This window comes from Xenopus laevis, chromosome 6L (assembly GCF_017654675.1).
Source record: "Xenopus laevis strain J_2021 chromosome 6L, Xenopus_laevis_v10.1, whole genome shotgun sequence".
Taxonomy (NCBI): Eukaryota; Metazoa; Chordata; class Amphibia; order Anura; family Pipidae; genus Xenopus; species Xenopus laevis.
In genome coordinates this window covers 130,374,401-130,518,579 of record NC_054381.1, presented here as the reverse complement: position 1 = coordinate 130,518,579, position 144,179 = coordinate 130,374,401, and the positions used below count along the sequence as shown (strand labels likewise).

The window sequence follows — 144,179 nt, the reverse complement described above, 5'->3', positions numbered from 1 at the left end:
CAAGGAGGATCTAGGTCAGGGTCCTCCTCAAGCCACAAGCCCCATATCTTATTACATTTCTCAGGGCAGCCCCTTTTCATGTATGTAAGTTTGTACAATGGTAGGGAGTTTTCCACTAATTGTTCCCAGTCTTTAACATTGGGTCCATCTCCAGATTTCCATTTAATTGCAATCGATTTTTTAGCATACATACAGAGTACAGATAGTAAGGTACGATGTGCCCTCCTCGGGGACACGTCATCCATCTGACTTAATAAAAGTACTCTGGGCTCTAACGGTACGAAAAGGTCAATTTTAGCTTCAATGAGCTGCACAACCGCCCTCCAAAATGATTTAATCACAGGGCAATCCCACACCATATGAAAAAAGTCCGCCGGGGAGTGTCGACATCTGGGGCACTCTGAGCTAATGGCTGGATTCATTTTATGCAGTCGTTGTGGGGTAAAGTAAACTCTATGTAGGTAGTTAATTTGTGTCATTCTGTCTTTACTACTGATTACTCCTTCAAAGATGGAACTCAGTGATTCTTCCCAATGTTCCTGCGTGATCTCAGGGATGTCCTGCTGCCACTTTGTTCGTAATCTATTGAGAGGGGTACCCTTAACAGTCTGTAATTGTGTATAAAAATATGATAGAGGCTTGCCTAACACCTGTTTATGTATCCCTACCTGTAAGCCATTTAGCGTGGTGTCTACCGTGTCACCCTTAAACTGAGTCACAAACGCGTGTCTCAATTGCAATTATCTGAAAAACATATTATTCGGTAAAGTATAAGTTTCTTTTAGGGCTTGAAAACCAATGAGTTTACCCTCCTCTGTGATATCTGATATATATTTTATATTATATCTTGCCCATAGCTGAGGTTCAGGGATCAACTCTAACTGCTTCAGATAGGGGTTACACCACAGCGGGGCAAAGCTGGAGCATTGAGGTTGTAGCTTAGGGTAATATTGATTAACCAAACGCCAGGCCTTCAGTGTTTCTTTCATCAGAAGGGAGACCGTAACATTATAAGTAGCACCTCGATAAAGTAGATTTTTTAGTCCTTCAAAGGACCCTGCCAGTTGAGCTTCAAGTATTACAGACGCATTGGTGTCATCAGATTTGGCCCAATCCCTCACGACTACCAACTGAGATGCCAAATAATAAAAGAAAAGGTTAGGGGCCGCCAAACCTCCCTGCTGGGTCGGGAGTTGTAAGGTGGTGAGAGCTAGTCTAGGAGAAGCATTATTCCAGTACAGCATAAGTGTAAGGCTTTTGAGTTTAGAGAAGATCATATGAGGAATCATTATTGGGGATTGTCTAAAGATATAAGTCAATTTCAGTAGTATCACCATTTTAACAAGGTTTATCCTACCTATTAGAGATAGAGGTAAATTAGCCCATGCATTTCTTTTCTGTTCCATATATCTTATTTGAGGCAGAATATTAAGTTCTGTGTATTTAGTTAGATCAGCGTGGATCCAAATCCCCAAATATTTGAAGGCGGTCACCCAATTAAGTCCCAAAGTCCTTTGAGGATTATCCGGTGGGAGAGTATCTATAGGAAAGAGAACCGACTTGGACCAGTTTATCCTGAGTCCAGAATAATTAGTGTGATCGTTTATAATGTTTAGAGCTTGTGCCAGTGCCAGTTGGGAGTTAGGCAGGTATAATAGAGTGTCATCAGCATACATTGAAATGACCTCAGTTAGGTTCCCAATCCTAACCCCTTCAATGTCCCGGGAGGCCCTGATGCGGCAGGCCATAGGTTCCATGGCCAGTGCAAACAAAAACGGGGAAAGGGGGCAGCCCTGCCTAGTGCCTCTGAGGATTGGAAATGGGGTGGATAATTTGTTGTTTGTACGGATTTTCGCTACAGGCAGCTCATATATTGCTTTTATCCAGTTAATGTACGATGGGGGTATACCTACTCTGTTCAACGTGGCCCATAGATATTCCCATTCGACTGAGTCAAAAGCCTTTTCGTTATCCAAAGAGGCAATCAGTCTACTACCTGGATTATCGTGTGTAATAGAAATATTCGTGAACAATCTCCTAATGTTTATATCCGTGGAGCGCCCAGGCATAAAACCTGTCTGGTCCGGAGAGATTAAGTGAGATAGTAAGGGCGCTAGACGGGATGCCAGGACTTTGGCTAATATTTTTGCATCAGCATTAATGAGTGCTATGGGCCGGTACGAACTACATTCTAGCGGGTCTTTACCTGGTTTTAATAGTAAAATTATTAAAGATTCTCTCATCGAGGCTGGCAACAGCGACCCTTTTTGTACCCCATTATACAAGTCTGTCAGGAGAGGTGCAAGTAACTTAACATGTTGTTTGTACCACTCCATTGGCAAACCGTCAGTACCTGGAGTTTTCCCTGTTGGGAATGAAGCTATCGCAGCCTCAACTTCTGATAGTGTGATATTCTCAGCCAGTGCTACAGAGAGGTGTGGTGCCAGTTTTGGGATATTTATGTCACGTAGATAGTCTCTTATTTCTTCCGGAGTAGTGCAAATTTTGGGGCTATACAAGTCAGAATAGAAATTCACAAATCTCTGATTTATTTCTTCTAGTGAGGATACTACTGTGCCATCTAATAACCTTACAGCAGGAATTGCCATGGTAGTCGTCTCCTCCTTTGCTAGCATTGCCAGTAGCTTCCGTTTTTGTCCCCATGCTCAAATATATTGCCTTTCTGATAGAGTATATGCTTTTTAGTAAGCTCTACTTGGGCGAGTTTCAAGGCACTTTGACTAGCTTGCCAGCTCTGGAATGAATGGGTTGTGGGACATTTGATATAGGCCTCTTCCTCCACCTGTGCTGCTATCGTTTTTTGGGCTATGTCCACTTGCGCCAATTTCGTTAAAGCTGCAATATTACAGATAAACTCACCCCTGACATAGGCTTTGAGTGCATCCCACTTTACATGTAAGGGAGTTTCGGTGCCATTCGCAGCCAAAAAATTTAATATACTGGTATTGATAATATCGTTTAAATGGGTATGTTTCGCCCAGTAGGGACTCAGCCTCCACGCTCTATCCATGGGAGCTTGTGAATACATGAAAGTAAGTAGTAGGGGGGAATGATCCGAGATGCCTCTAGTAAGCATCTCAACCGATTTTACCCATTTATTCATCTCTGGACAACCTAGAGCGAGATCTATTCTAGACATGCTGTTGCAACCAGGGGAGTAACACGTAAATTGCTTGATGTCAGGGTTGCGCACTCTCCACAGATCCACTAAGTTTATGGCAGAAATCCATCTATTAAAATGCGCCGAGGAAACCCGAGGTGGATGCAGTTTATCGATTTCCGCATCGGATACTGCATTAAAATCCCCGATAAGGAGAAATGGCGCTATGGGCAAGCTCAGCATTTTCCCAGTCACCTCATTAAAAAATTCGGCCGTAGGTGGAGGGGGGGCATATATGTTAAATTTTTTGCCATAGAAATTACCGTGTAGGAGGATAAATCTACCATGTTTATCAGAAATTACTTTTTCTATCGTTAGAGGGCAGGTTTTGGCTAATAAAATAGAAACTCCCCTAGAGTAACTGGAAAAGGAGGAGTGGTACATTGAACCAATCCAGGGCTTTTTTAGGGATAACAGTTTAGAACCCACTAAATGGGTCTCCTGAAGAAAAATCATCTGAGGTTTGTACCTTTTGATAAAGTAAAAAACCAGTCTACGTTTTACCCCATCCCCCATACCTCTAACATTCCACGACATTACCCTAATGGAAGCCATCAGTCATACAGATAGAGAGTGTGACAGGAGTGGGAGGAGGCACATCGAGAATAAAACTGCATATTGACATGAAAACACAATAGATCATGAATCTTGAGACACACAGTACCTTTTACTTGATCCAAACGAAGATATAATTAATCCTTATTGGAAGCGAAACTAGTCTATTGGGCTTATTTTATGTTTAAAAGATTAAATAGTAGACTATGGTATGGAGATCCAAATTACAGAAAGATCCCTTATCTGGAAAATCCCAGGTCCCAAGCATTCTGGATAACCGGTCCCATACCTGTGTTACAGAGAAAAAGGAAATTGTTTTAAAAATTATTATTTGGATAAAATGGAGTCTATGTGAAGATGGTATACAAAAAGCAAGTGCTAAATTTGGTTCTGTTCACATATATTTAACAGAGGTGAACACCGCTAATAATAAAAAAATAAAAAAAAATTTGCATTATAACAGCTTACCCGAAACAGGTGGTGACCCGGGTGTGTAAACCCTGGGTCCCGCTCCTGGGTTAACTTGTGCCTTAAACAGTATCAAGGGTAATATGCAAAAGGGAACTCACCAGATCAGACGGGTGGCCCGGGTGCATCGCCCCAAGCCCGTAGCTATAGGTGAGTCACAGTCAGTAGAAAAGATTTGACAAGCACTCCATTCACCCGTTGGATTAAAAGAAGTACATTTTTTATTTCAGCATTAATTATTAAAAGCATCATTCCCTGACGCGTTTCGTATCTTCCGAAACGTAGAACTATGTGTCACGGCCGGCACCCGATACCAGAACAAATGCCAAGCACCCTGGTCTCGGCTTTACCAGTAGTGTGACCACCGTTGGGCTTCGGGAGGAGCCCTCAGCTTACTTGGGTGCCACCTGGACTTAACGAGGGGTGCAAGGCGAGATGTTCTGGCTGGCGAAGGGGCACGGCTGTTAGCAAAGTCTTTTTGGGCTGAAGGTCACGGTACAAAAGGATTAGGCAGAAGGATGGTCAGACAGGCTGGGTCGAGGCAGGCGGATATCAGAATCGTCAGGCAGGCAAGGGTCAAACCGGGTTGTCAATCAAGGGGTTAAGCAGGAAGAGTTGTCGTAGGCAGGCAAGGGTCAGGATACAGAGTTCAGAGTAGTCAGGATACAGGCAGGGTCAAACACGGATAATCAAGATACAGAATAACAAGAACAGATGCACTAAGGCTCAGAAGCACCAGGAAACAAATCCTATCACGGGCACTGGCTGGGAAAGAGAATGGGCCTTAAATAGGTTCAAATTTCGCGCCAAACGGGCGTCAAAAACGTGCTGGCGCAAATGCGCCAGCGTGCCTGCGCCTTTAAGAGACAATTCAGGTAATATTTTTGTTAAAATGCTCCAAAGTCTTATAAAAGTGAATACCATAATCTGTGGTTCAGTTATTTGAGCTGCCAACAGGGGCTCATTTATAAACACTGGGCAAATTTGCACCTGGGCTGTAGCCCATAGCAACCAATCAGTGATTACCTTTTTTTCAGCCAGCTGCAGGTTGAGCAGTGAAAGCAATCATCTGATTGGTTGCCATTGGTTACAGCCCAGGAGAAAATGTGCCCACTGTTTATAAATAACCCCCTACAATGTTATAGACTGGACAATAATCCACATGGAGCAGACTTCATTCTGAATACTTTTATATAGTGTGCATGTTTGCAGGGTCATGTACTTTTGTCCAGAGCATTTCAGAGGTGCTTTTTATGAGGTGCTTTCTTTTCATCTTTATTGTATTTTTCCTTACAAAAGTTTTTGTTTACTAATGTGCGCTCCTCCTTTTATGTCTGCTTTGTGGGCTTCAGGGGCAGACATGTAAGCCTATTTATATTGCACATGATTTCTGCTCGATCCCTGAAATACCAAGGTAAGTGGATTACACTTGCTACTTGCATTTCTTAAAAGAAGTAACATTTATGGTGTGTTTTTTGCACTTTTGAATAGTTTCCAAATCTGTTCCTGTGCTCATAACCTTTCGTTTAGAATGTGAATTTTCATTTTTCACATCTTTCTATTTGAATGTAAATGTTTAAAGGGGTTGTTCACCTTTAAATTAACTTATAGTATGATGTAGAGCAGTGCTGTCCAACTTATATGGTACAGACGGCTGGAATTTTTCTAATCTACATGGTGGAGTGCCGATAATGGAAGCCAGTGTTAGCCACTCCCTGTTTTTAGACCACACCCACTTTAAACCACACCCATGTAACCGCAAGACCATGTCCACATTAATAGCACACCAAAAAACCAGATGGTTGGTGCTCACTGCAGGGATCAGGGCCAGAACTAGCGGTAGGCAGAGTAGGCGGCTGTCTAGGACTCCATCATTGAGGGGCGCACTTTTAATGGGGTTTTTTTTTCAAGCGTTTATTTAATAATTTGTTTCAGTAATCATGGTCACTCAGCCAACTGAATCCCCCTCCTTCACTTTCTCCTTCTTGACAGCAAGTAATAGTTCCTTCTGTGCGGTGCGGCAGTGCGACATGCGTATACGAGTCAATGACGTCACTGATGCGGTTGGGTGTCAGAGAGAGGCAGAGAGCTGGCGGCCTTCTTGGTGTGGCTCGTGCTTGCTGCTCTCAGCTCTGCTGACTGAAGACATTCTTTCTATTACTGTGAAAGTGTGAAGCCTCCTTCTGGAACAGCCAGGTACAGATTTGGGTCAGGGCCATGTTTACTGCTGGGCGCTGGCACAGGTATATAAATACTTGGGGGCAATATGATGTGATCAGATTTATTTTTGGCTGCTGCTGGCACAGGTAAAGATTGGGGGCAATATGATGGCTGCTGGAGGGCTGTATGATGGATGGCTGCTGGGCTTGCTGGTACAGGTATGGGGGGCAAAAGTATATAGACAAACCAATACCACACTCATAATTGCTTGTTGAAAATGTAATGAAAATTATAGGCAATAATATGGAATTGGCCCCCTTTGCTACTACAGGTTTGAGATCTGTTATCCAGAAAGCTCTGAATTATGCGATATCTATCTCCCATAGGCTCCATTTTAATTAACTAAAAATTTTAAAGATGAATTCCTTTTTCTATTTAATAATGAAACTGTACTTTGTATTTGATCTTAACCAAGATATTAAAATTGGGGGCAAAACCAGTCTATTGGGTTTAATTAACGTATCAATGTTTTTTTTCTTTTAGTAGACTTAAGGTATGAACATCCAAATCCAAATTATGGAAAGACCTCCTTAGCCGGAAAACCACAGATCCTGAACTTTCTGCATAACCTGTCCCATACCTATACAGCAGCCTCCACTGTTGTCCTGACTAAACGGTGGGATATCTGTAGGGACTTTGCCATTCAGTTACAAGTGAGGTCAGTCGCTTACGTTGGGCAAGGGGGTCTCACTCGTAGGGGGGGCATTGTCATGGTAAAAATAGAAAATGGCCTTCACTTAAAGTGGACCTGTCACCCACAGATCAAAAGCTGTATAATGAAAGTCCTTTGCAAATTAAACATGGAATCCACATTCTTTTTTTTCATTAAAACCTTCATACCTGTTATAAGGTAGAGAGGTGGGGCATTCTAATACTTTCACTTTCCAGAGGCCACCCCTTTAGACTAGAAGAAAAGAACTTTCATTTGAAGCAACGTAGGGGGTTCTTCACAGTCAGGACAGTGAGGTTGTGGAATGCACTGCCGGGTGATGTTGTGATGCTGAATCAGTTAATGCCTTTAAGAATGGCTTGGATGATTTTTTGGACAGACATAATATCAAAGGCTATTGTGATACTAAGCTCTATAGTTAGTAGAGGTATGGGTATATAGAATTTAATTAAAAGAAGGGAGGGGTGTGTGTATGGATGCTGGGTTTTCTTTTGGAGGGGTTGAACTTGATGGACTTTGTCTTTTTTCAACCCAATTTAACTATGTAACTATGTAACTTCTCTCCTCACATTTTCCCTTACCTCCTCACGCTCTATAATTGTGTAGGGCACTGTGCATGGGCAAGGTCCCCCATTCAGGTGCAAGCACAAGATTTTGAGGTGATACACAACTGTGTATCACACAGTGTCCACAAAATGGCTCCTGCCTACTTGCTGTGATTGTGTCATTCCAAGACTGAAGGAAACAAAATTCATATAATATATATAGTGTAAGTAAAGTTTTTTTTTCTCAATTAACATGATAGAAAAGGATTTGGTATTATTTCTTAGGGTGACAGGTCCCCTTTAACTTGCCACAAGATGTCTGCAAGTGGTTCTCTAGAATGTCAATGTTTGACAGTTTCACTTTGCTGAAAATAAAATATTTTAAACAAGAAACACTAATCTTAAAGGAGAACAACCCCTAAAACTCCTAACTAATGATCAAAGCTTAAAAAGTTGTTCCCCCAGGGGGTTACTATCTTGGCTTTTGTTAGGAGTGTCAGTGACACTGCACATGCTGAGTGAGCTCTGAGCAGTTTAGGTGTTGTTGCAAATCATGAAGCTGCTGATTATTATTATTACGTTCTGATACAAATCACACTGGTTAGTGAGCTTCCATGTAATATGAATCTGAATTAAGGGGCTCTTATTTAACACTGTGTGTAATAAATGCATGGGCCTGGTATCCCATATATAAATGGAGCTGCAGTAACGTGATTGCATAGATACAGAATCAGTCCGCACATAAAATCCCTGGCATTTTATAGACTATGCACCTGTTACAGTCCTGTATAGCTGAAAGGGCCCATTATACTACAGGGGAGAAAAGAATGGCGAGGGGGTAAAATGAGCAGGCAAAACAAGAAAAAATCACCATGACTTTAATAAAAGGTGTATTTGCCCAGGACCCACCATTTGACTTTTTATTTGCTAGCATTTTTGACTGAAACATCAGAAAATGGCTCCTCTGTTTCAGCAAGTGGAAGGGCTCAACTACAAGGGTTGCCACCTTTTCCAGAAGAAAATACCAACCTTCCTATATATTTATCTTTTTTCCCTCTTAATAACATTGGGATCAACCAACATTTTTTACCAGCCAGATGGAAACCCTAAGAGTGACTGAGACAAATTGCAATTGGTTTTTATTTATTATTGTTTGTGGTTTTTACCTTATTTAGCTTTTTATTCAGCAGCTCTCCAGTTCAGTAAAATCTAGGATCCAAATTACCCCAGCAACCACCAGGCATTGATTTGAATAAGAGACTGAAAAATGAATAGGAGAGGGCCTGAATAGAAAGAAGAGTGATAAAAAGTAGCCATTACAATAAAAGTGCAGCCTTACAGAGCATTTGTTTGTGATGGGGTCAGTTACCCCCATTTGAAACCTGGAAAGAGTCAGAAGAAGGCAAATCTAAATAAGGGCTCTTACACACGGCCGTTTTTGCCTGCGCTCCCCTTCGTTGCGTTTTCTTCCGTTCAGCTGCAGGGGAGCGCAGGAGTAGACACAGTCAATTATTTTAAAGGGGGCTGTACTCACACAGACACAAATGTAAGCACAAACGCAGCATGTTGCATTTTACCTGCGTTCAGAGCATACATGTGTCTGTGTGAGTACAGCCCCCTTCAAAATAATTAACTGCGTCTACTCCTGCACTTGAATGGAAGAAAGCACAACACAGGCAAAAACGGCCTTGTGTAATAGCCCTAATGAGGACTAATTGAAAACTTGTTTAGAATTCGCCATTCTATAACAGGGGGGCCCAAAAGGTAGATTGGTAGACAAGTAGACCTTTAGTTGGTGATCAGTAGATCACAAGACACTGTCAACAAACAGTCACCCTCCTATTTCATGTTTTTCATTCAGATGTTTATTATGTTAAGGTTACATAAGAAATACATGTATAAATATAACAATATACATTTTCCCATAAATCAATATTTAATAATATTTTCCATGGAACAGAAAGCTAACAATGCTAAAAGTAGACCCTGCATTAGTAAAGTATGGGCACTCCATGTTCTATAACATACTAAAAGTTAACTTAACTTTATGCAAGTTGTGAGGTACAGGTTGCTTAAAACGAGGAGTCTGCCATTTTTGGGGGGTTCTAAGGAATCCTTGTAATAAAAAGCTGGTACTATAAACATTATTTTTTTCTTGGGGCATCAAATTGGTTTTCTTTCACCTACTCTCAGCTAGAGATGCACCGAATCCAGGATTGGGCCTTTTTAAGCAGGAATCGGCCGAATCCTTCTGCATGGGAAATGTTTTCCCCTTTTGGCCAATCTTTTGTGAAGTATTCAGGGGTTCGGCCGAATCCAAAATAGTGGGTTCGGTGCATCCCTACTCTCAGTGATTTAACTAGAGGTGATGGTGCCCCACAACTAAATGATTTTTATCCACTGCCTCCTCTCTGGGCCCCACTAGTGACAAGTTCTGCTTTTTCCAGTATTGAAACCCAGTTTCTTAGAAAACTGAGCAGTTGTTTATTGTGGGTGGTGCTGGTACCACAGAGTTCTTGGGCTGCCCAAACAAATCTATCTTTGCCTGGCTGGGCCCAAGAGTGTGGGGATAATGCTGATCACGTGGTGCAGCGGCCTCACATTGGCGTTATCATTCCGCGTGACGGGTCTAGTGTAAGGCTGCTCATTGCAGCTGGAGGTGCCCACACCTAACTCTCGGTATCAATGCACGGGCAAATGCCACTACAACAAGTCACCTGATACACGATAACCCCTTAAAGTTCCACTCCCTTATCAGCACGGACTACGCTTGGCTCCGACCAACAACTAAAACCCGCTACTAAATGGCCCCTTTATAAAATTCCCTTTACTAGTTTTTTTTTTTTTAACAACCTCCTCTTCTCAAACACTAATTTCCCATGCGTTTCCGGAATTGACCAGATGGAGGCGCTAGCGCGGTAACCAATGGCTGCTTTTCAGGATCTACGAACGTGAGGGCGATGGACTTTACCATTGACGAGAAGGGAAATTGCGCTAAGGATACCACAACTCTTTACACCCCGAACGGCAACCGATTGAGACGTCGTCTCTGACCTAAAAACAAAACGTCAGACTAGATGGATTCTAATAATTGTTGTATCTGCGAACGAGCTTAGACTGTTTTATGTGTGGAAGTATCAGGTGATCGCCTCCTGAGTTGCGTGTTGGTATGCGCCGCCGCTGTCAGGGGAGTGGGCGGAGCGTGGCCGTTCATTCTCTTTAGTGTTTGTCAATGTTGGAGGTGTGAGCAGCCCGGGCCGGGATAGCCAAGTAACTGTGCAACGCATCATACAGCCAACTTCTCACATGGGAGAGAGCGAGGGAACAGAGTGTGAGGGATAGCGGGGCATTCGTATAGGCAGCAAGGGGTGTGTGTGTGTATATCCCAGAATACACTGTGGGCACCTCCAGCTGCAATGAGCAGCCTTAAACTAGACCCGTCACGCGGAATGATAACGCCAAGGTGCTGCCGCTGCACCACGTGATCAACATTAGCCCCACACTCTTGGGCCCAGCCAGGCATAAACTACATCAGATTAGCCAGGTATAGCTCGGCATCAGATCAGCCAGGTATAGCTCGGCATTAGATCAGACAGATATAGCTCGGCATTAGATCAGCCAGGTATAGCTCAACATCATTTCCTAGAGTGTAGGAGCACAGACACCATGCTTGGGGCCAGTGTTGTAACTAGATGTTACTGGGCCCCACAGCAAATTCATTTTAGGGTCCCCAACATATCCAGAGCCTGTCCTGTTTTACCAATATTTATTGAAATTGTATATGAATTAGGGACTCCTGGGGCCTCCTATATCTCCTGGGCCCCTCTGCTTCCTCTGTAGTTACGCCCCCTCCTTGGGGAATGGCAACACTTGTGGCCTGATGAGCCCCGTGTGGCATCACAAAATGCAGATCATTGTCACAGGTCACCATCATATTCATTCACAAATGGTGCCAAAGGGTAGAGTCCTGCAGCGGGTCAGGTACCCGCGGGTTACCCGCAAAAACCTGCGGTACCCTGCGGGGTTGGGATAGAAGTTCCGGTGCGGGTATAGACGCAGGATCGGCGGTTCTGCGGGTTTGCGTGGTCGGGCCGCAGGTCTTCTCAATAGCGATAGTTACTCCTTTTTTATGATCACGGCTACTTCCGATGATGTCACTTCCGGTTTACAATGACAGCACTTCCTGATTCTTGATGGTCAGCGGGTCAGGGTTGCGGATAAGGTACTTGCGGGTCAGGTCGGGTAGCCAGTCCAAGCGGGTAAGAATGCTGGTCCGGATTGCCAGTTGCGGGTACGGGTCCCAAAAAATGGACCCGCGCTGTGACCAAAGGGAACCCAAGCTGTGACTGCAGAATGCAATTAGGCTTCCCAGCATGGCACCACAGTATGCAGCCTGCTCTCGCTCCTGCACAAGCATGAAACACATTCAGGTATGCCGATGCACCGTAACATTGCTGCTACCCCAAATATCCAAGGAACCTTAGGGCACATTGACAAGACGAGGCCTGACACCGCAGAACCCCATCACTGTTTATGTCCCATGTCATCCAAATGCAAACAGGTAACCACAATCAATAGGGGAAATGTAATAAAAGTCGCTAATGGAAAAACTATCCTCAATGCGAAAAGTTATGCCTTTGCGCGAACAAATTTTGCTTTGCACGAATTAAATCTAACATTGGCGAGCCCAGAAACTGTTTAGCGACCACTTCCGACAGTGGAAGACCGTTTGAGAATTTTATAGTTTGCGCCAATGCGCCGTCAATGTAAAAAAACGTAATGAAAAAGTCGTTCTGTTTGCTCCAAAAGATTAAGGAACACTATTGCATTGCGAGATGAGGATTTTTAGTCTTATTGGTGAGAATTGTTTTGCTCTTTGCGACTTTAATTACATTCCCCTGATAAACTTATATAGGAGTGTGCCAAGCAAAACCTAGCCTGCTATGCACGGTAAAACCAACAATGCCTCTCAATGTACATCATTAGCCTGTGCTACACCAGGACAAAATCAGGGCATAAACATAGCTAACTACCACAAATTGCAGTATACCATCTGCAAAACCCATTGTGTGGACAAGTGCACAAAGACAAATGTTCTGCAGTAAAGAAGCAGCTTTAGACCCATTGGCAGAACTACCGGGGGAGAAGGGGGTGCGAGCGGGCCAGGGCCCGCACCCCCTCAGGGCCCCCAGCAGTCCGTGCGCCACTAACAAATGCGGCCGTACGGAGGGGGGCAGGGCCGGCTGCGCGTCACGCACCAGGGCCCGCCCCCCTCTAGGATTGCTACTGTTTAGACCCTAGCGCACTGCCACATAATACTTCTCACTACCCCACCACAACTTAAAGGAGACAAGAATGTACCAGCGTATTATGCTCATTTAGATATAGAAAAGCTGTGCTTAAAAAAGTAGATTTTCAGGCTGATTTATTGGATATTTCTGTAAAAACCCTAATAATCCCTCCCTTCTTTTCCACTTCCTGCTCCCTGAATTCCCAGGCTGTGCAGGGGAGCCGGTGGCTCTCAGCTCACTGCACTGTAGGACAAGAACCAATCAGCAGCTAGCAGGACCTGATAGGGAACTGAAGCCTGCCTGTGCTTTTGTGACTGCAGGGCTGTGATTGGCTGTCCCCCTCCTGCTGTGCTTCTAGCAGGGCCATTAGGACACGCCCACCCCTCATTTGAAACAGACGGACAGAGAACATCTATAGGGAGCTCAAATAAAGGGGCTATTTTTAAAGATAATATTAATTTTTAGCACCACATAAAAGCAACACCATATATTACTTATAATTGCCTACAAAATTAGGGTTTTTTCATGTATCCTATATGTCTCCTTTAAAAAGTGCAGCTTGTTACTTGAGTGCTGCAGTTCTTTGGTGTTTCATCACAACATGTAGCCAGGAATTGTGGCTCAGCATAAGGAAGCACACAATGACATCCCGGCTTAGCATCAGAATGCCACTCAACTTTCAATATCCCAATCTCTCTCTTATATCAAGCAAAATGCAACTAAAGACCCTAATGCACCAAAACAAGAAGCGGTTATTTTCCCAGTTCAAAATTAAGAAATGCTGTTTTGGGTATGTTTGCATGTCACTCGAAAATAGAAAATGTTAAAAAATCCAGAGTAGTGGCAGCATCACACAATTCAGTCTGGTACCCAGTGACACAAAACACAGTCTGGTGCACCAGTGCAGCATCACAAGACACACCCATTTTGCACACCAACAGCAATAAAACCAGCTGTTTACAGACCACATCCAAATTCCCAAGTCAAAAATTTACATACAAGAACACACCAAAACCAAATGCCTAACATGATATGACAGCTGGGTATCCTGGTGTACCATTAAACATTGCTGCATGGTACAGGTATGGGATCTGTTATCCAGAATACTTGGGACCTGGGGGTTTCCAGAGAACGGGTCTTTCCGTAGTTTGTAAACAATAATGAAACCAAATAGAATTGTTTTGCCTCCGATAAGGATTAATTATATCTTCGTTTGGATCAAGTACAAGGTCCTGTTTTATTATTACAGGGAAAAAGGAAATCAATCTCAAGAATTGTAGAACCCTCATTTTACATTTTTCAGGGCACCAGAAAAAATGGTGTACAATCCAGGAAAATGTAAAGTCAGGGAAATGTATTATGCATAATATATGGGTGGGACCACAAAGCAACAATGTAAAATGAGGGCAAAAATATCAGGGGATGTAAAATTGAGGTTCCCCTGTAATTGATTTAATTAGAGTCTATGGGGCAAATTCACTAAGCGCTGAAGCGCCTAACGCTAGCGTTGGGCATTTTCGTTACTTCGCGAATTCACTAACGGATGCTGGCGTAACTTCGCTAGTGTTACTTCGCACCCTTACGCCTGGCGAATTTGCGCGACGGACATAACTACGCAAATTCACTAACGCGCTCATTGTTCTGAACGCTTCCTTTTACGCTAGACTTCCTTTGCCACCTCAGACCAGGCGAAGCACAATAGAGTAGATAGGGATTGCTTCAAAAAAAGTTAACATTTTTTCTAAGTCCCAAAAAACGCTGGCGTTTTTTCTTTATTATGGGTGATAGGCTGAAAACGAATAAAAATTTTTTGGGGCTCCCCTCCTTCCCCCCTACATTTCCTAACTCATGGCAACTTAACTATACAGTGGGCACATGTGTAGGGCAAAATAAAAATTTTATTTGCTGTTTTGAAGGTTTCCCAGGCTTGTGTAGTTCTGCTACGAATACTTCCATTGGTAATTGAATTTGGCGCCGTATGCAAATTAACCATCGCTAGCGTAACTTCGCTTGGCGAATTAACGCTAGTGCAACTTCGCAAACTTACGCTACCCCTGAGCGCAACTACGATTCTTAGTGAATGTCCCACTATGGGAGATGGCCTTCCCGTAATTCGGAGCTCTCTAGATAACGGTTTCCGGATAATCGATCCTGTACTCTTAGATAAGCATACATCAATTTGCCTAAAATGTCTTTATTCTGCAGGCATAGGATCTGTTATCCAGGAAGCTATGAATTACAAGGCCATCTCCCATAGACTCTGTTTTAATCAAATAAAATTTTTAAAAATGATTTCCTTTTCTCTGTATTAAAGGATTTTTTAGTAGATTTAAAGTATTGTGATCCAAATTACAGAAATACCACTTATCCAGAAAACCTTAGGTCGCAATAGCAGGATACATGTACTATAATGCAGAATCGCGTTTGACAGCGCAGGGAGCTGATAAAGGAAAATCTACATAAGTCACAACCAAAATAGACATGAACGTTTGGAAACTATCCTCCATCAGTTCTTTGTTACAAAGGCCAAATGATCAGCTCATCCTGATTTAGCAAACATTTGGATTTGGGAACCTTACCAGATGAGTAGCTCTGCCTATGTATGGCCATTGCCATTTTTTGTATTTATTTCACCAGTACTGTCACATTTAGCATTTACTCTACGTTCTTTGAAGTTTGTTTTGTCTACGTTTAGCTGGATAGTCAGGTGCCACTACACAGCAACATTTACAGCAGTCAGGTGTGACTGCAACTTAGTAGATGACAGCCAGTGCACTGGGAAACACAACAAACTTATACCAAGGCCCACAATTAAACATCTGAGTCGAACGTAAGGGCATGGGGACTCCATTGCATTCAGGTTTATTTTACCTGGAGGATACACTGCAGCCAGGTCTGGCCCACCATCACAAAATACAAACCTTTAAGGGATTCTGTCATGATTTTTATGGTATAGTTTTTATTACTAAATTATGCTGTGCACATTGCAGTTTATTTCATTTACCATTTAAAATGTTATTCTTGAACCAATAAATTTATTTTTTAGCTTTAATATTGGTGTGTAGCCATCTCATGTCATTTTGCCTGTTTTCAGAAAGAGCAGCACTTCACAATGGAACTGCTTTTGGATAAGATTATTAACAATAAGATTATGTTTCTCCTATTCAATGTAACTGGAGGAGTCGAGCTCGGACTTGGCTGTTTTACTATTGAGTGCTATTCTCATATCTACCACTAGGTAGATGTGACAATAGGGCATGGGAGCATTTTTATCAATACAGTGTCATGTAGCTGTTATCTGGTTACTTTCCCCTGTTCTGTTGAGTGGCTGCTGTGGGGGGGGGGTGATATCACTCCAACTTACTGTGTAACAGTAAAGAGTGACTGGCTTTATCAGAGCAGAAGTCACATGGCTTAGGGCACCTGGGAAACTAAAAGATAGTCAAGCTCCTTGTCAAATTTCAAAATTTAATATTAAAAAAATGTTTGTTTTTTTGAAAAATATATTTCTATAAAGAATTCTGCTGGAGGAGTTATATTAACTGATGCATTGTGTAAAAAAAGAAAAAGAAAAGTCCTTTAACGTCAGCTCTGGACCTGGGGTTTTCCAGATAAAATGTATGAAGATACAAATCATGGAAAGATCTAAGTCTACTAGAAAATCATGTAAACATTAAATAAACCCAATAGGCTGGTTTTGCCTCCAATAAGGATTAATTATATCTTAGTTTGGATCAAGTAAAAGGTACTGTTTTATTTACTATTACAGAGTAAAAGGAAATAATTAAAAAAAAAAAAAAATTGGATGGAGTCTAAAAAAATGGAGTCTTTAGGAGATCACCTTTCCATAATTCGGAGCCTTCTGGATAGAGGATCCCATCCTGTTTTACAGTTTTCTTGGATTGTACACCATATTTTTTCATTCTTTGAAACAGGTAAAATAACTTACATGTTTTATTACCAAAACACCTGCCTGCTGGTAGATATTAAACAGGACTGTAGGCTAACAAAAGTTGTTTTGATGAAAACCTCAGTGACTCTCTATGGACAGCGTCCTATTAATAGTAATAGGAGCATCACAGTATCAACCATTATGGCCTACAAATATGCACTGGAAAGTGGAAATCTTCAGGGTAATTTTGTGTGCTGGATTACTCACTTGGTCTTTGGGATCCACTGCACCTCAAACAGCCAGGGATTTTATAAAGCCGTTGAAATGGAAATAACAGAAAATATTGATTTAGCCAGAGATAAGCCAGGGCCTATGAGACAGGAGTTGTTTGCACACTTGATTTAGATCACAACTGTACCAGACCTGTGCAACTTGCTTTCCAGCCGTGTTTTGATGCATCCAAAATTTTGCATTTTTATTTTCAGAAGTTGGTGACGAAGGGCTGTTGCATATGTGGGTTTGACCTAAACACATCAGCTAATTGATTCTGTTACATGTATGGGATCCATTATCTGGAAATCTTTTATGCAGAAGGCTCTGAATTACGGAAATGCCATCTCCCATAGACTCCATTTTATCCAAATAATCCATATTTTTAAAAATGATTTCCCTTTTCTCTGTAATAATAAAACAGTAGCTTGTACTTGATCTGAAGTAAGATATAATTAATCTTTATTGGATGCAAAACCATCCCATTGGGTTTATTTAATGTTTACATTATTTTCTAGTAGACTTAAGGTATGAAGATACAAATCATGGAAAGATCTGTTATCCGGAAAATGTTTAAATTATTTTTTAGCAATCCAATAGATATAAATAATGAAAATTTAGAAATTGGTTATAATTCAGTCAAGTTTCATTGCATGTTTTATTGTCATAAGACAAGAGGATAGTGGATTGCTTTTGGAACTCACAAACACACTTAGTTTACAAAAAATGCACATATATATATATATATATATATACACACACACACACACACATACACGTTTGTTTCACGTGCGGGTCCTTCTGATGAACTGTGTGTGTGTGTATATGTATATATATATATATATATATATATATATATATATATATATATATATATATATATAAAATGATAGAAGGACTCGCACACCATTCTTCAGTGAATAAAACTGTGTTATTTTATTCTGTAATGCATTACAGACTGCATTTTTAAGTCTGTACAATGATATGTACTTTTTGGAATGTCTAGCACTGTCTATGACGTCATACTTGGCGCTAATTTTAAATGGTGTATAAATAGCCACACTAACATATGCACTGTATCCTGGAAATGCATTACAGAATAAAATAACAGTTTTATTCAGTGAAGAATGGTGTGCAAGTCCTTCTATCATTTTGTATAACCAGCATTTACCTACGCACCTGAAGTAACTACAAATCTGGTAAGAGTGCATACACTCAAAAACTTTATATATATATATATATATATAGATAGATAGATAGATATATATATGTATATATGCAAAATGTATGTTTTCACACGTTGAAAAAGATACAGAAAAAACTCCCATGTGTAAGGACTCTTAAGGCATCATCCATACATAAAGATTCATTTTTTTTATTTAACTTGAAGACATTTGTACTTTTCCCGTTTGAAATCTATGAATTGATGAATTGATACAGTAGGTGTGACTAAGTACAACCAACCATCCCTCACCCAAAATGAATGTTTACTAAGAGGCTGAACTCTGTATTTTCTTGCTTCTCAGAAACACGGGATGGCACACATTAAGGCCCAGCCACCATCATCTCTGTGTGACTCTTCTTTCCCTCCTGTGATAACCCCTTCTGTCACAAGTACCAGTCAGATGAGTCTCCAAATCTCCCTGAACGGGTCTGCCAAGGAATTAACCATGAATAATAATCCAATTGATCTCCTGGTGGATTCTGCTTCCCCTGTTACTACACCAGGCATTGGAACTGAAGATGGGAAAGCGAAGGTCTTGGAAGGTATGGTTGTTTGGCTCATCTCACAATACATAGAATGCAGGGGAATGATATGACCTTACAAATTCAATTTCAAAATGGGCTTGTGCTATGGTTTATCCAAATTTACATTGTTAAATATTACTTAAGATGTGTTTCTGTTCAGAGTTGGTTTGTCTTTCTCATTTTAGGCCAAATCAGCCTAACTGGTTTGGTGAAAAGCTATGCACCCCAGGATGTAGCAGAGAACTGATTGATGATAGTGTAATTTTATTATTTGCTAGTTGAAATGATTGCACTTAATTCGTGGTTCTTAAAGGAGAACTAAAGCTTAACTAAAGAAGTAGGCTCAAATTTTGTACATTATGTTTTGAGCTTCTGTACCCGCCCAAGGCAACCACGGCCCTTTATCAAGGAAGATGTGTGTCTTCCAAAGATGCCCCAGTAGCTCCCCATCTTCTTTTCTGCTGATTCACTGCACATACTCTGGGCTGTTGTCACTCACTGAGCTTAGGGCTCCAGTCACAATATACAGTATACATAGAATATAAATTTCACAATATAAGGCTGATTATTAATTAATACAGACAATCACTACATGGCAGCACAGAAACCAGTGCAATGAGCATCAAAATTTAATAACCAGTCCTGTAGCATAAACTTATATTACAGACCAACCTCATTTTCTGCTTGAAAATTTGTGACAACCCTTCTCAACAGCTGCTCAGAGCTCACTGATCATGTGTGTGTCAGAGACACTTTCCAAGATGGTGACCCCCTGTGACAAGTTTGAAGTCCTGGATCATTGCTGCTTTTGAGAAGCTGAAACTTTAGGCGGTTGCAATAAGTTTAGGATATAAAATATGGCATTTTTAGCCATTAATATTTAGGATTTAATTCTCCTTTAAGGGTAATGGAGGATGAAACCCAGCGCACAAACATACACATGGTCACACTGACCCCTCCATATATGAATTGTGGTTTGTATTACTCAGACTGAATCTTGCGAGCGACATATCTTCTTGTCTGCCAGTACCCTAATAATGGGTGTTTTAAGCTAGGACCACATGACACGGAGCAGGCTGAGAATCTGCTGCTTGCACCCAGAATCAATATATCTGCTCAGGTGCAGGCAGATTTGGTGGATTTCTGCACCAAAACACCTTCGACTAGGACAACATGACACAGATTCTCTGCAGGCCAAGAATCTGCTGCCCCACAGCTCCTCTTCTCTTCTTCTTCTACTGCTGCGCTGCAGGCATGGTGGATTTTGGCGTGGAATGCAAAATCGTATGTTTCTGCACTGAAATCTGCCTGCACGAGAGCAGAGGTAATGATTCCAGGTGCAGGCAACGCAGCAAAAGTGGAGCAGCTGGGCAGCGGATTCTTGGCCTACGTTTTTCTGTAGGTCTAGATCCTTGTCTTGTGGCCCTAGCTTTAGAACTGGGATAATTATCCCCAGTTCCAGATCAAGTGTTTTATCTTTCGTTTTCTGAAAATATCCTGATATGATTTTAAAAGGAGAAGGAAAGGTTAAAAATAAGTAAGCTTTATCAAAAAGGCCTATATAAATACACAGTAAATCCTCAAAGTAATGCTGCTCAGAGTCCTGTCAAAAGAAACACTGCATTTCTGTCCGTTTATTGCATACACATTGGCTTCTGTATCGGATTTCCTGTTTTCAGCATAAACCTCCAGGGCTAGGGCTTGAGCGTGCTCAGTTTGCTCCCCTCCCTCCTCCCTTCCCTGATGTAATCTGAGCTCAGAGCTATGAGCGAGCAGGGAGAGACTCCGGCAGGAAGTGATGTCACACCAAGCAAATGTGGCAGCTGCTATACTAAACAAACAGATACAGTGTCTAGAGCTGTTTACTTAGGTATTGTGAAGCATTCTACAGAATACATACAGTGTTATAGCTTGCACTATTGTGGCTAATCTATTGAGAATAAACTCTGTAGCTTTCCTTCTTCTTTAAGGTTCCTTGTCTGACACAATTAATGAGAATTTGTTGTATAATCTTGGTATAGAATTCATCATGCACACTAAATCACATTGGTTATGGCTTCTTTGTAGCATCATTTGGAATATGGGCAGCATTACTGTAACAAGTATTAACAGCACGCACTTCCTTGTCTGTGGTCACATGATTCACACCCTACTTTTGTGCCAACTAGTGCCATATGTATCTATTGGGGCTCATTTATGTATGCCACTCAGGTAAACAGCCATGCAACACCCTGAACTGTTAATGTGTGAGTGTTGGCTGTTTAGTAATTTAGTAAATTATTGTTAATCCATAGACGTGGTTTACGAAAATGGCACAGCAGAAGGTGAATCTGAAGAAATAGAAATCCCTGATTTTATTTTTACTTTTTATAAGGTCTGTCAAGTGTCACCCATTTAGCCTAACATTCCCAAATTTCAACTTGTCCTCCCGCTCTCACCCAGAGAGTGCAAATTTCCCCTTTTACTTTTTCCCCTTTTCTCTATTCTTCCTACCGTTCTCTGCTATACTGTGTTGTTTATTGCAGTTTTTCCTGTTCTGTCACCTTCTTTGTACTTGTTAATTATCTTTTTGTATCAGTCCTATCTCTCCTTTCTCTTTTAGACTGTCTTTCTCTCTCCTAGTGATGTGCGATTTGACTCAAAACCCACGGTGACTCGCGGGTTGACCACAGGTTGGATTTATTTGGGTTGAAATTTGCAGGGCTGTGGAGTCTGTACATGAATCCAACTCTGACTCCTCAGTTTATGGTACCTCTGACTCAAACTCCGACTCCTCTATTTTAGAAGGAATAGTAACACCAAAAACTGAAAGTGTATCAAACTAATTCAAATATAATGTAATGTACTATAGTTTATATAAACAAACTGCTGTGTAGCCATGGGAGCAGTCATTCAAGCTGCTGGGGAAAAAATTAGAAAATTCACAGGTTACATAGCAGATAACGCCTAAAACACCATTGTATTGGATAGAGCTTATATATTATGTGCTATGTAACCTGTGCCTTTTCTCCTTTTTTCAAGCTTAAATGGCTGCACCCATGGCTACACAGCAGCTTAATTATATAAACTATAGTAGTCTTTCTGAAGCAAACACAGCTTTTACCAGTTCATGCTAACCGTATATTATATGTTAAAATCTGAAATGTTGTTATGGATATAGTACACCGGTATTAAATATGAACGGTTCCATGTTTATTTCAATATGGCTACAGCATTTTTAGAGTTCTAAACTGGTTTACACAAAGGCACTGTGCCAGCCTCGGCCTCTTAACATTTTTATGTCATATTTCCATATTCTTTAGCTATTGGTAATACTTAAATTATTTATTGATTTACTGGAGATTCTCTCTAGACTTATGAAGTTGTCTCAGACGTCACTTCACAAGGAATGTGAAGAAATGGCAGACTGCTACATAACTGGTGTGAGTCGTGCAGTGGGGGGCACACGTGTGGGTGGTGAGGGAAGGCAGCACTGTAGATTATAATTATTTAGTAGCACAAACCAGTGAATCTTCCATGAGGACCCAGGAGCTGTTAGAGTCCTGCGCGGAACCAATTAGTTAAACCCAACCTGAACCCGCTTACTTACCCGATTGGACTCGCAAGTACCATATCCGCAACCCGATCCGTGACCCGCTGACCACCAAGAAACACGAAGTGCTGTCATTGTAAACCGGAAGTGACATAATTAGAAGTAGGCGTGATCAGAAAAAAAGAAGCAAAACTCGCTATTGAGAAGACCGCAACCCGACCCGTGACCTGCAAACCCAGAGAACTGCCAACCCGCATCTATACCTGCTCCCGAAACGTCATCCTGCAACCCGCAGGTTACCGCAGGTTTTTGCGGGTAACCTGCGGCTACCCGACCCGCTGCAGGACTCGACAGTAAATTTTCGCCAGCGTTAGCCACTTCGCCCTTTAGTAGATTTCCCCCAAGGTATGAAGATCCAAATTACGGAAAGATACATTATCCGGTGGAAACCCCAGGTTTCGAGCATTCTGAATAACCGGTCCCATACCTGTATTAGAATAGAAAACCAGTAGACCAGTAGATTTGTGTTATGAAGCTATTGCTATACAGAATGTTGGATAACAAACTCCACGACCCTTCCTATGTGACTAAGCCTCTATGACTTGTGTACCGTATATATTTAACTGGAACTGCTGGAACATTAGACCAGACCTTTGCTTTATTTACCACACTTGCTTTTAGATTGAAGAGAGACGTTTGCAAGCCCTGAGCTAATGATATAAATCTATCAGAAAATCTTATAGATGTCATGACTGTTTTTTTTAGAATGTTGCTAGCAGCTGGAACATGTTGTTTTGCTCATTTATTACAGTAAACACACAGATTTAACCTGTTGACATACTAGAGTGCTATCTGATGTTTGATATCTATATATCCTTGACAGGTAGCATTACACCAACGGTGGAACTGAACGGGCTTGCCATGCGTAGAGGGGAGCCTGCCATCTACAGGTCTATGGATCCAAAACCACTACCCAACCACCGAGCTAACTATAATTATCGTGGGATGTACCATCAAAGGTTAGCAAATTTCTGGCCTTTTTCTTTATTTACACTACATTTTATGTTTTAAAGGGGTAGTTTACCTTTCAGTTTTGTGTGTTATAGAATGTCCTGTTCGCAGCATCTTTTCACTCTTCAGTTTTTTTTTATTGTTTTGAACTAATTTGATCCCTTTCACATTCTTAAAGGACCAGTCACATCAAAAATTTAAAAAAAATTTAATTGTATAGTACGAAAAAAAAACCCACCAACACATATTACACTTTAAAATCGCAAAGTCTTTATTTAGAAATAACTTACCGAATCTCTGCTTGCGCTCCTCTTCAGACAGGGCGACGATCCATCGTGTGGCACTCAATTTCTTCTCCCTGGCTATCTCCTATAAGGAAGGCAGGGAGCAGAAATCGAGCGCTGCACGATGGATCACCCAATCGTCTTTTCTGAAGAGGAGCGCAAGCGGAGATTCGGTAAGTTATTAATAAATAAAGGTTTTATGATTTTAAAGTTCAATATGTGTTGGTGGTTTTTTTTTGAAGTATACAAACAAATTTTAAAGTTTTTTTTGATGTTACTGATCCTTTAAGATTTCAACTGGAGGTTACAGTAAGCCAAAAAGCTACGAGGCTACAGTGCAATTCTAATTGTAACTTTTTATTGCTTATCTATTCAGGCCCACCTCCAATCTCTTATTCAAACCACTCCCTAGCTGCTAGGCTAAATTGGACCCTATAAACCACATAGCTGCTGAAGTTTCAAACTGAAATAATCAAATTTATAAGACCAATTGGAAATTGCCTCAGAATATCACTCTACAACACAATAAATGTTTATTTAAAGGTAAACTGCCCCTTCATTGTAACAATTCAGGTATTCCTGCAGAATAAAAATTTATATTATGGAACATGCAGCAATGATTCTAGTGTTACCGAAGACTAAAAGCAGCTAAAGGGAGACACAGTTGAAAAATCCCTATATGAAGCCATCATAGGGGAAAATGTATTTTTTTTACTGCCCAAAAAGGTCATTCAGACCAGTCCCTGCATTAGCCTTATACTAAGAGACCATTTCAGTAACCTTTCCCACCCTAAGGTGAAACCTTCTTTCTTCTAATCAGGTAAATCATGCAGTTTGTTGTATGTTCCCCCTATATTTATATACAGTTGTCATATACAGTAAATCATCTTGGCTTTTATTCAACTTAGACATTCCAGCTTAATCTTTCTTCAGTGGACTTTCTCTATTTCAGTAATGTCTCTGTAGACTAAAACTGCAGTGGAGACTAAAACTGCACTGTGCATGGTGGGGACCTTACATCAATTTGAGAATTCTTACATCTCCATTAATCTATAAGAATGTTACTACAGGACAGTACATTGGCGACCCTTGCTGTTGAAACTGGCGTAACTTAAAACCATAATGGGTGTATATGGTTTGCATATCTTTCATTCTCATGTGCTTAAAGGGAGACTGTTATGGGAAAACGTTTTTTTCGTGAAACACATCAGTTAATAGTGCTGCTCCACCAGAATTCTGCACTGAAATCCATTTCTCAAAAGAGCAAACATGTTTTTTTATTTAATTTTGAAATCTGACATAGGGCTAGACATATTGTCAGTTTCCCAGCTGTCTCCAGTCACGTGACTTGTGCTCTTGCACTTCAGTCACTCTTTACTGCTGCAACGAAAGTTGGAGTGATATCACACCCCCCCAGCAGCCTAACAGAACAATGGAAATGTAACCAGATAGCAGCTCTGTACCACAAATATATGTCTGATACTACAGGTATAGGATCTATTATCCGCAATGCTTGGGATCTGTTATCTGCATTGTTTGGAGTTTTCCAGATATATGATCTTTCTGTGATTTGGATATCCATACCTGAAATCTGTTTAAAATCATGAAAACATTTAATAAACCTAATAGGATTGTTTGCCACCAATGTGGCTTCATGCAGTTGTCACATACAACATTCCAATGCTCACCCATGTTCTCCCTGTGTCTACATGGGTTTGATCCAGGTGCTCTGGTTTCCTCCCGCACTTCAAATACAAACATATAAGCAGTCTAATTAGCTCCTGAGAGTGTGCCATGTCAGGGGGGCATTAGATTGTAAGCTCCACTGGGTCAGGGACTGATGTGAATGATGAAAATCCTTTGCAAGGGGCTGCATAAATGTGTCCGTGCTATATAAATAATAAATTCTGACAAAAATGTATTAAGTATTTTCGTAGCTTGAATTGTGGTTGGCTCGCCTAAATAGTGACTTAGCTTTTTGTATACAGAGGAACTTATTCTCTCTTGTTTTCCGTAGTCGTCTTCATGTCAGGCTGCAACCTTGACGTAGCAGAAAAGTAAATGCAGTGTTTTCCATCTCTCCTTTTCTTCAATGGGAAACAAAAGAATTAGGCACACAGGCACTGAGTTTTGGTCAGAACAGTACAAAAAAGCTGCTTTCCATATACAGATGTATCCAGAGTTCCAGATTTATTAAGCATCCTGAGGTCAATTTAAACACATACTTGTGAATGAAAGTTGCCTCAGTTGTCATACAAACTAGTGGTCTAACCAAAATGTATGGTTAAACATACAGCATCTGTAGCTTTGAAAGCTGCCCCTGCTGTCAATCAGTAACGTAACTAGAGGGGGGCGGGCCCTGGTGCGGGACGTGCAGCCGGGCTCCCTGCCCCCCCCCCCGTACGCGATGTTCCGCCCGCATTTCAGTGGTGCGCGAGCTGCCGGGGGGCCCTGAGGGGTTGCGGGCCCTGGTAGTTCCGCCCCCGGTAGTTCCGCCACTGCTGTAAATGTTTATAAAATTAACTCAAAGCCATCAGTCTACCAAAGAAAAATGATTCAAGGGTCAAATAAATGTTGATTTGGCCAGAAAACTCATATCAACACATGTACTATCAATTCTTCAGCCAAGCACAGTGACCAGAACCCTGAACAATCCATTGATCATTTGTACAGTTTGGCTATTGTCTTTGGGCTACGCAGCCACTGATCTATTTATTCAGCACTGGAAGCAACTACTGGATTTATGTGTATTGGTTTTTTATTAAACATTTTTTGTGGCCTTTTTTTGTGGAGTAAGGGTTGAAAAAAATTACATCTGTCCCTGATGTTCAACCTTCTATAAGTGGTAAGTTATATATAAGGCATATATTTAGTGCTAAGGAGGGTGTTTTTTAATAGTCACAATCTAGCCGGTATGCATTGAATGTGTCATTTTTGGATTTAGCAAAATACTCCTCAAAAAATTGTCTGAATCCCAAATTTAATCAAAATTCTAATTTGTATATTCAGGTTTGAGGAAATTTTAAAACAAATTGCACCAGTTTTAAAGGTTAAACCCCATTTGTAATAAAAGGCACTAAGTTTGCCCAGGAGCAGTAACCCATAGCAACCAATACGATGTTTGCTACCTGCTGATTGGTTGCTATGGGGTACTGCTCCTGGGCAGACTTAGTGCCTTTATTACATAATTCCCTTGCAGTCTTAAAGGGGAAGGAAACCTAGTCGGCGCACACCACCCACCCCCCCCCTCCTGTTTGTTTCCCACCCTCCCTCCTCCCCCCTGGCCTACCCGTCCCGCTGGGCAAATGCCCCTAACCTGTTACTTACCCTTCTGCGCAGGTCCAGTCCAGGGAGTTCACCGACGACATCTTCTTCCACGCGATCTTCTTCCTGCTGTGAACAGTGTTTTGGCGCATGCGCAGTAGGATTGTTTCGCAGGTTCGGATCTACTGCGCATGCGCCAAAAGTCACGCGCATGCGTAGTAGATCGTACCGGCGAAATGATCCTACTGCGCATGCGCCGTTGAAAGCAGGAAGAAGATCTATGCCATTGAATCCTACTTAACCTCGACAGGTTTAAGATGGTGTATTTTCGGATTCAAGCTATTTCCAGGGTTGAGGTATAATAAATCTCAAAAAATTTGAGTTTCGAAGTACCCAAAAAATGAATTGCAGATATCTTCTGCATTTGTATAGACACAATTTTCATAAATAAAGTAGGTTTTGGGCACTCCTTAGTTTTTTCCAGTAGTTTAAGGGTACAGGTATGGGATCCGTTATCCAGAAAGCTCAGCATTATGGAAAGGCTGTCTCCAGTTTAATCCAAATAATGCAGATTTTTTAAAACTATATTCTTTTTTTTTTTTTTTTTAAAGATTTTAATAATAAAACAGTACCTTGTAAATGATCCTTAATGGAAGCAAAACCAGCCTATTGGGCTTATTTAAAGGAGAACAAACCCTTGCTAATAAAAATCCCTACCCTACATAGACCCCCCTCCCTGCTCCCCCCCGAGCCTAGGTGGTAAATGCCCCTAACTCTTTACTAGCCCCTCGGTGCAGATTCAGGGCATCAGAGTTCATGGGCGCCATTTTATTCTCTTCGATAATCTTCGGGTCTTCTTCCGGTGCTTCAGCAATTTCCGCGACTTTCACGCATGCACAACTGCGCATGGGCTGTTACGCCGATCTATTCCCCAAGATTATCGAAGAGAAGAAGATAGCGCCTGTGAACCTCGAAGCCCTGAGTCTGCACCGAGGGGTAAGTAAAGAGTTAGGGGAATTTACCAAAGGTACCACCTAGGCTAGGGGGAGGGGTGTCTATGTAGGGTAGGGGTTTTTATTGGCAAGGGTTTGGTTCTCCTTTAATGTTTAAATGATTTTCTAGTAGACTTAAGGCATGAAGGTGCAAATTACGAAAGGGTCTATTATCCGGAAAACCCCAGGTCCCAAGCATTCTGGATAACAGGTCCCATACCTGTACATATATTGAACCCTTAGGCAAACGTACACTTGGTAAAGCATGCCTAAATTTGCTCTTAAATGTGTTATTGCTGAAGAATAGGAATTGGCTGCTGCTCAGTACTGTCTGATAAATGAGCCACATTCTGTGAAACCCTCTCATTCTAAAGGGTTAAAATATTCCCTAATAAAGTTACCAAAGAATCCTATACAATGTACATTGCTATATATGAAAAAATATGACTTGGATGACGGGTACTTAACTTCATTGATTTTACCATTTCTGTTTTATTGTTCTTTATTGCCACAGGCTCCATGTTTAGTGAGTTAGAGGTCTGGCCGCCCAAGCAATTTTCTCTCTGTCCCTTGAGAAAATAAGAAATATTTCTGCAGTTTTATGGTGCTAACTGTATTCCCCCATGGCTCTATTGCATTGACATGTTCCAGCACATAAACAAATCCATAAGTCTATTATGAAATGCCTTCCTTTTTATTCTGCAGAATTCCGGATTATATTGGTGCTTTATAAAACCAGCACAACAATCTCCTTTGCAATCACTTGGTAGCGAGAGCTTTGCAAAGCTGATGTTGCAAACTTTCCAAGGGATTTTCAGAATGTAATTGCCCATACCAGATAAAATATATAAATCTCTAACAGTCTTCCCAGGGTACTGGATTTAGGAGTCCTCTTGTTGAATACATTTCTTTAAAAGAGAACTAACCCCTAAAAATGGCTAAAAATGCTATATTTCATATAGTGAACTTATTGCACCATCCTAAAGTTTCAGCTTGTCAATAGCAGCAATGGTTTCTGTGCTGATGGAGATCATATGGGCGGATGGAGATGCAATATTTCCATAATTTGGATTTGGAACACGGCTGCTGTGGAGGACACTGAGGATCAGGCTTGGGTGAGCGAGGAACAGCGGGTCCGTGCTGGTGTGTAGTCCGGTAGAGATCCGCGCTCAGCGGAATTGAATATAACAATCGGATTCTATGGCTGGCAAACATGACACCATAAAGGGAATAAAGCTAATGCTGAGTTGAACCATTCAGTGCATCAGGGTGCTTGCCTGATTCACTGCCGATCGGTGGCGCTGAGCGGACCCGCTGTTCCTCGCTCACCCAAGCCTGATCCTCAGTGTCCTCCGCAGCAGCCGTGTAAGCTCATAACAGACCCGCTGACCGGCAAGGAGCACGATAAGGGCAGGCTTCTTGGCAAGGTAACCGGGCATTCAGCTCTTCTTTCTATTGGGCGTCTGTGCCTGGAAAGCCTGGGGCGGCTACATTTACTAGAAGGACTGAGTACAGGGGATTATGCTCTAGGGGGGTCGCTGGGCCGCCGTTCCCCTTGTGGTGTGTTTTTGTGCATGGAGGAGACATAAAAGCATCTTCACCCTTTTAATTAAATAAACATACATGGGGGCAGTACACATGCCCGTGTAGCCTCCTCCTGCCGCTGCCACCCTGTAGTCAGCCCCGGGCACACTCAGATGGGAAGACTCTGGGAAGCGACGTTTGGCTCACCCGTCATGCCTGCCCAGAGCCTGAGAGCTGAGCCTCAGCCTATTTCACATGCTGTCAGTAGCCAGGGAGGAGAAATCGAGCACTGAAGGATGGATGGTCGCCGTGTCGCCTGTTTTGAAGAGGACAGGAAGTGGAGTTTTGGTAAGTTATTTCTTAATAAGGCTTTGCAATTTAAAAGTTTAATTTGTTTTGGTGTTTATTTTTCCTTGTATACTAAAGATTTTTTTAAAAAATGTTTTTGATGTTACTGGTCCTTTAATAACAATAAATTAACTGCATAATAACTAAGCCATGTCAAGGGGAGTATCTTGGTATTTAATTGTTTTTTTTATTTGGCCAGATTAATGTTCGGGTTTCACAAGGCTGAAAACCGAACAGAAAGTTGAGACACGAACAGGCCTTAGAAAAACCGAACTGTTCGGGTCAAAACCGAACAGGTGGCAACCCTAGTTGCCAGGTTGGCGGGTTTCCAGCCAAATTGGGCTACTGATTTAAAGCCCAGGCTGGTTTTGAAAGTACAAACTAGCCAAGGTAAGGATTTGGGCATTTGGCTGGTTTGAAAACCAGCCAAAGTCTTTTCTTGTAGACAAATACAAGAGATCCTCTGCACATAACACGTTATCAATATATTCCAGACATTGAGACATTTTGTGCTTATAGCTACTAGAAAAACAAAACAGGGATTGTTTGTCCATATATTGCAATATATTTAAGCTGGCCAAATGCGTCATCCCATATCTGGCCATTCCTACGCTCAACTTTCATCTGATTTATTAAAAATTCTACTGCTTTATTCTACATTTAACAAAGGGACTTAGATTTACCTGCAACTTACTTGCTGCTTTTAAAGTAAAACTCCCAAACTTGGTTGCACTTTTATTAGACACCAGTGGGATCAACTGACTATAGCTGGGAAGGTTGAGAGCTACAACATGGAGCTGGTCACTGCAGTATAAACTATAACAAACAAGGAAAAGTTGTGCCCCCCACCCCTTACAAGTTAAAAACGCCATTGGTGGTCAGGGGCCTCCATAGAAAATGTAAAAAAAAAATAGTGCTAGGGTTTTTCTTCCTTGTCCTCAGGTGATGGCAGATTCTTCGGCTTTGTTCTACGGAATTTTAGCTCCTTTCGGCTTCGGGTGTTTCCACCGCTTCGGGTCTTTCCGCTATGCCCCCCTGATGACGGCCCTGCCGCCAGCCCAGATCCACTTGCTGGGGGAAAAGGTTGTGGCGGGTGCCGGCAGCGGCAAGGGAAAGAAGATTTAAATGCATACCTCCCAACTGTCCAGTTTTTCATAGGACAATCACGATTTTCAGAGATTAGCCCGTAGCACTTACATATTTTTGTAAAATTTAAGATAAGCAAAGAAACAACCTGGCAAATTGTTTTGTCCCTCTTTCTATTTCTAAAATGTTGGGGGGATTGTACATGGAGTGGCTTGGAGGAATGTACTGGGGAAGAGGTACATGTTGGGGAGTGGTGTGTGACTGGGTGAGTCTCAGTGCTGCGGGCCTCCATGGCTAGGGTGGTGGGCCCTCAAAGTGGCAGAGCCCATGGGTCACTGACTCCCTAGTCTGACACTAAAGGTGGAAACCATCGTGTCCTTGTGCTTCTTCATTCCTGATGCTACCATTCCAACAATGTAAAAAAAAATGTTTCTAGTAATTCACTGAGGTATTTTGGGGGTTTGGGGATGAAGTGGATAAGGCCACTGTATCAACTTGATGGCACCTCATAAAGATTTTATTCCCTACCACACACATATCCCACTGTACCCCTGGCAGGCCTAGAACCCGCATCTATAAATTACTCACTAACCCTGTAAGCGTTATTATGAGAAATTGCAATTGTTTTTCATTTTTTATTATTTGTAGTTTTTGGTTATTTAGGTCTTTATTCAGTAGCGCTTCAGTTTGCAATTTCAGCAATTTGGTTGCTAGGGTCCAGATTGCTCTAGCAACCATGCCCTGATTTGAATAAGAGACTAGTATAGGGCCTGAATAGATAGATGAGTTATAAAAAGTATCAATAACAATATATGTGCAGCCTTACAGAACATTTGTTTTTAGATGGGATCAGCAATCCCATTTGAAAGCTGGAAAGAGTCAGAAGAAGATGGTAAATAATTAAAAAAAAAAAAAACATAAAAAATTAATAATGAAGACCAATTGAAAAGTTGCTTAGAATTTTTCATTTTACATCATAGCAAAGTTAAGTTGAAGGTTAACCGCCCCTTTAAAAGATAAACAATCCCTTTTAAAGGAGAGGGAAAAACCAAAAGTCAGTCACCCCCAAGTGATTGTATTTACTTACCTGACATCCCGGGAGAAAACTGCGCAGGTCCGGGAGTTCTTCCAGTGAGCATCACAGAGTGATCCTTTTCCTTCTTCTTTCTTTAAACTTCCCGGGCCAGACACATGCAGTAGAACAAAATAGGTGGAAAAAAGTTTCATCTTTTCACTGTATTGTGTATGTGCACCCGCACGATCAAACAAGACGCCAGAAGCTGATCGTTCTGTGGTGCTCGCTGGAAGTACCCTGGGCCGGTGTTTTCAGTTTTCTGCTGATAGGAGCACTGTCTGGGGTGTGAGGTAAGTAAATACAATCACTTGGGTGCCTAACTTTTGGCACCCCCAAGTAAAGAGCACCTTTCTTTCTCCTTTAACACCTAGGGCCCATCTACAAGTCTCATCTGCCTCTTTTAAGGTGTATCATCCCAGAGCTCATACAATGACAGTGCCCCCTCCAGAGTCCATAGTGCTGCCTGCCCCTCAAGGTGTAGGATCCAGTGCCCATATATTTACTCTATTCTCTGTCCCCAATAGTATAGGAACCCAGAGTGTATATAATGACAGTATCCACTGTTCCTCAAAGCATGTGATTCCATACTCCATACATTCTGTGGAGCAGCATATGAGCTTGCACTCGACAATACAGGCCGGCCTTATGTGTTTTGTGCCACCTGTCACTTTATCACAGGAGCCCAACATCAGGCAATATGCACAAATCAGTGTAGCTGACTATATTTTTTTGCATTGCTTTCCCCCAGAATTTAAGCATCTTTAAGAGTCCTTTACATAGAGGCAAATCGCCATGCTTCTTGAGAATTCTTTCTAACAAGAATCCCTGCGTTATGGTCGACACTCTGGGAGTGGCGCCCACCTCAATTGTGCCTGATGCATCCAAGCATGGTGTGGAAATTGTATCGCATATGAAAATCGTATTAGTCAAAAGAGAATTTGCCAAGCCTTCTTATATTTGTTTTTTATAATGATTTTATAGTCATATTTCTTCCAATATTGGTGAATTGTAGATTTCTATGTTCCATTATATGACCATTCTGTGTTGTGTTGTGTATACTTTTCAATTGCTGCTCAGACTCAACTGGCACATGCCACTCAAACACCAGCTCTCAGGAGCCAACTGTCATAACTGTCATTTAGCCAGTGTGGAGTGACTGCAGGGAGCTTGTGTGAGTTGGAGAGAGTTTTTGGAGATTACAGCGATAGAAGAAGAGATTTGAGCAGTAAGGTGAGTTTGTATTGCGGAGGAAGAAGAAAAGCAGGAGAAGAAGAAGAAGAAGAAGAAGAAAGAACATCCTTGGAAAAGAAGAAAAATGGAGAAGAAGAGGAGAATATCAGAGAGTCCAGTGGAGGACCCAACTAGTAAGGAGACGAAACACAAAATGCATTGCTTTAAGAATATAATTATATAACCTGTAACTCATGTGTTAAATATGCAAAGACTGTGCCCCCACCTGTCATTTTGTATAAAAAACATAGGGAGTGTATGTCCTCTACTTTTTACTGTATGTAATGTTCTTGGAGGGCAAACACCATTGACTTTTCATGTTTAATATAGTTGAGGCACCACTATATGAATGGTACTATGAGTATCTGTATATCATGTTTATTGTATAGAATATATGTATGGTAGTATGAGTGCCTGTATATAATGTATACTGTATACAATATTTTTTGGCTATCACTATGCTCTCCCTTCCAGTGCATTCATGTTGCCAGTGTCCTTTGGTTGCTAGAATATAATGTGCTTGGGGCAGCTATGCCAACTGTCTTTCCCTGTGTTTGATGTAGTAGTTGAGCATGAGACACTACTAAATGAATATGTGTAGGGTACTATGAGTACCTGTATATGATGTTTACTGTATACAACATATTTAGAGATCTACTATGCACTTCCAGTGTGTATAGTGCCCTATGGTGCCAGTGTCTGTTGGCACCATAAATTGCTTGGGCAAAAAGCATTGGCTTTTAATGTTTAATATATTTTTATAGGCATCACTATATGTAGGTTACTATGTGTGCCTGTATATAATGTTTACTGTATGCAATATATTTTGGGTACTAGTGTGCGCTCCCTTTCAATGGGTATAATGCCCTTTGGAGCCAGTATTTGTTGGCACCATAAAGTGCTTGGGGTACCTGTGCCAACTGCCTTTGACTGTATTTAATGTACCTTTGGGTCTCACTGTAGGTAACATTATTGGGGTAGCAGTAACCGTTGCTTTGTACTGTATATAATATAATTGTTGTGCCAGTAACCACAGCCTCTCCCTATATATAATGTTCCCTGCTGCCTCTGATTGTATAAAATGCATTTGGGTTGCCTGTGTCTGCTGCCTCTCATGTTATATAGTATATTTTTGGTGCTAATAACCTCTGGCATTTACTGTATAATATGGGAAAGGATCCACTCCCCCATATGCTTGGGCTGGCAGTAGCCACTTAGGCTGAAGCTGTTACTTGCCATTTAGGTGCAACCTGTCCGCTGCAACTCAGGATCAAATTGTCACTCACCAGTTTTCCAACCATTGGAAATAATATTTTCACACTTTATTTATAAAAACCCTAGGAGCACGGGCAAGAATAGAAACCTGTGCCCCTTCACACTCAATTCCGAGCAATTGTACCCAGAGTGCAGCGTGTGGTGCTGGCAGCTGCAACATTTATACAACATATGCTCTTTGCAATCATTTTTTGCATATTGCCCCCTATTTTTGCACCCTAGGCAGGTGCATCTTCTGCCCACCCCTAGTTCTGTCCTTCAATTAGGCCCTGACTAAATTAGAAATTAGAGAGTCACAAAGTGATTTTTATTTTTTTAGAAGGAAAAAAGATACAACTGAAGGATTTAAGGATTTGCATAGACCGTCTAAAGCAATATCCGCTGAGAAGAAAAAGACAGAGAAGTCCAGAGGAGAACCCAGCTGGTAAGGAGAACAAAACTTGAAAGATATTGATGTAGGACTTAAGGGGCTGCTCAACCCAAAACAGATCCCCACAGGCTCATTATTTCAAAGCATCTTTCTAATATACATTCATTACAAATTTCAATGGCTGTATGGTAATTTATTATAAATTTTAACCCCAGCCTTCCTTGTAATATCACTGCAGAAATGACCAATGAACATTCCACTAAAGGGGTTGTTCACCTTTGAGTTAACCTTTAGTATGATGTAGAAAGTGATATTCTGCGACAATTTGCAATAGGTTTTAGTTTTTTATTAGATGTGGTTTTTGAGTTATTTCGCTTTTTATTCAGCATCTCTGCAGTTTGCAGTTTCTGCAAACTGGTTGCTAGGGTTCAAAATACCCTAGCAACAATGCATTGATTTGAATTAGACAGGAATATGAATAGGAAGGGCCTGAATTGGGTATAATGGTCTTTGGAGCCAGTATCTGTTGGCACCATAAAGTGCTTGGGGTACCTGTGCCAACTGCCTTTGACTGTATTTAATGTACCACTGGGTCTCACTGTAGGTAACATTATTGGGGTGGCAGTAACCGTTGCTTTGTACTGTATATAATGTAATTGTTGTGCCAGTGACCACAGCCTCTCCCTATATATAATGTCCTCTGCTGCCTCTGATTGTATAAAATGCATTTGGGTTGCCTGTGTCTGCTGCCTCTCAAGTTATATAGTATATTTTGGGTGCTAATAACCTCTGGCATTTACTGTATAATGTGGGAAAGGATCCACTCCCCCATATGCTTGGGCTGGCAGTAGCCACTTAGGCTGAAGCTGTTACTTGCCATTTAGGCACAACCTGTCCGCTGCAACTCAGGATCAAATTGTCACTCACTAGTTTTCCAACCAATGAGAAACAACATTTTCACACTTGGAGATTTATAAAAATCCTAGGAGCAGAGGCAGGAACAGAAACTTATTCTCCTTAGCGCTGAAGTGCAGTGTGTGGTGCTGGCAGCTGCAACATGGGGAGGCCCATTTAACAAAGGTTGACATTTCAAATTCATGTGAGTTTTTAAAAACTCCCCTAAACTCCCATGAACTCGAAATTCGACCAATCAGAATTTATTAAAAGAAAAAAACGAATTTTTCAAACTCGTGCGAATGGGATCTAACCAAAAACTCTAATCAAATTCGAATTGAAAAATTTCATTCGAATTGAAAAATTTCATTCGAATTTTAAAAACCTGATTCGAGTTTTTTCTCTGAAAAAAACTTGAATGTCAGGAAGGCTGCAAACAACTCCAAAATAATCCCTGGACCTCTCCCATTCACTTAACTCGAATCGAATTTGAATAACCCCCTAGTCGAATTTGACCATTTTGGCCTTAAAAAAAAATCAGGAGATTTCAATTCGACCCATTGATAAATCTGCCCCTTAAAGGAAAAGCAAACACCCTGGGGGCAAAAACCCCTCCCCCTGGCCTACCTGTCCATCTGGGCAAATGCCACTAACTTGTTACTCACCCCTCTGAGCAGGTCCTGTCCACGGAGTTTGCCAGTCTTCTCCCACGCGCGTCTTCTTCCTGCTTTGACTGGCATCTTCTGGCGTATGCGCAGTAGGAACATTTACTGGTACGGCTGGCCGAATATCATAAAGTTTTCCGATTTCACTTCGTGACATTCACTGCATGCGCAGTAGAGCCATACCGGTAAGTGTTCCTACTGCACATGCACCAGAAGATGCCAGTCAAAGCAGGAAGAAGACGCGCGTGGGAGAAGATGGCAACTGTAAACTCCGTGGACAGGACTTGCGCAGAGGGGTGAGTAACAAGTTAGGGGCATTTGCCCAGGGGGACAGGTAGGCCAGGAGGGAGGGGGGCAACACAGGGGAGGGGTTTTGCGCCCAGGGGGTTTCCTTCTCCTTTTAACAACAAGTGCTCTTTGCACTAATTTTTTGCACATTGCCGATAAATGAGCCCAGGGCCAAGCCGACAGGTGCCCTAGGCAACCCGGCTAGTCACCCCACTCCCCCACTGCACAAGGGATTGGAGAGTGACAGAGGCAAGGGAGGGGAGAGTTACAGAGGAGAGGGGAGAGTGACAGAGGAGAGGGGAGAGTGACAGAGGAGAGGGGAGAGTGACAGAGGGGAAGGGAAAGTGACAGAGGAGAGGGAGGCAAGAGTAATAGTGGTCAGTGAACATGCACTAGGGGTAGACAGAAAACACTTTAACAGGTACCTGCCCAGCACCCCCTCTATTGTTGCACCCTAGGCAGGTGCTTCTTCTGCCCACCCCTAGTTCTGGCCTTGAATTAGTCCCTGGCTAAATTTGAAATTACAATGTGATTTTTATTCTTTTAGCAGGAGAAAAGATAAAGCTGAAGGATTTAAGGATTTGCATAGAACGACTAAAGCAATATCCGATGAGAAGCAAACGACTGAAAGGTCCGGAGGAGAACCCAGCTGGTAAGGGGAACAAAACTTGAAAGATATTCCAAGCATCTGTGCAATATACATTCATTACAAATTTCAGTGGATGTATGGTTATTTATGTTAATTTGCCCATAATTTCACTGTAGAAATGGTCAATATCGGACATGTCAGTAAGATCACTGCATCAATGCATAGATTACCTCTCCCAAACAGAATACCGCAAACTGCTCTTCTTTTCCCAATGCTGCTTGTCTCTCTTTGCCTTCCCTGTCTAGCTGAAACTTCTAAAGATGTCCATGTATTCCACAGTAGAACAGACGGCCATCTTTGATTTATTTCCTTCTTCCACTGATGATCAGGGAGCTGTGAACTAGAGCACTGGCAGTCCAAATTAATGAAATGACTTTATTGGTTGCTATCGGTAACTGTACCAGTAGAATTTAGCACTTATGTTGCACATAAAACAGCCACATCATGTGCATGACATGGCCAAAAGTGATAAATGAGTCCCTGATTAAATTAGTGCTTAAAGAGCCACAAAGTAACATTTTCTTTTTTTTTTTTTTAGCAGAAGAAAAGATTACAACTAAAGAAATAGAGACGAATAAACAAATTGACAGAGATGTGGATCGAAAGCAATATCCACTGCGAAGGAAAAGACCAAGAAGTCCAGAGCAGAGTCCAGAGCAGAGCCCAGCTGGTAAGGAGAAAAAAATATGAAAGATATTGAAGTTGGACTTGAAGAGGTGTTCAACCCAAAAAAATGTTCCTCACATGCCCAGTCATTCTAAGCAACCTTCCAATATACATTCATTATTAATTTCAATGGCTGTATGGTAATTTATGGTAAATTTTAACCCCAGCCTTGCTTGTAATATTACTGCAGAAATGGCCAATGAGCACTCCACTAAAGGGATGTTCATCTTTGAGTTAACCTTTAGTATGATGTAGAAAGTGATATTTTGAGACAATTTGCAATTGTTCTTTAACTTTTATTATTGGTGGTTTTTGAGTTATGTAACTTTTTATTCAGCAGCTCTGCAGTTTGCAATTTCTGCAAACTGGTTGCTGGGGTTCAATATAACCTAGCAACCATGCATTGATTAGAATGAGACGGGAATATGAATAGGAGGGCCTGAATAGAAAGACGAGTGATCAAAAGTAGCAGTAACAATAAATGTGTAGCTATACAGAGCATTTTAGATGGGGTCAGTGACCCCCCCATTTGAAAGCTGGAAAGGGTCAGAAGAAAAAGGAAAGTAAATGAAATGTTGCTTAGAATTGATCATTATATAACATACTAAAAGTTAACTAAGGTAAACCACCCCTTTAACTCTAGACATGCCATTAAGATCACTGCATCAATGGATAGATAGCTCACAGTGACTGTAATTTACAATCAAATGGTCTATAAATAATGTTTTGTTGCCCTGGGGGCCTACTGTAAATTTATTGGTTTTTACAACTTGACCCCATGCTGTACCTGGTGACTAATTTGGGAATATACCACCATAATAGAGACTCTTGATATGTATTAATAGTGGGATATGAAGACTGCACCTTAAATATAAGGACATTATAATTATTTAACATAACATTCTATGTATCTTTAATGGATAAATTGAGTTACATTGTCTTTTTTACAAATCCCTAGGAGGAAAAGAGAAGGTTAGAGAGGACGCCAAAACATCGGAGTACCTCGATATTGAAAATTACAGCCTTATTAAAGAACTAGGACAAGGCAACTTCGGCAAGGTGAGTGATGAACTTCTATGGGAAAATCTATTGTAATGATCTGGAATGAAACCAAAAGGAGACCGAAATCACAAGAGAATTAATCATGTAAATTTAACATGTAAACTCTTCTCTGATCAGTGGAAGTACATGCGCTTTATTTGCTGTAGAGAATATTTTCCCTTATCTAAAGGACACCCCAATCTTCATTCCTATTGAAGAAGGATGGTCAGTCCCAGGCAGAGCACACACATGACTTTTACCTTTTAAAGGGTAAATAAATTATTATTAAAAAAGCACAAACAAATTAAAAAAAAACTTTCTATATCATGCTAATTTATCACATCCTGTCTCCTTTGACTGTTACATTATTGCCAGTACAAAAATGTGGGGCTATTGATTGAATATTTTATGGCTCATCCTTTGTTGAATTACCAATATGAGTGGAGCTACAGTCACTCATTTACATATAGGAAACCCAGTAATATTTATTTCCTTTGCGCTCTTCTTTCCCAGGTGGTGTTGGCATCGTTTAAAATCAAGAACCAACTAACTGCAATCAAGATCATTGAAAAGCAGCGGGAGGAAGATTTTGAATATGTCAGACGAGAGGCATCGGTTCTCCAGATTGCTAGCAGAAGCCCATTTCTATGCCGGGCAATGGCAACATTCCAAACTAAGGTACAGGGTAGTGAGCTCTGCTAGGGTCTGTCTGCTTTCTGTACATATTATGCATATGGGGCCCAGTGGGGGTCAGCTTCCTCGGTAGTATGTGTGGCAGGGGGCTCCCGTGTGACCCGTGAGTATGTGTGGTGGGAGGTCAGTGGTGACCCGTGAGTATGTGTGGCTGGATTTATGTGCAGAGGAGGCCCGGAACAAAAAAATTCCAGGGAGCCCCCAACTTTAAACCCCTACCCATTATTATAATCTAGAATACTGAGTTGTGGAACCAATACTGCTATTAATATTAGTGTATTGTGTTCTGTCTAACCTGGAGTCATCTTAGTTTGTTGTAATTATTATGCTGTTTTGCATATTTTGTATTAAATGATTAAAATGATCATGTTCCTATTTTGTCCTATCCATTTCTATGCTTCACCTTCTCCTTTCTGTTTTTATAACCAGTCACTAATCCTGCTAGCCCTGGAGTACGTCAATGGCGGAACACTGGAGAACATCATCGAGGACCGAGGACGTCTGAGTAACAAGCAAGTGCTGTAAGTAGCAAGCTCCTTGAGACAGAAGTACCTAAAATACAATGGATATCTACCAGTCACGTAACACTATAAGTAACATGCTAGCAAGGCCACCATCAGGGGGCCACAGGGGGGACAGTTGTCCTGGGCCCGCAGGGTTTTGTGTCTAAGGGGTACCAGGCCATGCTTAACTTACTTGATTAGCTGAGCCCCTCTGCTTTCAGCGTGCTGCCAGCTCAGAAAATAGGACAGTAGTGCCGTGCATGCAAGATTTTCTCCTATTCAGATTTTCTGTACCCTCATTGGTTCTTTAAGGATAAGTCCCGGTAAAGCTGCATTGGGATTGGATAGGCTGAAGGGGAAGTTCCTACTTCCCCTATCTAATCCCTGTACAGCTTTACCTGGACTTATCCTTAAAGAACCAATGAGGGTACAGCAAATCTGAATAGGAGAAAATCCCCTTAGACAGAAAACCCTGGCAAGTAATTTTTTTAAAATTGGGGGGCCTGGCTACCAAGTTTTTATTTAACTTAAAGGAGGCTACCAATGGCTTCTTATAACTTGGTGGGGGCCCAGGCTATCAGTTTTATTTATTTACTTGCAGGGGGGGCCCCTGATCACTAATGGCTTTTTATAACTTGTGGGTGGGGGTCCAGTCATCAATTTTTCTTTTTACTTGCATGGCGGCCCCTGATCACTAATGGTTTTTTGTAACGTGTGGGGGGGCTGCCTGGCCACCAATGGCTTTTTATAGCTTAGGGGGGTTCAATGTTTTAGCTCTGATATCTGTGTGGTGTTTTTACTGTGGGGTGAAAGAGATATGGGGTGGGGCTTGAGGGTGGGCGGGGACCAGGGGGACCAGAAAATGTTGCCGTACAGGGCCCCGTGATTTCTGAAGGCGACCCTGCATGCTACTAGAGACTGGAGTACAACACAGAAACACTGCTCAAGCATATATTAAATGGTATGAGACAGAACTACAAAGTGATTTGTGTTTTCTTTTTTCTAAAAGGTTTTATGCTTCAGAATTAGTGGTGGGTATTCAGTTCCTGCACGAGAACGGGATCGTTCATCGGTAAGAAAAATCTAAATTCTCTTTTCTAAGTCCTTCCCTATTTATACATGATTGTGTTTCTGGACATCATTCTAATATGAACCATGTGTGTCTTACAGTGACCTCAAACCAGAGAACATATTGGTGGATGAACAGGGCCATGTGAAGATCGGTGATTTTGGCCTTGTCTGCACCGGTATGTATGGAGCAAACACACGGTGTGGCTATTATGGAACACCAGGATACACGGCACCACAGGTGAGAATCTCAGTTCCTGTAATTTACACAATATTTCTTATTATTTTAAGTGACACTGATGTGTTACTTTATCACTTGGAAAGTACAAGGATAGTCAGCACAGCCTCCTGGCTTTTTCTTACTCGTGGTACAAGTTTTCCCAGTGGCCACTATCCACAGGTATAGACTTTCAGGTTACAAGATGAAACAGCACCACTCCTTCATAAAATAAAAATGCCTTTATTGGAACTCTTTAGGGCGTTACAGCAACATTTCGGGTCACACCACAAGCTTGATTAAGGGTTAGGTGTGACCCAAAACGTTGCTGAAATGCCCTAAAGGGTTCCAATAAAGGTATTTTTATTTTATGAACGAGTGGTGCTGTTTCATCTTATAACCTGTCACTCTATCACTTGGCCCACTAACACTCTGAGCTTATTGGACTGCCAAAGACAACTAATCCTTCAGCCCATCCTGGGTCATTACATTTATATATCTACTTTATTGGCCTTTATTCAAGCATCAGTTTGCCCATTCTGCAATCCTATATGGTAATCAGGGTTCTCAGTATGAGAACTTTTGGTAACTAATCTGTTATTTGTTGCCAAGGTTTTATTAGAGGAGCCATACGACGCTGGAGCTGACTGGTGGTCTTTCGGAGTCATCTTGTACGAAATGGCCACCAATAGGTTACCATTCTCACCGAAGGGAAACTTGAAACAACAGGTAGAAAGCGTCATCAACAGAGAGCCTGAATATCCAGACTCCCTTTCTACCAAACTGCGTGACCTCATAAAACAGGTTAGTAAAATCAGAATGAACATTTAGTAAATGCTACTATTTTTTAACAATTATTTTTTATTGAGTTTTCATTTTTTATAGAAATAAATTCACAGAAAAGAAAGTAAACACTACTATTAAAGGGGTGGTTCACCTTAAGTTAACCTTTAGTATGATATAGAATGGCTAATTCGAAGTAATTTTTCAAGTGGCCTTCATTATTTAGTTTTTTGAACTATTTGCCTGTTTCTTCTGACTCTTTGCTGCTTTCAAATGTCTAACCCCATCTAAAAAACAAATGTTCTGTAAGGCTACAAATGTATTGTTATTGCTACTTTGTATTATTCATCTTTCTATTCAAGCCCTCCTTTTCATATTCCAGTTTCTTGTTCAAATCATTGCATAGTTGCTAAGATAATTTGGACCCTAGCAACCAGATGGCTGAAATTTCAAACTAGAGAGTTGCTGAATAAAAATAACTCCAAAACCACAAATAAAAAATGAAAACCAATTGCGAATTTTCTCAGAATATCAATCTCTACATCATACTGAAAGTTAACTCAAAGGTGAACAGCCCCTTTAATATAAAGTTATAAAAATGCTTTTTGTGTTTGATATAGCAGAATGTTTTTTATGTATTTAGTTTATTTGTTATGGAGGAACGTTGGCATAGGAAGCACCAATCTCTGGCCTGTTGTAGGAATAATAAAATTGTTTCCATTAGTCAGATGACCCTCACTGGTTTAGCTTCTAAGTAGGAGATAAGATGCTTCTCTATCAAGTGTGGAAGGAAAAAGTAAATTTACAGCCTGGGGTGAAAAGTCTCTAGAAGAAGGTCACTCTATGATGGGCATTCATGAGTGAGGGGATAGTGTGAGAGCAAAATTCAGTTGTAAGTGATGACATCGGGCAAGAACGAGAGGTTTAGCCTTAAGCTCTATTATAAGGAGTGCTAGTGGTATTAGATCTCTACTGGTTCTTACCAGATTTTATCTGCCAGGCCCTTATGTGCAGAGCTCTTCTGGTACTTGATGATATTCTGGATACCAACCAAGGTCACAAGGCATAACCTAGGAACAATTATAGAATTTTATATGTTGTTTTACTGTATGGAAGGTAGAAAAATATATGCAATATATTATTATTAAATAAATGTTCATTATTTGCTTTAGCTCTTGAAGAAGAAGGCCAACCAACGCCTTGGGGTGAATGGCAACATCCGGGATCACCCATTTTTTTCAACTGTCGATTGGTCAAACGTGGAGAAAAGAACATTAAAGCCTCCTATAAAACAAGTCATGTAAGTGCATAACTGTGATGTGATCACATTCACCCAGAAGGGAGTCAGAACCTCTCCCCACTTACAGCCACTACCAGAGCAGTACTGTATCTATTCTTACATTGGCTCCAGTGTTTTTATGTTTTGCACCAGATTTGCTTTACTAATCCTATTTGCAGTAGTTTTACATTGCATGTGTTTAGACAAAACACACAGCTTTTTTTGGGGGGTTCAGGGAATCAGTCTGTTAAATGGCAATTTAAAATATTAAATACCACAATGGCTGAAAGGAATAATTACTGTATGACCATGTACTTTTATTATTGCTCATAGGAATCAGCCCACGGGTTCAACAGGAAATACATCTCATTCCCGAAAGAGGACCCCAGCGAGACCCGTATGCTCAAGGGGTTCGATTACGTGGACCCGAGCTGGCTGGAGTAATGAGTAGCTGTGCCGTCGGCAAGGTAAAGTTTAAAACGGAGATGATATTTCTAGGGACCAATAGGTTGGAGTAGACTATGGTTCTGAAATCTCTATTTCTTAATGAACCTAATGTGTCAGACTAGACCACCAAAGAATATGGTTTTGTACCCACTGACAGAAAATGTATCTTTTCAGAGTCATCCCATCCAAGTACCGTGCAACATTCCACCAGAACACCACTAGCACCTCCACTGCTTCATCCTGCATATCTGGTAATGTATGACATTCTGACAACAGCAAAGGTGAGCAAATAATGTTAATTACCATCTTACTGTCCTGCTCTACCTTACAATTACAACACCAGAAAAGGTACTTCTCCCAAAATGCACCATCTTGCAGGTTAGTAGCACTGTGACCAACATCACCGCAGAAAGCGCTTACAGCTGCATTTAATATCCCCAAGTGCTTTCTATGCCATTACCAACTTATGCAGCTGTTTTTTTTTCATGTTCACAGCTTTGCACTTTTTAAGTTAAAAGTTTAAAAAAACAAAACAAAAAAAACAAAAAAAAAATCCCCCCACCTTTCCTATGTTATACTACCCCCATCTTCCCATGTTAACCCTTCCTTTAAGGTTTAATAAAGCACAGCCTGTGAACTCCAGGCTTTATCATTATCTGTGATGTCATCAGAGGGGGGGATAGGGGTGGGCATAGCTAGTGGCCTGTCACAAGCCACCAGCGGTACCCCTCTAATGACATCACAGAATACATGCTCAACTATCCTTTCATTTCTATCCCTTGCCAAGCACAGCCTGTTCCCCCCAGGCCTTATAGAGCACAGCCTGTTCCCCCAGGCCTTATAGAGCACAGCCTGTTCCCCCCAGGCCTTATAGAGCACAGCCTGTTCCCCCCAGGCCTTAGAGAGCACAGCCTGTTCCCCAGCTTTTATAAAGCACTGTCTGTTCCCCCCAGGCCTTTTAAAGCACAGCCTGTTCCCCAGGCCTTATAGAGCATAGCCTGTTCCCCCAGGTTTTATAAAGCACAGCCTGTTCCCCCCAGGCCTTATAGAGCACAGCCTGTTCCCCCCAGGCCTTATAGAGCACAGCCTGTTCCCCCAGGTTTTATAAAGCACCGCCTGTTTCCCCAGGCCTTTTAAAGCACAGCCTGTTCCCCCAGGCCTTATAAAGCACAGCCTGTTCCCCCAGGTTTGATAAAACACTGCCTGTTCCCCCCCAGGCCTTATACAGTGCAGCTGGTTCTCCCAGGCCTTAAAAAGTAAAAAAAAACCCTTTCCTTAAGGTTTAATAAAACACAGCCTGTGACCTCCAGGCTTTATCATTATCTGTGATCTCATCAGAGGGGGGGATAGGGGTGGGCATAGCTAGTGGCCTGTCACAAGCCACCAGCGGTACCCCTCTAATGACATCACAGACTACATGCTCAACTATCCTTTCATTTCCTATCCCTTGCCAAGCACAGCCTGTTCCCCCCAGGCCTTATAGAGCACAGCCTGTTCCCCCAGGCCTTATAGAGCACAGCCTGTTCCCCCCAGGCCTTATAGAGCACAGCCTGTTCCCCCCAGGCCTTATAGAGCTCAGCCTGTTCCCCCAGGCCTTATAGAGCACAGCCTGTTCCCCCCAGGCCTTATAGAGCACAGCCTGTTCCCCCAGGCCTTATAGAGCTCAGCCTGTTCCCCCAGGCCTTATAGAGCACAGCCTGTTCCCCCCAGGCCTTATAGAGCACAGCCTGTTCCCCCAGGCCTTATAAAGCACAGCCTGTTCCCCCAGGTTTTATAAAGCACAGCCTGTAACCCCCAGGCCTTTTTAAAGCACAGCCTGTTCCCCCAGGCCTTATAAAGCACTGTCTGTTCCCCCCAGGCCTTATAGAGCACAGCCTGTTCCACCAGGCCTTATAGAGCACAGCCTGTTCCCCCAGGTTTTATAAAGCACAGCCTGTAACCCCCAGGCCTTTTAAAGCACAGCCTGTTCCCCCAGGCCTTATAGAGCACAGCCTGTTCCCCCAGGCCTTATAGAGCACAGCCTGTTCCCCCAGGTTTTATAAAGCACTGTCTGTTCCCCAGGCCTTATAGAGCACAGCCTGTTCCCCCGGGTTTTATAAAGCACTGTCTGTTCCCCCAGGCCTTTTAAAGCACAGCCTGTTCCCCCAGGCCTTATAGAGCACAGCCTGTTCCCCCAGGTTTGATAAAGCACAGCCTGTTCCCCCAGGCCTTATAAAGCACAGCCTGTCCCCCAAAGTTTGATAAAACACTGCCTGTTCCCCCCCAGGCCTTATACAATGCAGCTGGTTCCCCCAGGCCTTAAAAAGTTAAAAAAAACCCTTTCCTTAGGTTTAATAAAGCACAGCCTGTGACCTCCAGGCTTTATCATTATCTGTGATGTCATCAGAGGGGGGGATAGGGGTGGGCATAGCTAGTGGCCTGTCACAAGCCACCAGCGGTACCCCTCTAATGACATCACAGACTACATGCTCAACAATACTTTTATTTCTATCCCTTGTCAAGCACACCCTGTTCCCCAGGTTTTATAAAGCACTGTCTGTTCCCCCAGGTCTTTTAAACCACAGCCTGTTCCCCCCAGGCCTTATAGAGCACAGCCTGTTCCCCCCAGGCCTTATAGAGCACAGCCTGTTCCCCCAGGTTTTATAAAATACTGTCTGTTCCCCCCAGACCTTTTAAAGCACAGCCTGTTCCCAAAGGCCTTATAAAGCACAGCCTGTGCTCCCCAGGATTTATTATTGATGTCACCAGAGGGGGGATAGGGGGTGGGCATTGCTAGTGGCCTGTGACTGGCTAAATTTCATTCTCTAGTCAGTCACAAGCCACCAATGGTACCCCTCTAATGACATCACAAACTGCACCTGCCCCTGCCTTACCATCAATATTCGCTCTGACACCAGCCTTTCCATTATGCCATCAGAGACAATTCTCATCATTAGGATTAATTTCAGTACTAGGCTTGACAGTAAGTGAGAAAAAGTGGCGTACGTTATTGTGCACAACTTTTCGACATTTTATGATAACTGCATTTGCACAGGTACTTGGCTAGATACATTTCCTATCTTGAAACCAAGAAGAATTTATCTGGCCTATCTTGGCTTTATCTGTATATGTCCCTTTAAAGAGGCATAAATAATGTCATGGAAGTGGTGGAATCTGTCCTGCCTCAATCCTTCTGAGCCTTGAAATCTCAGGTAAGTAACGGCAGGTAATTGGCTCCTACTAGACAGAATTGTTTTTCAGCTAACCATGAATAGGAAAGGATTAGGTTACCGAAAAAATCCTGGAAGACCCCAAACAAGATGGAGCACAGAGCAAAGGACCAGCGCAAAAAATGGAGGCCTCTATCAAAGACCAAAGACAGTCCTATTACTATGTGGGTTCTTCCCACATTATCTGAAATTAATGACTTTCCATTTGTGTATTGTAAGACTCTGTAATATATTCCTTTAATAAAGATTCTTTGCTATCAGTTTCGCTCAGTAGCATTCTTAACATAATCATACTTTCACATTCTCTCTCTAGTTCTCCAGACTGATTACAGGTGTTAAAGATCTCTTGGGTGAGGGATCTTGCCTATGAGGGCTACAAAGTAATTTTGTTAATATAGAGAGATTACTGTGCATTTTGACTTGGCAGCCTGTTTTACATTGTAAGCAGACATGAGAAGGTGGCCATTGTGCTGTTAAAAAGGACCAGCAACAAGTTTGCTGTTACACTGAACTGGTAATAAAAATTGTGTTTGCTGTAGAAACACACAGCATGAAGGAACTTATCTGCCCATGAACCTCGCTCCTCTCATGTTTGGACCTTCTCCGTGTGATCAGTGCACCAGTTAGCTCCATGTCCTTTTCTCTTCTGCAATTCTGTTACCCCTAAAGATATAGACTTTGTGCGCTCCACTCACACTGCTACAGAGTAGATGGTTTACGATCCACAACCGAGGTTCCTAATTTCCTTGTCCAACGCGTTTCACGGGCATTGGCCCACTTTTCTCCATAACTGGGCTGTACTTTTTTTTGTTTGTTAATTCTTTATTTTTCAAGTTATTATGGGAAGGGTTTTCAGAAAAAGATGGGGAAGTGTAGGGTGGGAATGGTACATATGTATTTTACAATATTATACAAGGCCGTTTCCAACAATTATCTTACAACTACAAATTCAAAGAAACAACTACAGCAAAGGGAGGGGGACATTTTGAGGGGGGAGTAGGTTGGGGGAGAACAGGGATTTTGGTTGCCAATTTCATCTTTCATTTCGCGAAATAAGCATATCTACACTATGGGGCAGATTTATCAAGGGTCGAATTTTCAAGTTCATGGGAGTTATTTAAAACTCCCATGAACTCAAACTTCGACCAATCGAAATTTATTTAAGTCGGGTGATAAGGATCAACCCACCAAACTTGAATCGAATTTTAAAAACTCGATTTGAGTTTTTTTCCCCGAAAAAAACTTGAATGTCAGGAAGGCTGCAAACAACTCCAAATTGATCCCAGGATGTCTTCCATAGGCTAAAACAGCAATTCAGCAGTTTAAAGGAATGTTCAGTGTAAAAAAATAAAAACTGGGGTAATAACTGTAAAAAAAAAAAATATTTCTAAATATAGTCAGTTTAGCCAAAAATGTAATGTATAAAGGCTGGAGTAATTCCCTAGTCAAATTTTGACAGTTTTGGCCATAAAAAAAAAAACATCTCAAAAATTCTAATTTTTCACTTCGAATCTTGATAAATCTGCCCCTATGTATTGTCTTGGGTATATAGGCAGCCAAAAAAAGTATAAATGCCAGCTTCCATCTGTTTAAAAAACTGACATTTAGATCATACTAGACAGCTATTATTATGGAACTGCATGTAATCGCTAAACTACATGGGAGATTTTGTAGGATGTGTTGATCGACAGAACACATCCTGCAAGTCACATGGGACAAAATATAATGGGACAGATACAAAAAATCTGATGTGTAAACTACATTGTATGATTTGCCATCAGACGCGCGCCCTTCGAAAGGGAACGTTGAACACTGCGTCTTCATCGACGAGAGAAGAATCGGATGTGTCAGAAAGACTTTTTCTTCTCATTGAAATACATTGGCTGTCGATGTAGACACCATAAACAATCCAACCAAACATCGACTACATTATAGGCGCTGGGATCAGATTTTTTAGGATATCACAAATCTCATGCTGTTGTGTGACAAAATCAAATAAAATCTGACCCCTAAATTCTGATCAAAATCTCCGTTGAAGTTTAAGCCTAACTAAAATTTAACTCAGTCAAAACCAATCAGTAAACTGAAATTGTTCAGTGGACAATTATCAATATATGAGTAAAGATCCATGGTTTGTATTGCCCCTGGAACTCCCCATGATCCTTATCTTGGCAAGCCCCATACCGATGCACAGCAGTCTTGGAACCAAGGGTACACATATCTGGATCAGACTGGAGACAATTCTGCCTCCTAGCTTTTTTTGTTCCAGAAAAAGAGCTTGGCTTTAGCTCCTGCATTGCCATAATCAGATGTTTTTTGAATACCATGATATACAACACTTTGTTACCTTTTCCACTGAATGTAATGTAAAAGCCCACTGATATAAATACATTGCCTACATTTTACATTTTTTATCACTGTAAAAGAGTAATTGCCTAAATCACAGTTTGCAGGTAAAATGTATAGTAGGAAAGCCACAACTCTGCTAATGTCCTTAGAAGAGAACTAAGACAATTGGGTTGATGTTGGTGAATTCAGACCTGGGCAGCAGTAGAGAAGAACAGTGAGTTATTTCCATCCAATTCCTGATTGTAATTGCTGTTCAAAACTGTTTAAAGGTTTCCTTTTATTATACCAGCTCCAGAAATGTATAGGCGTAATGTATAGCTTAAATTCATGGCCACATACATGTCTGACACCGGACTTCCTAACTAGTGAAATAGAGGGTTAGGAGCATAAATCGGCCATAAAAGCTAAAAAGGTGAAAACAGGCAGTGGAGGAACCATTTGTGGAAGCAAGGACACGTACATTTCCAGGTGGTGGATCGCGTAGACAAACCTAGACAGGGAGGTGCAGGGTCAAGGAAACTCCTTAGAAGGGAGACTATGTGGAAGCCGACTGACTGAAATGCAAACAACATATAGGTTAAAAGGATTGCGGAATAAATGTCACGTCTGGTGCACTCAAAAAAACGCTATGCCTGGGTGTCGGTTAAACATCACCCTACAGATAGTCAAAAAAGTCAACTGCACTCACAGGTTCTTTTCTCAAAATATGCAAAAAAAGTATTTTTATTTTATTCAACTTTTTCGACCCCTACATTCAAACCGTCTTCAGAAGGTTTGAATGTAGGGCGGCCAAAACGTTGAATAAAAATAATTTATCATAAGACCTGTGGTGTGTGCGGTTACTTTTTTGATCTATATATATATATGACTTAGGGGCAGCACTCCGCATATATTACTTGCCTCGGCGTGCCACGGCAAAAGATCCAGATACTTCAAATGAAGCCAGCAACACTGCAGAGGATTGCAAAAAATTCAAAGTGTATTCAAAACCACGCATGAACAAGCCAACGTGGCGTTGCCGGTTCCCAAACTAGAACTTTCCAAGGCAACCATGCCTACAACCCAAACTGCACAGTCAAAATCCAATTATGGAAAAGGACCTTGGAGTCCTTGTAGATGATAAACTTGTCTGTAGCAAGCAATGGCCAGTCAGCGAGCATCAAGGGCAAATAAGGTCTTGAGCTGTATTAAAAGGGGCATTAGAGTCACGGGAGAGAGGGGGTCATTCTTCAAAATGTTATAGGACCACTTTGGTTAAGGCCCACATAGAATATGCCTACAGTTATTGGTCTCCATCCACTCAAACAGGACATTATTGTATTAGAGAGGGTACAGAAAGGCAACTAGCTGGGTAAAAGTATGGAAAATCTTAGCCTATGAGGAGAAGACTGGACCAAATGAAGATGTTCACGCTGGAGAAGAGGCCGCTTAAGGGTTGATATGATAGACTATGTATATTTCCTTAAACCAATCCACTATCAGGGATCATTATAATCATTCTCTCTTAATCTTCTATTTACCAATAGTCTTCCAGTTGACACAAGGTCACCCATTCCAATTTAGAAGAAAAGAAGTTCCGCCTAATATTGGAAGGGTTTATTACAGTGAGAGCTTGAAGATGTGGAATTCTCTCCCTGAATCAGTGTACAGACTGATACATTAGATAGCTTAACACACGGGGTGTGGATTATCGCAAACTTTTCCTTTTAATAGCAAGTAGGCCAAAAGAATACAGGGTTACTATTTAAGAGAATATACAGCTCAAACCAGTGCACAAGCTGATCAGCAACATGGAAAAGTGCTAACCAGTGTATTTGCTCCAACATTTTGTTCGCGCAGTAAGGATAGGTAAATCCTTCCCCCCTTCTGTGCTAGGCGTCAAAATTGTAGAGAAAGACGCTTCATATGGCCCCGTGGTTTTTGTGACCCTTCTCTGGAATTCACATCTGTGCAGATAGCCTAGTTCATAAATAAAGAAAAAAAAAGGTTACTCGAGGACATGGTCTTTTTTCAATCCTTACGTTACTATGTACTATGTTACTCATAGCAAACCAATCAATAGGAAGTGACATCAGGTGCCACAAAGTTTGGACTACTTAACATTAAACAAGTGTTCAAGTGCTGAAAAAGTGTTGTAAAGTGAACCAGTTTGGGTTGTAAGTCCGGTTGCCTTAAGAAAGCCCAGTGGGAGCGAAAAACGTTCACAGTTGGCTTGTTCATGAGGTGGCCTCTCCTTAATGTTTGCCTCTCCCAACCGCCGCATATAATGGTGTTCTTATAGGCAAGAACTCATGGACTAATAAAAAGAGAGATGACAGCATGGTTCCACTCGGTACTTTCGCACCCCCCCAAAAAGATAACAAACTTTTTTTTCACTAGGACTTGACGCAAATGCCCTGGACTGAACCTTGACAGAGCGTCGTCAGCTTATGCATATTTGTTACAAACATTTTGGCAATGAGTGGGGAATTCTAAGAAGCTATTAGCTAGCTCGCACCGATGGTTCTCCAGCCGCCTACCTATCACGATCCTACGTTTCCTTGTCAACTAGACTGTCCTTGAGATCCGTGCATTACATTCCCCGACCAGTAAGTTGATTGTTTATCGTGCCAGTTTCCTCGCCGCGATTCGATGTGACGAGGTAGTATCTAAACATGTGCAGGATCACTCTTGACTTCTCCATGATCTCACTACATTCTACCATGATTTGAGTAGATTTTATATGCCCAATTGTAGCGTTTCTTTAATTATCTCACTCATCCCTCCTGTCCTATTCAATTAAGAACAAGGACCTTATATGAAAAGTATATACTTTAAACAGTGGGCGGAACTACCGCGGGGAGCAGGAGCGTGTGCGAGCGGATGCTCAGGCTTCCCACACAAACCCCTCAGGGCCCCCGCAGTCCGTTTCCACTGAACAAATGCGGCCGTACGAGCGGGGCGGGCCCGGCTGCGCGTCATGCACGCATCCCTGCCCCTCTAGGATCACTAAACTGCTTATCCATAGAGTTCGTCACGGTACTAAATATTTCCGAAGTTATGTGCCATTTATCATATATTTGCCTCCCAACTTACTATCTTCCCCAAAATGAAATAGTAGTAAGATAAGTATAGCCATATCAATGTAAATTATAAAAACACAAGAGTATTCCTAAGTTTAATTTTTTCTATAACAGATAGGGCGGGCCTGGCCGCGAGAAGGCACCCTAGGCAGCCCAGCTGACCTAGCTTTGCCTTCATCCCCTGTCTGACGGCATGGCACAGTCAATTAATGCAACCATGTGGGCTCATGTGCTCATGCGTGCAGCGAGCTCGTCTGAAGTGCGCCCATGTGCTGAGCGTCATATAGCGGGCTGGCGTGTAAAGCATGCTTACAATGCTTGACAGCGGCTCTCGCGGCGCATGCACTGCAATAAAGCTCTGCTACGCTCAAGCAGCCCGGCATTGTGTCTCAGGGCGCAAGTGTTCTAGATAGCGTCAGTCTAAGAGTAGGCCTAAAAGAAATGCGTTATTCTCCAGTGCCCCCAATACATTTGCGCCCTAAGGCAAAACTGTCTGCGTCTTCTGCCTACCAACATAAGTAATCCTTATGAGCACTGAACAGGAACATTAACCTCCTACCATTCTATTCAATAACGAAATGTCTTTAACAGAAAAAAAATACAGGTAATAGAAATTAGACAGTGAGCAATGAATCTGTTCTTTGTTCCTTTAGGTCTGTAATATAAGTGTTAGATGCTTCAATTTAAGCCGAGAAGAATGGCTAGTACACCATTCTGGTTATGTTGTCTCATTACCATTTATTATTAATCCAATACTCCATTCCTATTCTTACATAAGTTCTTGTACTCTCCTAAGCATTAATTTTGTAGAAAAATGTATACATATTTAAATACCTAACTCTGCGTTTATTATTGATGAAGCAAAATGATTCATACATCTATTTAAAGTCTGAGAGAAGAATACAAAAAACCCTATTTCCTTAAATCCGATAAAAAATAAGATGTTACAGTAGATATATAAACAAATAAATAATTTTGAAATATTTTATCTCTAGAGCCAAAGTATTCTGCATGATACCACAACATTGGAAAATAGACCTGGCTAGTATATATAATACGTTACTACGGATGAGCTTACCTAAATCTCAAGGAATTTTGCTCGATGTTTTTTCAGTCGTGTTTTCGAGCCAGGATTCTATAATGAGTATCCTCTAGTGAGATTTCAATATTTTTACCGAATCCTCTCTTGCTCATGCATATACTGAGAAGATCTGAAGCATAATTTTGCATAGCAATATTTCCATGGGTACTTTATGTGCGAATATTCGCCCTTAAGTGTATTTTTCGTAACTACTATAAATAATATGGAATTCAATATATCTAATTTTCTCTCCTAATCTTCCGCCAGCCTAATAATATTACATATCTATATTTATAATAATGTGCCAAATTATTAATACACATAATGACCCTCTTAATTTTGATCAAATTTGGCTTCCAAGTTTTTATCGGTACGCGAAATTCACTAAGAATCCAAAGCTTGCGCCACGACGAGCCTGTGCAAACCCGCACATCGCCAGGCGTAGTTTTCACCAGGCGAACTCAAACGCTAAATCACTAAAATGCTCTGCTACTTCTGATGTTTTGCTCGAACTCTAGAGGATGTAAGCTGGAACTCCAACCTGGTAATATAGCGACAGTTCCCGCTTTCCCGCATTTTACTACGTTCACGGCACAGCGAAGTTACTATCTAACGAAGCTTATGTGTTAAAACGTGTTTACAAATATAATGGTACATAATCATGTGCGTGACATGCAGAACTAACATTACATCATACTATAAGCCCAGTGGATTAATTCCTTTATATAAATTAGAAATAAAAGTGTTCTATTTGCCCCTACACATTTCCCCCATTGTATCATTGAATGAATCTTGCTATTATTTTATGTTAGGATAAATTGTTTTTCTTTTTACCCGCGATGAAGAGGATAACCCCATAATTAAAAACTTCGCTTATTTTTCATACTCATCACTCCTTACAAAGATGTAAAGAAGACGCTACGATTTTTCTCTTGGACTAGAAAAAATTATCACAAATATCTATCGGACACAAAGTCCTATTCATTGATTGAACTTCGGCGGCTGGTCTGACCTGCGAAGCTAAAGTCTCCCGCTTAAGAAAATGTGGTAGCGTTCAGTAATATAAAGCGCAAATCAGTGAACTATTAGCTTAAGTTCTACCCGTTTCCTTCTCCAATGTATGCCACAACTTCCCTGGCGTAAAGCGGGTGCGATAGTAGCCGCTTAGGAGTTACGGTTCACTTCAACTAGCGAATTTACGCCAGCACAAAGCGTTAGAAAACGGCGTCGGTGAAACAAAATGATCATCAGCCACTCGGCGACCCATTTACTTCCTGAACTAAGCGAAGTAGCCGCTTCACGGCCTTTGTAAAATACCTTTGCCCCTATGAGAGTGTGATGGTACTATTCTAAAATATACCCATCAGAACTTTTTGGATAGGCGGCTTATTCCTGCTCGATAGAGTACGTAAATGAATTCTACCTGTACTATGAGCGAAAATAATGAAATGGGTAAATCCACTTAATTTCGCTGATAATAAAGTATAGACATGAATTTACATTACCTAATAACCTATATTTCAGATAAAATTGCCCCAATTATGCCTAATATGATTGCCATTGATTTGCCGTTCGCTGGTACTAGTTGTCAGTAAGAAAATGACATCAGTACCACTAACACAGACTAGAAAAAGCATAGAAAAAGTTATAGGAGTGAGATGAACAATATAGCTAAATTAGTACCCTATGTGTTGTAGGATATTTGCGTTATGGTGACACCATAGATAAGGAAGATTTCTACGAGGGAGTATAATATAGCCTAAAAATATTGCACGCCATAATACTATGTTAATAGATCAATAAAGCGCCTCGTAATTAAAATAAACATTATTTTTGTTGAAAGTTGGATATTCTCAGGTAAGAAGTAATAGAGAATATTTACTTGCTAAGAACTACTGTCCAGGCTAAAAAGTTGTTTTCAATGGCTTAGGAGGAAAGCCCTTTCCCTGACTATTGTAGTGGGACAGTGAAAAGAATTGGCCTATTATTGAAAGGAGTGATAGAAATCTACTTTAAAAGAATAGATTCTATTTCTTAAAATAAAAACACACAATTGTCTGCAGCAAAAGAGGAAGGAGCTTCACATTCTGATTCTAAGATGTACTATACATAATCTAAGGATTGAATGAATTCCTTTCTGGCGGCTCTGTAACAGAGTTAATGAGAGCCAAGAATTATTTCCTTGCCGAGTAGAAGAGCACTGCGCATAGCCTATATATGCAAGGAAGTATAACTGGTAAACTATGTATTGAATGTGAACCCCTTCAGGCAAATTATCCTGCAAAGTTATAATAATTACTAGTTATTTTCTATATTAGCTTAACAAAAAACTGAATCCTATTTAAGGATTTATCTTAAAAATTTCAAAATATGTTAAATAATTTAAATAATCTTTTAAAATGTAATTGTAGCCATACTGCTCAGCGGCTTGACTACTATGCAGGAGATGAATGTGATTCCACCATGACCTTAAGGGCCTCAATTATAATGCTAACATCAAGCCGCCCAAGTGAAGATTAAGTGAAGTAAGCTTAGCTATCTAGAAATATGCATGAAGTGAAGGGGCAAACTTAGACGTAAACATGAGAAAGAGAGCAATGAGAATGAGAGTAATAAGAAATGACTTGTACAACAAATTTTTGACTAATATATTCTTAACGTGATGATCACTTGACATTAAAGGGGTAGATCTCTCTTAACCTTAAAGAAGTGATAATATATAATTCTAGAAAGTCGAACTTTCATATAATATTTTACCTACTAATTAAATTGATAAAATAATGTCCATACGATCCCTTTAATATCATTCTACATGTATATTGACTACTGAAAGTTTGATATGTCAGCACATCTGGTTATGGATATAATTTGACAATACGCAACTTCTGAATTCAACTAGTAAACAGATTTATAATGTGTGTCCTATCAACTCATATGTTTGTCTTATTATATTTCAGTTGATTTGTGGGAATCGTGCTACTGTGGGACCAAGAGAGATACTAACAGCATCAGGCAGAAACAATCAATTAGAGATTGGCACTCTCGAATTGTCTATGCCAATGCACTTGAGGACAGCACAGCACAATATGACTTTTAACGGTAACCCTTGATGTTGTTTTTAATAAAATTATATTGAAGTTGTCATTTTATTAGGTAATAAGAAGAGTCAATATGTGAAGCACGAGAATGATGCCAAAATCCGGCTGAGAGCGCATACCTTTGAAGAGCGTATTTCCTCACCCCAGGCACATTAATGACGCTATCCCTCTAAGGATCACTAAGCTTTAGACCTCGGCGAGGATGCTGACCCTCCAAGCCAGTTTTTTAACGACGTGACTTTACACTCACTACCTCCTATAGTGAAGATATAGTTAGAAGTTAAAACAATATACGCCCTACGTACGAATGTCTCTACGCCACAATAGTGCCAATGTTACTGATGCAATAAGTAACCTTTTAACGCGGACCTTTATTCATCACTGTACACCCACTCTTATAAAAGTAGAATATAACATCACAAGATAAAATTTATAAAGCGATTTTAGAGACATTTTTTTTCTATAACCATCAGATGATACAGACAGCTGAGGAGGATCCTGGACCCTTTAGAGAGCGTGAACATGTTCTATCTCCCCTTTAGAGGAGTAGTAGGCATGAAACCTACGTGGCCTATCTGCCCTTAGCCACAGCTCACGCCTATGCTCGAAGCCTTGACATACCGTTGTTAACGAGTGAGCGCTATTCTCATCGTGCCTACATAAGCCAGTGATTTAAAAGAGCGCTAGCCGGCTCACCTGCCGAGCTGAGCATAAGCGTTTGGCTAGACAAGTCGATCTTTTACTCGGCCCCTAAGTAGTAGTGCGCAGAGAATTAGAATAAGTGCGTATAGCTGATCATGGGACTCGCGGCCAAGGTGCTTGATGCATAATCACTGTTAACACCGAGTGACTTTGTCTCCTCCTAGCGTTACTCAAAGTATAGCTAAGCAAAAGACAAGCAACTAGCCGATTTAAGACTGTGTAACAGCTTGAGCGAAGCAAACAGCACAGTTTTAACCGTGAGCTATTTTGTTGCGTGCGCCCTGACAAGATCTGAAAGTAGTAGTGTCCTAAAGGAAAAAGCACTAGCCGACTCCTTAGAAGCGCTCTGAGAGGGAGTAGCAAAACACGTGAGGTATTCTGCCACCCATTTGTTTCACACGTAATTTTCCTCCCCCCTCAAAGGTAGAAGTCAAGTTGGGTCAGATATATAAGGACAAGCAATGCCTCAGCTACTATGGCCCGCAACTCTCATGACGATTGCACGGGCTGAGCATTGAGACAGATATACCATTTTCAATCACGAAATGTTTTTAACAGAAAACAATTTAATACAAGATAGAAACTGTAATCACTGCTTCTTAAAGAGGTAGTATGGTCTTTATGTATCACTAAATAAGTCACTAGAGCCAAAGCTTAGATCGATTCTGAGCTGAGCATTGTGATCATGTATAACGGAGCTAGAAGACTTTTTCTTCACCCACTAAAATAAGTAGTTCTGAGGATTATTAAATAAGGAAAGCACTCTAGACTCGATATTATCTTAGAACTATTAAGAGCTGAGCATACATTTTTATCTATTTTAATATGAGGCGCGCGAGGAGAGAGTGACGGAGGTGAGAGAAAAAACACTAGAGCAACAATGATACTTTAAGCATATCGTTACCCAGTCTGAGTTGATTGGATGCATAAGAGTGCATTATAGGACACATTTAAAAAGCTGAAGAAGTGGAATGAAGATAAAAAGCAATTCCTTAAATCCCATAAAAATAAATGTTTAAAAGTAGATAACATTTTAAAAACAGAGTGACTATTTCCAATCATCTTCCCATTTATGGATTAAGTTTAAGTTCACTAAGGTCAGAAATATAAATAGCATCGTAGCCCGACACTTTAGCCTCGTAGTAGAGATCTGTTGTGACTGCAGGTCATAGGATTGCACCAAATCCAGGAAACTATTCAGTTTAATTATGAACCTGTGTTTTCATTCCCACTAAGAAGTAGTAGTAAAAAGTGCAGATGAGACTCGGTCTGAGGATCCGACCTGAGCATTAGGAATTTGGATTTTACCCACCTTATTGAGACATATGATCTTCTTTTTCCCCTAACTGACCAGTTAGTCAAAACGGAATCTAGAGAGAGTAAATAAAATTAGCAACTACCGAGCAACTATTAGGTAGACCCGCGAGAAGGACATAAAACAGATACTTTTAAGCGTTACCCTTCCTCTCAGCCATCCCAATTACGGCATCATAAGTAAGTAGTATAGGAAAATAAAGCAAAGCCTTAGTCATATACTCATGATCGTACGACATCTTATCATTTGACATATTTCTAAAACGGTGACATTTGGTCTTCACCTCGGGCCTAAATATCAAACGTATGAAGATCCAAAGTTGGACGCCTAAAGACAGAGGATGCTAAGTTCCGCCGCCACCGCTCGCCAAGGAGTGGTCAGTGATGCGGCTGCAGCAGAGCTTACGAACAATATTTAACTCCGCTGAAATTTAATCTACACTGCGAAGTCTCGCCGTAACTCAAAGAGGTAAGTAGGGATAAAAGCTATTGACGACGTCGCAGTACAGTCGAGCGTGCGTAGGCAGTCATCCACATCTAAACGTGAACTATTTCTCTCCACCCTAAACGAAGTAGTGTTAAGAAAAAAAGCACTAGCCGATCTTAAGACGTCGTGCTGACGGGCTCACAGAGCATTTTAAAATGATCTTTTCTCAACCCTAAGAAGTAAGTAGGGTACAAAAAAAAGGCATTAAGAGCCGGGTTTACTCAGAGCACCTGAAAACGATCAGACTCTCCTTTTAACAATTATGTACTTCTACTACGCGTCTGAAGAGTTAAAGAAATAGAGTATGGACTTAATGGATTAGAAACAGTGGCTAAGCCGGCTTAGATCACCACTACATTACACTACATAAGCCCAGGAAACTTATAAATAAACATAAAGTGTATCTAGTTGCCTCTACACAGAGCTGAGCATCACCTTTATTAAACTGTGACATTTCCCTCGCCTAAATGCGTGTAGTTAAGGCAATATAGAGAGAGAGAGCACTAGGCTGCCACACGATCGTTAGTACGTTGAAGCTGACTGACATGTAGCGGGAAGGACAATTTACATATGAAGGTTATCATCACAACCTAAGTAAAAATTTGTCAGTAGGTTATAGCATATTTAAGCATCAAGCTACTTCACCGCTCAGCTATGAAGCTGACGGAAAGTAAAACAGCTACTGCCTACACCAATGATTTTCTCCTCGAGACAGAAAAGTCAAATTCATAGTGTGAGTAATAGAAGAGTGGCTTAGCTGGCTCGGCTTTAGATGCCCGACTGGCGAAGATAAAGTGAACGTGGCTGATGCATCACGTTTTAAACACAGGATATGCTTGTTCTCCAGCCTATACGAAGATATATTGCACGGCAGGTCAGTGAGAGAGAATAAGACAGAAGATAGACCACCTAGCCCCGACTTAGACGTTGAGCTCGCCATAGGCACACTGAACTGCATTCGCCCTGCGTAAGGGAGCATGCAAGTAGTTACATAGCTTGAAGATATTATCTCGGAACCTTAAGAACAGCTATATGCAGCCTACCGGATAATATTAACAACAAAAAGCCAACTAGCCTGACTTAGGGGGAGAAAAGCTCATCGTCTTAGAATGAAGCTACCGGGTCGACACGGTACAGTTCATAAAGATCAGCGAATGCACTGCTACTATTCTTGTGTAGAGATCCTACTAACTCTGTCTACTGGTTGAGCAAAAGTCATATCTCAGACAATCGATATCGCTTTTGCAAAATGCCCACGACGTCTATGGAAGAAGTTGAGTGTCAGGTTAAAAAAGGTAGAATGCCAGACTCTTATGATTTGCCGGATGAATGCTAGAGCAGTTTACTAATTTCACATAATGACTTACTCTACTTCCGCCAATCTAGAAAGGTAGTCCTTATAAATAGCAAATAATAATGGGTATAATCCACGGTATTAAAAAACGGATAAGTCTACATAGCCGATAAGTACGTACGTCGAGTCACTTAGTATTAAGAATACAGTTTTTACACTATATTATGCTCATATGACTTTTCTCCCCCTCACAGAAGTAGTTAAAAGAGATATAACTCAAAAGTCACTAGACTCGTTCTTTTATGACTCATGCACAAATGAGTCGAATATAACTGGGCCATGTTTAACCGCGGATCTATTTAATCTCCCCTAAAGAAGTAGTAGCAGATCTGCTATTATAATAGATACACATTCTTTTATAAAATAAAGTCACTGAATAGACCAGACTTATGACGTTCATGTAGAGAAGGCTGTAGTGCATGACCTGTTATCACAGCACATTGTTTATAGGGACCTGAGGGGTTTTCTCGCCAGCTATACTCAAGCCGCGCATCTTCCAGTAATTGTGGGTCTTCAGCCTAGTTAAGTCAAGTTAGTAGAGGAATGTCTTAATATTAAACAAGCTTATTTATGACCACTTACTCACAACCACCGAATATCGGCAGGATCTCTTGACCTATCAATAAGAGCACTTCAAATTTTATATCTTAATTAACGTGACTTTTGGCGTCCACGTACATACATAGCTCTGTTATAGTATTAAAGTAGTAGGATTGACAGAAAAAGAGGAAACATCATTCTCTTGAGAAATTGGGATTAATTCTGATAAAATGGAGTCATGGGAGACAGCCATTCGTAATTCGGCGAAGCTTTTCTGGATAGTTGGCTTTTCTCGAATAGAGTCGAGATTAGACCTGGCCTGCATAGTTCTATACACATTTTTAATATGCTAATTATAGTTCACAAAAAATCCACTCTCACACTATAAGTAATTAAGGTTAAGGAACATTAAAATGACCAACGGTGTAGCTAGCGGCCCTGATCTTATGATGCTCACACACTAGCCACCGAAGTACGATCCCTTGGGCCTAGGGGGTGCATTCTTCTTGCTCCAACGATGAACTTTTCCCGCCCTAAACGCACAAGTAGTACAGGGAGAGATTGGAGTAAAAAACACCTGAGGCATCGTTGCCGGAGACGACTTAGAACAATCCATCAGCTTGATGTTTTTTAATTTCCTGTGGCGCCAAATAACACTTCCTAATAATATGCATTTCTTAGCTCTCAGATGATTAACACATTTGCCTAAAAGAAAAAGTAGTAGCAGGGAGGGACAGGTGAGCAGAAAAAAGGGACACACATACTGGCAGTGGCGACTTAGACGTCATGCTGGACCTACAAGTGGGCTCCCACTATGTAAATCCGGCCCATTTTAGGCTGTAAATTATGAATATTTACCATACTACAAGAAGAGCGAGTGTGAGTGGTCTATATAAATGCATATTGTTAGATCAGGCTGGTCACAGCTGAAAGCTCAAGACGATACCTTTTAACATGACTTACTTGACTCTCATGGGTGACTTTACTATAGTCTCTGAGAGTAGTTGATGTAGGGATAGCTGGGTCACAAAACAGTTGCGCATGGTATAGCCCAAAATTACACACGTATCAGAGTACACGGGGCCCGATGTCCTCTTAGTGAAGGATCATCCTCACTGAAATTACATGATATATGACACATTCTTCATACTAATCATATTATGTATCATAACAGTCAAAAAAAATCCATTACATTTACATTTACTGTTGTTTAAAATCATTACAGAACAATGGGCTTCATTTGTGTCATCTATTCAGCAGCTGATCATGTGATCTATCTCTATGATGTCATAATGGGCAACAGTTAAGGTGTTCAAAGTTAGCGCAGATTCTCTCATTCTTAATCAGACAACTGAGGTAAGTGGAGCTCTGCATATTGCTGGGAAACAAATAATATTTTATTAATAGTTTATTATATAAATAGAGCAAATACAATTTAAAAATATGTGCTTATTTATTGTCATCCGTTGTATAAAAAGCATTTGAATATCTTGGAAAAAAACTCCAATATTTTGAATTTGTATTTTATTCTTCATTTCTAGTGAGTTTACAAGCTCAAAGAGAAATGCAAAAAACCCATATTGAATAAATAGTTTACAATTTTCAACGAGACTGGTTAAATTGCCCATCACTGCTGGCGAAGTTTTGTATTAGTGTTTTTGGGGGTTTTACACCTAATAAATCTCAAACTTTTAGGCCTTTTTTAAAAAAATTAGAAAAACATGAATTTATTTATTAAAATGTCAACCTCTGCAGTGTTAATTTTTAAAATATATTAATGTGCTTCAGATTGCTGACATTTTTTTTTTCGGCATTAAGGGCAGATTTATCAAGGGTCGAATTTTGAACTCCCATAACTTCGATATTCGAAGAAAAAAAGACCAACCAAAATCTATTTTGAAGTTTTAAAGAGACAGTACATGATAAATTTAGATATTCGAATAGTCACATTTTTTTTCAAATTCTAATTGAATTTTGGCCTATATGATAGTCAAAGTACACAAAAATAGCTCAAAATTCAAGATTTTCTTTTTTACATCAAATTTTTATTTGGACCCTTGATAAATCTGCCCTTAACTGTCGCTCAAATGTTACCTTAAAATTAAAGTTATTTGCTGAAAAATCTGTAAGATAAAACTCAATATATGGGGGCCTAAAACCAATTCATAGGATTATTACAGTTTGTAACCAGTGATATTTCTCTCTCTCCACAGAAAGATCTTCAAAAACCAATCTTCAATATCAACAAAAATGTTTCGATACATCTGTAAAATTTTTAATTGTTTTCAAAAAGTAAGGATATTTTTATTTATTTCTCTGATAGCCCAGATTTTAGATTTTGCGAAACGGCTGCGAAAATTCGCCTAGTTAAAAAAAAAAAAAAAAAGGACGCGGGCGCATATTCGCCAAAAAAGATGGACGCAAAAAAAACAGACGCCGGCGTATAAAACGGACACTGGTGTCAAAAAAGAGATGCCGGCACTGTTTCGAGAATTTTGCGTCGCAAATTTGCTCATCACTAGTTTTGGGATAGTTTTGCGTATATAACAGTAGTATTCATGTCTGGTTTTTGAAAACTCATATGCCTCTAGCTTTGGGAAGATCTATGTCGATCTCATTTTAAGAAATAAGTTTTAATAGCATCTCACTTTACACAATTGCATTTCTGAAATGAGTTTATGTGGATTCAGCATTCTTGCACATATTACTATTCAAACACATCTTTACGCTATTGTTTTCCAGTGGTGGTTGAGAACTGCTAGGGTTCCTTATCCTAACTGGTAATGGGCCTTTTCATTTAGTTCTCCTTTGATCATTGCTTTTTATAATCAAACCTATTTTCTCTTTTTTTGTCAGAAAAAAATCAATGAACGAGAAGAAATTATTTTGGTAAGAAGAGAAGACCTGCAAAAAACAAACACACAAACAAACACACACACACACACACACACACACACAGCAAAAGTAATTGACAATATAACATGATTTTAAAAAAGTCCTAGTTCATCAATTCTAAAGTGGATCCCAAAATCCCAAAATAAACACTTGTTATAAGTGCAGGGTGCTTACCTGGAAGACCTTCCCAAGCATAGGGGTCAGTGGAGTAATAGCAAAAAATTCAGATGCTCACCTGTTTGTTGAAATTGCGTCCAAAGGTGATTTATTTAAGCCCATGTATCTACATCACAAAAGGGCAATGTTTCGGACCCCTCCGGGCCCTTTATCATTCTAATAGTGCGTCAAACAAAAATGAAAAAATGGTTAGAACATTTAAAAAGATACAGCACTTCTTCAACCATTATGCTTATTCTAGGGCCATATTTTTCTAATATGATAACCAGATATCTGATCTCTAAATTTGCCACTTTCAGTTACATACTGACCTTTTTGTTAATAACCCTGATCATCATCAGGAAGTCCTATAAACCCTTGCATTTTTATATAAAACAAGACTTTCCAAATAGATGCCTATACCAACCCTGCTGCATTTATACCTCTATTTATAACCATATCACACTGAACACATTTCTACCCAATAGTAAACAAGCTCTGACATTTACAGATAATCTGTATTTATCCTGACCAATACCGTGTCTTTACATCTATTACACAACCACTTTTTTATTCCAAAACAGACACTGCCAGAGGAACCCATTGAGAAAATCTGCCTGGTAAGCAAATAATAATCATAAAATAACTTCACTTTACAAAACTCCATGATATCCTTACAAAAATATGCTGATCTTTACTGATGGTTTGCTTTTAATATTTGCTTCTGATAGACAATGGGCCTTTTAGCCTGTTTCCATGCTGATGTTCATAAAATAAAAATATTATTAATACTATAAAATCAAAATACTACTTCTCTCTTAAAGGAGAACTAACACCTAAAAATGAATATGGCTAAAATTGCCAGTTTTTTATATTTTTCAACACCATGTCACATTGCCAGAATACATATTATTACCACCCAAATTAATCAATTACACGTTCTTCTTTTTAAACAGGAACAACCAGAGGAAAATATCAGCCATGACAACTACCAGGTAAGTCAAAATAAATTGATTTAAAGTAGAAATAAAATATACACACATAACCATTATTTTATACTGATTGGGTTGGTTATCATTAACAAGGCAAGGTTCCTCCTTATCGCCTTTGCTTTCATCTGCAATTATACATTTTATCCCTGTGAACCTGCCTGCAAGGAAAGTGAAAATGTAAATAAAACTACATACATAAATATTTATTTTTAGGCATGATGGCTTGTTAACTTTTGGTCACTGCCCATAGTCATTGCGACTCTGCCCTCCACCTTGTATTGGATTAAAATCCAGTGCAAACGCAAGAGAACCCTGCCAAGAGCTCCATTGCAGCTTGCATCAACTACTGTGCTTTGATATCAGATGCCATTGTGTCCTTTGGCTATACCTGCCAATATGCATTACTACCAGGTGAAGATAGAACCCCATTCAAATATTAAGACATAGGATTTTGTGTGCCATTCAGAATGCAAAAAGCTTCACCAAAATGTAATAGGCAAAGCTCATGGGAGGCATGAATGTTGGGTAGAAGACATAGCACTCTGAGCCCCATGGTGTCACTTTACACTGAAAAACATTATAAAACACTCTACTTCTCTCTTTAACAGGAGAAGCCTGAAGAACAATGTGACCATGATATTTGCCAGGTAAGCAGAAGAGTAAATGAATAAAAAATTATTTCTAAATTATACATCACTGGGGAACCTGGTAACAAATCAGTCAGATAAGCAAAAAACATTGTGTCACTTTGCATTAGAGTGTCAATATTAAATTAACTTCTATATGATAAATTGTAAAAAATTAAAAGGGCTTATTTGTCATTCATAATAATATTGAATGAATGCTAAAGATGGTTACCATTAGTTAATTAAGAAAAAGAACATCGGTCATAACACCAAAAGTATATCGGTCACAACACCAAACTGTAACGTTCAACCTATTGAATGATCTGACCTATTAGCCAAAATCTTCATGCTTTTCATGGACTGATGCTTAGAAATTGGCGACACTTTTGATTTGTGCTAGGCAATATATAGTTGAGCTTCAAGATTTAGTTAATGTGACCAACTGTTTTTCTCAATTAATCAGGAGCAACCTGAAAAGTCTGCAATTGAGATCAGCCAGGAGAAGCCGACAAATGATGATGAAGAAGAAGAAACCACTTCTATCCCAAATTCAGTGCCATTTGTTGAGGTACAGTATAGATGAAATATACTTTAGACCAGTGGTCCCCAACCAGTAGCTCGCGAGCAACATGTTGCTCACCGACCCCTTGGATGTTGCTCCCAGTGGCCTCAAAGCAGGTGCTTTTTACATTCAAATGTAGCTCACGAGTAAAAAAAGGTTGGGGACCCCTGCTTTAGACCAATCCAATACTTCAGAACTAATTTAAGTGACATTAAAAGTGATGGGAGAATTTATTCACCAGGCATGGATTTGTGGTGAGAATGTTAACGCTGCAACAAAAAAAATTTGCACCTCAAAATAATTTTGACAACCTATTGACTTTAATGCATTTGGACAAGAGTCTCGAATATAAAAATTGTCACTCGTGTCAAAATTGTCACGTGGCAAAATTATTTTGATGCCCATTCACTTCAATGCATTTCGCAAATTTTTCTGGGGTTTCGTACATTTTTTTGGAGTTGATTTTTTGGTGAAGCCAAACTGGACAGAGTCACTCATCACTAAACATTAAACCCATTAGCCTTGACTTGCCCTGATCTGATCAGTTGGCCCAACATTTCATGTCCCAACACAGATTTATGCTCATAAATGGCCAAGACTGTTGATTTTCAATATGAAATACATATGACTACACCTTGACTACAAGTTTTACTAGGGGCAGATTTATCAAGGGTCAAATTTTGAATTTGAAAAACTTCAAAATTCAAATAAAAAAAAAACAAAAACCAAAATTTATTTTAAAAAGATCAAATTTTTTTTGCAGGTAAATAGTCCATATTCGATTGAATTTGTCCAAATTAGAAGCATACTAAGCGAAGTAATAGTGCATTCGAATCGTACGAATCAAAGTTTTTCCAAAAAAAAAAAAAACTTCGATTTTTCAAATCCTGCCAATTGACTCCAAATACATTCTAGGAGGTCCCACATAGGCTAAAACAGCAATTCAGCAGCTTTTAGATGGTGAATGGTCGAATTTGGACTATTCCCTAGTTGAAGTACACAAAAATTTAATTGAAATTAGAATTTTTTTAATTAGAATTTTCACTTTGTCCTTTGATAAATCTGCCCCTTAATGTGATCAAACCTTTTTTTCACAACTACTCAGGAGAAACCTGAAAATTCTGAGACATAGGGGGTTATTTATCAAAGTTGACTTTATCTCAATATTTTCTGCTACAAACTCTAATCAAATCAACTATTATACAATTCAGAATGCTAAAAGCTTCACCAAAATTTAATAGGCAAAGCTCATGGGTGGTATGAATGTTGGGTAGAAGACATAGCACTCTGAGCCCCATGGTGTCACTTTACACTGAAAAACATTATAAAACACTCTACTTCTCTCTTTAACAGGAGAAGCCTGAAGAACAATGTGACCATGAAATTTGGCAGGTAAGCAGAAGAGTAAATGAATAAGAAATTATTTCTAAATTATACATCACTGGGGAACCTGGTAACAAATCAGTCAGATAAGCAAAAAACATTGTGTCACTTTGCATTAGAGTGTCAATATTAAATTAACTTCTATATGATAAATTGTAAAAAATTAAAAGGGCTTATTTGTCATTCATAATAATATTGAATGAATGCTAAAGATGGTTACCATTAGTTAATTAAGAAAAAGAACATCGGTCATAACACCAAAAGTATATCGGTCACAACACCAAACTGTAACGTTCAACCTATTGACTGATCTGACCTATTAGCCAAAATCTTCAAGCTTTTCGTGGACTGATGCTTAGAAATTGGCGACACTTTTGATTTGTGCTAGGCAATATATAGTTGAGCTTCAAGATTTAGTTAATGTGACCAACTGTTTTTCTCAATTAATCAGGAGCAGCCTGAAAAGTCTGCAATTGAGATCAGCCAGGAGAAGCCAACAAATGATGATGATGATGAAGAAGAAGAAGAAGAAACCACTTCTATCCCAAATTCAGTGCCATTTGTTGAGGTACAGTATAGATGAAATATACTTTAGACCAATCCAATACTTCAGAACTAATTTAAGTGACATTAAAAGTGATGGGAGAATTTATTCACCAGGCATGGATTCGTGGTGAGAATGTTAATGCTGCAATTGCTGCAATTGCTCGTGTATAAAAATTGTCACTCGTGGCAAAATTGTCACGTGGCAAAATTATTTTGATGCCCATTGACTTCAATGCATTTTGCAAATTTTTTTGGTGAAGCCAAACTGGACAGATTCACTCATCACTAGACATTGAACCCATTGGCCTTGACTTGCCCTGATCTGATCAGTTGGCCCAATTTTTCATGTCCCAACACAGATTTATGCTCATAAATGGCCAAGACTGTTGATTTTCAATATGAAATACATATGACTACACCTTGACTACAAGTTTTACTTTTCTGATTCAGACATTTCCATCCTCGAGGTTTAATAAATTCCAAAAAATTTGTGGTCCAATTTTATTTTTAAAAAATCACTAATTTTTTGTGATTTTTGCATTCGGAGTTTAGTAAATAACTCCCTAAGGGGCAGATTTATCAAGGGTAGAATGTTGAATTCATGGAGGTCCTTTAAAACTCAATAAACTCCAATGAACTCGAAATTCGACCAATTAAAATTTATTAAAAAAATCAACTTTTCCAAACTCGAATGAATAGTATTGAGCCGAAAACTCGGATTGAATTAGATTTGAGTTTTAAAAACGTGATTCCAGTTTTTCTCCGAAAAAAACTTGAATGTCAGGAAGGCAGCAAACAACTTCAAATTGATCCCAGGACATCTACCATTGACTACAACAGCAATTTGGCAGGTTTTAGGTGGCTAATAGTCACATTTGAGTTCTTAAAGAGCCAGAGTATGCTAAATCTTGATTTCTAATTTTTTTTAAAAACTCTAATCTAATTTTAACAATTCCCTAGTCGAATTTGACAGTTTTGGCCTTAAAATACTCAAAAATATGAATTGAAAACCGAATTGTCACTTCGAACCTTGATAAATCTGCCCATTATAAAAACTAGGAGAATCCCTCAGATAAAGAAAAAGCACCGATACAATCCAAAATGTTGTGCATTTTATTAAGATTTGGATAAAAAAAACATAAATCTTGGATCAATTCATACATTGTGAAAAAAAACCACCAAAAAAGCAACACCAAACAGATTTTGCTAATATTCAGCTAATCAGACTGCAATCTGGCCTTACACAATTTGACCAAACCTTTCTTTTGATTAATCAGGAGCAACCTGAGATGTCTAGCTCTGAAAAAATCCAGGAGAATCCCTCAGAAAATATGGAAGAAAGCAACAATACCGAAAATGTGGTGCCATTTATTGAGGTTTGGATAAAATATCATACCACTTGGACCAGTCAATTCATTGTTTCAAATAGAGGGTTGAACTGTTCTCATTAAATATTTTTTTTCTATTAACAAGGAGGAACCTGAAGAAGAAAGCAAGCTTAAAAGCTTTTCTTTACACAAAGAACAATCTATGGAATCTTCCCAGCATGCCTGTCAGCCTGAGGTAAAAAGGAAACAACAAACTAAATGAGCAACAAAGCTTCCAATATTGCATGAACTATGCAAAATGTATTCTATCTTGTCTATTAAAATAATATAAAATGTGTTTCTCCTCCAGGTCCATATCAAACATGCATTTGGAGAACTGTTCCCGGTAAGCAAAATTTGTATAATATGCAACTCTGATGAATTATTCCTGCCCTCATCCTTCTCCTTGTATTCTCCTTTCACCATTTAAGCTTCTCTTATTGAAAAATATTGGTATTATAGTACCTTTATTTTAACATTTTGTGTATAAAACTTTTGTTTTGTAGGACCCTACTGACTGTTTTGATCTCGGAAAAGTTATTGGAACTGGCGGATTTGGAGTAGTTCATAAGGTCAGATAATAGTCTCTTGGACCTCTTTGGATTCTTAAGACCGTAGCATTAATATAATGACATATATTGCGTATAGTGTTTATTGTTCTCTGACACTTAATTAACATTAATACATTGCATAAATGCTAATACAAGTAGAATTCAAATAAATAGCAGAGATCCATTTTTGTTATCAAATACTGAACATTAATATTCACCAGAAGTCTTTTTTCTTTCAGGCATGGGATGTTACTTCAATGAAAAAAGTGGCTATAAAAGTCATTCAAGAGCTTACGGTAATGTATATTGTTTTACAATTCAACTCAATATAATGAGAATGTTACAAAAAGTGTTGTGTTATACTTACAAAACAACTGTTTTTAAAAGGAAACCTTACAAACCAAGCTTAGCAGGTCAACCTCTTATATAAGGGATGGCCATGACGTAATCTAAACTGGAATTCCTAATGACTCGGAAATTGCCTTCTAAAAAAGCCCCAAACTCTAAACCAGACTGTAAAATAGTCACAAGAGATTTAATATATTATTATTTTGCATACCATTTATTAAATCAATGCCTTACTAACTATATCAACCCCATGTAATATTTCAACCTTATAAAAGGCAATTGTTTGACTTATATTTACTACTCTGTAACAATACAATTGAGTAATCACCTTCATTTTAACAGAAGGGGAATACAATCACAGCCAGCAAAGCCACAGGATTGTGCACTAAATTATAATAAAAAATACACAACCCGAGGTATAATAACAGCATTATAAACCATTAATAAAACACAATAGGAGTAGTTTTTTCATTAATTAGAATAATGTATGGAATTTTGTAAATAAAATAAGAGCGCGTCAATCGCTTTATGCAGTTGTTTATTTGTCGTATAGTTATTAGGTTTTGATATTGTTGGTTGTGAATTTATAAAATATTTTTTTGCTTGTTCCGTAAATAGTTTGCAATCGATCTTGCTATGCTGTATGTTGTCAGTAAATGCTCAGCACAGCATCAGAGAGAAAGCTGAAAAAGTAGTAACTATGCCATGTCCCTGTGGTAGTCTTATGGTGACACCATAGGATTGGCAGAACTATGTTAAATAGACATTAGGCCCTAATTAAAAAACATTGGTTTTTGTTATTTGGAACTAGGAAGAAGAAAATATACTTTCTGAACTTTATGTCCAGCGAAGTGTTTCATGCCATAGGAGCTTCCCTGACTATTATGGGGCCTATTATGAAAGGAGTGAAGACTCACTTTGGGTAAGGATCTATTTCTTAAATAAAAGCACACAATTGTCTTGCCAAAAGAGAAAGAGCTCCATTCTGATCCATATTATTACATTCTAGATTGCCATGGAATTCCTTTCTGGCGGCTCTGTAGCAGATTTAATTGAGACCAAGAATTATTCCTTGGGAGAGCACTGGATAGCCTATATATGCAAGGAAGTATTACTGGTATGTATGATGTGAACCCCTTCAGGGCTTTACTTGCTATATTTACTATTTATTTTCTATATTAGCTTAACAAATCTGAATCCTATCAGTTCTTAAAAATTTCAAATATGTATAATTTTCTTTTTGTTTTATCCATCTGCGCAGGGCTTGACTTACTTGCAGGAGATGAATGTGATCCATCATGACCTTAAGGGCCTCAATATAATGCTAACATCAAGCGCCCAAGTGAAGATAAGTAAGTGAAGCTTAGTATCTAGAAATATGCATGAATGGGGCAAAGCTTAAGTAAACATGGAGAGAGAGAGAGAGAGAGAGAGAGAGAGAGAGAGAGAGAGAGAGAGAGAGAGAGAGAGAGAGAATATAGTGCTGACCTTTTTAGCTTATCTTACTGTGTCACTTGACATTAAAGGGGATCTCTACCTTAAAATTATATATATAATTTTAAACAACTTTCATATATACATTAATTATAAATGTCCAACGTTTTAATATCATTCTAAATGTAATTGCTACTGAAAGTTGTATATGTCAGCACATCTGGATATGGAATTGACAAACCAACTTCTGCTTACAAATTAAATGTATAACTCATGTTTGTCTTATATAATTTCAGTTGATTTTGGCCTTGCTACTGTGGGATCCAAAAGTAACAGCACAGCAGGAACCATCAATTGGATGGCACCCGAAGTCTTTGCCTGCATTGAGGACAGCACAGCACAATATGACTTTAAGGTATGATGAATACATAAGTTGTCATTTATTTAGGTTTTTAGAGAAGGGTCTATGTGACACGAGAAAGCAAAATGCATTCATTGTGCAGGAAACAAGATTTATAACAAACAAATTCATGCCAAATGTACAGGTAGGAGACTATTAAGGGGTTACTTATCAAGGTCTGAATTTATCTCAATATTGGCTGCTATAAACTCTAAGCCGCTTGGGTTTTTAACGCTTATTTATTATTACATTTTCCCAAAAATTACCTTTGTTGGAAAAGCTCAGATTTTCACAATTTTTTCTGGAATTTGCCCCCGAAGCACCGAAAACATTGTGAAATTCCCCAAAAAACCCAGACACAACAAAAAATCAATGGGACTGTTCACATTGGGGGTTATTTATCAACACTGGGCAAATTTGCCCATGGACAGTAACCCATGGCAACCAATCAGATTGCTGCATTCATTGTTCTACTTGCAGCTGGCTTTAAAAAGCTAATCATTGATTGTTTGCTATAGGTAACTGCCCATGGGCAAATTTGCCCAGTGTTGATAAATGAGCCCCATTGACTTTTATGCAACCTCGACAGGATTGAGATGCCGTGTTTTTATATTCAGGCTTTTTAGCTCTCAGGGTTTAATAAATTCTGAAAAATTTGTGATTTTTTTAAAAGCCTATAATAACACAAAAAGTCACAAATTTTTCGGATTTCGGGTATTCGGAGTTTAGTAAATAACCCCCTTAATCTTCAAAGTGTTCATAGTTAAATTCCTCTATTGGAAATGTTTCATATTTGTACAATGTGGCCTAGCTCTAATTCATTATATTATATTATTGTATTCATTATATGACATTCCATATAGACCCTCAAACAGAAAGATAAGGAATAGTCAATAGATGAGTCTTAATTAATGATCTGTAACTGCATGACTTATTCATGAACCTTCTGTATACTGTTCTCTAAATGACTGTTGTTTTTATATTTTCATTTTCTAGGCTGATGTGTGGTCCTTAGGAATCACTGCAATAGAAATGGCAGAAGGCTGTGCACGTAAGTGATAATGTTTCACGTGTGTGTTTGTTAATTTGTGAAGCGGTATTTACATCATGCGGTAACACTGAAATATTTTCGCTGCAATGAGACGAAATAAAAGCAGGAAATACTGCCCCTTATTCTGACCCCCCACAATGGACAAATATACAGTATTAACACATTAACACACAGTTCCTTTTTTACCTTCTATATATGTATGTATTTTTTATATAGTCATCATTCTACTTTACAATATTAAAGAATATGTCAGTGAATTATATGTGTTTTATTAACAATAATAATTGTGTGATTTTTCACTAACAGCATATATGGAACTGAGTGATACAGAGATTTATACCAAAATTATGCATGATCCGTCTCCAGGACTAACATGGGAAGAATGGTAAGTTTTACTTCACTAAGCAGTGAAAGCAGGTGGGAGAAATGAGAAAAATGATGGGTGCATAAGGCTGGGCCCTGGAAAAGGGGCTGATGGTAGGAAGTTTAGTGAACTTTTTACTATTTGAAGGGGAACTCTTTATTCTTAAAAGGACTTCTAAGCTGAAATGTACTTCTCTCTATCTCCCAGTTTAGTGGACTGTGGTGAAAGTCTGTAATTCCATTAGTAGTGGCCCTTTTTATAAATGCAAGAGGTTACACATTGCTGGCCAAAATTATTTAATCAAATGGAACTTATCTCCCAATTTATGTCCCCGTTTCCCAGCTATCAACTGAGTTTTCATTAGCTATGACTTCTCATTGAATATTTTTCTTTATTACTAATGTTTTATTTCATTACTAATGATATTCTCCCATGATTTCTTTCCAGGAGTGTTATATTCAACAGCTTTGTTGATCATTGTCTATGTAAAGATCCGTCCAGAAGACCAAGTGCAGAACAACTCCTGTCTCATCCATTCATCACTTACAATTCGTATCACATGGATGATGTGAAAAATAGAATAGCACAGCACATACAGAAAGGTAAAGCAATCCACTCAAATTCTTTTATTAATGCCATATAATTTGCTTAGATAAAAGACACTTATCTATTCCGTATCTAACATTATTCATTTCTTCCCTTAGGAGCAAAGAACTAATACAGCATTTAGAAAGGAGAGGATTTTGTATGAACGGCTACAAGCAGATCCCATGAAGCATTAATGAATAATATAATAAGAAGAGTTTCTGATGTCAAAACTGAAACTTGGCTTCTTCAGTATGTTCCCAGAAAAGGGAAGGGAAGGAAAGGGATGGGAACTTGAAGAGCCACAGTATATCTATTGCTGACAAAAAACAGAACTACTATTTTTGTAATTATTTTATAGAATATTTTCTATATTTAAAATTTTATTTTTCTTGTAAAAATTTATAAAAATGTATACAAAATATATACTATATAATATATAAAAGATAATAAAAACCATTATACAAATAAAAACGTTTCCATTTTGAATAATTTATATGGAATAAAAAAATGGACTGTGTAAAGACTTTCATTTACTCTAGTGGAATACAGAATTAGTTAGAGAGAAAGTCTACATTGATACAATATAAAGGATTCTCTAGACGTGCTGATATAATGATATGAAACAAGTTTTGTATGATTTTTAGACTGTGTGTGGACCTCTCAACTGCTCATGCACCAATTTTACCATGAGTAAATGTTGACACATTAGAAGAAAAGGAGAACTCACGGGTCTTAATGAAATAAGCAAAAATACTAATTTATGAGGTCAGTGGGTCTACCCTGCAACTTTTCTCAAGACCAACAAACTGGTCTTGGAGAGGAACAAAATGTTGGCCTAATAAATTGGTATTTTTGCTTTTTTTAATGAGACCCTTACGTCTTCCTTTTTTTCTGATACATATATATTAATACAGTAGAGTATTTTCATATTTAAGAGGTTATTTATCAAAGGTTGAATTTTAGAGCTATATTAGCTTTTTTAGACCTCAGATGAACTCACAACTCGAATGGTTTCTAATTTAAGAAAAAACTTGAATGCAAAAAACTCGAATCAGTGAAGTCAGGGTTAATAAACCCAAAAACTCGAATGAATCAAGTTTCCTGCTGGAAAAAAACTTGAGCGAGTTTTCGAGCGAAACCCACTGAAAAAAACTCGATCATCACATCTTCAAGTGATTCAAGGGACCTCTGCCATTGACTCCTACATAACCTCGACAGGTTTTAGATGGTGTATTTTCGGATTCAAGTTATTTCCAGGGTTGAGGTATAATAAATCTCAAAAAATGTGAGTTTCGAAGTACCCAAAAAATGAATTGCAGATATCTTCTGCATTTGTATAGACACAATTTTCATAAATAAAGTAGGTTTTGGGCACTCCTTCGTTTTTTCCAGTGGTTTGGTACAGGTATGGGATCCGTTATCCAGAAAGCTCAGCATTATGGAAAGGCTGCCTCCAGTTAAATTCAAATAATGCAGATTTTTTAAAACTATATTCTTTTTTTTTTAAAGATTTTAATAATAAAACAGTACCTTGTAAATGATCCTTAATGGAAGCAAAACCAGCCTATTGGGCTTATTTAAAGGAGAACAAACCCTTGCTAATAAAAACCCCTACCCTACATAGACCCCCCCTCCCTGTTTCCCCCCCAGCCTAGGTGGTACATTTGGTAAATGCCCCTAACTCTTTACTTGCCCAGAGTTCATGGGCGCCATTTTATTCTCTTCGATAGTCTTCGGGTCTTCTTCCGGTGCTTCAGCAATTTCCGCGACTTTCACGCATGCACAGTTGTTGCGAAACAAAAGATTGCTCCAACTGCGCATGCCTTGTTACGCCGATCTATTCCTGAAGATTATCGAAGAAGATGGGGCCTGTGAACCTCGAAGCCCTGAGTCTGCACCGAGGGGTAAGTAAAGAGTTAGGGGAATTTACCAAAGGTACCACCTAGGCTAGGGGGAGGGGGGTCTATGTAGGGTAGGGGTTTTTATTGGCAAGGGTTTGGTTCTCCTTTAATGTTTACATGATTTTCTAGTAGACTTAAGGCATGAAGGTGCAAATTAGGAAAAGATCTATTATCCGGAAAACCCCAGGTCCCGAGCATTCTGGATAACAGGTCCCATACCTGTACATATATTGAACCCTTAGGCAAAAGTACACTTGGTAAAGCATGCCTAAATTTGCTCTTAAATGTGTTATTGCTGAAGAATAGGAATTGGCTGCTGCTCAGTACTGTCTGATAAATGAGCCACATTCTGTGAAACCCTCTCATTCTAAAGGGTTAAAATATTCCCTAATAAAGTTACCAAAGAATCCTATACAATGAACATTGCTATAGATGAAAAAATATGACTTGGATGACGGGTACTTAGCTTCATTGATTTTACCATTTCTGTTTTATTGTTCTTTATTGCCACAGACTCCATGTTTAGTGAGTTAGAGGTCTGGCCGCCCAAGAAATTTTCTCTCTGTCCCTTGAGAAAATTAAGAAATATTTCTGCAGTTTTATGGTGCTAACTGTATTCCCCCATGGCTATATTGCATTGCCATGTTCCAGCACATAAACAAATCCATAAGTCTATTATGAAATGCCTTTTTATTCTGCAGAATTCCGGATTATATTGGTGCTTTATAAAACCAGCCCAACAATCTCCTTTGCAATCACTTGGGAGCGAGAGCTTTGCAAAGCTGATGTTGCAAACTTTCCAAGGGATTTTCAGAATGTAATTGCCCATACCAGATAAAATATATACATCTCTAACAGTCTTCCCAGGGTACTGGATTTAGGAGTCCTCTTGTTGAATACATTTCTTTAAAAGAGAACTAACCCCTAAAAATGGCTAAAAATGCTATATTTCATATAGTGAACTTATTGCACCAGCCTAAAGTTTCAGCTTCAATAGCAGCAATGATCCAGGACTTCAAACTTGTCACAGGGGGTCACCATCTTGGAAAGTGTCTGTGACACTCACATGCTCAGTGGGCTCTGAGCAGCTGTTGAGAAGCTAAGCTTAGGGGTCGTCACTAATTATCAAGCAGAAAATGAGATTTGTCTTTAATATAAGCTGATGCTACAGGGCTGATTATTACATTCTGATGCTAATTGTGCTGGTTTCTGTGCTGATGGAGATCATATGGCGGATGGAGATGCAATATTTCCATAATTTGGATTTGGAACACGGCTGCTGTGGAGGACACTGAGGATCAGGCTTGGGTGAGCGAGGAACAGCGGGTCCGTGCTGGTGTGTAGTCCGGTAGAGATCCGCGCTCAGCGGAACTGAATATAACAATCGGATTCTATGGCTGGCAAACATGACATCATAAAGGGAATAAAGCTAATGCTGAGTTGAACCATTCAGTGCATCAGGGTGCTTGCCTGATTCACTGCCGATCGGTGGCGCTGAGCGGACCCGCTGTTCCTCGCTCACCCAAGCCTGATCCTCAGTGTCCTCCGCAGCAGCCATGTAAGCTCATAACAGACCCGCTGACCGGCAAGGAGCACGATAAGGGCAGGCTTCTTGGCAAGGTAACCGGGCATTCAGCTCTTCTTTCTATTGGGCATCTGTGCCTGGAAAGCCTGGGGCGGCTACATTTACTAGAAGGACTGAGTACAGGGGATTATGCTCTAGGGGGGTCGCTGGGCCGCCGTTCCCCTTGTGGTGTGTTTTTGTGCATGGAGGAGACGTAAAGCATCTTCACCCTTTTAATTAAATAAACATACATGGGGGCAGTACACATGCCCGTGTAGCCTCCTCCTGCCGCTGCCACCCTGTAGTCAGCCCCGGGCACACTCAGATGGGAAGACTCTGGGAAGCGACGTTTGGCTCACCCGACATGCCTGCCCAGAGCCTGAGAGCTGAGCCTCAGCCTATTTCACATGCTGTCTGTAGCCAGGGAGGAGAAATCGAGCACTGAAGGATGGATGGTCGCCGTGTCGCCTGTTTTGAAGAGGACAGGAAGTGGAGTTTTGGTAAGTTATTTCTTAATAAGGCTTTGCAATTTAAAAGTTTAATTTGTTTTGGTGTTTATTTTTCCTTGTATACTAACGATTTTTTTAAAAAATGTTTTTGATGTTACTGGTCCTTTAATAACAAGAAATTAACTGCATAATAACTAAGCCATGTCAAGGGGAGTATCTTGGTATTTAATTGTTTTTTTTATTTGGCCAGATTAATGTTCGGGTTTCACAAGGCTGAAAACCGAACAGAAAGTTGAGACACGAACAGGCCTTAGAAAAACCGAACTGTTCGGGTCAAAACCGAACAGGTGGCAACCCTAGTTGCCAGGTTGGCGGGTTTCCAGCCAAATTGGGCTACTGATTTAAAGCCCAGGCTGGTTTTGAAAGTACAAACAAGCCAAGGTAAGGATTTGGGCATTTGGCTGGTTTGAAAACCAGCCAAAGTCTTTTCTTGTAGACAAATACAAGAGTCCTCTGCACATAACACGTTATCAATATATTCCAGACATTGAGACATTTTGTGCTTATAGCTACTAGAAAAACAAAACAGGGATTGTTTGTCCATATATTGCAATATATTTAAGCTGGCCAAATGCGTCATCCCATATCTGGCCATTCCTACGCTCAACTTTCATCTGATTTATTAAAAATTCTACTGCTTTATTCTACATTTAACAAAGGGACTTAGATTTACCTGCAACTTACTTGCTGCTTTTGAAGTAAAACTCCCAAACTTGGTTGCACTTTTATTAGACACCAGTGGGATCAACTGACTATAGCTGGGAAGGTTGAGAGCTACAACATGGAGCTGGTCACTGCAGTATAAACTATAACAAACAAGGAAAAGTTGTGCCCCCCACCCCTTACAAGTTAAAAACGCCATTGGTGGTCAGGGGCCCCCATAGAAAATGTAAAAAAAAAATAGTGCTAGGGTTTTTCTTCCTTGTCCTCAGGTGATGGCAGATTCTTCGGCTTTGTTCTACGGAATTTTAGCTCCTTTCGGCTTCGGGTGTTTCCACCGCTTCGGGTCTTTCCGCTATGCCCCCCTGATGACGGCCCTGCCGCCAGCCCAGATCCACTTGCTGGGGGAAAAGGTTGTGGCGGGTGCCGGCAGCGGCAAGGGAAAGAAGATTTAAATGCATACCTCCCAACTGTCCAGTTTTTCATAGGACAATCACGATTTTCAGAGATTAGCCCGTAGCACTTAGATATTTTTGTAAAATTTAAGATAAGCAAAGAAACAACCTGGCAAATTGTTTTGTCCCTCTTTCTATTTCTAAAATGTTGGGGGGATTGTACATGGAGTGGCTTGGAGGAATGTACTGGGGAAGAGGTACATGTTGGGGAGTGGTGTGTGACTGGGTGAGTCTCAGTTCTGCTGGGCCTCCATGGCTAGGGTGGTGGGCCCTCAAAGTGGCAGAGCCCATTGGTCACTGACTCCCTAGTCTGACACTAAAGTTGGAAACCATCGTGTCCTTGTGCTTCTTCATTCCTGATGCTACCATTCCAACAATGTAAAAAAAAATGTTTCTAGTAATTCACTGAGGTATTTTGGGGGTTTGGGGATGAAGTGGATAAGGCCACTGTATCAACTTGATGGCACCTCATAAAGATTTTATTCCCTACCACACACATATCCCACTGTACCCCTGGCAGGCCTAGAACCCGCATCTATAAATTACTCACTAACCCTGTAAGCGTTATTATGAGAAATTGCAATTGTTTTTCATTTTTTATTATTTGTAGTTTTTGGTTATTTAGGTCTTTATTCAGTAGCGCTTCAGTTTGCAATTTCAGCAATTTGGTTGCTAGGGTCCAGATTGCTCTAGCAACCATGCCCTGATTTGAATAAGAGACTAGTATAGGGCCTGAATAGATAGATGAGTTATAAAAAGTATCAATAACAATATATGTGCAGCCTTACAGAACATTTGTTTTTAGATGGGATCAGCAATCCCATTTGAAAGCTGGAAAGAGTCAGAAGAAGATGGTAAATAATTAAAAAAAAAAAAACATAAAAAATTAATAATGAAGACCAATTGAAAAGTTGCTTAGAATTTTTCATTTTACATCATAGCAAAGTTAAGTTGAAGGTTAACCGCCCCTTTAAAAGATAAACAATCCCTTTTAAAGGAGAGGGAAAAACCAAAAGTCAGTCACCCCCAAGTGATTGTATTTACTTACCTGACATCCCGGGAGAAAACTGCGCAGGTCCGGGAGTTCTTCCAGTGAGCATCACAGAGTGATCCTTTTCCTTCTTCTTTCTTTAAACTTCCCGGGCCAGACACATGCAGTAGAACAAAATAGGTGGAAAAAAGTTTCATCTTTTCACTGTATTGTGTATGTGCACCCGCACGATCAAACAAGACGCCAGAAGCTGATCGTTCTGTGGTGCTCGCTGGAAGTACCCTGGGCCGGTGTTTTCAGTTTTCTGCTGATAGGAGCACTGTCTGGGGTGTGAGGTAAGTAAATACAATCACTTGGGTGCCTAACTTTTGGCACCCCCAAGTAAAGAGCACCTTTCTTTCTCCTTTAACACCTGGGTGTATCATCCCAGAGCTCATACAATGACAGTGCCCCCTCCAGAGTCCATAGTGCTGCCTGCCCCTCAAGGTGTAGGATCCAGTGCCCATATATTTACTCTATTCTCTGTCCCCAATAGTATAGGAACCCAGAGTGTATATAATGACAGTATCCACTGTTCCTCAAAGCATGTGATTCCATACTCCATACATTCTGTGGAGCAGCATATGAGCTTGCACTCGACAATACAGGCCGGCCTTATGTGTTTTGTGCCACCTGTCACTTTATCACAGGAGCCCAACATCAGGCAATATGCACAAATCAGTGTAGCTGACTATATTTTTTTGCATTGCTTTCCCCCAGAATTTAAGCATCTTTAAGAGTCCTTTACATAGAGGCAAATCGCCATGCTTCTTGAGAATTCTTTCTAACAAGAATCCCTGCGTTATGGTCGACACTCTGGGAGTGGCGCCCACCTCAATTGTGCCTGATGCATCCAAGCATGGTGTGGAAATTGTATCGCATATGAAAATCGTATTAGTCAAAAGAGAATTTGCCAAGCCTTCTTATATTTGTTTTTTATAATGATTTTATAGTCATATTTCTTCCAATATTGGTGAATTGTAGATTTCTATGTTCCATTATATGACCATTCTGTGTTGTGTTGTGTATACTTTTCAATTGCTGCTCAGACTCAACTGGCACATGCCACTCAAACACCAGCTCTCAGGAGCCAACTGTCATAACTGTCATTTAGCCAGTGTGGAGTGACTGCAGGGAGCTTGTGTGAGTTGGAGAGAGTTTTTGGAGATTACAGCGATAGAAGAAGAGATTTGAGCAGTAAGGTGAGTTTGTATTGCGGAGGAAGAAGAAAAGCAGGAGAAGAAGAAGAAGAAGAAGAAGAAAGAACATCCTTGGAAAAGAAGAAAAATGGAGAAGAAGAGGAGAATATCAGAGAGTCCAGTGGAGGACCCAACTAGTAAGGAGACGAAACACAAAATGCATTGCTTTAAGAATATAATTATATAACCTGTAACTCATGTGTTAAATATGCAAAGACTGTGCCCCCACCTGTCATTTTGTATAAAAAACATAGGGAGTGTATGTCCTCTACTTTTTACTGTATGTAATGTTCTTGGAGGGCAAACACCATTGACTTTTCATGTTTAATATAGTTGAGGCACCACTATATGAATGGTACTATGAGTATCTGTATATCATGTTTATTGTATAGAATATATTTATGGTAGTATGAGTGCCTGTATATAATGTATACTGTATACAATATTTTTTGGCTATCACTATGCTCTCCCTTCCAGTGCATTCATGTTGCCAGTGTCCTTTGGTTGCTAGAATATAATGTGCTTGGGCAGCTATGCCAACTGTCTTTCCCTGTGTTTGATGTAGTAGTTGAGCATGAGACACTACTAAATGAATATGTGTAGGGTACTATGAGTACCTGTATATGATGTTTACTGTATACAACATATTTAGAGATCTACTATGCACTTCCAGTGTGTATAGTGCCCTATGGTGCCAGTGTCTGTTGGCACCATAAATTGCTTGGGCAAAAAGCATTGGCTTTTAATGTTTAATATATTTTTATAGGCATCACTATATGTAGGTTACTATGTGTGCCTGTATATAATGTTTACTGTATGCAATATATTTTGGGTACTAGTGTGCGCTCCCTTTCAATGGGTATAATGCCCTTTGGAGCCAGTATTTGTTGGCACCATAAAGTGCTTGGGGTACCTGTGCCAACTGCCTTTGACTGTATTTAATGTACCTTTGGGTCTCACTGTAGGTAACATTATTGGGGTGGCAGTAACCGTTGCTTTGTACTGTATATAATATAATTGTTGTGCCAGTAACCACAGCCTCTCCCTATATATAATGTTCCCTGCTGCCTCTGATTGTATAAAATGCATTTGGGTTGCCTGTGTCTGCTGCCTCTCATGTTATATAGTATATTTTTGGTGCTAATAACCTCTGGCATTTACTGTATAATATGGGAAAGGATCCACTCCCCCATATGCTTGGGCTGGCAGTAGCCACTTAGGCTGAAGCTGTTACTTGCCATTTAGGCGCAACCTGTCCGCTGCAACTCAGGATCAAATTGTCACTCACCAGTTTTCCAACCATTGGAAATAATATTTTCACACTTTATTTATAAAAACCCTAGGAGCACGGGCAAGAATAGAAACCTGTGCCCCTTCACACTCAATTCCGAGCAATTGTACCCAGAGTGCAGCGTGTGGTGCTGGCAGCTGCAACATTTATACAACATATGCTCTTTGCAATCATTTTTTGCATATTGCCCCCTATTTTTGCACCCTAGGCAGGTGCATCTTCTGCCCACCCCTAGTTCTGTCCTTCAATTAGGCCCTGACTAAATTAGAAATTAGAGAGTCACAAAGTGATTTTTATTTTTTTAGAAGGAAAAAAGATACAACTGAAGGATTTAAGGATTTGCATAGACCGTCTAAAGCAATATCCGCTGAGAAGAAAAAGACAGAGAAGTCCAGAGGAGAACCCAGCTGGTAAGGAGAACAAAACTTGAAAGATATTGATGTAGGACTTAAGGGGCTGCTCAACCCAAAACAGATCCCCACAGGCTCATTATTTCAAAGCATCTTTCTAATATACATTCATTACAAATTTCAATGGCTGTATGGTAATTTATTATAAATTTTAACCCCAGCCTTCCTTGTAATATCACTGCGAAAATGACCAATGAACATTCCACTAAAGGGGTTGTTCACCTTTGAGTTAACCTTTAGTATGATGTAGAAAGTGATATTCTGCGACAATTTGCAATAGGTTTTAGGTTTTTTATTAGATGTGGTTTTTGAGTTATTTAGCTTTTTATTCAGCATCTCTGCAGTTTGCAGTTTCTGCAAACTGGTTGCTAGGGTTCAAAATACCCTAGCAACAATGCATTGATTTGAATTAGACAGGAATATGAATAGGAAGGGCCTGAATTGGGTATAATGGTCTTTGGAGCCAGTATCTGTTGGCACCATAAAGTGCTTGGGGTACCTGTGCCAACTGCCTTTGACTGTATTTAATGTACCACTGGGTCTCACTGTAGGTAACATTATTGGGGTGGCAGTAACCGTTGCTTTGTACTGTATATAATGTAATTGTTGTGCCAGTGACCACAGCCTCTCCCTATATATAATGTCCTCTGCTGCCTCTGATTGTATAAAATGCATTTGGGTTGCCTGTGTCTGCTGCCTCTCAAGTTATATAGTATATTTTGGGTGCTAATAACCTCTGGCATTTACTGTATAATGTGGGAAAGGATCCACTCCCCCATATGCTTGGGCTGGCAGTAGCCACTTAGGCTGAAGCTGTTACTTGCCATTTAGGCGCAACCTGTCCTCTGCAACTCAGGATCAAATTGTCACTCACTAGTTTTCCAACCAATGAGAAACAACATTTTCACACTTGGAGATTTATAAAAATCCTAGGAGCAGAGGCAGGAACAGAAACTTATTCTCCTTAGCGCTGAAGTGCAGTGTGTGGTGCTGGCAGCTGCAACATGGGGAGGCCCATTTAACAAAGGTTGACATTTCAAATTCATGTGAGTTTTTAAAAACTCCCCTAAACTCCCATGAACTCGAAATTCGACCAATCAGAATTTATTAAAAGAAAAAAACGAATTTTTCAAACTCGTGCGAATGGGATCTAACCAAAAACTCTAATCAAATTCGAATTGAAAAATTTCATTCGAATTGAAAAATTTCATTCGAATTTTAAAAACCTGATTCGAGTTTTTTCTCTGAAAAAAACTTGAATGTCAGGAAGGCTGCAAACAACTCCAAAATAATCCCTGGACCTCTCCCATTCACTTAACTCGAATTGAATTTGAATAACCCCCTAGTCGAATTTGACCATTTTGGCCTTAAAAAAAAATCAGGAGATTTCAATTCGACCCATTGATAAATCTGCCCCTTAAAGGAAAAGCAAACACCCTGGGGGCAAAAACCCCTCCCCCTGGCCTACCTGTCCATCTGGGCAAATGCCACTAACTTGTTACTCACCCCTCTGAGCAGGTCCTGTCCACGGAGTTTGCCAGTCTTCTCCCACGCGCGTCTTCTTCCTGCTTTGACTGGCATCTTCTGGCGTATGCGCAGTAGGAACATTTACTGGTACGGCTGGCCGAATATCATAAAGTTTTCCGATTTCACTTCGTGACATTCACTGCATTCGCAGTAGAGCCATACCGGTAAGTGTTCCTACTGCACATGCACCAGAAGATGCCAGTCAAAGCAGGAAGAAGACGCGCGTGGGAGAAGATGGCAACTGTAAACTCCGTGGACAGGACTTGCGCAGAGGGGTGAGTAACAAGTTAGGGGCATTTGCCCAGGGGGACAGGTAGGCCAGGAGGGAGGGGGGCAACACAGGGGAGGGGTTTTGCGCCCAGGGGGTTTCCTTCTCCTTTTAACAACAAGTGCTCTTTGCACTAATTTTTTGCACATTGCCGATAAATGAGCCCAGGGCCAAGCCGACAGGTGCCCTAGGCAACCCGGCTAGTCACCCCACTCCCCCACTGCACAAGGGATTGGAGAGTGACAGAGGCAAGGGAGGGGAGAGTTACAGAGGAGAGGGGAGAGTGACAGAGGAGAGGGGAGAGTGACAGAGGAGAGGGGAGAGTGACAGAGGAGAGGGGAGAGTGACAGAGGGGAAGGGAAAGTGACAGAGGAGAGGGAGGCAAGAGTAATAGTGGTCAGTGAACATGCACTAGGGGTAGACAGAAAACACTTTAACAGGTACCTGCCCAGCACCCCCTCTATTGTTGCACCCTAGGCAGGTGCTTCTTCTGCCCACCCCTAGTTCTGGCCTTGAATTAGTCCCTGGCTAAATTTGAAATTACAATGTGATTTTTATTCTTTTAGCAGGAGAAAAGATAAAGCTGAAGGATTTAAGGATTTGCATAGAACGACTAAAGCAATATCCACTGAGAAGCAAACGACTGAAAGGTCCGGAGGAGAACCCAGCTGGTAAGGGGAACAAAACTTGAAAGATATTCCAAGCATCTGTGCAATATACATTCATTACAAATTTCAGTGGATGTATGGTTATTTATGTTAATTTGCCCATAATTTCACTGTAGAAATGGTCAATATCGGACATGTCAGTAAGATCACTGCATCAATGCATAGATTACCTCTCCCAAACAGAATACCGCAAACTGCTCTTCTTTTCCCAATGCTGCTTGTCTCTCTTTGCCTTCCCTGTCTAGCTGAAACTTCTAAAGATGTCCATGTATTCCACAGTAGAACAGACGGCCATCTTTGATTTATTTCCTTCTTCCACTGATGATCAGGGAGCTGTGAACTAGAGCACTGGCAGTCCAAATTAATGAAATGACTTTATTGGTTGCTATCGGTAACTGTACCAGTAGAATTTAGCACTTATGTTGCACATAAAACAGCCACATCATGTGCATGACATGGCCAAAAGTGATAAATGAGTCCCTGATTAAATTAGTGCTTAAAGAGCCACAAAGTAACATTTTCTTTTTTTTCTTTTTTTTTAGCAGAAGAAAAGATTACAACTAAAGAAATAGAGACGAATAAACAAATTGACAGAGATGTGGATCGAAAGCAATATCCACTGCGAAGGAAAAGACCAAGAAGTCCAGAGCAGAGTCCAGAGCAGAGCCCAGCTGGTAAGGAGAAAAAAATATGAAAGATATTGAAGTTGGACTTGAAGAGGTGTTCAACCCAAAAAAAATGTTCCTCACATGCCCAGTCATTCTAAGCAACCTTCCAATATACATTCATTATTAATTTCAATGGCTGTATGGTAATTTATGGTAAATTTTAACCCCAGCCTTGCTTGTAATATTACTGCAGAAATGGCCAATGAGCACTCCACTAAAGGGATGTTCATCTTTGAGTTAACCTTTAGTATGATGTAGAAAGTGATATTTTGAGACAATTTGCAATTGTTCTTTAACTTTTATTATTGGTGGTTTTTGAGTTATGTAACTTTTTATTCAGCAGCTCTGCAGTTTGCAATTTCTGCAAACTGGTTGCTGGGGTTCAATATAACCTAGCAACCATGCATTGATTAGAATGAGACGGGAATATGAATAGGAGGGCCTGAATAGAAAGACGAGTGATCAAAAGTAGCAGTAACAATAAATGTGTAGCTATACAGAGCATTTTTAGATGGGGTCAGTGACCCCCCCATTTGAAAGCTGGAAAGGGTCAGAAGAAAAAGGAAAGTAAATGAAATGTTGCTTAGAATTGATCATTATATAACATACTAAAAGTTAACTAAGGTAAACCACCCCTTTAACTCTAGACATGCCATTAAGATCACTGCATCAATGGATAGATAGCTCACAGTGACTGTAATTTACAATCAAATGGTCTATAAATAATGTTTTGTTGCCCTGGGGGCCTACTGTAAATTTATTGGTTTTTACAACTTGACCCCATGCTGTACCTGGTGACTAATTTGGGAATATACCACCATAATAGAGACTCTTGATATGTATTAATAGTGGGATATGAAGACTGCACCTTAAATATAAGGACATTATAATTATTTAACATAACATTCTATGTATCTTTAATGGATAAATTGAGTTACATTGTCTTTTTTACAAATCCCTAGGAGGAAAAGAGAAGGTTAGAGAGGACGCCAAAACATCGGAGTACCTCGATATTGAAAATTACAGCCTTATTAAAGAACTAGGACAAGGCAACTTCGGCAAGGTGAGTGATGAACTTCTATGGGAAAATCTATTGTAATGATCTGGAATGAAACCAAAAGGAGACCGAAATCACAAGAGAATTAATCATGTAAATTTAACATGTAAACTCTTCTCTGATCAGTGGAAGTACATGCGCTTTATTTGCTGTAGAGAATATTTTCCCTTATCTAAAGGACACCCCAATCTTCATTCCTATTGAAGAAGGATGGTCAGTCCCAGGCAGAGCACACACATGACTTTTACCTTTTAAAGGGTAAATAAATTATTATTAAAAAAGCACAAACAAATTAAAAAAAAACTTTCTATATCATGCTAATTTATCACATCCTGTCTCCTTTGACTGTTACATTATTGCCAGTACAAAAATGTGGGGCTATTGATTGAATATTTTATGGCTCATCCTTTGTTGAATTACCAATATGAGTGGAGCTACAGTCACTCATTTACATATAGGAAACCCAGTAATATTTATTTCCTTTGCGCTCTTCTTTCCCAGGTGGTGTTGGCATCGTTTAAAATCAAGAACCAACTAACTGCAATCAAGATCATTGAAAAGCAGCGGGAGGAAGATTTTGAATATGTCAGACGAGAGGCATCGGTTCTCCAGATTGCTAGCAGAAGCCCATTTCTATGCCGGGCAATGGCAACATTCCAAACTAAGGTACAGGGTAGTGAGCTCTGCTAGGGTCTGTCTGCTTTCTGTACATATTATGCATATGGGGCCCAGTGGGGGTCAGCTTCCTCGGTAGTATGTGTGGCAGGGGGCTCCCGTGTGACCCGTGAGTATGTGTGGTGGGAGGTCAGTGGTGACCCGTGAGTATGTGTGGCTGGATTTATGTGCAGAGGAGGCCCGGAACAAAAAAATTCCAGGGAGCCCCCAACTTTAAACCCCTACCCATTATTATAATCTAGAATACTGAGTTGTGGAACCAATACTGCTATTAATATTAGTGTATTGTGTTCTGTCTAACCTGGAGTCATCTTAGTTTGTTGTAATTATTATGCTGTTTTGCATATTTTTGTATTAAATGATTAAAATGATCATGTTCCTATTTTGTCCTATCCATTTCTATGCTTCACCTTCTCCTTTCTGTTTTTATAACCAGTCACTAATCCTGCTAGCCCTGGAGTACGTCAATGGCGGAACACTGGAGAACATCATCGAGGACCGAGGACGTCTGAGTAACAAGCAAGTGCTGTAAGTAGCAAGCTCCTTGAGACAGAAGTACCTAAAATACAATGGATATCTACCAGTCACGTAACACTATAAGTAACATGCTAGCAAGGCCACCATCAGGGGGCCACAGGGGGGACAGTTGTCCTGGGCCCGCAGGGTTTTGTGTCTAAGGGGTACCAGGCCATGCTTAACTTACTTGATTAGCTGAGCCCCCCTGCTTTCAGCGTGCTGCCAGCTCAGAAAATAGGACAGTAGTGCCGTGCATGCAAGATTTTCTCCTATTCAGATTTTCTGTACCCTCATTGGTTCTTTAAGGATAAGTCCCGGTAAAGCTGCATTGGGATTGGATAGGCTGAAGGGGAAGTTCCTACTTCCCCTATCTAATCCCTGTACAGCTTTACCTGGATTTATCCTTAAAGAACCAATGAGGGTACAGCAATCTGAATAGGAGAAAATCCCCTTAGACAGAAAACCCTGGCAAGTAATTTTTTTAAAATTGGGGGGCCTGGCTACCAAGTTTTTATTTAACTTAAAGGAGGCTACCAATGGCTTCTTATAACTTGGTGGGGGGCCCAGGCTATCAGTTTTATTTATTTACTTGCAGGGGGGGCCCCTGATCACTAATGGCTTTTTATAACTTGTGGGTGGGGGTCCAGTCATCAATTTCTTTCTTTTTACTTGCATGGCGGCCCCTGATCACTAATGGCTTTTTATAACGTGTGGGGGGGCTGCCTGGCCACCAATGGCATTTTATAGCTTAGGGGGGTTCAATGTTTTAGCTCTGATATCTGTGTGGTGTTTTTACTGTGGGGTGAAAGAGATATGGGGTGGGGCTTGAGGGTGGGCGGGGACCAGGGGGACCAGAAAATGTTGCCGTACAGGGCCCCGTGATTTCTGAAGGCGACCCTGCATGCTACTGGAGACTGGAGTACAACACAGAAACACTGCTCAATCATATATTAAATGGTATGAGACAGAACTACAAAGTGATTTGTGTTTTCTTTTTTCTAAAAGGTTTTATGCTTCAGAATTAGTGGTGGGTATTCAGTTCCTGCACGAGAACGGGATCGTTCATCGGTAAGAAAAATCTAAATTCTCTTTTCTAAGTCCTTCCCTATTTATACATAATTGTGTTTCTGGACATCATTCTAATATGAACCATGTGTGTCTTACAGTGACCTCAAACCAGAGAACATATTGGTGGATGAACAGGGCCATGTGAAGATCGGTGATTTTGGCCTTGTCTGCACCGGTATGTATGGAGTAAACACACGGTGTGGCTATTACGGAACACCAGGATACACGGCACCACAGGTGAGAATCTCAGTTCCTGTACATTTACACAATATTTCTTATTATTTTAAGTGACACTGATGTGTTACTTTATCACTTGGAAAGTACAAGGATAGTCAGCACAGCCTCCTGGCTTTTTCTTACTCGTGGTACAAGTTTTCCCAGTGGCCACTATCCACAGGTATAGACTTTCAGGTTACAAGATGAAACAGCACCACTCCTTCATAAAATAAAAATGCCTTTATTGGAACTCTTTAGGGCGTTACAGCAACATTTCGGGTCACACCACAAGCTTGATTAAGGGTTAGGTGTGACCCAAAACGTTGCTGAAATGCCCTAAAGGGTTCCAATAAAGGTATTTTTATTTTATGAACGAGTGGTGCTGTTTCATCTTGTAACCTGTCACTCTATCACTTGGCCCACTAACACTCTGAGCTTATTGGACTGCCAAAGACAACTAATCCTTCAGCCCATCCTGGGTCATTACATTTATATATCTACTTTATTGGCCTTCATTCAAGCATCAGTTTGCCCATTCTGCAATCCTATATGGTAATCAGGGTTCTCAGTATGAGAACTTTTGGTAACTAATCTGTTATTTGTTGCCAAGGTTTTATTAGAGGAGCCATACGACGCTGGAGCTGACTGGTGGTCTTTCGGAGTCATCTTGTACGAAATGGCCACCAATAGGTTACCATTCTCACCGAAGGGAAACTTGAGACAACAGGTAGAAAGCGTCATCAACAGAGAGCCTGAATATCCAGACTCCCTTTCTACCAAACTGCGTGACCTCATAAAACAGGTTAGTAAAATCAGAATGAACATTTAGTAAATGCTACTATTTTTTTAACAATTATTTTTTTATTGAGTTTTCATTTTTTATAGAAATAAATTCACAGAAAAGAAAGTAAACACTACTATTAAAGGGGTGGTTCACCTTAAGTTAACCTTTAGTATGATATAGAATGGCTAATTCGAAGTAATTTTTCAAGTGGCCTTCATTATTTAGTTTTTTGAACTATTTGCCTGTTTCTTCTGACTCTTTGCAGCTTTCAAATGTCTAACCCCATCTAAAAAACAAATGTTCTGTAAGGCTACAAATGTATTGTTATTGCTACTTTGTATTATTCATCTTTCTATTCAAGCCCTCCTATTCATATTCCAGTTTCTTGTTCAAATCATTGCATAGTTGCTAAGATAATTTGGACCCTAGCAACCAGATGGCTGAAATTTCAAACTAGAGAGTTGCTGAATAAAAATAACTCCAAAACCACAAATAAAAAATGAAAACCAATTGCGAATTTTCTCAGAATATCAATCTCTAAATCTTACTAAAAGTTAACTCAAAGGTGAACAGCCCCTTTAATATAAAGTTATAAAAATGCTTTTTGTTTTTGATATAGCAGAATGTTTTTTTATGTATTTAGTTTATTTGTTATGGAGGAACGTTGGCATAGGAAGCACCAATCTGTGGCCTGTTGTAGAAATAATAAAATTGTTTCCATTAGTCAGATGACCCTCACTGGTTTAGCTTCTAGGTAGGAGATAAGATGCTTCTCTATCAAGTGTGGAAGGAAAAAAGTGAATTTACAGCCTGGGGTGAAAAGTCTCTAGAAGAAGGTCACTCTATGATGGGCATTCATGAGTGAGGGGATAGTGTGAGAGCAAAATTCAGTTGTAAGTGATGACATCGGGCAAGAACGAGAGGTTTAGCCTTAAGCTCTATTATAAGGAGAGCTAGTGGTATTAGATCTCTACTGGTTCTTACCAGATTTTATCTGCCAGGCCCTTATGTGCAGAGCTCTTCTGGTACTTGATGATATTCTGGATACCAACCAAGGTCACAAGGCATAACCTAGGAACAATTATAGAATTTTATATGTTGTTTTACTGTATGGAAGGTAGAAAATATATGCAATATATTATTATTAAATAAATGTTCATTATTTGCTTTAGCTCTTGAAGAAGAAGGCCAACCAACGCCTTGGGGTGAATGGCAACATCCGGGATCACCCATTTTTTTCAACTGTCGATTGGTCAAACGTGGAGAAAAGAACATTAAAGCCTCCTATAAAACCAAGTCATGTAAGTGCATAACTGTGATGTGATCACATTCACCCAGAAGGGAGTCAGAACCTCTCCCCACTTACAGCCACTACCAGAGCAGTACTGTATCTATTCTTACATTGGCTCCAGTGTTTTTATGTTTTGCACCAGATTTGCTTTACTAATCCTATTTGCAGTAGTTTTACATTGTATGTGTTTAGACAAAACACACAGCTTTTTTGGGGGGTCAGTCTGTTAAATGGCAATTTAAAATATTAAATACCACCATGGCTGAAAGGAATAATTACTGTTTGACCATGTACTTTTATTATTGCTCATAGGAATCAGCCACGGGGTTCAACAGGAAATACATCTCATTCCCGAAAGAGGACCCCAGCGAGACCCGTATGCTCGAGGGGTTCGATTACGTGGACCCGAGCTGGCTGGAGTAATGAGTAGCTGTGCCGTCGGCAAGGTAAAGTTTAAAACGGAGATGATATTTCTAGGGACCAATAGGTTGGAGTAGATTATGGTTCTGAAATCTCTATTTCTTAATGAACCTAATGTGTCAGACTAGACCACCAAAGAATATGGTTTTGTACCCACTGACAGAAAATGTATCTTTTTCAGAGTCATCCCATCCAAGTACCGTGCAACATTCCACCAGAACACCACTAGCACCTCCACTGCTTCATCCTGCATATCTGGTAATGTATGACATTCTGAGAACAGCAAAGGTGAGCAAATAATGTTAATTACCATCTTACTGTCCTGCTCTACCTTACAATTACAACACCAGAAAAGGTACTTCTCCCCAAAATGCACCATCTTGCAGGTTAGTAGCACTGTGACCAACATCACCGCAGAAAGCGCTTACAGCTGCATTTAATATCCCCAAGTGCTTTCTATGCCTTTACCAACTTATGCAGCTGTTTTTTTTTCATGTTCACAGCTTTGCACTTTTTAAGTTAAAAGTTTAAAAAAACAAAACAAAAAAAACAAAAAAAAAATCCCCCCACCTTTCCTATGTTATACTACCCCCATCTTCCCATGTTAACCCTTCCCTTAAGGTTTAATAAAGCACAGGCTTTATCATTATCTGTGATGTCATCAGAGGGGGGGATAGGGGTGGGCATAGCTAGTGGCCTGTCACAAGCCACCAGCGGTACCCCTCTAATGACATCACAGAATACATGCTCAACTATCCTTTCATTTCTATCCCTTGCCAAGCACAGCCTGTTCCCCCCCAGGCCTTATAGAGCACAGCCTGTTCCCCCCAGGCCTTATAGAGCACAGCCTGTTCCCCCCAGGCCTTATAGAGCACAGCCTGTTCCCCCAGGCCTTATAGAGCACAGCCTGTTCCCCCAGGCCTTATAGAGCACAGCCTGTTCCCCCCAGGCCTTATAGAGCACAGCCTGTTCCCCCCAGGCCTTATAGAGCACAGCCTGTTCCCCCCAGGCCTTATAGAGCACAGCCTGTTCCCCAGCTTTTATAAAGCACTGTCTGTTCCCCCCAGGCCTTTTAAAGCACAGCCTGTTCCCCAGGCCTTATAGAGCATAGCCTGTTCCCCCAGGTTTTATAAAGCACAGCCTGTTCCCCCAGGCCTTATAGAGCACAGCCTGTTCCCCCCAGGCCTTATAGAGCACAGCCTGTTCCCCCAGGTTTTATAAAGCACCGCCTGTTTCCCCAGGCCTTTTAAAGCACAGCCTGTTCCCCCAGGCCTTATAGAGCACAGCCTGTTCCCCAGGCCTTATAAAGCACAGCCTGTTCCCCCAGGTTTGATAAAACACTGCCTGTTCCCCCCCAGGCCTTATACAGTGCAGCTGGTTCTCCCAGGCCTTAAAAAGTTAAAAAAAAACCCTTTCCTTAAGGTTTAATAAAACACAGCCTGTGACCTCCAGGCTTTATCATTATCTGTGATGTCATCAGAGGGGGGGATAGGGGTGGGCATAGCTAGTGGCCTGTCACAAGCCACCAGCGGTACCCCTCTAATGACATCACAGACTACATGCTCAACTATCCTTTCATTTCTATCCCTTGCCAAGCACAGCCTGCTCCCCCCAGGCCTTATAGAGCACAGCCTGTTCCCCCAGGCCGTATACAGCACAGCCTGTTCCCCCAGGCCTTATAGAGCACAGCCTGTTCCCCCCAGGCCTTATAGAGCACAGCCTGTTCCCCCCAGGCCTTATAGAGCACAGCCTGTTCCCCCAGGCCTTATAAAGCACAGCCTGTTCCCCCAGGTTTTATAAAGCACAGCCTGTAACCCCCAGGCCTTTTAAAGCACAGCCTGTTCCCCCAGGCCTTATAGAGCACAGCTTGTTCCCCCAGGCCTTATAGAGCACAGCCTGTTCCCCCCAGGCCTTATAGAGCACAGCTTGTTCCCCCAGGCCTTATAGAGCACAGCCTGTTCCCCCAGGTTTTATAAAGCACAGCCTGTAACCCCCAGGCCTTTTAAAGCACAGCCTGTTCCCCCAGGCCTTATAGAGCACAGCCTGTTCCCCCAGGTTTTATAAAGCACTGTCTGTTCCCCCAGGCCTTATAGAGCACAGCCTGTTCCCCCGGGTTTTATAAAGCACTGTCTGTTCCCCCAGGCCTTTTAAAGCACAGCCTGTTCCCCCAGGCCTTTTAAAGCACAGCCTGTTCCCCCAGGCCTTATAGAGCACAGCCTGTTCCCCCAGGTTTTATAAAGCACAGCCTGTAACCCCCAGGCCTTATAGAGCACAGCCTGTTCCCCCAGGCCTTATAGAGCACAGCCTGTTCCCCCAGGTTTGATAAAGCACAGCCTGTTCCCCAAAGTTTGATAAAACACTGCCTGTTCCCCCCCCAGGCCTTATACAATGCAGCTGGTTCCCCCAGGCCTTAAAAAGTTAAAAAAAACCCTTTCCTTAAGGTTTAATAAAGCACAGCCTGTGACCTCCAGGCTTTATCATTATCTGTGATGTCATCAGAGGGGGGGATAGGGGTGGGCATAGCTAGTGGCCTGTCACAAGCCACCAGCGGTACCCCTCTAATGACATCACAGACTACATGCTCAACAATACTTTTATTTCTATCCCTTGTCATGCACAGCCTGTTCCCCAGGTTTTATAAAGCACTGTCTGTTCCCCCAGGTCTTTTAAAGCACAGCCTGTTCCCAAAGGCCTTATAAAGCACAGCCTGTTCTCCCCAGGATTTATTATTGTTTATGATGTCACCAGAGGGGGGGATAGGGGTGGGCATTGCTAGTGGCCTGTGACTGGCTAAATTTCATTCTCTAGTCAGTCACAAGCCACCAATGGTACCCCTCTAATGACATCACAAACTGCACCTGCCCCTGCCTTACCATCAATATTCGCTCTGACACCAGCCTTTCCATTATGCCATCAGAGACAATTCTCATCATTAGGATTAATTTCAGTACTAGGCTTGACAGTAAGTGAGAAAAAGGGGCGTACGTTATTGTGCACAACCTTTCGACATTTTATGATAACTGCATTTGCACAGGTACTTGGCTAGATACATTTCCTATCTTGAAACCAAGAAGAATTTATCTGGCCTATCTTGGCTTTAAATGTATATGTCCCTTTAAAGATGCATAAATAATGTCATGGAAGTGGTGGAATCTGTCCTGCCTCAATCCTTCTGAGTCTTGAAATCTTAGGTAAGTAACGGCAGGTAATTGGCTCCTACTAGACAGAATTGTTTTTCAGCTAACCATGAATAGGAAAGGATTAGGTTGCCGAAAAAATCCTGGAAGACCCCAAACAAGATGGAGCACAGAGCAAAGGACCAGCGCAAAAAATGGAGGCCTCTATCAAAGACCAAAGACGGTCCTATTACTATGTGGGTTCTTCCTACATTATCTGAAATTAATGACTTTCCATTTGTGTATTGTAAGACTCTGTAATATATTCCTTTAATAAAGATTTCTCTGCTATCAGTTTCGCTCAGTAGCATTCATTACAAACCCTGACCATAAGAAAGAATCTTTCTATAGTTTTCAGAGGTAAAGCATGGTAGCACTGCTGCCTTTTGCAAAAATTGGATCCCGAGATATGTCTCTACTTTCCTTTCTCCATTTACACGAACCTTCGTTAAAGGGAATATCCAATCAAAAGCAGACTTTTGCATAATGAAAGGATATGTCATTCCAAGCAACTTTCCATTATATATTAACTAAGCATTTGAAATAGTTTCCAAGTTATTTGTAAATTTAATGCGAGTTCCACGCAGCCATCTTCCTGGTCTTCAGTAAGCTGACTGGGAGAATGGAGCAATTTGCTGGTTTGCAACAACTGCGCATGCCCCGAAATGGACGGAAATTACCGATCTCCCAGTCAGCTTACCGAGGACCAGGAAGATGGCTGCGTGGAACTCTGCTGCCTGAATCTGCGCCGAGGGGTAAGTATATAAAGTATGGAGCATTTCCCCGGGGGGGCAGTTAGACTGGGGAAGGAGGGAGGGGATCTACGTGGGGTGGGGCTACAGGTTTTTTTTATCACAGGGTTGAATTTTCCTTTAAGCATTCTCTCCTTTTCCGGTGACTTTCCACAATTTTTGGGCAAAAATCAGCTGGCCACTAAATGTCTAGTTAAATGTTTTACCAATATTTATTGAATTTGTATATGTATTAGGGTCTCTTATGGGGCCCTTAAACCTCCTGGGCCCCCCTCTGTAGTTACGCCCCTGGTGACGGGCAAATCTGTCACATTTTGCTTCATTGAAAAATTTATGAAACAGTGAAAATTTGAAAATGGTGTATTTTCATACATATTAATTTATTTTTGACTTCTTTTTCACTGCACATATTGTGCTATTTTTGGGCTACTTTTGAAGTGCCTCTTGGCTAGTTTTGGGCTGGTTTTGTAGCTGACTTTGACTGGTTTTGAAAATAAGACCTGGCGACTCTGATTGTATCGTATCTATACAATGGACTTGCATTTGATTGTTTCACTCCAACGCGAGGTTGTTGTGGGGACGCTGTTAGGTGTAGTGACAACACAATGGAAGAGCAGTTACTTTGTGGGCGTTTCAGTAAATATAGTCGGGGAACTGGTCAATGTAAATCACTTATATTGACAGGGTGTATTTACTTAAAATGCAGCTAGTTAGTTACTACTGGGGGTTATGGACATTTCTTCAAGAATAAAAAGAAGGGCTGTAATTATTTTTTGAAATTGGCAAAAAGGGTGATTTCTTTGTGCTTTGGTGTTTACAAATCAGTCAGATTTAGGACCATTTGGAGGTACAACCTTTGTTAGGGCTCTCTCAGAGCATAGCAAGGCTGTGTTTATGGTAAAGTGCTGCTGTGATTCAAGAATATCTAGTGATTGAAATAAGTGTTTACATAAATCTCATCCTTATTCTTAGGTGAAGAGTTGTAAAGGTATAGGGAGGCCTAGCTTTGCCAAAACAGACCTTCTGCCATAAATAGTAAGTATATGTTTGTGACCTGTTATTCAGAATGCTCAGGACCTGGGGCTTTCTGGATAAGGGGTCTTTCAATAATTTGGATCCCCATACTTTGTCTATAATAAAATTATTTAAACATTAAATAAGACCAATAGAATTGTGTTGCCTCCGAAAAGGATTAATTATATCTTAGTTGGGGACAAGGCAAAAGGAACTGTAGGTTTTAACATTTTGAATTATTTGATTACATTGAGTCTGTGGGAGATAATCTTCCTGTAATTTAAAGCTTTCTGGGTAACAGGATTCCAGATAATGGAGGTTTACTCATGGAAAACCATATGTTTGTAACCACCCCAAACAAACACTCTACTCTTTAAGATGGGCTTTTGGGTGTATCTCACCCTCAGTGAAACTCAGTCTGTGTCCCACCGTTCCAGACCAACTTAGGGTAGGACAGCCCCACAGTTTGAGAACCACTGCTCTATGCTGAAGGCATTTTCACAATTGAATACACCAGTCAGAGCATGCAGAATATATAAACATAACTGAGCAGGGGCTTAACTACAGAGGGAGCAGACCCTGCGGCTGCAGGTGGCCCAGCGAGACCCTAATTAATGAGCAATTTTGTTCAGCAAGTTTTGGAGCCCAGCGAGGCCCTAATTAATGAGCAACCTGTGGGGCCCTGAATAGATCAAAATTTAGAGGCCCTAAACTGAGTTTGCTGTGGGACCAGGAACACTTGGGGGCACATATACTAAGCTCGAGTGAAGGATTCGAATGAAAAAAACTTTGAATTTCGAAGTATTTTTTGGGTACTTTGACAATCGAATAGGCTACTATGACCTTCTACTGTACCGTTTGACTATTTGACCATTCGATAGTCGAAGTACTGTCTCTTTAAAAATTACTTTGACTACATACTTTGGCAGTTTAAACCTCCCGAGGTTCAATGTTAGCCTATGGGGACCTTCCCCAGCACTTTTCTAACCTTTTTTGATCGAAGAAAAATCCTTTGAACGATCGCTTAAAACCGTTTGATTCGAAGGATTTTTACTTTGATCGCTCGATCGAAGGATTTGCGCTCAATCCTTTGAATTCGATATTCAAATTCGAAGGATTTAAATTCCAGGGTCAAATTTGATATTTGACCCTTGATAAATGTGCTCCTTAGTGATACCAGTGTAACTGATACTAGTTTTGACCCATTGATTTCTCTTGAAAATTTTATTTTTTGTTCATAGATTAGAAGGGACATTTGTTAAAAGAGATATCAGTCTTAACATAATCATACTTTCACATTCTCTCTCTAGTTCTCCAGACTGATTACAGGTGTTAAAGATCTCTTGGGTGAGGATCTTGCCTATGAGGGCTACAAAGTAATTTTGTTAATATAGAGAGATTACTGTGCATTTTGACTTGGCAGCCTGTATTACATTGTAAGCAGACATGAGAAGGTGGCCATTGTGCTGTTAAAAAGGACCAGCAACAAGTTTGCTGTTACACTGAACTGGTAATAAAAATTGTGTTTGCTGTAGAAACACACAGCATGAAGGAACTTATCTGCTCATGAACCTCGCTCCTCTCATGTTTGGATCTTCTCCGTGTGATCAGTGCACCAGTTAGCTCCATGTCCTTTTCTCTTCTGCAATTCTGTTACCCCAAAAGATATAGACTTTGTGCGCTCCACTCACACTGCTACAGAGTAGATGGTTTACGATCCACAACCGAGTTCCTAATTTCCTTGTCCAACGCGTTTCACGGGCATTGGCCCACTTTCTCCATAACTGGGCTGTACTTTTTTTTTGTTTGTTAATTCTTTATTTTTCAAGTTATTATGGGGAAGGGTTTTCAGAAAAGATGGGGAAGTGTAGGGTGGGAATGGTACATATGTATTTTACAATATCATACAAGGCCGTTTCCACAATTATCTTACAAGTACAAATTCAAAGAAATACATACAGCAAAGGGAGGGGGACATTTTGAGGGGGGAGTAGGTTGGGGGAGAACAGGGATTTTGGTTGCCAATTTCATCTTTCATTTCGCGAGAATAAGCATATCTACACTATGGGGCAGATTTATCAAGGGTCGAATTTCAAGTTCATGGGAGTTATTTAAAACTCCCATAAACTCCCATGAACTCAAACTTCGACCAATCGAAATTTATTTAAGTCGGGTGAATAGGATCGACCCACAAACTTGAATCGAATTTTAAAAACTCGATTTGAGTTTTTTTCCCCGAAAAAAACTTGAATGTCAGGAAGGCTGCAAACAACTCCAAATTGATCCCAGGATGTCTTCCATAGGCTAAAACAGCAATTCAGCAGGTTTAAAGGAATTGTTCAGTGTAAAAAATAAAAACTGGGTAAATAGACTGTGCAAAATAAAAAATGTTTCTAATATAGTCAGTTAGCCAAAAATGTAATGTATAAAGGCTGGAGTAATTCCCTAGTCAAATTTGACAGTTTTGGCCATACACAAAAAACATCTAAAAAATTCTAATTTTCACTTCGAACCTTGATAAATCTGCCCCTATGTATTGTCTTGGTATATAGGCAGCCAAACAAAGTGATTTGTAAATGCCAGCTTCCATCTGTTTAAAAAACTGACATTTAGATCATACTAGACAACTATTATTATTAGTGGAACTGCATGTAATCGCTAAACTACATGGGAGATTTTGTAGGATGGTGTTGGATCGACAGAACACATCCTGCAAGTCACATGGGACAAAATATAATGGGACAGATTCCGACCTACATTATAGGCGCTGGGATCAGATTTTTTAGGATATCACAAAATCTCAACATCTGTTGTGTGACAAAATCAAATAAAATCTAACCCCTACATCTGATCAAAATCTCCTCTGAAGTTTAAGCCTAACTAAAATTTAACTTAGTCAACCAATCAGTAAACTGAAATTTGTCAGTGGACAATTATCAATGTATGAGTAAAGATCCATGCGTTTGTATTGCCCCTGGAACTCCCCATGATCCTTATCTTGGCAAGCCCCATACCGATGCACAGCAGTCTTGGAACCAAGGGTACACATATCTGGATCAGACTGGAGACATTTCTGCCTCCTAGCTTTTTTTGTTCCAGAAAAAGACTTGGCTTTAGCTCCTGCATTGCCAGAATCAGATGTTTTTGAATACCATGATATACAACACTTTTGTTACCCTTTCCACTGAATGTAATGTAAAGCCCACTGATATAAATACATTGCTACATTTTACATTTTTTCTCCTGTAAAAGAGTAATTGCCTAAATCACAGTTTGGGAGAGTAAAATGTATAGTAGGAAAGCCACAACTCTGCTAATGTCTTAGAAGAGAACTAAGACAATTGGGTTGATGTTGGTGAATTCAGACCTGGGCAGCAGTAGAGAAGAACAGCGAGTTATTTCCATCCAATTCCTGAATTGTAATTGCTGTTCAAACTGTTTAAAGGTTTCCTTTATATACCAGCTCCAGAAATGTATACCTAATGTATATCTAAATTCATGGCCACTATACATGTCTGACACCGGACTTCCTAACTAGTGAAATAGAGGGTTAGGGAGCATAAATCGGCCATAAAAGCTAAAAAGGTGAAACAGGCAGTGGAGGAACCATTTGTGGAGCAAGGACACGTTACATTTCCAGGTGGTGGATCGCGTAGACAAACCTAGACAGGGAGGTGACAGGGTCACGGAACTCCTTAGAAGGGAGACTATGTGGAGCCGCTGACTGGAAATGCAAACAACATATAGGTTAAAAGGATTAGGAAGTAAAGTCACGTCTGGTGCACTCAAAAAAACGCTACTGCCTGGGTGTCGGTTAAACATCACCGCACATATAGTTCAAAAAAGTAACTGCACTCACAGGTCTTTCTCAAAATATGCAAAAAAGTATTTTTATTTTATTCAACTTTTCGACCCTACATTCAAACCGTCTTCATGAAGGTTTGAATGGAGTGGCCAAAACATTGAATAAAATAATTTTATTCATAAGACCTGTGTGTGCGGTTACTTTTTTGATCTATATATATATATGACTTAGGGGCAGCGCTCCGCTATATTACTTGCCTCGGGTGCACGGCAAAAGATCCAGATACTTCAAATGAAGACCAGCAACACTGAGAGGATTTGCAAAAAATTCAAAGTTTATTCAAAACCACATGAACAGCCAACGTGGCGTTTCGGTCCCCACTGAGACCTTTCTCAAGGCAACCATGCCTACAACCCAAACTGCACTAGGCAAATCCATTATGGAAAAGGACCTTGGAGTCCTTGTAGATGATAAACTTGGCTGTAGCAAGCAATGCCAGTCAGCAGCATCAAGGGCAAATAAGGACTTGAGCTGTATTAAAAGGGGCATAGAGTCACGGGAGGAGGGGGTCATTCTTCCACTGTATAGACCACTGGTAAGGCCCCATCTAGAATATGCCGTACAGTTTTGGTCTCCATCACTCAAACAGGACATTATTGTATTAGAGAGGCTACAGAGAAGGGCAACTAAGCTGGTAAAAGGTATGGAAAATCTTAGCTATGAGGAAAGACTGGCCAAATTGGGGATGTTCACGCTGGAGAAGAGGCGCTTAAGGGGTGATATGATAACTATGTATAAATATATAAGGGGATCATATAATAATCTCTCTAATGCTTTATTTACCAATAGGTCTTTCCAATTGACACAAGGTCACCCATTCTGATTAGAAGAAAAGAAGTTCTGCCTAAATATTCGGAAGGGGTTTATTACAGTGAGAGCTGTGAAGATGTGGAATTCTCTCCCTGAATCAGTGGTACAGGCTGATACATTAGATAGCTTTAAGAAGGGGTTAGATGGTGTTTAGCAAGTGAGGGAATACAGGGTTATGGGAGATAGCTCATAGGACAAGTTGATCCATGGACTAGTCCGATTGCCATTTTGAAGTCAGGAAGGAATTTTTCCCCCTCTGAGGCAAATTGGAGAGGCTTCAGATGGTTTTTTGCCTTCCTCTGGATCAACTGGCAGATAGGTAGTTCATAAAAAGAAAAAAAAAAAGGTTGAACTCGATGGACATGTGTCTTTTTTCAACCTTACTTACTATGTTACTATGTTACTCATAGCAAAAAGTGTTGTAGAGTGACCAGTTTGGGTTGTAGTCTCGGATGCCTTTAGAAAGGTCCCAGTGGGGATCGAAACGTCACATTGGCTGTTCATGAGGTTTAGAATTTTTTTGCAAATCATCTCGGTGTTACTGGTCTTCATTTGAAGTATTTATATACTGTATCTAGATATAGTATATATATATATATTGTGTTTTTTATTTTAGTATGGGGAGGTGGCTCTCTCCTTAATGTTTGCTCTCCCAACCCCCATTTAATGGTGTCTTTGGAAGAGATCATGCTAAACAAAGAGAGAAGCAGGTACGGTCTTTCGCCCCCCAAAGATAACACTTTTTTTCACTTAGGTAGGACTGACGCATGGACACTGCCTTGACGGAGCGCGTCAGCTTATGCATATATTGTGTAAACTTTGGAGAGCTGGGGTTAAACTTTGAGTAATATATATATATATATATATATATATATATATATATATATATATATATATATATATATATATATATATATACATATATATACAAATACAAGAGTCCTCTGCACTCAACCCATTATCAATATCTATAATCTTTATATCAAATGAAAATTGAGCATAGGACTGGCCAGATATGGGATGACTTTGACGTAGTTGGCCAGCTTAAATATATTGCAATATATGGACAAACAATCCCTGTTTTGTTTAAAGGGTAAGGCATTTTTCAGTAGCAGTATGCACAAAATGTCTGTCTTAAATATATTGATAATGGGTTGAGTGCAGAAGACTCTTGTATTTGTCTATATGTATTTTGTGGTCACAGCCTAATTGCCCCCCCGCCTAATGTTTTTAAAAATTAGTGGTGAGCACAAATTTCCCTCTTTTGTTTATATATATATATATATATATATATATATATATATATATATATATATATATATATATATATATATATATATATATATATATATATATATTGAATAAAGTACCCCCTCTTGTAAAATATAAGGATATTATAAGTTACCGAGGAGTTTCATGACCATATAAAAACACGAGGCCGAAGGCCGAGTGTTTTTATACAGGTCATGGAACTCCGAGGTAACTTATAATATCCTCATATTTTACAACTGGGGGTACTTTATTAATTATAATACACAAATTTTAGTGAGTCATGTGACAGAAGTTACATCACTACTCACCGTTTATAACTGATGACATCACTACTCACCGTTTATAAGGATATAATTTACAGGATATTAATGGCTTTTGTGTATTATATATATATATATATATATATATATATATATATATATATATATATATTTAGTGTATGTTACCATGAACCTATTTTGTAATAGTTTCAAGTGGTTACATGTTGTTATCACTAGATGGCAGTGTTGTAGTTTATCCCTTGTGTGTGTTGCTGGCTACAGACGCAAAGATCCGATCGTATGAATCAACGTACGATCAGACTTTCCCTTCTCCCGACTTGCCATTAACCATAAAGATCAAAGTCTTACCATTCAGTAGTAAGTAAGAACAGATGAGCCGATGTTCTGCGCCTGACAGCAATCGTACGATAGTTATGTCTGACAAAGCTAGTGACAGTCTCCCACTGAAAATCGTACGATCAGCAATACACGCAGAGATATTACCCGCAGCCGACAGAAACTTTCTAACCTGTCCGATCGACCAAACGACCGATCTCCACCGGACGAAAAATATCGGGACTCTCCACACACGGTCCAAATATCGTACGAATCCTCGATTCCTACGATGGGATCTTTGCATCTATGGCCAGCTTAAGCTTGAAAACAGACCATTTGTGGCCTGAAACATCACTTTTTTGTTCAGAGTCTGAACTAAGTGGAGATAAACGTTTTTAAAAGTAGTTTTGCTTTCATCCAAGTATTTTTGCAGCATGTATCTACCAAAATCTGCACATGACAAGTACAAGTCATTGTAGTGAGTGCTGGTGACACTTTGTGTAGGGAAGAAGCACATCAGCACATGTAGGCAAATTCCTTTAAGTTATATATAGTGGCAGAATGTTGCTACAAACTTTTAGGGACACCCTCTTAGATGCCGGTAGTCGTAGACAATAATGACATTTTCTATGAAGAAATGTGACTTTAGCCTAAAAGTAGAGAAACCTCTTATAAAATCCTTGGAAAAAAAAACCCATTGCTGCAAACTTCGGCCATCACTCAAAGCATGGCTTATTATTATCACTCCACCCTCGCCCTCTAGATAGAATATAATATCTTTGGAATATTTTGCTTGCATGGACTTCTTAAGCTTAGGGAATAGTGATGTGCAGTTCGGGTTTTTCTTGACCTGCAACAGAACTGAGCCTGCCTCCTCCCCTCTATTAATAGGCCCACGCGGACCTGCCCACCAATGACATCACAAAAGGAGTGGGGCATGGCGAGATAATGCTCCCCCCCCAAATGTGCATTTTTGGGTTAAGAACCCCATGTTATTAACACAGGCAGCCTCCTTTCATATCAATGATCATTATGATGGTTTGTGGCTTTAATCATCTATAAAAGTAAAGTATTTAGTTGCCTACCATTAGCAGTAAAAAAATGACACTGAAAAAATAAAACTATAATACTTCCCTCGAAGGATTGCTAACTGGTGCAAGGCATGACTTCATTTAACATATATGTGATTAACTCTTATTCATTGCTGCCAGAGTCTAATTAATAAATAAGGGCAAAATAATACAGCAAAAATGGAAGGAAAAATCTGTCTTTACATTTTCAAAATTTAGGTATTACAAATACTACAAATTATACTTTTATTAAAATATTCAGCAGATTTAATGTTTTCGTCACTTTTTTTTCCCAGACAAATTCAGTGAAGTGACTTCCTGGTGAATCGACCAGACCACGCTTCTGGGCAGATTTATCAAAGGTTGAATTTCGAATTCATGTGAATTTTGTTTTTTTTACTCTAATAAATTCAAATATACTCACAACTCGAATGGGAGGTTATTTAATAAAAAATAACATTGAACATCTAATATTTGATCAAATAGGAACAATCTGTAAATCTGATTTGTTTTCTATTCGAGTTTTCCCTCCCAAAAAAGAAAGCCTTTGGGGCAAATTCACTAACCGGCGAAAATTCGCCATCGCTGGCTTTGTGCACATCGCAACACTTCGGCAGGCAAAAATTCGCCTGAATCCACAAAGATCCAAAGCTGCGTGCAGGGTACCGAACACTGGCGAAATTACGCATACGGCGTGCAGTTAAAGTACAATGGACGTATATGTTGCAGCAATTATACATTACACTACACAGGGAACCTTAATAAAATTATATAAAGTTGTTATAATGCCCTACACATGTGCCCACAGTATAGTTTAGGTGCCATATGTTAGCAAATGTAGGGGGGAAGGAGGGTACCCCCAAAAAAAATTTACGATCTTTTTCAGTCTATCACCCTTTAAATAGGAAAAAACGCCAGCGTTTTTTGGGACTTAGAAAAATTTTCAACTTTTTTGAGGAACTCATATCTACTCTATTGCACTTCGCCTGGTCTGAGGTGGCGAAGGCAAGTCTGGCGATAGAGGTAACGCTCAGTAAAATCAAAAACGTAGTGAATTTGCGTAGTAACGCTCTTTTGCCAGACCGAAAATTCGCCTGGCGTAAGAGTGCGAAGTTACGCCAGAGTCTCCTTTGCGAAATTACGCCAGCTACCGTAAATCGGCGAAGTACCAAAATTACGTCACAAATTAGGACTGTTTCCATGGTCGAGGTGTGATAAATCTTACAATTCAATGTATATTTTATAGGGGGATTAAAATTTGAGTGTGTGAATTTTGATACCAAAAAAAAAGAAATTTAAAAATTTAAATTTACTATTCGACCCTTTATAAATCTACCCCAGTCTTAAAGCAATGAAAAAGAAAAATATGTAAAGCACTTAGTTAACATCATATTTTCAGAATGGTTTATTATTAAGAACAGCGTGAGGAGAAAAAAATATTAGCAATTAGCAATATTAGCAGGAACTATAACAGTATACATATACAATACACTGCTTGGAAAAATGGCAACATGCAAAATAGGAAAAAAAAACTAGGCATTTAAATATAAAAGAATCCATTTAACAATTTGATTTTCCATCATTTATTTTATTTAACAGTCTAGGAAGTTTGCTGCCAACAGCAGTTCCAGCGCGATCTCTGGCGCAATGGGAAATTCTGGGATTTCTGTGGAGCTGTTTGTGTAAGGAACCTTGTAGGTAAAATACATGAAGAAATAGTCCAATTAATTATCGGGTGGTCCCTCACTCCAATAGCTCCAGGGCTCAATCAAACAGAGTCAGTGGCACGGTCCCAGCCACACAGCATAAGAAAATAAACACAACAGTGCCAGTCTGAGATGGTTAGTGTTGGAGGAAATTAAGTTGCCTCCACGTGGCGGTGATAGAAAAAGAATGCTTCTTCAATGTGAAGCTAAATGGATTGATATTTTAAACACGTTAGAACCGTGGGGAATAAATGATGCATTTAGCCTAAAGTGCTTTTTATAACTATTATATTGTTGTCCTCTATTCACAGAAAGATGATTACTTGAAACTGGATCGTATGTAACCTAAGGGTATGACTTTAAAACTATCTTTATCCATTTATATTTAATAATTTGGGTTGATACTATTTATATATATGCAAGATCTTTGAATACTTGGTTTTATATGATACATTTTGTACTATTTATTGCAACTACTGTATATGACAATTTTTGTACTATTTATTGAAACTACTTATGTGAATTATGCTGCTAATGATACATTGTATAGTGCTGGTGCAATCTTTTATGCCTTCTTGGAGTAGGCCACAAGATGGCAGTACTCTATTGGGTATTGGTTTTACTTAATTAAGTTCATCTGGCCTAATTGGGTGAACTAATGAACTTGCTGGTGTATAGGGTGAATAAATAGTTTTGTGGGGATACACATTGTAACTGAGCACCTGATGAAGGACATGTCTGTCCGAAACATGTTGTATTCAAATAAAGTACACTGATTTTAGTTTGGCTCTCCGGAGTGAATCTTTGCCTGTACCTAAAATACATGAAGACTTTAGATAGAACATGGGAGGGAATCTCTCGGAAATTCACTTCATTGCTTTCATTTTCAGCAAACTGTCCTGTAAAGACAATACACACGTCCCGTGGTTAGTGGTCGGTTAAATAAGTCTTGTCTGGTTTTAGCTTTTTTCTAAACCCATAAGTGGTTACTAGACCAGTGGTGTAACTACCGGGGTGCAAAAGGTGCGATTGGGCCAGAGCCCCCCGGCAGCTTGCGCATCACAGGATTCCGGCCAGGAAATTGCATACGGAGGGGGGCAGGGGGCCCAGCTGCGCATTGCGCACCAGGGCCCGCCCCCCTCTAGTTACGTTTCTGTACTAGACTGTCCTTTGAATGTGCATTACATTCCCCCCCAAAAAACATGTTTATCTTGGCCAGTTTCGGATGAGAGGGATTATGATCAGATAATTTTGATTTTCAAACCATATTTAAATTTGTAGATTTTACCCAATTACTTTTTTTTACCTTTCCTTTTCCATTCTAAACACTTATAGGAAATATTCTTTAAACAGTGGCGGAACTACCGGGGGAGCAGGGGGTGTGAGCGGGCCAGGGCCCACACCCCCTCAGGGCCCCCCGGCAGTCTGTGCGCCACTGACAAATGCGACTGTACGGAGGGGGCGGGGCCCGGCTGCGCGTCACGCACCAGGGCCCGCCCCCCTCTAGGATCACTACTGTCTTTAAATGATGTTTCAAAGGGAGATGGAGCAGACAGGTCTCTTCACAAGACTCACAAAATCAAAACCGAAGCTCCACATTGTATTGGATTCAAATGCAAATAATATAGCAGATAGGTTGTTCTGTGCCCGGCAGCTAATATCTGCTGTGGAGGAAAAGCAAAGACTGAAAACAGCTTATTGCTACACGTGTTTTGGAAATGTGATTGAAGTCATGTTCCCATTATTTGAAATACTTTTAGGATTGCTCAGTAATGAGGAACTAAATCCCCGAACTAGCCAGTAGTAGAGCAGAGCAGCAATGAAGATCCAGACCCTCATCCAAAAAAAAAAAGCTTTCAAAAATGCCTCCAACCGCTACTTTTTTTTGCTGAAGCACAGAATCTGTTTGCTGTCCATGTTTTCCCACAGGCCTGTGCTACTATTCTAGCGAGTACCATGCCACCACATTCTTTCCTTTCCTGGCATCTTTGTTGCAGCCCTAAGCTGGCACATTTTGTGAATGGAGGAGGTGTGGCAAGCCCCAGGTCTTTGGTAAATAATTCTTATCACTTGGGAGTTCCTAAAAAAAATTACATCCCCCAATGATTAACCCTTTTCTTCTTTGAAATGTGGGGGAAGAAAGATTAGAAAACAAACGTCCACACCTGGACCACTTAACATGGCCTTTATTGTTCCTGATGTCAGAGCATGTTCCCATTTAACAATAAATTCATGGCCATCAGATGAAATCAGTTTTACGTACATCAGGACCCTCACAGCCACCAAATGTTTTCTTTTCACCATCTGTAATGAACAGAGCACATCATTATGCATAAATTACCTTTGTTTATTCAATATAAGAGGTGGTGGTTAGTGCTGTTATGTAATCTATAGTGCGTAATCGGACCATGTGTGGAGAGTCCTGACATTTTTCGTCCTACGGAGATCGGTCGTTTGGTCGATCTGACAGGTTAAAAGGTTTGGTCGATCTGACAGGCTGCCGATAATATCTCTGCGTGTATTGCCGATCGTACGTATTGCCGAGACTGTCACCAGATTTGGTCGGAGATAAGTTTTGTAAGATTGCTGTCAGGGGCAGAACATCGGCTGGTCTGTTATTTTGTACTTTATTTGGTCTCAATGGTTAATGGCAGGTCGGGAGATGGGGAAGTCCGATCATTCGATGATTCGGACGATCGGATCTATGCGTCTATGGCCAGTTTTACTGGTCCTGCAAAGAAGTACAACAATCCTAATCCACAAAGGGCCCCTGTCACCTGAAATTGTTTCCACTACCAGAGTTGGTACCGAATTTCTCATCCAGTGCGGGTAGCCCATCTCTGGTGCAGGCTTTTTCTTTTTTTCTTAAACTATTGTTTACCAACTAGAGTGTGGGCTCTATTAGCCGACACCTCTGGTGGGGTACAGTAATGTAACTAGAGGGGGCGGGCCCTGGCGTGGGACGTGCAGCCGGGCCCCCCGCCCCCCCTCCGTACGCCCGGAACTCCGTCGAAGTCAGTGAATCCAATGCTTTTTGACAATCCTTATGATTATAATCATCTCATGGGCTATGATAAGCCTTTTACATTTAGTCCTGAAGAACTGAGTCAGTCTTCTGAGGATAAATACATTTCAAAAATATATATTATTGGTTTGTGCTTGAATTGTATGTACAGGTATGGGACCTGTTATCCAGAATGCTCAGGACCTTGGGTTTCCTGTAAAATGGATCTTACCATAATTTGATCTTCTTAAATTAAGTCTACTAGAAAATCATGTAAACATTAAATAGGAGCCTTTGGCCTTCTGTTTTTATATGGTCATGAAACTCCTTGGTATATAATATCCATATATTTTACAATAGTGGGCACTTTATTTTATATATATATATATATATATATATATATATATATATATATATATATATATATATATATAAATATTTGCTAATTAAGATCAGTGTACGTATCCTGCACACACCGAGTGCTAAGCTTTTGCTCACATTATACACAAACTTGGTAAGTAATATTTTTGGTGATTTTTGTAATGCTGGAGAGTATAGTTGATTAGTCTGCAGAGGAAAAAAATGGGCAGGGAAGGAAGTTTGCTGGGCAGCAATAGAGTAGGGGGAAAAATGATACCACACATACAGGCAGACAAAATAAATCACTGTGTATATCCTTACAGAGGTGACCATACACTGGCCAACCCCCCTATGGTATCACACAGATCCTATACAACTAACCATATCATCTGTGATCCAAAAAATATCATAGAATGATCTGTTGATACTGACCCTCAACCTGACCTGCACTCTTGAAAATGGTTGAAATCACCCAGACTGTCCGGCCATATCTGCTCAATGGTGGAGAGTCACTGAAGTATATAGCACACCTTATATAGCACACCTGTCAGGTGCCTGCAGTTGTCCCCTAACCAGCAATACAAGATGTACAGCAGTACACTGACATTTTTGAAAAATTGCTTAGTTGTACAGTTTTCCTTAAAGGGGTTGTTCACCTTCCAAACACAGTTCTACAGATCTGTAATTTACAATTTCAAAGATCCAGAAAACAGTATATGGTTAATTTACAAACAGATGATGTAAATGTTTGAATTAACTGCCAGTCTATTAGTTAGTTCCTATCTTATTAAATCACCCATGTATTTTTTCATTCCCCTTGTAGATTAGATAAGTGCCCCATTTTGATCAATAAAAGTGCAGAACTGGAGCACTAGACTATGCTCTCATTTGTTGAAAATAAAAGGGACCAACGGTGGGTGGGCAATGACACACAGGACCCTCTTGCTTTATGCGTGTTCCCCATTAACTTTAAAATGCAGTGATTATTACTTAGAAACATTCATTGGCATGCTTACAAACAAACCAGTGACCAACCATTTCCCTGCCACTAAGTTTGACAATGTGCTAGAAATCGCCATGTGAATAGAACAAAAGGTGAATATAAGCCCTACATTGAAAATAACATTACTATATATTATGAAACTGAGTTATGTTTTCTTCTTGTACTGTCAGATGGGTGAATTAATTTTCCCTATCAAAACTGCATAATATGAACTGTGCCTGCAGTTAGATGTTACAGATTATTTACCAAGGGTTTACTTTTAATTTTCCAACTTGTAATAGACTACAAATTGCACAGGGAATATTTCTATGAAATAACATCACCTCAAGGGGATGATAATAAATAGTAGGGATGCACCGAATCCACTTTTTTGGATTCGGCCGAACCCTTTGTGAAAGATTTAGCTGAATACCAAACCGATTCTGAACCCTAATTTGCATATGCAAATTAGGGCAGGGAAGGGGAACAACATTTTTACTTCCTAGTTTTGTGGAAAAAACACGTGATTTCCCTCCCTGACCCTAATTAACATATGCAAATTCAGATTTGTTTCGGCCGGGCAGAAGGATTCGGCCAAATCCGAATCCTGCTTAAAAAGGTCGAATCCCGAACCGAATCCTGGATTCGGTGCATCCCTAATAAATAGAGAGGTTAAAAAGCACAAGGAAAAAGAATATCAAATTTAGAGAGAGAGAGAGAAAGGTAGTGTAGAACAGTTCTGCAACTGAAGGAGTGATAGAATCATATTTTTTCAGAGATGCCAAGGAACAAAAACAATCCCATATTAAGCATGGCTTGTTTTCTAGCTTTGACAAGCGTCTCTATGATTGTATCTGAGCACCCATAGGGGTATATTTAGTCTGAGATGGCCACAGTCTGCTACAGTGAAATTCTGCCACTCTCCGTTTTTAAAAGAGTATTTATCAATAGGTGGAAATGAAAGTTCACCCTTTGATAATTACACCTTTAAAAATCCCATAGAAATGAATGGATAGTGGCGGAATTATACTTTAGCAGAGTATGGCGATCTCTAACTTCACTCTTTGATCAATATATCCCATATTGTTTTAGGATGCCACCTCTTAGTCTCCATGAGGTTGAAATTCTAGGGGTTTCCAGACTCCTTGGATAGATCCAAGAGTTTCTGTACTGAAAGATGTCTGAGTAATGGGTACCAGGGCCATTTGTGGAGTATGACAATTAACTTCATGTTGGAAAGCAAGATCTTCTGTAGGACTTTCATGAGTACTGGGATCATCAGGAATATGGAGGGAAATAGACCTGACAGTTCTGAGGGAATGCATCTGTTGCTTGAGCCTTCAGTGAAGGTGTTCTGGAGAAGAAAGCTTGGATCTTGGCTTTGGCCTCCATTGCCATGAGGTCCACATTTGGAAAACTCTATACAGAGTTTATTCATGAGAAGACAGTTGGGTTCAGTATCCACTCCCTCTTTGGCAAGGTTTGTGTGAGAATCTACGCATGCGTCCTGTCTGGCGCAGGCGTGGGCGCGTTAATGCGCACCGGCATGTGACGCCGGCGACGGTCGCGTACGCGAAGGCGTCGGCGACGGTCGCGGGCGCAAGGACGTAAGCGGAAACGCCAGTGATGGACGTGCTGGCGTCAGTTCCGCGACGTCAGCGCAATGACGCCGGTTTGGCGCCAAAGTATCAGTACTTAAACCAAATCCGGACTGTGATGCATTGCCTGGTTATTAGGTTATTTTGACTGAAACCCTAGCGTCTTTATACTATTGAATTCCTGTTGTTGACCCTTGCCTGTACCTGGACTACGATTTCTTCTGCCTGCCTCGACTCTTCGGCCTGTCTCATCGTTTACTAACCTCGCTGCCTGCCTTTGACCTCGGACCTCCTGACCACGACTCTGCTTAATCCTTTTGTACTTCGCTTGATCGTCTCATTGGCTACTCTCCACAACCCTGCTCCCTGTTCCACTCCAGGTGGGTAGCGGTTGTGTGAGGCGCTTGTGGGTTCAATATCTTCAGCTCCAGCTCCTTCTACGTCTGGATAATACCGGTAAGCCTGACAGTATAACCAGGCCAGATGGATCCAGCTGAAGGGGCTTCTCCGTTTGCTGTCCTAACCCAGCAGCTGTCGTCGCTCACGCAAGCGGTCCGGGAGCTGCAAAGTGGCTATGCTCAGCTACAAGAGCATATCAGAGCTCATCCGCCAGCTGTACTCCCTTCCACGTCTGCTGCCACTCCTCCTGCTCCAACAGAGGTCCAGGTCATCACCTCCGAAATCTCTGAGCCAAAAGTAGCGTTTCCTGAGAAGTTTGCCGGTGACCGAAAGATGTTCCGGAATTTCAGGAGCAACTGTAAGCTGCTGTTCTCACTAAAACCCCACACTTACCCTACTGAGCAAACCCCGGGTTGGGGTTATTATTTCTTTCCTTACGGGAGAACCACAGAACCACAGACTCGTCTCATGGATCGCCACAGTCCCGTGTTGGCCACAGTGGATTCATTCTTTGACGCAATGGCGGTCATTTTTGATGATCCTCACCGAACCACTACCGCCGAGGCCGCCTTGCGTGCCCTGAAGCAAGGGGTCCGCCTTGCGGAAGACTACACACTGGAGTTCCGGCAATGGGCAGATGATACTGAATGGAACCCTGCAGCACTAAAAAATCAGTATCGCTTTGGGCTTTCATCCGAACTGAAGAATGAGTTAGCCCGTACTGGCATCCCTGACAGTTTGGAGGACCTCATCCTCCTTTCTATCCAACTTGATCAGAGGCTCAGGGAACGTAGAGAGGAAGAAAGGGGGAGAAAGCGGGCCTTCCACCTCAAACTTGGATGTTACCATCTGCTCCTCCTCCGGTCCGAATGCCTTCCACCTTTCCTCCAGCTATGCCTCCACCCGTCTTCAGTACAGCTCCAGAGCCCATGCAGATCGGTGCCATTAGATCTGCTTTAACTCCTGAGGAGCGTATCAGGCGCCGCAGACTGAACCTCTGCCTTTACTGTGGACAAGCAGGCCATTTGCTTCGGGGTTGTCCGATCCGCCCAACGGGTAAGAAGTTGCTCGAAAAAGACTTTACCTCCTGCCATGTTCCTGTGCCTCTCCTGACAGTTTCTTTGTCTTTGCAGTGGGGAGACCAACAGGTAGATCTCCAAGCAATTCTTGACTCTGGGGCCAGTGGGTGTTTTCTGGACAATAAAGTAGCACTACAATTCCAGATACCGCTCCAGACCACGAAGAATCCCGTAGCTCTCCGTGTGGCTGATGGTTCTCTGATTACCTCAGGTCCTGTGGTGCAAGAGACTGTTTCTCTTTTTGTTTTGCTGAATAAAAGGCATGCTGAAGTCATGAACTTTGATGTGGTCTCTTCTCCTTTATTCCCCGTTATCCTGGGATTACCCTGGTTGCAGAAACACAACCCATCTATCAACTGGGCTACCGGTGAAGTAAAGTTTCTTTCGAATTTTTGTTCCTCTCGATGTATTTCCTCTTCAAAAAGAGTCTGTTCTTTATCACCTGCCTCTGAAATCCATGAACTTCTTCCTCAGGTTTATTGGGAATTTTCGGACGTTTTCAATAAAAGAGGGGCTGACAAGTTACCTCCTCATCGTATTTATGATTGCCCTATTAATCTTCTTCCTGGGGCCCAGATTCCTTTTGGACGAGTTTATCCTTTATCCGAGTCTGAACTTGTGGAACTTCGCTCTTATTTAGATGAGAATTTGGCTAAAGGGTTCATTAGACAATCTTCTTCTCCAGCAGGAGCCGGGATTTTCTTTGTTGAGAAGAAGGATCATTCATTAAGGCCATGCATAGACTATCGGGATTTGAACAAAATTACAGTCAAAAATCGTTACCCACTTCCTCTCATTCCTGAACTATTTCAACGTTTGGCGGAGGCTAAGATCTTTTCTAAACTGGATCTCCGGGGCGCTTACAATCTGGTCAGAATAAGAGAGGGCGATGAATGGAAGACGGCCTTTCGTACTAGTTACGGGCATTTTGAATATCTGGTCATGCCCTTCTGTCTCTGCAACGCTCCTGCAACATTTCAGCATTTTGTTAATGATGTTTTCAGAGACTTCCTTGATATATTTGTCATCATTTATTTAGATGATATTCTTGTTTTTTCGAATTCTTTGGAAGAACACAGATTACACTTAAAGAGGGTCCTGGCTCGTCTGCGCACTCATCAGCTGTATGCTAAGATCGAGAAATGTGTGTTTGAACAATCATCTGTGTACTTTTTGGGTTTCTTCATTTCTCCTCAGGGTATCCAGATGGACTCCAGGAAGATTTCTGCAATTCTTAACTGGCCAATTCCGTCTTCTAAAAAGGCCGTTCAACGTTTTATTGGCTTTGCAAATTTTTATAGAAAATTTATAAAGAATTTTTCCTCCCAATCACTGAGTTGACTCGCAATAATCAAAAGTTTGTTTGGTCCACACAGGCTCAGGAGGCTTTTGAGAAACTGAAGTCACTCTTCACTTCGGGCCCAATTCTTCACCATCCGGATGTCTCCCTTCCTTTTATTCTGGAGGTAGACGCATCAGAACTTGCGGTGGGTGCTGTGTTGTCGCAGAGAACTGGGTTTTTAAGCGGAAACGCCAGTGATGGACGTGCTGGCGTCAGTTCCGCGACGTCAGCGCAATGACGCCGGTTTGGCGCCAAAGTATCAGTACTTAAACCAAATCCGGACTGTGATGCATTGCCTGGTTATTAGGTTATTTTGACTGAAACCCTAGCGTCTTTATACTATTGAATTCCTGTTGTTGACCCTTGCCTGTACCTGGACTACGATTTCTTCTGCCTGCCTCGACTCTTCGGCCTGTCTCATCGTTTACTAACCTCGCTGCCTGCCTTTGACCTCGGACCTCCTGACCACGACTCTGCTTAATCCTTTTGTACTTCGCTTGATCGTCTCATTGGCTACTCTCCACAACCCTGCTCCCTGTTCCACTCCAGGTGGGTAGCGGTTGTGTGAGGCGCTTGTGGGTTCAATATCTTCAGCTCCAGCTCCTTCTACGTCTGGATAATACCGGTAAGCCTGACAGTTTGCATGCCGAATTGTTCTTTCACATTCTAGGGTTCCGTAATATACTGGGCTGTTAAATCCAGGACAAGAGTTTTATCCAATTCCATTATGAGTGCCACAGAATGTTGGAGGGAATTTGAGACAGATCTTCCAGCTAATCCCCCATAGCATACAGATCCTGTAGGTGATCACCCAAACCTCGTTTATTTTGTCCTGAATGCCAGGATGCAGATCAAAATTCTCTAACCTGTGGTAGACTGTAGCTTCAACTTGTCTTCTATAGAAAGTGATCTTTCCCCTCATGGAAATGATGTTTCCTAGTGCTTTTGCCGATTATCTTTACCCTCATAGGGAATTTTGCATAACATGTTCTTAGAGGCTGTGAAACAATCAAAGACTAAAAAGTAAAGTAAGATGGCAAACACATGTAAAATAAAATTACAAGGTGCTAATCCATAGGACGCTCCCCATGTGAGACCCCAAAATTAACATGCAAAAAAACTGGAAGCGGATTGCGCACTCCGTTTACAAGAATAAAAATGTTTATGAAATAAAAAAGAGGGGTTTACAAAAATAATTGGTGAGCCCAATGCATTTGGACCACAGTGTTCTGCCTCTGGGGCACAAATAATAATAAATAATCAAAAAGAAATGATTTATTATTTGTGCCCTGAGGAAGACCACTATGGTCAAAAAGCATAAGCTCACCAATTATTTTTGTTATAATGAGGACATATTGCAGGACAGATATTAATTATGATTATGTGATAAAACATTGATTCACCGTCTATGTATTTTTCTGTTTTTGACATGTCAAAAGTGAAAACAGATCTCTGAAATGAAATTTACACAAAATAACTGATTGCATAAGTATACACCCCCTTTAACCTAATTCATAAATCATCACCGGTGAAACCAATTCTTTTCCACAGCTTGTTCAACTTCAAAACACCTTTTCAGTTCAGTTGTTTTCAGATTGTTCACCAGAAATGTTTTTTTTCAATTAGTTTCCATTTTTTTATTTCTTACCATTTTTCCATAATCAAAGTTTAAAGGGGTTGTTCTCCTTTGAGTTAATTTTTTATTTGTATTTTTTGAGTTATTCAGCAGTTCTCCAGTTTGGAATTTCAGCAGTCTGGTCGCTAGGGTCAAAATTACCCTAGCAACCAAACACTGATTTAAATAAGAGACTGGAATATGAATAGGAGAGGCCTGAATAGAAAGTTGAGTAAAAAAAAGTAGCAATAAAAATATGTGTAGCCATACAGAGCATTTGTTTTTTTAGATGGGGTCTGTGAAAGTTAGAAAGAGTCAGAAGTAGGCAAATAATTAAAAAACTATTCAAAATAAATAATGAAGACCAACTGAAAAGTTGCTTAGAATTTGGCATTCTGTAACACACTAAAAGTTAACTAAAAGTCCAGTAACAAATTTTTTTTTCTTTTTAATGGAAAAAACCACCAAGACAGTTTTAACTTTTAATTCGCAAAGCTTTTATTAAGAAATTACTTACCGATTCTCTGCTTGCACTCCTCTTCAGAAACTGCGACAGACGATGATCCATTGTGCGGCGCTCAATTTCTCCTCCCTGCCTTCTATAGGAGATAGCCAGGGAGGAGAAATCGAGTGCCGCACAATGGATCGTTAAAAAGAAACAATTTAAAAAAAAAAAAAGTTTGTTACTGGTCCTTTAAAGGTGAATCTCCCCTTTAATTTTCCTGACTCCTGGTGTTTCGGTCTGTCAGCTGAGTGATCCTGGTGCAGATTCTCAAATGTTACAATTTGCTACATAAGAAGGGTTGCCACCTTTACTATAAAATATTACCGGCCAGTGGGGGGTGGGCACCACCAGGGGGCGGAGCTACGTGATGTGCCAAAAAAGGGGCGGAGCAACATCACAGAGATGTCCACAGCGCTGGAAAAAAGGTAAGTTCTGTGCGAATTGGGGGCAGGCCAGGGGCTTTTTTTAAAGGGTATTATAAATTTACCGGCAGCTACATTGCTGGTAAATTTGTAATACCGGCCCCGGCCTTGGCAGGTGTTTTACCGGCTAGGCCGGCAAAATACCGGCCGGGTGGCAACTCTATGCATAAGTTGATTTCTTTGGAATATTTGCAGCTATTGTATCAATTCCGTTGAAATACCATTTCCAAAATCTAAATTTAACGTTTAATGCTTCTGTGTCTGGTGTTTGAGTCTGGCAGCTCAGTTATTCAGGTCCAGACGCTAAACTGTTACAATTTTGCAAAATTTAGTTGATCCATTTCTCAGCAGCATCTCTGGAGTATTAGCAACTATTGTATCAATTCTAACAGCTGCCTGTAATGAAACCCAGGGATTCTGCTCAGCAGGGACAAAGATAAGAAATGTATCAATTTAGAACAGTTTACAGGGTCGGCGACCCCCCCTCCCAGAGCTGCTTTAGAAGGTGAAAAATGAAACTTTTTTTTTCTGTAATATTTTTTGATAAACTGTGGAGTTTTAACAGACAGATGTATGAAACTTTAGAAGATTTAATAGCACTGACGTACACATTGGAGGTATGCCTTTCCAAGCTAAACGGACATGTTCTAGTGAAAAATCTGGAAAAACTAGAAAACTTTGCAAAATGGCTCCAATCCAATGGAGTCAAAGGTAAGGAGCCTGAGTTTTTCTGGTGTGAAATACTATTTTTCTTTATATTTTGGGGAAACAAAACATGGGAAAACTCTGATAATTACTTTTTTCCCTGGTGCATTTATTTTTCTGGAAAAAACAATATGCATGGTAACATTTTAGCGCAGATAAAAAAAAAAAAATTAAATAGCTGCTGAAAATGCAATTTCTGAATTGAAACTGTACCAGGTGGAAAGTATGCTCATCCACACATAGCAGAAGAGCTGCTCCAAAACCTGGTTATATCGAAAAAGTGAAACAGTAAAAAGCAAACAAACATTGTAGGTTGCAGTAGAGAACTATTTTGTTTGGGTGTGGGGTTTACTGGTTACTTTCCATCATGTTTCCTGTGATTGTTGTTTCAGGGAATTGTTTCTGAAAAAACATTGTTATGAAAATGAAACCAGCCACCAGTCTCGTATTACTGCTTCTGGGTATTCTCTGTGAGTCTTAAGCAGAGGAGATTTATAATGTCGGGCGGGTTTTACCTACTCTTTGCCTTTCTTTTCAGTGTTGGGCCCTTGGAAGCATCTCGAGAAATCTTATTGTGCAAGTCGCCGAGTCTAGAAGTCTGGTATACTTTGTGCGGTGAGTAACTTATAATTAGATATTAATATATATCGGTTGATCTCTTTGGGGTACTTTTAAATCATTATTATCCTCTGACTATGATTAGACTGAACATTAAGCATTTTATCACATATAAAGGATTGATGGATGTCTGGACTATTTTGGGGGGAGTTTTGAAGTGGCACAAACACATCATCAGTGCCTGAAACCTCTCTCACTGGCTCCTTGTTCTTCTTCCAGAAACAAGGTACAAGGGTCTGGTATATGTGCCTGCCTTGTCTCTGCCCCTGCTGGATCTGGTGTAAAGCAAGGCATGGAGCTAGGGCTGCCACCTAGCCAGTAAAAATGATGGTTGATCCCAATATTAATAGGGAAAAAAGATAAATATATAGGAAGGCCGGTATTTTTCTGCAAAAGGTGGCAACCCTACATGGAGCTAGAATTTTCTATGAAACAAAGACCACTTTACTTTCACTTTCCTAATTGTGTTTAGTACTTTGGAAAACATATACATCATCCTGGCATAGTTTATACTATCTCTCTGCACAGGCTATTGGCAATCTAAGAGAGTTGTTCCAACTATGGCAATTTTCTATTTTCTATAGAAAAATGCACTGTTTTAATGAACTGTTTTATTTACTTTATTTTATAAAAAAAAAAGAAAAACGGTTAAAAAAAGGAAGCTGGTAAAGCAACCAGACTGCATGATATGTGTGAGCTGAAATGTTCCTGTATAATGAAAACCCACATTTTAATAAAAGAAAGAAGGACAGCCCTGGGAATAATACTTCTAAGCTAAGCTTCATACCCAGGCATTCATATAAAACTGTATCAATTGTTTTGCACACACACAGAAGTACTGGATGTTTGTGTATGCTCAGACCCCCAGGGCCGGATTTACATAGTGGGCGCCCCTAGGCCCACTGCCGTTCGTCGCCCCGTCCCCTCCCAATTATTAGTGCAAATTTTCATCATCTGGACTCGAGCAATTGGCGCATGGGAAATTAAAACGATTGTATCTCCTGCGCATCCCCAGTATTTCTGAACAAATGTAGTTGTGGTTGGGCAGCATGCTGCCCCCCTAAAATCCTGCTGCCCTAGGCCCGGGCCCAGGTGGCCTTTCCTCAAATCCGGGCCTGCAGACCCCCCTCTGCCCCAACCATTCTGAAGTGAAGTTGTATTTTCTTTCATAGAAAAATACATGCATGAAAGAAGAAGAATCTAGCACACAGGTCTATTAAACCTCTCACATTTTGTAAACCAGCTTTAACTGATAAAGAAGAAGAGTCAAAAAGCCATTTCGCATGTTAAACAGAGGTGACAGTCTCTGGTCGGGGAAGGCCAATTAAAAGAGGGTTACAGTAGTCTAGACGTGATATGATGAGAGAGTGAATAAGAATATTGGCAGCATCTTAGGTGATAAATGATCGTATTTTGGATATGTTCCTTAGGTGGAAGTGACATGATTTAGGAATGTTCAGAAAGTTTGCTGTGATTATCATGTTAGTTATGTTTCATATCAATACACATATCATACCATATTTCAAAGAAGGATACTGCAAACAAATCATGGTCAATATACAGATAGCTCAGATACAAGAGGGCTCTTTTGTGAACCCAGAATTTTCAGACGCTTAGGGGGTTATTTACTAAGCTCTGAATATAGCCCTTGGGGTTTAATAAATTCTGAAACCTGTCTTTTCCCGTAATTTTCGGGAAAATGTAATAATAAATAAGTGTTAAAAACCCCAGTGGGTTAGATAGGGGGTTTGTAGCAGCCGATATTGCGATACATTCGTACCTTGATAAATAACCCCCTTACTATGCTGCATTTTTTTCTCCAGAATTCCAGCATGGTAGTGGGTACCAACTTAAGCATGTTGATGACAAATACTGAGGCAAATATGCATTGAAAAATCAAGTGCTAGTTGTGTCTCACACTTTTTGAAGTGGGTACAGTGTCGTGGCACCAGTTCTCTTGGCGCAAGTCGGTTGCATCTATGGATACAAGTCACTAAACTGTTGAATTGCCATAAGGTTCCTTGTGTTCCTGCATTCTGTTCATTAAAGTAGGCTGAGCAAGTGCATGTTTATATGATTTTCTAGTAGACTTAAGGTATAACAATCCATAGTAAGGAAAGCTCCATTATCCGGAAAACCACAGGTGCTGAGCATCCCGGGTAATTGGTCCTGTACCTGTAATAAAAAATGAAAACCAATTGTCTCAGAATATTACTCTCTGCATCACACTAAAAGGTAATTTAAAGGTCAACAACCCCTTTAAACCAGGGAGCTGGGCTCATGAATAATTTGTTCAGAATTCTGTAAGCACTTGTCATTGTTTTTTAATGAAACAATAGGCAGATTATTTGAATATCTATTTATCTATCTCATACTGGAAATAGAGGTGTGAACTGCCTTTTTAAACCATAAACCAGTTGGACTTTGTTTCATGCATTTTCCTCATAAATATTGTTTATAACTCTGAAAAAAGCTGGAAACCTGCCATCCATAAAACTTAGAAATACTCAAATGCCAGTCCCCATCCTATTTATACAAACGTGTTGTTTTTATTGGATTTGATTTTGCTTTGTAAGAATTAAAAATAATCTTGTCCTGGGTTTTTTTGTTAATATTTATGTGTTTCTTAATGCATGGCCTCCAAATGACACAAAACCCCATATCTGGAAATCCCCAGGTTCCAAGCATTACGGATAACAGATCCCATAACCTTTTTTTTTTTTTATAAAGTCGAATAATTTTATTTTAATTTTTTTTATAGATGAAAGGAATGCTCTTACTCTTTCGTTACATCCATGTACATACAAAGTAGGAGAATTCCATCGTTTGAGTTTAACGTGGATTACCAGTAAGGGTTACGCTTTTTTTATTTCTGGTTATGTGTTCATATAACATTGCAAAACACCAAAAATTAAACAGTTAAAAGTAATACTGTCATGGGTACACCTTCTCTGCCTTAATATATCTGCCTTATATATCTGTAAGGTGAGGAGTTGTCTATGAGCAGAATCTGTATCTTTTCACATCTTCTACCAACTTAGTTGCCCTTCGTAGGACTTACTCTATTTCAGTAATATCCCATTTAAGCACTGGAGTCCAAAACTGCACTGCATATTCTGGATGGGACCTTATCAGTTTGTTTAAAAGCGAAAAAGTATGTCTGCAGTATTGGACGTACAATGATTCACATAGAGCACAGGATTGGAATCAAAGATATTCACATGGAGCACAGCATGAGAAGTCCAAGGCACATGGTTTTTCTAAGGCACAGGGGTTGACTGGGTTTCTTGGTGGGAGGCAAAGATAGTCACATGTGGCAAATTTTTGAGGCACAAGGATTTGTATGGGCTACAAGATGGCTGGCACAAAATGGGGTACATGGTGGGTCTCACAGGATTTCACATGACATATGCTAGGGGTCTTCTCTGCCTGCCCACAATGATTCCTTTGCCATGTCAACAAATCAACCTGAAACCACAATTACTTATGGGTGTCCTGCTCCTGGGCCTAATGGTGGCCATACACGGAGAGATCCGCTCGTTTGGCGATGTCACCAAATGAGCGGATCTCTCCCCGATATGCCCACCTTGAGGTGGGCAATATCCAGCTGATCCGATCGTTGGGCCCTAGGGATGGGTAACGGGCGTTTGGATCACAGGACTGCATCATCGAACAGATGCGGCCGCGATCCGACAGGTTTTTTAGTCCTGTGCGATCGACATCTGACCGACTTTCAGCCAGAAATCGATCGGGGAAGCCGTTGGCGGGCCCCATACATGGGCCAATAAGCTGCCGACTCGGTCTATCTTGTTTGCTCTGTTTCCCTAACATTCTTTATTTTTATGTTTGGGCTGATTTTTGCAGTTGCTAATAACAACTACAAGTTGGAAAATTAAAGCAAAGACCTGATTAGTTGCTTGGTAATTAAATGTATGCAATTTAGTACCCTGTCCTACTATGTAATTGTGCATTCTCTTCACTTTTTTGTATTTTCCACCTACCCTGCGTACTTTTGGTTTTACCCGTACCTGCCCCATACCCATGTCTGCCTCTTTTCTGTTTCACTTTGTAACATATGATCTCCTATTCCACCTTGGTTATAAATGAATTGTTTTCTCACAGGGATGGATTTACTGCGCGTATCTGTACAAGTTGATGTCTGGAAACAATCTGTAAAAGTCTCAGAGTATAAATATGTTCTGTGTTCAGGAGCTGATGATTACTATCCCTTTTGCGGTGCCATAAAGGGAGGTATGTTGCTTATTAAATGATATATTTATATGTTTGAACCATACAAACATCACATTTGGTGCATTACAAGATAAACTGCACATCTAACAAGATAGATTAGCAGCTATCTAAGGAGCCCCAGTGTATAAACAGAACCCCTGCCTTCCCCAGCTGCAGCCTGTTAGGTTGTGAGATAAGGTGCAGCTTATTATACAGAAGCTTCTCGGTGTAGAGTCCTGCAGAGCGTCGGGTACCCGCGGGTTACCCGCAAAAAAAAAGGGCACCCTGCGGAATGAGGGGAGGATTTTCAGGTGCGGGTATACCCGTGGGTTTGTGGAGTCGTGGGTCTGTGGGTCGCGTGTCGGGTTGCGGATCTCATCTAAATTTCTTATGTAATATTGTCTATATTTTACTCCTTTTAAAGTTTTACAAAACTTGTTTCTGTCCCTCCCACTTTTCATGACTTCACTTCCGGTTTGCAACACCATCACTTCCTGTTTGATGGTGGTTGCGGATAAGGCAGTTGCAGGTCTGGGTCGGGTAGTGGATCAAAGTGGGTAAATATGCGGGTTGCGGTAATGGGTCGCTGGCTGTGGGTTGCGGGTTCGGGTCGGGTCTTAGAAATTGGTGCCACACAGGACTCTATCTCGGTGGACTGCTGATGTGGTTTTTGTGTGACTTTAGTTCACTTTCAGGTTTTGCCCTGCTTAATGCACACAAGGCTTCATTTAACACAGTAGACAGGGTGAAGCTTTATTTAGACAACAGATAAAACACGGGCAATGGCACATGGGGTTATTCCCAATATTTCACCCCCTTTAAATTTGTGGTTTGGTGAGGAGCCAAATGCTTTTTTTTTTTACTTCTTATATTTCAAATAAATGGTTTTACTGTTAGAGGAGATAACTAAATACTGGTGTATAGGTATAGGATCCGTTATCTGGAAACCCATTATCCAGAAAGTTCTGCAATTAATAATAACAGTTCTCTGTAATAATAAAACAGTATCTTGTACTTGATCTAAACTGAGATATAATTAATCCTCATTGGAAACAAAGCCAGCCTATTGGGCTTATTTAATGTTTACAGGATTTTCTAGCAGACAATGTATCAAGATCCAAATTACAGAAAGATCCATTATCCAGTCCTAAGCATTCTGGATAACAGGTCCCATATCTGTATAAAAACAAATGATATACCATTCTAACAAATAATTTAATTTTTTTGGTTCTGTAACAGAGGAAATATATGCATTGCTATTTGCTGTAACATGTATTGTTTTCTTTATATTTTTATGTTCTTTTTTTACAGAAACAATTGAGTTTAGTTCAGACACTCTGTTGCCCAGACTGCATCTGGTTCAGGTAATGCCCTATTATTTTACGAATCATGTCATACTGATATTAAATACCCAGAGAGCTCTAAAATGTAAAATAATGAATTATAGATTAGCATTGAAAGCAAAACCAGCCTACTGGTTTTTTTTTAATGTTTACATGATTTTCTACATGATTATGAAGATCCAAATTATGTAAAGATCCCTTTTCCAGAAAACCACAGGTCCCAAGCATTCTGGATAACAGGTCCCTGATGGGTGAGCACCAGGATTTTCTGTACATTCTTTTGCACTTAGTGGCACACAGGGATGCCATCAGGGGGGCACAAGGGTTACAGGTGTACTGGGCCCCCCTTGAAAGGTCCCGAAAAGCCAAAGTCCCAAACAGTCGAAGTCCCAAAGCAGCAAAAAGACCCGAAGTCACAAAAACAGTCAAAGCTGAAGTCCGGAGTCGTCAAAAAGCCACAAAGTCACAAAGCGGGCCAAAGTTGAAGTCCTGAAGCGGTAAAAAGACCCAAAGTCACAAAGTGAGCCGAAGTTGAAGTTCTGAAGCGGTGAAAAGACCCAAAGTCACAGAAGTAGCCGAAATTTAAGTCCTGAAGTTCAATTCTAGTGAACACCATTGTGTGGTTTTTTTTTGTTTTTTTAAACCCCTGGCCACCCATGTATTATTTTAATACTCTATAGGCCCCTGCCACTAATGTTTTTTGTTTAACTTATAAGGGGGCCCTGACCATCAATGGCTTTTTATAACTTGTGGGGGGGGGGGTTACAGTTTTTAGCACTGATGTCTGTGTGGTCTTTTAACTGTGGCGTGGAGTTGGTGGGATCTGGGCTTGGGCATGGGGTCTGGGGTGGTGGAGCCCCAAAAATTTTGTTGTTCGGGGCCCCATGATTTCTAATGGCACATAATCAACTAGTCAGCTCTAAGTGGCACATAATCAACTAGTTTTGTTGTTAAGATTTTTAAAAGATCTTTTCATTATCATAGGACCTGGAACAATGCTTTAAATGTACGATTTATCCATCAATACAACCTACCATTTCAAGAGATATTGTCTAGTTGAAGCTGGGAAACTGTGGGTAGCTGCCTGTTTGGAGACAAACAAGTGTTGGTGCAACTCTGGTAGACTATATATAGTTCCGACCAAAAAATTGGTAGATAAAAATAGATACTTTTATTTATACACACATCTCTCGCCTTTCATGTCTCTAGGACACTTAGTCATAGGCTTGGACACTTAGAAACATGGTTCAGTATTTAAAGGCCTAATCAGAAAGGAGGAGGAGGGGAAAACAGACATGGTCTATTCACAATTTAAAGGGATCACGTACCCTATTACAAAGGTAATGCATATATCATGGACAAACTTAAATGCACAAATAAATGCTTTATAAAACAAAAAAATAGTACTAAGAGAAATAGTACAAAAAGTTGTACAATGCAATATAAATATATAAATAGAAAAATAGAAAATCTTATGATGTATATGCACATATGTAGAAATAGACATGTACATATCTTGATGTAAATATATAGAAAAAATGTATATAAATATAAAAGTGCATAAATCATCAAACCTCTTTTTCATTGTAGGTATATTTATAGGGTTATTGCAGACAATTATTTGATATAGGAACGGTTTTGTTTTCTCAGAAGAATAAATATTATCAAGGTATATAAGGGGATATAAAAAGTATAAAAGTAAATATAAAAGTACGTGCACCGAAGGTATATCTAATCATAATAATAAAATACGTCAAAATCCGAATTCATGCCCTTGGGTAGCCTAGTGTCGAGAGTGAATATCCAAAACACTTCACGTTTAAGTATTTTTTGCAGTTTATCGCCACCCCTATATGGGACTGTAACTCACTCAATTCCTTGTATTTGGAAGTGGTCAAGGTTTCCCTTAGTGCAAGACAAAAAATGTTTTGATATATATGTGGGCTTTTCATTTCGAATATCAGAAATATGTTCCCTAATGCGTTCCCTCAAACACTGTGAGGTCTGTCCAAAGTATTGCATGCTACATTTGGTACATGTAATTAAGTATATAGAATTTTTAGCATTTTTAGGAACATAATTTGCAGCGTGTAGAGCCACATTTAAAGGTGCCTCTGCAAGAAAGCCAGGTGGGTGTTTTTTTCTCTGTATCACAAATAGCACTAGGTGATAAGCTCTTTCCCAGTGTGTCACACTTCCTAGTTACGAATCTGCATTCTGAGCCCAGGATGGTTTTAAGTTTAATATCCGTCTGTAGTATAGGAAAGTGTTTGTTATGGTCTAGCGACACGGGCAGATTCTGGGAGATTAGCCGCCAGGCGACAAATCTCCTCTTCTTCGCAGAGACGAATCTCCCTGATTTGCCTTCCCCTGCCTTCTGCTGGCTAAAATCAAAATCGCCTCAGGGCAGGCACTTGGAGCACCTTGTTTTCCGAAGTCTCCCGAAGTATTCTCGTGAGGCAATTATGGGCGACTTTGGAAAACGAAGCACTCCGAGTGCCTGCCACCAGGCGATTTTCATTTTAGCCGGTGGAAGACAGGGAAAGGCAGATCAGGGAGATTAGTCGCCGTGACGAAGACGAGATTTGTTGCGTGGCGACTTTTCCCCCCAAACTGACCATATGGCCAGATACCTTTGATGCTTGAAAGCTGAGGACTAAATAATAAGGGTAAGAATGCATAATGGTGCTCCTGTTTGCATCAAAATGGTTCTGGGTTATTAGAGGAGGATTTCTGCAAAAGAGAATTCCATTGGGTTTTTAAAAAGCCCTTTCAAAAGCTTTGATAAGGACAGGTAAGTGAAGCCGCTGGAGAAGTTTGTCCTGCAAATTACAGGATTCTTTCACAAATTCATAAAAATTGGAAAATAAGCGTCTAAGATACAAAAATTGTCCTGTTGGAATATTCTTAATAAAATGTTTAGGATGGTACAAGGAAGCCTGCAAGATGGTGTTTGCAGCATAATCTTTACGATAAATGGTGGTCATAATTCCATCGTCCTTGCCCTTTAAAAGGATGTCCAAAAAATTGATTTGTGTACAGTGGAATTCAGAGGTAAAACAAAGGTTGAGATCATTATAGATCAAATATTGAACAAAATTCTTAAAATTTCTTTCATCCACAATCCATATTAATATGAGATCAGAAACGTAACTAGAGGGGGGCAGGCCCTGGCGCAGGACATGCAGCCGGGCCCCCAGCCCCCCTCCGTATGCCCGAAACTGGCCGGGAATTAGCGGCGCGTGAACTGCCGGGGGGCCCTTACGGGGTGCGGGCCCTGGCCCGCTCGCACCCTCTGCTCCCCCCGGTAGTTCCGCCACTGTATGATATCATCTATATAGCGTCCATAAAAGTAAAACAATATATATATATTTTGCAAGGATTGTCATCACTATAGATATATCTAAACAATTGGACAATGGATACATTTCATTGTGATCAATGAACATTTTCTAACCTGACCAATCGATTTTCTGACAGATGTCGGATGAAACAATTGTTCCCCATTAATCTCAAAATAATTTGACGGATTTGTCAGGTTGTCGAAGAAACTTAAATTGTTACTTATACAACCTCCCAAAGGACAACCAAGGGGCAATGTTTCCTTTTATTCCTTCTCGGCTATGTGCGCAAAAAAATGTCTTTTGTGTATACATAATAAACTTGTGTGCACAGTTTTTATAAATTGTGTACTTAAGTCAGAATTAATAAAAAAAAAAAAAAAAATTCTTTGTGTGCTCCACAATTTGTTGGGTGCACTGGCCTCAAAATTTGTGTGCGCGCGCATGAGTGTACGTTTTAGAGGGAACATTGCCCAGTGGAGACCTGGTCTAAAATAGGCTAAACATTTTAAGATCACATTTCAGATTTGACCTTTCCAGCAAACGTACATGTGAATATTACCACCATATTATACAGTTGTGCTGACATTGTCTCTGCTGCTGTAAGTATCCAAATGAGGGAAGGGAAAGAGAAACTGGAACTTATATACAAAATATAAATACTCCAAGATCCTGTAATCACTCAGGGTGTTATTAGATTAACATATAAAAAGAAGGGATGGAAAAGACAGCTTTCTCTGAATTCTTAATAATATATGAACAATATATCAATTCCCACTACACAATTGACTGTTTACTTCAAGAGCAAGATGCCTCACTATTGAAAGCTCACTATTAAGGATGAGCCTGGTTTCAAAAGTCCAATTCAAACTGGGCAAACAACATGGCCTTTTCCATGATATTATTACAGAGTAACACACAGTTTTGTAGCCTCTCGTTAGCACAGGGAACTACAGAAAGAATAAATCTACAGAATAAGCCAAATGTTGACAGAATGCCATAAATCCATAGCCAAGGTGAACATTGAAAAGAAGCAGTAGAGGTGATTAATGAAAAATATTGTAATTTTGTGTTTCAACGTTGATTCTTTGTATTATTCTATGTTTTACTAGGATAAATATATATTCTCCTTCAAAGTTCTTGCTGGTGAACAAGAAAAGATGGCGTTTTGTGGTAACGTCTCTCTTATTCAGAAGGAATAAGAACAGGCTATGGAAGTTGTAAGTAGACTTCATGACTGTATTTTGTGTCATGCACACACACTGATATTATGAATTGTAATGTTTTACCATGTTAAAGGAGAACTAAAGCGTAACTAAAGAAGTAGCTAGAAATGTTGTACGTTATGTTTTGTGCTTCTGTACCAGCCCAAGGCAACCACAGCCCTTTAGCAGTAAAGATCTGTCTCCAAAGATGCCCCAGTAGCTCCACATCTTCTTTTCTGCTGATTCACTGCACATGCTCTGTGCTGCTGTCACTTACTGAGCTTAGGGACCCACTCACAAAATACAGTACCCATAGAATATAAATGTCAGTTAGTAATTAATACAGATAATTACTACATGGCAGCACAGAAACCAGGGCAATTAGCATCAGAATTTAATAATCAGCCCTGTAGCATCAGCTTATATTACAGACAAACCTCATTTTCTGCTGGATAATTAGTGACAACCCCTAAGCTTAGCTTCTCAACAGCTGCTCAGAGCCCACTGAGCATGTGAGTGACACTTTCCAAGATGGTGACCCCCTGTGACAAGTTTGAAGTCCTAGATCATTGCTGATATTGAGAAGCTGAAATTCTAGGCTGGTGCAATAAGTCCAGTATATAAAATGTGTTTAGTTCTCCTTTAAATGGTGGGCTTGCACTCAGCAGTATTCAGGGTTACTGACATCTATATCAGTGGGTGGGCTGCAGATCAGCCAGATGTAAAAGCAGGGGGGACTCTGGGAGTCCATGGGTATGCCTCGGGTAGGTGAGGATGAAGTCAGTGAAGGATGGAGAGGTGTGTGAGATGTGGGAAAAATGAAAAAAAAGAAAGAGGGCACAGGAACCGACAGAAAGGTTGAAGAGACAGCAGTTAAAGGGGTGTTTCACCTTTTAGTATGTTATAGGTTAATTCTAAGCAACTTTTCAATTCACCTTTTTTCTTTTTTATAGTTTTTGAATTATTTGCCTTTTTCTTATGACTCTTTCCAGCTTTCAAATGGGGGACACCATCGAAAAAAAACAATGCTCTGTAATGGTTCAAATGTATTGTTATTGCTATTTTTTATTACTCATCTTTCTATTCAGCCCATCTCCCATTCATATTCCTGTCTTTTATTTACATCAATATGGTAATGTGGACCCTAGCAACCAGATTGTTGATGTAGAGAGCGGTATTCTGAGACAATTTGCAATTGGTATTTGTTTTTTTTATTATTTGTGGTTTTTGAGTTAATACGCTTTTTATTCAGCAGCTCTCCAGTTTGTAATTTCAGCAATCTAGTTGATTAAAAGTTATCCTAGCAACCATGCACTGATTTGAATAAGAAACTGGGATATGAATAGGAGAGGACCTGAAAAGAAGGATCAGTAATAAAAAGTAGCAATAACGATACATTTGTAGCCTTACAGAGCATTTGTTTCTTTATGAGGTCAGCGACCCTCCATTTGAAAGCTGAAAAGACAAAGAAGTCAAATGATTCAAAAACTATGAAAAAGAAAAAATGCAGACCAGTTGAAAAGTTGCTTATAACATACAAAAGTTAATGTAAAGGTAAACCACCCCTTTACATTACAAATTTTTTTCTTTTTTTTTTTTTAAATTTAATTATTTGGATAAAATGGGTCTATGGGAGATGGCCTTCCCTTAATTTGAAGGTTTCTGGATAATGGATCCTATACCTAAGGGAATTGTTTGAGATTTTACAGAGAATTAATAAATCAGTAGTACACTCTTTTGTTTTGAACATCTGCCTGTCCATGCCCATTACAGTCAAATGAATGCATGGTACAGGGCATTTAAATCAATAAATGAAGCCCATCAAGCTGCAATTTCTAGACATATCCCTGAGTTTTCAAGTGACCTAATAACCATACACAGTGATATTTAATTGGTTTCCTTTGGGCCTGCCTTGGTCTGGACTTTGTCTTATAATTAAGAATGTAGCTGATGAACATTTGACACCGTTAAAATGCTGTCAAAATCCTTTGAAATGTAAGGCAGGGAGTGTGCTTAGGGTATGACCTGGATGGGATGGGGTGTGGCTAAGACACACCTGCTTTATAATACAGTTGTGCTGGTGCAAGTACAGGTGCAGTGCAAACTATTATTTTCTTATTACACCTGGAAGATGAGATAGCGACAAAAAAGTCAAAAGCAAGGATATGTATGTAAAAGGATATGTAAGGGTTTTTTTCCATTTTCTTTAAATATTTTTTTCTTATTTTTGTTTTTTTTTAGATTTCTGGAAAAATGAAAAAACATTTTTTCGTAAGCCCCTCCTCAAGAACATTTTTGAGCCTCACAACTTGCACATTATGTAAACCAACAGGAAAGCAATGCGAGATTATTATGTCCTTGAGTTTCAAATCCATATGCCAACAAGCCACACTAGCACACACTAGCAAACACTACAACACACACTACAACACACTACAACACACACTAGCACACACACTATAACATGCTCAATCAACGCTCTCATAACAACAAAAAGCAAAGACTCTCTCAACTCAGCAATGGTCACAGTGTAGCCTGACTGGGAATAAAGGGAGGACCTTCGTAACTACCAGAGAAACATCTATAGAGGTTCTCCATAGAACGGATTAGTTCCAGCAAGGCTGTACAAAATATATTGCAACCCACAATATTTTAGGGGCTGCACAGACCATGGAACTATGCTCCAAATATGGTCGGAATATAAGATTTCTGGGTTTCCGTAACACACTTAGGGGCCGATTCATGAAGCTCGAGTGAAGGATTCGAATGAAAAAAATTCGAATTTCGAAGTATTTTTTTGGTACTTCGACCATCGAATTGGTTAAATTCGTTCGAATTCGAACGAAATCGAACGAATCGAACGAAAAATCGTTCGACTATTCGACCATTCGATAGTCGAAGTACTTCCCCTTTAAAAAAAACTTCGACCCTCTACTTCGGCAGGTAAAACCTACCGAAGTCAATGTTAGCCTATGGGGAAGGTCCCCATAGGCTTGCCTGTGATTTTTTGATCGAAGGATTTTCCTTCGATCGTTGGATTAAAATCCTTCGAATCGTTCGATTCGAAGGATTTAATCGTTCGATCGAACGAAAAATCCTTCGATCGATCGATCGCAGGATTAGCGCTAAATCCTTCGACTTCGATATTCGAAGTCGAAGGATTTCAATTCGAGGGTCGAATTTCGAAGTATTTTTAACTTCGAAATTCGACCCTTAATGAATCTGCCCCTTAATATCTTGAGAGTTACACACTAGGTTCACCAAGGATCCGATTATATGAAAAGCGTATGTTACAGAATGATATGGAAGCATGTGATAAAATTTAATCAAGGTTATGATGCAGATAATTCAAACTCTAATTGGTGGATCTGGCATGTAACCCAACCGCTGTAAATATGTTACAGTATATAACTTGTTTTTTCTTTTTCATATTTTTTTCTTCATATTTCTTCATGTATCTGCTTTAACAAAAACTTTGACAAAAAATAGTTTGTAAATGTTATTTGGTCATTTTCCAATAAATTCACAAATTATCAACCAAATCCATTGTTGCAGTTGCCTTTTAAGCTGAAAGAAAACACTTATCACCTGTACTGAAAAATTGTACTGCCTACATTTGCCTATTTATTTATTTATTATTATTATTATTATTTATTTTATTTTGTTATTGTGACAAAAAAAAGCTCTTTTTTGTTTTCTATCAAATATTTCGCAATACCAATAAAAGTCAAGAATTTATTTTATGTTGTTATTCCAGTGTAATGCTGAGAAACGTTTCTACCATAAATTGTATGAAATCCATAAACAACTGCTGATTGTTTTATTTTACTCTTTCACCACTGCTGCTGCACTCCCCCCCCCCCCCATCACTCCTAACTAGGGTTGTCACATTTTGTGGCTTGGTAGTCCAGGTAGGGAGAGGGGCAGATAACATTGGGAGTGGACATATACCGTCAGGGGCGGGGCCAGTGATGTCTTGGGGGAGGGTCTATGACATCAGGGGGCATGAGGCGGTTTGTCACACCACTCACATTTGCAAAGTTAGGAATAAAGAGTGTGGGAATTTTACTGTGCTGACACTGATGAGCTTTAATTTAACACTGACGAATCTGCCCCATAGGTTGATAATGGTGCCTATTGTAGCAGTGGGACAATATCCTCTGGGAAGGGAGTGTGACTGTGGGATAACAGGTATAGTAGGGAGAGATGGTTCCTATAGTAACAGTGGGGATAATAGTCTCTGGGAAGGGAGTGAGGCTGTGGGATAGCAGGTATAGTAGGGAGAGATGATGTCTATAGTAACAGTGGGATAATAGTCTCTGGGAAGGGAGTGTGACTGTGGGATAGCAGGTATAGTAGGGAGAGATGGTTCCTATAGTAGCAGTGGGATAATAGTCTCTGGGAAGGGAGTGTGACTGTGGGATAGCAGGTATAGTAGGGAGAGATGATGCCTATTAACAGTAGGATAACAGCATCATTTTTGAGGTAGTAACTGTGACATTGTTTCCCTCACAGCCCTTGTTGAAGTACGACATTAATTGGCAGATGGTACTACATTTTAATGTAAAATAGGTATTGATTTTGTAATGCATGTTCATAAAGCATTTTCTGTACTCAGTACAATAACTTATTTGCACTTGTGTCACTACTTGAGCAGCACAACTTAGAGGGCAGATTGGCAAAGGTTTGGGTTACTACAGTCATGAAGAATCATTTGCCTTTTTCGGAGAATATGACACTGCTTGAAGCTGGGTTATCCCTCCGCTAAACAATGATTATGTGAAGGTGTTTTTAGCCTTGATTAATAAATCTCCTTACTTATATGTCATTTCCTTGTCTTTGCACAAAGCATTTCAATAAACCCAGTCAGACCTATTGTCAGTGTTGGTAATGTTAATATGGGCGGTGAGTGGCCAAGGAAAAGATGGGCGGGGAAATGCCTTGTAAACTAACACAGTTAATTCCTACTACTGAGCAGAGCAATTTTTGAGCTGAAGAAATGCTTATTTTAGATGTATTTTGGGCTTCAATGTTCTATTTATTTTTTCTCTCTCTCTCAGCTCTTAGTACAAAGGAACTATTTAAGGAACAGTTATTGTGTAAATCTTCAGCAGCAGAAGTATGGCTTCAACCATGTGGTAAGTAGCTTTCATGATATTATATCCTAAAACTGCTATAAACTTGAAAACTGTACCTTACGTATGGGCTAATGTACAATCTATAGTACATTTATAAGAAGTCAACGAGGCCATGTGTCAACATATGGGCCAGGAGAGGTGAAGTGCGGGGGAAAGCTGCGAGACTCATATTCTGTATTATTCTCGTTGTTGGCAGTTTAATCATTGGGGTTGATGCAGAGCAAATTCTTTGGGAGATGCCAGAGAAATGGGCTGCTGTGGGGAAGGGGGGGGGGGTCATGGAGGGATAAATGGGGCTTCCTGCAGGACTTCAGGTTGTGATATGCAGGGCAAAGCTTATCAGGGATCCCCATCTGTATCTGCAGAACTGCAGGGGATTCTTACAGTGGCCTGGATGATAAATGCAAAGTACATTCATCTGTTCCTTAAAGGAGAACTAAAGCCTAACTAAAGTAGCTAGAAAGGTTGTACATTATGTTTTGTGCTTCTGTACCAACCCAAGGCAACCACAGCCCTCAGGTGCGCTCCACCAATGAGGCAAGCTGAGGCGCTCACCTCAGGCGGCAGTGCCAGATAAGTTTCGAGGGGCGGCAAAAAGACACTCCTGTCACTTTAAAGAGCCGAATTTCCGTTTTTGAAACCGGAAATTCATCGAGAGAGCTCAGTTGCACGCTCCGCACTAGTGTTCCTACAAGGGGAGGGGCGGCATTTAAGAAGCCGTCTCAGTGCCGATTCATTAGAATCGGCACTGACAGCCCTTTAGCAGTAAAGATCTGTGTCTCCAAAGATGCCCCAGTAGCTCCCCATCTTCTTTTCTGCTGATTCACTGCACATGCTCTGTGCTTCTGTCACTTACTGAGCTTAGGGACCCACTCACAATATACAGTACACATAGAATAGAAATGCCACAATATAAGGCTGATTAGTAATTAATACAGATAATTACTACATGGCAGCACAGAAACCAGTGCAACTAGCATCAGAATTTAATAATCAGCCCTTTAGCATCAGCTTATATTACAGACAAACCTCATTTTCTGCTTGATAATTTGCGACGAGCCCTAAGCTTAGCTTCTCAACAGCTGCTCAGAGCCCACTGAGCATGTGAGTGTCACAGACACTTTCCAAGATGGTGACCCCCTGTGACAAGTTTGAAGTCCTGGATCATTGCTGCTATTGACAAGCTGAAACTTTAGGCTGGTGCAATAAGTTCAGTATATAAAATATGGCATTTTTAGTTCTCCTTAAAAGGCTTATAGGCAGCCCTACATATGCCCCATACTGTATTCATGGGCCATACGGATTCCTACACAATCTTCATTTCTATTATTCTGTTCAGTCGTGTCCAAAAGTCCAAACAACTGCAGCACAACAATGTTTCCTCTACATTTTCTTATCTGCCAATGTTCATGCTTGTGTTTATAAGTGAGGCTTATAGACTGTGTGAAATCCTGGATGTAAAATGTACTTTCAGGTGGCAAATGATTGGATGCCAGATTGGTCTAGCAAGCTCTGTGTCTTATTCAGTTTCGGACTGGCCCGCCGGGATACCAGGAAAACTCCCGGTGGGCCCAGGTGTCAGTGGCCCCTCATGCTGCTAAACTTTTGGCCTATTTCATGGTCATTCCCTATTTTCATGAGAAAAAAGAGGCTAAATAGATGGAATAATTGGTTATAGTATAAAGAGAGCAGAGGTTGATTGAGAAGATGAAGAATATTAGTATTGGCCCCCTGGTGTAAGGTTTTATGGTGGGCCCCAGGTGTAAAGTTTTTGGGTGGGCCCCTGGAGTCCCAGTCCGACACTGGTCTTATTTGCATTTACAGAGCCATATATATATATATATATATATATATATATATATATATATATATATATATATATATATATATATATATATATATATATATATATATATATATATATATATATATATATATATATATATATTAAAAATCTTAGAGTTTGCAACCAGTGAAAGACTCCTCAGTAGTGATGGGTGAATAAATACGGAAGACACAAATTTGCGTTTCGACACAAGCGAATGAATTGGTGAATCTGCGATAATAATAGGCAGGTGAAAAATCCACTGTGTCAGAAAAAAATGTTGTGTAATGTTGCATAAAAATTTTCTCGCATCAAAATTATTCAGTCTCCCATTGACTTCAATTCATTTTGCGAATTCTTCACCGCTATGAGAGTTTCACAGTAAATTGGCACAGACTGAGTTCAGATGAAGTCTTTGGTGAGTTTCTTCAGTAAATGCATAAATATGCTCTGGAGTATCATTTCCCTAAAATTGCACATTTTTCTGATTTTCTGTTTTTTAAGGTTGTCAATTTATTGATAGAATCTGTGGTGGCTTTGGGTCTTGTCCTACTCCTAAATTACACGGGGAATCCTTTGTTTGAACATTTAGAGTTTGTACCGGTTCATCACCGACAAATAAACTATTTTTTAACAACAAATGTCCTATTTCATATAATTTCTACCTCCACACTAGACCATAGAAAACAAGTATAAGGGTGCCAGGAGTAGTCAGTAAATTGTAGCTTTTTTCTTTTTTCCCAAAGAATTGGATTAATCACGAGCCAACCAGTAACATTTCTCACACTTGCATTCATGACTATCATGCTTTTCACATTTCAAGCAGTTACAGGAATTGTTCAAAACACAGTCTATTCACCATAAATTACACCATAAATTAAATTATCCCGGACTCTACAGCTCTGAGCCCAGGATACCAGCTTTGTCAGGCACTTTTTATGGGTCCCAAAACCTTCTTGGTCAATTTACTGAATCACTCCAGGGCCTAAAACTACCTTATCCTACCAGGCCTGGATTTACAAACTGAGAGCCCCTATGCTGGCCCCCCTTCCCATTCCAATGCATGCCCAAGTCCTATCCCGTTGGGTTTGGTGCACTGAGGATTGGTGCTTAGGAGATTTAAAGAGCTAACAAAGTTCACGCATTTCTTCAGTACTCGGAATCCATTCAAATGTGGCTGAGCGGCATGTCACACCTGAAATTCTGCTGCCCTAGGCCCAGGCCTTTGAGGCCTTCCCACAAATCCTGGCCTGTCCACATTATCGCACTATTGATGAAGACACAATATAACCACCAAACTATACTTCTTCAACTATCTTCATATGTATTAGGTTTAAACTTCGCTAACCTTTAAGTAAGAGCCCCTTTGCTTTAATAATCATTAAATGCCACAACCTCAGGAAAACAAAATGTGGCTTATTTTACAGATTGAGATTCATTTTTGAATGAATGCAGAAACGTTGACCCAAGTTAAAATATGTGATTGTTCTGTGCAATTTCTTTGTAAGCCTCTCAAATGTTACAGCTTTAATGTTAAAGCGTTCTTTAATGTTGTGAGATGAGTCAGTAAGTGCCTGTCACTGGCACTAAACAAATAATAAAAAATAAATACATTTAGAAATATATATATTATAAACACAATAGCGTGTACCCCCAATGATGCCATAATATGAAGATATTCATCAGGGTTGAACAGGCCCAACAGAATACCATGTACAGTTCCAGTGGGCCCCAGTCCCTTGCTGTCAGTGGGTCTCCTTGTTGTGGGCTTCAGATTTCTGGAGCCAAGCTCAGTGGTGATAGTGGTTAGATGGAGACTTGCATTTCTAGCACTTCAGCCAATGGACTGTCCTGCTCCAGTCCAGGTAACAATGTGCTCCTTTAGTTAAGCAGCAACACAAGGAGGTGGATCAATATTTGGGAGGTGGGACATTTTACATAGGCAGTGTGCTTATGGATTTGGTGGGCCCTTGAGGTCAAATTTTTGATTGGGCTCCAGGTACCCCAGTCCGACTTTGAGCGTGCATGAATAATAAATAAATGTGCTGTTTGCTACACCATTTTATCCTCCTTCATTTGGTCTGGTTGAGCTGCAAGGTTTTAACTTCTGTGTTCTTTAGACATTATGGCAAGCAGGTAGGACCTATCTGATTTACATTTTGTGGTGTGGAAGGAATTTATATTTTATCTCTGTGAGGTTGGGTTTGCTATAAGGTTTTGCTTGCCCCCTTCTGTATAAACATTTATGGGCTATTGAAAATATTAAATGGGATAGAGTTTTTCCCATCAGTCTCACTTACTGCTGTATGTAAGTCAGGAGTGCCCATACTTTGCTACTGTAAGTTATGTTGTCTCATTATGATCTACATCCATAAAAGCATTCTGTTCCATGGAAAATATTACTTAAATATTGATTTATGAGAAAATGTATATTGTCATATTTAACCAACTACTATTTCTTACGCAACCTTAATCTAATAAAAATCTGAATGAAAAGAATAAAACAGGAGGGTGATTTAGACAAGCTGTTTGTTGACAGTCTCTTGAGATCTACTGATCACCAGCTAAAGGTCTACTGGTAGATTCCGATCTACCTTTTGGGTACCCCTGATGTAAGTGTATGCTGGGTCCCTGTTCCTCAGTTGTATATCGATCTTGGAAGAAACATACAGTACATTGGCAGCTGTGAACTAGAACAGCGGTTCCCAAACACTGAGGCTTCCCTCTCAGGGTAATTGGAGCAGTGGCAGGGTGGCTTAGCCTGAAGGCCTTTTAGGGTGAGAATTGGGAAAAATGGGGATTCAGATACCAATGAAAATTCAATGAAAAAATGATTCTGAGTACAGTATACTGGTGAGCAGTGAATGTAATAAAAATGATTGCTGAAAATGCCATTATGGCTTATTTCCAAGCACAGCTGTAATTTGCGGCTGCATAAAGAGGTTTGCAGTTCTCTTACGAATCAAAGCCGTACATTAAAGGTATTAGTTCAAAGCTGCCCCATGCACTTCCGGATCATTTGGTGCTGGTGTGTCTGTCCTGCCTCATATTCCCAGTCACACGCGAGTGCACATTGATACAGCTGAACCCTGGAGCTACCACTGAAATATCCAGCATCAATATGCAGGCATAATTGTGCCAAAAGAATCAAGTACACCCAGATACTAACGAGTTAGACCTAACAACGGGTAATGAGTTTTGGCCCAAAGCCCTTTAAATATTCAAAAGTTTGCGCCAAACCGTGATGACATCATCACGAGCGGCGCGTAAAACCCGGAAGTGTGTCCCCCGCGCACCCTAAAACCAACCGACAACAGAAGAGACAGCACCCTACGGCGGTGTCCCCGCCGGCCCACAGGGTGAGTCGTCATTACATCTACCCACACATGTCATTTATATGACTTGTAACTGAGGCTTATGCACTGTGAAATTTTGAATGTAAAGTGGACTTTCAGGTGGCAAATGGTTGGATGTCAGATTGATCTAGGAAGCCTGGGCAGTATTTTTCTGAAAATGGTAAATATGTAGGAGAAAAATAACTTGTAATTGGGTGGCACATAACTGGAACCCCCACTTATAATAATAGGTATCACCAGAAACTCTTGCTGATGTATCACTCCATTGCTCACCTAGTTGGGAAGTATGTAGGCTTCCCCCCAACTGCCCTCTCCCTGTCCTCTAACTTGTGCATCACAACTGGGCCCTGTCCTTACCCCCTGTCTTATAATATGTTACTAGAATAAGATATTGATTTTTTATGTTATCTGAAAATAATTAACATTTTTGTGTTGTTATAGGGATGGATTTGCGCCAGGTTTATGCAGAAATTATCTGGTATCAGTTTTCAAAATATTATGAGCATAGGCAGAACTGATGAGGTCTATTCTCCTTGTGGAGCACTGAATGGAGGTAAAATCTCTAAGAAAATCCTTCTTGAGTCCAGGTGGATGGCAACACCATAGCCGCACAAAGCACACAGTTCTGTTACATTGGATATAATATGTTATTGTGTATTGTGCATCAGATGTAGGAGGTCGGAATATTCATGTTTTTTCGTGTATTGCGCACATTTATGGCCAGCTTGCACCTACAATGTAAGGGTCACAACACTGGCTGGCAATTAACACACACTTGCATATTATTCTACTGGTGCAGAACTAAGAAACTTGCAAATGGAACCCTTCACATAAACACTGTACATGGCTTACGTGAGCAGCTCTTGCACCTCGTACACAATAGAAAGTACAGCTGACACAGTGAAGGGATTGTTCACTTCACATTGACGTTAGTATGATGTACAAAGTGATATCCTGATACCGTTTGCAATTAGATTTCATTTTTTGTTTGTGGTTTTTGACTTATTTAGTTTTTTTATTCATGGGCTCTCCAGTTTACAATTTCAGCAATCTGGTTGCTAGGGCCCAAATTACCCTAGCAACCATGCAATGATTTGCATAAGAGACTGGAATATGAATAGGAGAGGGCCTTTATAGAAAGATGAGTAATTTGTAGCCTTACAGATTATTTTTAAGATGGGCTCACCCCTATTTGAGAGCAACTGAAAAGTGGCTTATAATTAGCCATTCTATAACATACTAAAAGTTAACTTAAAGGTGAACCACCCCTTATAATAAGTGTATATATGAGTGTTATTAGACCCAGGCAACAACCTATACAAATGATATTTTTATGAAATGATGATTGCAGTTTTGCACCTGTGTACCCCTAACCATTTGAAAATTCCTATTTAACTGCAGAATGCCAGGATACACTTAGATTATGGGTTTATTTATAGGGATGGGCGAATTTGACCCATTTCGTAAAAAATTTGCCACTGGCAAAATGTTGCAGACGCCCAGGACTCTTGTATTTGTCTATATGTATTTTTAGGTCACAGCCTCATTGCCTCATTGCACCCCCGCCTAATTTAAAATATTCATTACCCATTGTTAGGTCTAACTCGTTAGTAACTGGGTGTACTTGATTCTTTAAAAATTAGTGGTGAGCAAAACTTTCCCTTGTTTGTTATAGTTATAAAGGAGCAGTGACCAGCTCCATGTTGTAGCTCCCACCCTTCCCAACTATAGTCAGGTGATCCCACCTATATATATATATATATATATATATATATATATATATATAAAGGTGACAAGGAGAGGTTTTTTCAACATATACCACACATTGCTGTATAAACATTAAGAACCACCCGCAGACTATTTATAAAGCTGTGTTTATTTTAGGTGATAAGGTAAAAATCCCCCATAAAAAGCAGCAGCTGCTTAAGAATCCATCACTGCATTTTTAACATATACATTATCATTTTATGTTAGTGCAATGTCTATGCTGCAATTGAAGGAGGTACGATATGAAGTTTTACAAAACGATGCAAGGCACAATGCACTGATACTGCCCTCTGGTGATAATAATGCACATTTCTTGTTCAGGGCCGGAACTAGGGGTAGGCAGAAGAGGCACCTGCCTAGGGCGCAACGAAAGGGGGGCGCTGGGCAGGTACCTGTCTTCTGCCTACCCCTAGTCCATGTTCGCGCTCCCTCTCCATTCCCTTCCAGCTCTCTCCCCCTCCCCTTTGGCTTTTTCCACTCTCATCTGGTGATATCTCCCTTGGGCTCCCTCTCCCTTGCCGAGCTCACCTCTTCGGTTTTTTGCCTCCCCTCCGTCGCTCTGTGCATGTGTGCGCATCCTGGATGGGGGGGTGCACGCACGGAGAGGAGCGCACGCACAGAGAGGAGCGCATGCACAGTGAGGAGTGTGCACACGCGCGCACACAAGCATGGAGGGGAGCTCGGTGGCCGGATGGGTCGCCTAGGGCGCCCAGTCGGCTTGGCCCGGCACTGTTCTTGTTACATAATGTGATCACACATAAAATAACGCATTTTATTTGACAGGTACAAGAATATAATGACTGGCTCGATTTCTTAAAAAAAAGGGTGTGAAATACATTTGGTACTTTACCTTACACTTGAGCCATCTTTATTATATTATTATATTTATAATATATATATATTTATTATATTATTATTTATAGCATTATACTGGACAACTTTATTTTTTATTATTTTTGCATTTAATTAGAAACCTTCAATATCACTGGACCCGTGTTCATACGATCCTTGTTCAAGGTATAGCGACATATTTATTTTGTTAGACTTTATATATACATATTTATCCTGCGTGCAATTTATTGGTTGAATATTTGTTAGTAAGTGGCCTCTGAACCAAAGAGAAATAGAGTTCTTGCTATGGATATGTTGTAGAATTATTTCATGAACGATCTGCCATTCTTCCTTTAAAATTTGTTGAGGCTGAAAGCTACATAAACCAGTCAGTTAACAGTTAATTAGTGGTGGCACCATGTCACCAGTTTTGACCTGCGCCACTTTTTCCCTATAGGGTTGTAATAGAGCAGAGCATGACACTGATGTTTGTACTGGAGTGAGAACTTGATTTAGGTTGTATCTTTTATGACTAAATATATCAGTATTTATTATTATTATAGTATTTATTTTTACCTTTCTGTGCTTTGCAGTAGACAACACATGCCAGAGGGGATTGGGGCAGGAGGTTTATTAAAGCTAAATGCTAATAAAGGCCAAGCAAACCACAGTATGTTAAGCTCCCCATAGACGCGACGATTCTTCTTGCCGAACGACCAATTTTAGAGAAGTCCGACCAATCCTTCGAAATTATCGTGCGGTTAGTGGGATTCGACCGATCGTACATCTTACAACTTTTCGTCTGACATCTGTCAGGAAATTGATCGGCCAGGTCAAAAAATCTTTGTCGGTCCCAGTGCAATCTATATATGTTTGCAGGGCCAAGCAGGCAGCTCCCCTTTGTTTTCCTGGCAAATTGGTCTTTTTAGTTGATGGTCAATTCGTACGATCGTTCTGAGAAAATCATGGTCTCACGATGAGGATCTTTTAAAAATCTCAACATCTATGGCCAGCTTATCTGTAATAGTCACTGTATGTAAGTGTGAGTTGTATGTAAGTCGGGTGTATGTAACTCGAGGATTCCCTGTATTGTCATCAAAAAAAAAGGCAATTTGTGCCCATACAGTGTTTTGACTGAATAGAATAAAAGTCTATTTCTATGCACAAAAAAGATACAGATCTATAACTTCCCCTTGATTAGTGCCGGCCCCTCCTGTATTTAGCACATTTCTTTATGGACAAGTAGTTATTGAGTGCAGGGGAATTACACCATTTTGCTTGTGTCATTGGCAATAATGACAGCTTTGCGTATAGTCAAATTTCCTGGGAGGTTCAGTTTTGTAGCAGGTGGAGACAGCAAACCTAATTGATATGTAACCCTTAAAAAATGAATGTAAAATTGCTCAAGGTGCTTTTTTAAACACTTTTACAATTTTTGTTAATTATCTTTTTCCCATTTCATAGCAATTAAGCTGTTTATTAACTGTTAATATAATGTATTCTGTAACAACAGTGTCACCTGCTGGTCAGTTCCTCTGACTCTACATTCAGAGAGATTTTCCTTCAGAAAGAGATATAAAAAGTAATCTGAG

At 40.2% G+C, this 144,179-nt stretch overlaps 4 protein-coding genes and 3 long non-coding RNA genes across 11 annotated transcripts; all 7 read left to right on the top strand.

Moving 5' to 3' along the window:
- The first annotated feature begins 11,927 nt into the window (after window positions 1-11,927).
- LOC121394499 (protein kinase C delta type-like) lies at window positions 11,928-43,603 on the top strand. Its single transcript, XM_041565662.1, has 14 exons — window positions 11,928-12,200; window positions 18,619-18,859; window positions 23,257-23,392; window positions 34,547-34,596; window positions 34,782-34,886; window positions 37,227-37,331; window positions 37,867-37,998; window positions 38,953-39,053; window positions 39,549-39,713; window positions 40,158-40,249; window positions 41,241-41,303; window positions 41,402-41,540; window positions 42,129-42,320; window positions 43,472-43,603. Exons 1-14 carry the CDS (start codon window positions 12,072-12,074, stop codon window positions 43,601-43,603), a joined length of 1,782 nt encoding a protein of 593 aa, XP_041421596.1. The 5' UTR covers window positions 11,928-12,071.
- Window positions 43,604-69,822: 26,219 nt separating this feature from the next.
- On the top strand, window positions 69,823-71,022 carry LOC121394893. The gene is made up of 3 exons (XR_005962071.1): window positions 69,823-70,094; window positions 70,255-70,320; window positions 70,539-71,022. It is a non-coding gene; the product is annotated as an uncharacterized LOC121394893 (long non-coding RNA).
- A 144-nt stretch (window positions 71,023-71,166) lies between these two features.
- Window positions 71,167-71,995, top strand: LOC121394892. Its single transcript, XR_005962070.1, has 3 exons — window positions 71,167-71,569; window positions 71,657-71,764; window positions 71,909-71,995. It is a non-coding gene; the product is annotated as an uncharacterized LOC121394892 (long non-coding RNA).
- Window positions 71,996-72,277: 282 nt separating this feature from the next.
- On the top strand, window positions 72,278-74,822 carry LOC121394891 (serine/threonine-protein kinase dst3-like). 2 transcript variants are annotated; one of them, XM_041567049.1, is made up of 5 exons: window positions 72,278-72,496; window positions 73,478-73,532; window positions 73,839-73,917; window positions 74,344-74,498; window positions 74,601-74,822. In XM_041567049.1, the coding sequence occupies exons 1-5, from the start codon at window positions 72,344-72,346 to the stop codon at window positions 74,612-74,614; spliced, it is 456 nt and encodes a 151-aa protein (XP_041422983.1). In that variant the 5' UTR covers window positions 72,278-72,343; the 3' UTR covers window positions 74,615-74,822. The 2 variants fall into 2 exon arrangements, with proteins under 2 accessions (XP_041422983.1, XP_041422982.1); XM_041567048.1 differs by lacking the exon at window positions 74,601-74,822 and having other exon boundaries at window positions 74,344-74,582.
- A 6,144-nt stretch (window positions 74,823-80,966) lies between these two features.
- Window positions 80,967-93,516, top strand: LOC121394742 (protein kinase C delta type-like). 2 transcript variants are annotated; one of them, XM_041566500.1, is made up of 13 exons: window positions 80,967-81,939; window positions 83,399-83,503; window positions 85,865-85,969; window positions 86,509-86,640; window positions 87,597-87,697; window positions 88,193-88,357; window positions 88,803-88,894; window positions 89,888-89,950; window positions 90,049-90,187; window positions 90,777-90,968; window positions 92,123-92,251; window positions 92,554-92,687; window positions 92,843-93,516. In XM_041566500.1, exons 1-12 carry the CDS (start codon window positions 81,891-81,893, stop codon window positions 92,662-92,664), a joined length of 1,383 nt encoding a protein of 460 aa, XP_041422434.1. In that variant the 5' UTR covers window positions 80,967-81,890; the 3' UTR covers window positions 92,665-92,687; window positions 92,843-93,516. The 2 variants fall into 2 exon arrangements, with proteins under 2 accessions (XP_041422434.1, XP_041422435.1); XM_041566501.1 differs by lacking the exon at window positions 85,865-85,969.
- Window positions 93,517-94,718: 1,202 nt separating this feature from the next.
- LOC121394890 lies at window positions 94,719-96,128 on the top strand. Its single transcript, XR_005962069.1, has 2 exons — window positions 94,719-94,774; window positions 95,294-96,128. It is a non-coding gene; the product is annotated as an uncharacterized LOC121394890 (long non-coding RNA).
- Window positions 96,129-118,758: 22,630 nt separating this feature from the next.
- Window positions 118,759-132,415, top strand: LOC108705630 (lymphocyte antigen 96-like). Of its 3 annotated transcripts, XM_041566497.1 has the most exons (6): window positions 118,773-119,548; window positions 122,313-122,399; window positions 123,674-123,802; window positions 125,093-125,145; window positions 129,578-129,685; window positions 131,912-132,414. In XM_041566497.1, exons 1-5 carry the CDS (start codon window positions 119,431-119,433, stop codon window positions 129,665-129,667), a joined length of 477 nt encoding a protein of 158 aa, XP_041422431.1. In that variant the 5' UTR covers window positions 118,773-119,430; the 3' UTR covers window positions 129,668-129,685; window positions 131,912-132,414. The 3 variants fall into 3 exon arrangements, with proteins under 3 accessions (XP_041422433.1, XP_041422432.1, XP_041422431.1); XM_041566499.1 differs by lacking the exon at window positions 122,313-122,399 and having other exon boundaries at window positions 118,759-119,548; window positions 131,912-132,415; XM_041566498.1 differs by lacking the exons at window positions 129,578-129,685; window positions 131,912-132,414 and adding an exon at window positions 125,332-125,846 and having other exon boundaries at window positions 118,759-119,548.
- Window positions 132,416-144,179: the final 11,764 nt, after the last annotated feature.

Bases quoted from the DNA above. Each gene is read 5' to 3' on its own strand.
- LOC121394742 (XM_041566500.1), top strand. From the start codon at position 81,891: ATGGAGAAGAAGAGGAGAATATCAGAGAGTCCAGTGGAGGACCCAACT. The intron at 89,951-90,048 runs GTAAGAAAAATC...TGTGTCTTACAG, and splicing joins GAGAACGGGATCGTTCATCG to TGACCTCAAACCAGAGAACA. The intron at 92,252-92,553 runs GTAAGTGCATAA...TATTGCTCATAG, and splicing joins CTCCTATAAAACCAAGTCAT to GAATCAGCCACGGGGTTCAA.
- LOC121394891 (XM_041567048.1), top strand. From the start codon at position 72,344: ATGTATAACTCATGTTTGTCTTATATAATTTCAGTTGATTTTGGCCTT. The intron at 72,497-73,477 runs GTATGATGAATA...TTCATTTTCTAG, and splicing joins CAGCACAATATGACTTTAAG to GCTGATGTGTGGTCCTTAGG. The intron at 73,918-74,343 runs GTAAGTTTTACT...ATTTCTTTCCAG, and splicing joins GGACTAACATGGGAAGAATG to GAGTGTTATATTCAACAGCT.
- LOC121394499 (XM_041565662.1), top strand. From the start codon at position 12,072: ATGCCGATGCACCGTAACATTGCTGCTACCCCAAATATCCAAGGAACC. The intron at 37,332-37,866 runs GTAAGGGGAACA...TTTTTTTTTTAG, and splicing joins TCCGGAGGAGAACCCAGCTG to CAGAAGAAAAGATTACAACT. The intron at 40,250-41,240 runs GTAAGTAGCAAG...TTTTTCTAAAAG, and splicing joins CTGAGTAACAAGCAAGTGCT to GTTTTATGCTTCAGAATTAG.
- LOC108705630 (XM_041566497.1), top strand. From the start codon at position 119,431: ATGTCGGGCGGGTTTTACCTACTCTTTGCCTTTCTTTTCAGTGTTGGG. The intron at 122,400-123,673 runs GTAAGGGTTACG...GTTTTCTCACAG, and splicing joins GAGTTTAACGTGGATTACCA to GGATGGATTTACTGCGCGTA. The intron at 123,803-125,092 runs GTATGTTGCTTA...CTTTTTTTACAG, and splicing joins TTGCGGTGCCATAAAGGGAG to AAACAATTGAGTTTAGTTCA.